At 37.2% G+C, this 105,970-nt stretch overlaps 1 protein-coding gene across 3 annotated transcripts; it reads right to left on the bottom strand.

Moving 5' to 3' along the window:
• Positions 1-26,818: 26,818 nt before the first annotated feature.
• Positions 26,819-96,758, bottom strand: LOC115229375. 3 transcript variants are annotated; one of them, XM_036499185.1, is made up of 11 exons: positions 96,230-96,750; positions 93,510-93,526; positions 80,694-80,735; positions 75,829-75,870; positions 60,252-60,290; positions 41,737-41,796; positions 41,476-41,517; positions 39,302-39,361; positions 39,014-39,055; positions 29,612-29,646; positions 26,819-26,975 (listed from the first exon to the last, which is right to left on the bottom strand). In XM_036499185.1, exons 1-11 carry the CDS (start codon positions 96,349-96,351, stop codon positions 26,913-26,915), a joined length of 564 nt encoding a protein of 187 aa, XP_036355078.1. In that variant the 5' UTR covers positions 96,352-96,750; the 3' UTR covers positions 26,819-26,912. The 3 variants fall into 3 exon arrangements, with proteins under 3 accessions (XP_036355078.1, XP_036355079.1, XP_036355080.1); XM_036499186.1 differs by lacking the exon at positions 75,829-75,870 and having other exon boundaries at positions 96,230-96,748; XM_036499187.1 differs by lacking the exons at positions 41,476-41,517; positions 75,829-75,870 and having other exon boundaries at positions 96,230-96,758.
• Between the last annotated feature and the right edge of the window lie 9,212 nt (positions 96,759-105,970).

Genomic DNA, 105,970 nt, shown 5'->3' with positions numbered 1-105,970 from the left:
ACTTGACCCCCTTGCTGTCCAAGGTGCCAGATGAACCAACATCACAACAGGAAACTTGAAAGAGGGCAGTAATTTCAGATGATGGGTCGTTTTAGACACAGCACCGACTGCTGCAAAAGAGAGTATATCCACTGACAGCTTTTTGGTGTCTTCAAAAATCACATAACCGCTGCCCGCAATTTTCCATGACATACTCCAATTTTTCATGAGATACTCTAAATGGACACATAGCATGTTGCTTAGTCGAATTAGCCATCATTTACTCCACAAATGTTTTGTTGTCAATGCTGTACTTTCCCATATCGTCTGTTTCAACATAACTGTAATATATTATATACAAACTATGCCATTTTCATCTTGAGTAATGCCAAGTATCGCTGCTAGTATATAATATATCCCCATGCAGTGCTTCTAGAAAACATTTTTATCATAGTGAGCAAGTTTTCATAAGAACTTCATATCACCAAATATGCCAATCGTTTGTTATTTTCGTCTGTGATGTTCAGAGTCCTGAGGTCAACCTCGATTACTTTATTCTGTATCTTCCTGGATCTTCATCATTTACAGGCTCTAGCTATATTTAGTGATCATCACATTTTATACAGCTGTCCTCATCCATTTACATCACATTCTCATACCAGAATAGTCTTTTCTCTTGCACATTACATGATTCCTCTTAGTACATCACATTACATTGATTCCTCTTAGTATAAATGTCTTTTTCTCAGGTCATTTATATTGTAATGTTCATGCATTCTTACCTTGCACATCCAAAGGAGCATGCTAACTTTATTTCTTTCCAACCTATTATGTTCTCTGCATTCAAGGCCCATGTCTCACTGGCGTGCAGCATTGCAGTTCTAACACATGTAACATATATTCTGCCTTTCCTTATGGAGGAAAAGACCTTTGTTTTCAGCAGTGCTAGTAAATCCCTGAGCTTTTCCAGCCCATTCTTACTCTGAGTACTATGCTTTCAGAGTAATCTTGCTAATCACATCTCCCATGTAAGAAAAGCCATCAATTACTTATAGTGAATTGCCTTGGCATTTAAGTGGCTCAGTTTCTAGAGTGCTAGTATGAGCTACAATGCATCAACTACATATGAAGCCATCATTTTCAGATGGTCAGTCAGCTATGAGGTTGGTGCATGTCATCAGTGGCCTGGTAAGGGGAGGTACAGACATACACCATCCCCAAAAGATCCATCTACGAAAATGGCTCAAAAACCAGAAATTGGTGGGGCGCTGATCAATTAAGGTCAATCCAAAGTTTTCAATAGGGTTGACCACTGGTACCTGGTAGCAGTCCTCAAGACAGCCAGTTTTGGGCCCATATTCAAGGTATGGATCACTCCAATGTACAGTAACACCTGTTCAATAGTGAGAGTGAGCAGTCACCTCTTGGAACTGTTCAACGTCATACACTTGGTCTGCCAGTTTGTCTCCTCTACTCTCATCTCTGTTGTATTTATTGACTCTCAAACAACTAGTGTACCATCTGGATACACTGTGGGGAATACTGTGTGAGCATTTGCTGATGATGTCAAAAACCAAAATCATTGAGATGATTGGGACTGCACTTAGGGAGTATAAAGGAGTGAAAATTAACCAGGTAAAGTCAGAGGGCTTGCAGCTTGGCACCTGGAAAGAAAAGTCTATGCTATTCAACAGCATTGTTGAGTGCTGGATGGACAGATTGGCTAAATTGCTTAGGGTCTGGTTTTATATTGACCTCCAGATTGACAAAAAATAAAACTGGGATGGAGTGATGAGCGAGGTGACTACTCTCATCCAGAAATGTCCTGAGAAGAAGCTTTCCTTGAAGGGTTGGGCAGAAGTGGCTAATGTATAAAAATAAGAATGTGTGTCTATCTGTCTGTCTGCGTGAATCCCTAAAATTTGAGAACTACACAACCGATTTCACTCAAATTTTACACATGCCTTACTTAGGGTCTATGCAGTGTCATGGGCCAAAAAAAGTTTCAACTTCTTGCCTAATGCAAGCCTAGAGCAATCTCTTATCTCTTACATTATTTCAGTATTACTATTGTAATGTGTGAATACTTTCAGTTTGAAAGAAGTCTAGCGTCCATTAGCTAGGGGACCAAGTTAGTAGTAGGGATGGATGCTCTGAAAGCGTAGCTGCTAGAATAAGAATAGCCTGGGCAAAGTTCTGAGAGCTCCTACCTCTGCTGGTGACAAATGACCTCTCGCTCAAAGTAAAAGGTAGACTGTATGATGCATGTGTACAAACAGCCATGCTACATGGCAGCTATCCTTGAAGGGTTGGGCTGAAGTGGCTAATGTGTACATCTTGTTCATTATCTATTACCACCTGATCATCATGCTATGTCATGATCCCCACCTGGCTGCACTAAAGCATATACTCTTTCACATTTTGTGAAAGGGATGCATTCCCATGGTCAGGCAATCCATCTACTGTCCACACCCACTGCATGGTTGGACTGGGCATGCCATGGCTTATGATGTGCAAACATGCACTGATGCTATGCATCTCCAATATCTCCAGTGAACAGATATGGTTGACGTTTGCCAGACATGTGTTGGCCTTGCTTGTCTTGTTGACAAGATTGTGAGAGAGAGCACTTGAAATATAGAATGTCTTCAAGCACTCATAACCCTCAGCCCGTCACGTATGGTGATAGGTGGAAAATTCACTTCAGCATTCTATAGAGGATTAGTGGTGGGTAAAAGTGATGATATTCTTAGGGAGACTTGGGCAGTGAAGACCATCAACAAACTGCTCTCTCAGAGAAATTTCAGCCCAAAGCAGACAGATAATTTCTAGAAATCTCTGGCATGGCAGTGCTACTGGAGAGCATTACTGGTTCAAGATAAACCCTACAGGCATGGAAGTGCCATAAGCCAAGCATGTCTGAGATGCATTCAGAAGCATGAAACCATCCTGCCTGCACTTGTCCAGTACCGAAGCATTGTTGATTAGTGCACTGCAGTAACAGCCCATATGTTGATGGCAGTCACAAGGTTGCTTGAGTTGCACTTTGATTTCAAGGAGTTTAAGGCACTTCAAATATGCTATGATGACATTGTCTTTCATTTCTCCATGCAAGATATTGTCCAACACTAGGATCCCAAGGTACTTGTACCCCTCATCATCTGGGGTCTTCCATTCTCTTTCCATTTGGCAATTCTATGCCCCTACAAACTGCTCTTTTAAGGCAGTAAGCTGGTAGAACTGTTAGTATGCTGCACAAAATGCTTAGTGGTATTTTGTCTATTGCTACGTTCTGAGTTCAAATTCTGCTGATGTCAACTTTGCTTTTCATCCATTCAGGATCAATAAAATAAGTACCAGTGAAACACTGTGGTTGATCAAATTGACTATTCCCTTCTCCCCAAATTTCAGGCTTTGTGTCTTTAGTAGAAAGGATTATTATTATTATTAAGTTAGAACTGTTAGCATGCTGGGAATAATGCTTAGTGGGATTTCATCCATCCTTATGTTCTGAATTCAAATTCTGCTGAAGTTAACTTTGTCTTTCATCCTTTCAGGGATATTAAAAGAGATACCAGTTGGGTACTGGGATCGATGTAATAGATTAAACCCCTCCCTGAAATTACTGCCAAAATTCATGCCATTATTATTAATGTGCTTAGTGATATTTCTTCACATTCTGATTTCAAATTCTGCTCAGGTTGACTTTGCCTTTCATCCTTTCAGGATCGATAAAATAACACCCGGGTCGATGTAACTGACTAGTCCCCTCTCAACAAATTTCAGGCCCCGTGGCTTTAGTGGAAAGGACTTCTATTATTATCATTAATTTACATAGATTGCTGTGACTCTTGACGAAGGTAAATAAACAATAAGAAGAGGGCACTGTCTGGATATGTGGACGATGTCATTGTCATGGTGTCGGAAACCTCCAAAGTGGAGATGGTTGGCTCCATTGTGAAGGAATATGAGGTGAGTTGTAGGGGCTAAAATCAATGCCAACAAGTTGGTGGGATTGCAACTGGGCATCTGGAGAAGCAGATCAATGCCATTGGATGCTGGACTGATGGACCAGTAAAATTGCTCAGGATCTGGTTTGGTCCCGACCTCCAGGTGGATAAGAATTGGGAAGAGGTGACAAACAGGGTGACCTCTCTTACCCAGAAATGGGCAGAGAAGAAGTTGTTCCTGAAAGGTCAGCAGAGGTGGCGAATGCCTACATCATCTCTGTCATTATTTATTGTCTAACCATTGTCCTATGTCCCAGTTACTGCTTGAGTAGATTGGAGCATATCCTGTTTATTTTCTTGTGGAAAGGGCGCATTTCAATGGTCAGGTGGTCAGTCTGCTGCCAACTTCCTTTGCATAGCAGCTTAGGCATGCCATGGATTTTAATGCGCAGCCACACACTCAGGTCATGCCACCTGCAGTGATTTCTTGAAGGTGAATGTGTTGTGGGCTCCATTTGTGAGGCATGCCTTTCTGAAGCTCATCTCCGTGATGGAGCTGCAGTATTGGGTAAAGTATAGGCTGAGATGGGGCGCCTGGCACTTAGAATGTTGTCAAGAGCTCACTGTCCTCTACAAGTCAGGCAATAGGATCGATGGATGTTCCACTAGATATTTACAGTGGATTAGCAGCAGTGAAGTGCGATGACGTCCTCGGGGAAGACCATAGGTATCGACAAAGATGAACTGGCAACTCTGTTCCAGAGGACTTTCTGGTCAGGGACTGTTATGGATAATTTCCAGATGTCATTGTCCTGGCAGTGCTACCGGGGGGCACTACTGGATCAAGATAAACTCTACAGGCACGGATGTGTTGTCAGATGGGCTTGTCTGAGGTGCTTGCAGAATGACAAAACCATTCTGCATGCACTTGTTCTGTGTTTGGGCATTGCTAACTTGTGGAGTTATGTTGAACTGCTGCTGTTGCATGTAGGACAGATCCGTCTATTGTCCAAGTCCATAATGATGATTGCCCTGCCACCCTCCTTTAATCAGGCTGGAAAGGCAGTCTTCCTTTGTCTGGTGGCTGTGGCAAAAGAGGTTATCTGGTGGATGTGGCTGAAAGGAATGAGGACATAAATATTCCTCTTTGGTAAAGCTCTCATCGACTTTTTCAAGTTTCCCTTGGAAAGGCATGTGAGGGTGGAGAGGGAGGTGCTGTCCTCGAGTGAATCTATATGAAGAGGTGGGTGAAAGTTGCTAAAATGGCAAGAGTGAATGGTACCATTCTCAGTGTAGACCTATGAGTCAGAAGAGAGAAGTTGGAGTGGGTTCTCATCCTTAGTACTCAGGGTGATCATGGATGGTGGGGTTCCTTGATTATCCTAGAGGTCCTCCTGAATCAGGGGATACCCCATCACGATCCTTTTTCTTTTTTTTTCCTCTTTTTCTAGTGTCACATACTATGTATACTTCCTTTCTTCTAATGTATGCCCTGTATACTTTTTATTTTATCATTCCATTATATGTAAACCCCAACACATTATGTCTTTGTATTGTCCCCTCATCCTTTGCCCTGGTGACAAATAAAAGAAATCATCATCGTCATTATTATTATTATTATCTGTGGGTGGTGCAAAGACCCCTCTCAACCTAAGGTAATGTGGTGGTGGAACAGTGTAGTTGATAGGGCCATTAGGGAAAAAAAACAGGAATGGAAGGGCTGGAAGTGTGGTGGTAGCAGGGAACTGCATCAGATCACTAGAAGGGAAGCTAGGAGACAGGTTTACTTAGCCAGAGGGGAAGTAGATAAGAAAAAAATTTCCCAATGTTTTACATTGTGAGGACCAGAGCCTTGAAGTGTTTCGTATTGTAAGACAGTGTGTGAGAGAGAATTGTAATGTCATAGGAGAGAAATGTGTCTGCTTATATGATGATTCACTTGCACTTAATGATGCTGCAAAGAGAGAGACTTGGAGACACCAATGTGAAAGATTGCTAAATGAAGAGAATGAATGGGAGAAAGAGAGTCTGCCAAATGTCGACCCAACAAAGGGATCAGCTATTCAAATTGACAGTACTTTGGTAAAGCAATTAAGGGTATGAAAACAGAGAAAACCCCTGGCTCATCAGGAATCACAGCTGAGATGCTTAAAATATCTGGTAGTATAGAATATAGTCTAGTCACCCATATAGTCAACCAGGTGATACATGAAGTCATACCCAATCACTTGTGTAGCAACATCATAGTCAACTACTACAAAGGTAAAGGTGATGTGTTAGATAGGAATAATTACAAAAGTATCAAATTGTTGGACCAGGTGATGAAAGTCACAGAGAGGGTCATAGCCCAACTAATTAGGGAGAGAGTTAGTTTAGACGAGATGTAGTGTGAGTTTGTGCCAGGGAAAAGCACCACTGATGCTGTATTTTCTAGTAAGACAGTTGCAGGAGAAACACCTAGCCTCTGTACTTGCCTTTTGTTGACATGGAGAAAGCTTTTGACAGGATCCTCTGATCCCTTATCTGCTAGTCAATGCAGAAACTAGGAATAGATGAGAGGTTGGTGAGAACTGTACAAGCCATGTACAGGGATGCTGTCAGTAAGGTGAGGGTTGGCAACAAGTATAGTGAAGAATTCTGAGTAGAAGTAGGGTATTCACCACGGATCAGTCCTCAGTCCCCTCTTATTCATCAGTGTCCTCCAAGCAATAACAGAGATATTCAAGATAGGGTGCCCCTGGCAGCTCCTCTATGCTGATGATCTTGCTCTAATAGTTGAGTCATTACCAGAACTAGAGAAGTTCCAAGTGTTGAAACAAGGTCTAAAATTGAAGGGCTTTAGTCAACCTAGCAAAAAAACAAAGCCTTAGTGAGTAGGAAGACAGACAAATCACAATTCCCTTCAGGCCCTGCTCGACCTGTAAAAAAGGCTTAGGTAGAAACTCCATGAGATGTACCCAGTGTAAGCTACGGACACATAAGAGGCGAAGCATTATCAAAGGAAGGTTAACTGGGAAAATAGTTTTTGTGTGTGGTAGCTGCACAGGGGCAATAAACACCCAAGATATACAGAAAACAGATTCCATCACATGCCAGAGGGAAAAACTACAAGTAGTTGATAGCTACCGTTACCTAGGTAACCAAGTCTGTAGCTGGGGTGGATGCTCTGAAAGTGTAGCTGCTAGAATAAGAATAGCCTGGGCAAAGTTCAGAGAGCTGCTACCTCTTCTAGTAACAAGGGGCCTCTTGCTCAGAGTGAAAGGTAGACTGTATGATGCATGTGTGCAAACAGCAATGCTACATTGCAGTGAAACATGGGCTGTGACTGCTGATGACATGCATAGATCTGAAAGTAATGAAGCTAGTAGATCCACTGGATGTGTAATGTCAGTGTGCATACATGACAGAGTGTAAGCACCCTGAGAGAAAAGTTGGACATAAGAAACATCAGATGTGGTGTGCAAGAGAGGCAACTGTTCTTCTATGGTCATGTGTTGCGTATGGATAAGGACAGCTGTGTGAAGAAGTATCACACCCTAACAGTGGAGGGAACTTGTGGAAGAGGTAGACACAGGAAGACATGAGATGGTGTAGTGAAGCATGACCTGTGAACGTTAGGCCTAACAGAGTGACAAGTGACTGAGACCTTTGGAGTTATGCTGTGCTTGGGAAGACCTGGCAAGCCAAGTGAGATTGTTAGGCCTAACAGGGGCAATGACAAGTGACCGAGACCTTTGGAGTTATGCTGTGCTTGGGAAGACCCGGCAAGCCAAGTGAGATCATAGCCATGGCTGATGCAAGTGTTGCATAACTGGTTCATTTAAAAGTACCCTTCAATTGTCGGGCAATATGCTGTGCTTAAGAAGACCTGTTGAGTCAAGTGAAATCGTAGTTGTGGCCAATGCCAGTGCTGCCTGATTAGCACCCATGCTGGTGGCACATAAAAATCACTATTCAAGTGTAGCCAATGCCAGTGTCCCCTACTGGCACTCGTGCCAGTGGAACATAAAAAGCACCTTTTGAGCATGGTCAATGCCAGTACCGACTGACTGGCTCCTATGCCAGTGGCACATAAAAAGCCACAATCCAAGCATGGTCAATGCCAGTACCACCTGACTGGCCCCTGTGCTGGTGGCACATAAAAAGCATCCACTACACTCTTGGAATGATTGGTGTTAGGAAGGGCATCCAGCTGTAGAAACCTTGCCAGATGAGATTAGAGCCTGGTGCAGCCTCCTGGCTTACCATTCCTCAGTCAAACCATCCAACCCATACCAGCATGGAAAGCGGACGTTAAACAATGATTATTATTATTATCAATATTATTGCTATCATTTACCACATGATAGTTGTTCATACCTGTTTTTTTTTTGTTGCTCTTTTGTGAAAAGCCTCCTGTGGGCACATTAATTTGCTTGTAATCATCTTTAGAGCTATCAAAGTTAATCACCATTGCTATTTATTCTTGCTGCTGGTGCTGCTGCTGCTGCTACTACTACTACTACTGCTGCTGCTGCTGTTGCTGCTGTTATTATAACTATTCTTATCTTTGATACTATTCTATGTGTTCCTTGAGTCTGGCTGATCCGTTTGTGGGTTATGTTTATGCCAAGGGAGGTAATAACTTAACTGGAGACAAAGAAGAGAGAAAAGGGAGAAGGGAAAACTAGGAGAGAAGAGAGAGAAAGAAAGAGAGAGGGAGAGAAGAGCTATATTATTCTGCATTTGTGTATTGAAATCATAGGCACACTCAAAATGTCTAAGGCTGTGAAATAACGCCATGAAGATCTATAAATTTATGCATTAAATGATATATTGATAGATAGTTAAATTAAAGTGAAATTACCTTAATTAGCAAATAGCTGTGAATGTTACATTTTCAGTCTTTTACATGTTCCAGATCAAAGACTGTGGTATTGCTTGGGCACTGCTGTTATTAATTTTTTCTTTCTTTTTTGTTATTTGGTTTAAATGATTTTCAATTTTATGACAGTAGACAAATACAGAGCAGAATGTAGATATGAGTGTTAATTAGCTAGCTAGAACCATTTTGGCTAACCCTGACGAGCATAAGGTTCTATAATCTGATTGTTAACTAACACTCCATTGTATTCCTGGCATGAAACCACTTCTTAAGATCAACTGTAATGGGTATATAATACTGTACATTTTGCATAACATACCCACTTTATTGACAGATATACAAGTGCATCATTTCCCTGATTTATGAACACTTAGACAACTCATGCACGTATATATATATATATAATATATATATATAAGTAGTTGAATGAATTATTCTAGTATGGATAATTCGGTTAACCGATACCCGGGTAGCAAATTCACGTCAGAAAAACATGGTTGAAGCTACATACCAAGGGCAGAGATCACGTGCTTTCGTGTGGAAATTTGTGTGTTTTTTTTAATACAAATAAATGAAAGAATGGAGTTGAACGACGATTTAACAAAATTCCTTTATTCTTGACATATGTTTCGAAGACTGCATATTCCTAATTTCGAAGGAATAAGGGGTGCATTATGCCGCCTTCTCATCAGGAAAGACAAGGAACTTATGTCAGCATCATGATGAACAAAAACTTTTAGATGACTGCCCACACAGAGTCCATAGTGATAATCATCATGATGCTGACATAAGTTCCTTGTCTTTCCTGATGAGAAGGCGGCATAATGCACCCCTTATTCCTTCGAAATTAGGAATATACAGTCTTCGAAACATATGTCGAGAATAAAGGAATTTTGTTAAATCGTCGTTCAACTCCATTCTTTCATTTATATATATATATATATATATGTTCTTTTATGCATTTCAGCCTAAAGGCTGTAGTTATGCTGGAGCCCTACCAGTATTATCACCTTTTCAGTGGCCATTCTTCTCTGATTGGTTTTGGTGAAGGAGGAAGTTTCATATTACTGCCCTCTTTCAAGTTTCCTGTTGTGATGTTGGTTCATCTGGCACCTTGGACAGCAAAGGGGTCAAGTTTTTTCATGAAAACATCTACCCCCCACCTCATGTAGATTTCACAGATTTTTTTGCAAGATATTTAAATTACAAGTTATTGCAGTTCCTGTTCCTCACTCTAGATGGGTTGGGTGTCACTTGTGGAACAGTGACATCCAGTTGGGGGCTGGTATAACTCTTCATGCCAAAGAATAGTTATACCAGAAGTTTCCATAAGTATATCACTACATACCTTTTCCATCTTCACTCCATAGAACATGTTTACTCCATAGAACATGTATACTCTTCTGGTCCTTCGCTAACACATTACCAGCATCTTGATGCTTTATACAGGAAACGAAGTGTAGATGCGCATATAAATCCCCAAATCATGCAGTGTGTTTGACTCAAGGATTGCAGTTTCTTTTCGTCCAAAGTATGTTTGTTATGGCTTGAAATCCTTCTGCATTAAATTGCATGTTGTTTTCTTCAGCCCATTTGTACGTGGCAACTGGGTCATTCTGTAGAAGATTTGCATGTCACTAAGCGACTGCAATAGCACTTACTGATTAATTTAGTGGGATTTATGTCCCTACCGGTAACCTACCGACGCGCATTGAAACTTTATCAAAATTCGTTGGCACACACACTAAAAAAACACTGTCCCTATTCACCCCGTCTTTTGGGGGTGAATAGGGACAGTTATATACAACACATTATTGGACCTATTCAACTAGCTGTAGGGTCAATACGGACAAATATAAAACTACAGGTAAAGAAAGTGATACGAAGTGAATAGATTATTGACTACATGTATTACAAGTAAACAGAGTGATATGAAATGAACAGATTATTGGCAGAATTAAAAAGACTAGATGTATTACAGGTAAACAAAGTGACACAAAATGAACAGATTATTATTGGCAGAATAAACACGATTTAGGTATTTTCAACATGATATGAGATAAGGTAAGGCTATGGTTTTAACTAATCACTGAAACTTTGAAGATCAAACCAGCCCGACTTACTTCAGTTGTATCGGGCACCTTTGGCCCACCGAATGTCATGTGTCGTATATGTTAACTGCCTTGTACACAATGTAAGGAGGGAGAAGTGTACCATCAGTCGCGGCAGCGTACATGACAGAAGTAGATGACTTTTTCCGTCCGGGTCGTCCGTTAGGTTTGTTTCATCGTAGTTCACAATATTTGTTGCAGGTATACCATCTAAGCTCTCAGCTAAATTGTTGAGTTTATTTTAGGTCGGGAGACGGCAGCAACTGCTCGTTTGATATTTGGGCATATTCGTTCTCTTAAACTATCTTATGTCACAGGAGAAATGACTCAGTCCAATCTACACCAGGCATATTCCCTTCGAATCTTTCACATCGACACCTCGACGATCCAGGTATCCTTTAACGATCAGTCGCAAATCATAGGAGTCCATCAGATAGCCCCAAGAGGTGCACAGCACGAGCCTTTGAGCAAGAATTTCCTCTTCACCTGAAAATAAAAGTCTGTCTACCACGTTTCTTGATATTTTTCCCCCAACTTGATGTGCCGATTAAGAACACTCTTAGGAATTTTGAAGTCCTCTTCTGCTTTTCTGAGTGTCGTTCCGTTGGCGACCTCTAGTCGCTCAGGATCTATTTTGGCGTATTTTTCTTTCCAGGAACTGGTTGTACTGTCGCAGCATGGTATTCATCACTACAAACACCAAAATAGGGGTGAAAGCAGAAATAGGCGGTGGTAAGGATACCAATGGATTTTCCGGGAAATCAGTCACGTGCACTGGGTGTTTGGAAACCTGCTGCAAGAAAACTGAGCGGGTTGGAGCACCCTCGCTGGTACAACCTCTCCTACACAAAAGGAAGTTCCGAAAGGCATATATATGTACCTACGAAATAACTAGAAAGAAACGAGAACAATTTGAGTCATCTCAACTTTATTGTTCTAAAATATTTTTCTCGGTTATTGTCCCTATTCACCCCTTAGTCCCTATTCTCCCCGGATTACGGTAGTTAGTGTAGTAGATTTTGTAACTTAGGACATATTCAAGAGAGAAAGAAAGCTACCATAAAAGGTAGCGGTCCCAAGCGCTGATGCACACAAATTTTCTTTTATTTTCTTCATTTCTATAATTTATTCTTTACGTATCATTTACATTTTACTGTAAGCAATATTACCAGCAATTGTTTTTGAAGACAAGTATGCACTTTCCATACATACTAATCCAAGTGAACTTAGTTTAATCCACACGATTAACACGTGAACTAGGTATGTGAATACATAATAGATAGATCTTTGCAAACTAGGAAGCTGAGCACAAAGATATTGCGATCCGGGTACATCTTAAGGGGAACTGGCAGAAAACGTTAGCACTCCGGGTGAAATGCATAGCAGTATTTCGTCTGTCTTTATGTTCTGAGTTCAAATCTCTCCGAGGTCGACTTTGCCTTTCATCCCTTCGGGGTCGATAAATTAAGTACCAGTTGCATACTGGAACCGATCTAATCGACTGGCTCCATCCCCTTGTGCCTTGTGCCAAGAGTAGAAAAATCCGAGTACAACTTCCTTGAATTACTTCCCTTAGATCGTCATTCTTTTCGTTTGCATTTTCATTGCCGTTGGAGTGATCTCTCTTCGTCTACGTAATGTAATAATATGCGAATAACGGAAGACCGACTGTTTGTTTTCCTTTGAGTTTTATTTAAGTTTATCTCAAGGAAGTTGAAGCCGGTCGCTAACAGAACAAAAAGAATTTTGATTGAAAAGAATTCCCAGTATTAGTAAATATGTGGTTGAAAGCATGTGTCGGTTAAACTCTCGATAGAGACACTGAAGTGTGTATATCTGTTCACGTAAATAATCTCAGATGGAGAATCTTTGGAATGTCTTATAAATCTTTACTGTACAGCTCATAGATTAAATTTAGAGAATCCATGTGTAAGAGTTAGCACTTCCTTCTCTAAGCCTAGATTCGAAATCGAATCCAAGAATCATCGGTCGTCAAAAACCAATGCATATATAGGCGCGAAATTTAAAGATCTCTTCGTTGTCAAAAAGTGATTGATCATCTCCCTTTGACCTGCGACCTCAGCCATGTCGGGCGAAGTTCAACTGGACAAGCGCTGACCTACTTAAGTAGTAACTCTGTTGCAGTATGTCTATCTTTCTAGCTGTTTCAAATATTATAAATACAAGGGAAAAACAGAGAAGAAACACAATCGCAGCTGACACACCAGCAGACAGATGTATCTCGCCCCGCGTTTTGGAGACGACAGAGAAATGCCTACAGGCTACTGTTTCGAATGATTCACGCACACACCCACACACACAACATATTCATCTTTAATATGTGCTCTATACAAGCAATGCGTAGCATTTGCTTACATTTGTATGTAGTGTATTTATAATACATGTAAATAAATCCCTTTTTAATCAAAAACAATTTATGTATTTATTTATACACACACACACATCCAGTACATTTGGTGACCCCATCAAACGAATTGCGCCTTCCCCGGAACCAGCTTCATCAACCGCGTCGAAGAATTACAGCTTGCACATCATCACCCCGGCAACGAAACACCTGAGAATTCCGACGAACACAATGGCCCTCCCGGAACAGAATCCAGCGGCCAAAATCATACCTCCGATCGACATGGCATTCCAAGCGGCGATTTCTTTGAAATTCCACCATTCTGGACCCACGACCCTGCATTATGGTTTTACCATATAGAGGCACAGTTTTCCTCTCACAGAATACTGAGCGATTCGTCTCGACTTTCGCATGTTATCGGTTCTCTGTCGCCAGAAATAACAAACGTTGTCCGTGATCTTATCATGGCACCACCCGGTTCTGTGTCGTACGACACTTTTAAAACCACGCTGATAAACACCTCCGAATCGCAACAGAAACGACTTCGCCAGCTTCTGATATCGGAAGAATTGGGTGACAAAACGCCGTCCTAGCTTCTTCGTAGAATGAAGCAGCTTCTCGGAGATGAGAGCCTCCGAGAAAAAATTTTCAAGCAGCTTTTTCTCCAGCGTCTGCCCTCCAATACCCAGGTTGTTCTCGCTTCTACCAGAGAAAATACATCCATTGAAGAACTGGCGGAGCTAGCTGACAAAATAGCCGAAGTACTGCACAAATATCCAACGGTATCAACGGTGACGCCAGCCGCTCCCAGTACCAATCCTTTCCGTGCACAAACCAGTTCTTCCGAGATTTCGGACTTGCGTGCATTAATGACGCAGCAAGCTGCTCAAAATAAAGATCCTCACAACCCAAATACAGGCCCTAAAGCTTAGTCCCCAGCGTCGAAGCACCAGCCGATCGCGACGAGATGGCAGACGGTCTCGAGGTCCCAGTGTTACCCGCAACTCACACGTTTGGTACCACCGAACATTCGGAACACAGCACAAAAATGTACGGTACCGTGCTCATTTTCCTCACCCAGTTCGGGAAACGGCACAGCCAGGAATTGAACGCGACGGAAGTTCCTGGCTCGCACCCACACAGTCGCCTGTTTTTCGTTTGCGATCGGGTAACAGGCACGCGTTTCCTGGTTGACACCGGTGCGGAAGTCAGCATCATCCCTGTCTCCAACACTTCTGGAAAAAAAAGAAAAGACATCAGTCTGTCTTCAGGCAGTCAACCATTCACCCATCCCAACCTACGGTGAACAGTCCCTATCCTGAACGTAGGACTACGCCGCACTTTTCAGTGGGTATTCGTCGTCGCTAAACTGCCGACCCCTATCTTAGGAGCCGATTTCCTGCATCATTTCGGTCTCCTGGTAGACATAAAGAACAGACGACTTGTCGACAGCACCACCAAGCTTACTGTGCGCGGTATAGCCGCTCGTATGGCTACAGTCAGCCCAACTGTATTGCTTACAACAACGACTCGTCACAGTTCCATCCTGAAGGAATATCCGGACGTCGCTCGACCAGTATTCCACAACCAGCCGATTAAACACGACGTTACCCACCACATCAAAACCAGCGGTCCACCTGTTGCTGCAAGGTCCAGAAGGTTACCACCTGATCGTCTCCAGGCCGTCAAGCGGGAATTCCAGCACATGCTCGACCTCGGAATCATCCGCCTTTCCAGCAGCAACTGGCCCTCGCCGATACACTGCGTCCCAAAAAAATCATCGACCGATTGGCGGGTTTGCGGCGATTATCGATCGCTGAATAAAAACACTATCAGTGATGCCTATCCGGTGCCTTTTCTTCAAGACTTTTTGAGCTCGCTGCATGGAGCTCGCATCTTTTCAAAAATCGACCTGGTGCGAGCATACAACCAAATCCCAGTGGAACCTGCGGACATCTCAAAGACAGCAGTTACTACACCTTTCGGAATGTTTGAATTCCTGCGTATGCCTTTCGGTTTACGCAACGCGGCACAGACATTCCAAAGGTTTATCGACATGGTGACTAGAGGTTTGCCTTTCGTCTATGCCTACATAGACGACATACTCGTGGCCAGTAACTCGGACGAAGAACATAACCAACACCTTCACCTACTATTCGAACGCCTCCGTCAATTTGGTGTTGTTATCAACCCTACTAAATGTTTGTTCGGAGTTGCTTCCCTTCATTTTCTCGAGCACATCGTCGATAAGGATGGAATTCGTCCCCTTCCCGAGAAAGTCAAGGCCATCGTGGATTTTCCACCACCTACATCTGTCCGCAAATTAAAGGAATATCTCGGTCTAGCGAATTTCTATCGACGGTTCGTACCCCACCTCTCGCTGAGATAGCGCAACCGCTCACGGATTTGCTACGTCAGCGAACTTGCAAAAATGCAGATATAGCTCTGACCGAAGATCAACTCGCTTCTTTCGCTGCCCTGAAAAAAGCGTTATCCAACGCTACCATGTTGATTTATCCAAAACCAGACGCCCCACGATGTTTACTCGTTAATGCATCCGATTCCGGAGTTGGAGGTGTACTACAGCAGCTTGTTGACGGTATATGGCAACCGTTGTCTTTCTTTCTAAGCGGTTAAAACCCGCGGAAACCAAATACAGCACATTCAGTCGGGAATTATTAGCGGCATACCTGGCCGTTAAGCATTTCCGTCACATGCTAGAAGGTACCAGTTTTGCCATATACACCGACCATTAGTATATAGCCATTAGTATATGCATTTAACACCAAGCCGGATCGCCACTCGCCGAGAGAAATCCGCCACCTCGACTTCATATCGCAGTACACGACGGACATACGCCACATCAAAGGGACGACCAACTTAGCAGCCGATGCACTTTCACGCACGCAGATCAATGCTATCCACACCACTTCTACAATTAATCTGGCACGTATAGTAGCTGACCAGGAGAATGACGAAGAACTTCTAAAGCTCCGGAATTCGTCATCTCTGAAATTTCAGCATGTTCCGCTACCATCATCCACAGCCAATATTTGGTGTGATATCTCCACTCGTTACCAACGCCCTTATGTACCACAGAAACATCGTCGAGAAGTTTTCTCCGCTCTGCATTCTCTGTCACATCCTGGTATTCGCTCCACTCAAAAGCTGATATCGACCCGTTTTGTGTGGACCAGTATCAACAAGGATATCAGAGAATGGACCAAGTGTTGTGTTGCGTGCCAAAAAGCGAAAATCCACCGGCACATAAAATCACCAATCGGTTCATTTTCGCAACCCGACGCACGATTTCAGCACGTTCACATTGATATCGTCGGACCCCTGCCACCTTCGCAGAACTATTCATATTTGCTTACCTGCGTAGATCGTTTTTCGCGATGGCCCGAAGCCTGGCCCTTATCTGATATATCAGCAGAAACGGTCGCCAAAACGCTGATATCACAATGGGTTTCGCATTTTGGCACACCCGCAAAATCACCACCGACAGAGGACGTCAGTTCGATTCCCACCTTTTCACCGAGCTGACTCGTCTCCTCGGGTGTAAACACACCCGCACTACGGCTTACCACCCTGCAGCAAATGGCATGGTCGAACGCTTTCACCGCCAACTCAAAGTATCTATCAAAGCAGCTCCAGACAGTTCTCACTGGTTGGAACATCTCCCTCTCATCCTCCTTGGAATTCGATCCACGGTTAAGGAAGAACTGGGATATACTCCGGCTGAACTCGTTTATGGCACAGCACTCACCTTACCTGGGCAGATGATCGAAACTGTTTCACAAGACTTTCCTGACCCACAACAATATGTGCACCGATTACGGGCATCCATGTCGCAGTTATCACACCTCAGGCCCCAGACTACGGAACGTCGTTTCACGAGTCCCAAAAGATATCAACACTTAGACTCATGTTTTCGTGAGGAATGATGGGATACCATCTCAACTTCGGCCACCATATTCCGCCCTACAAGGTTATCAAAAGAGAACCCAAGTATCTCGTCCTCGATATTGGAGGCAAACGAATTACAGTCTCGATTGATCGTTTAAAAAAAGCCTTCATCGAGGAGGACTTACATCCAGTTCCCTCCTTTCCTCGAAAAGACTCAACAACTCCAGCAAACACCACAGATTCTGCACAACCCCGACACACCAAATCAGGAAGAACAGTTCGATGGCCAGCAAGGTTTGTGCAAGTTTTTCGGGTAGGTTCCGAACTTTTAACTTGTCCATCTTCCTAAATGAACTACATACATCAACACATAACTCACATAACTGCATCACCCGCATACAAGCCCAGAGAAGTCAAGGAACATTCGTGTACATAAGGAGGAAAAAAATGAAAACAGAAACGTTGTTCCACATCAACGAAGAACTATCTGTATGAACATTTACGGAACATTTCACAATCGAACTTTGCCGATGAACATTTCTTTCATTTTTGCATGTACATATTTTTGTTTTCTCTTTAAAATGTTTTGCCTTCTTGTAAATATATTTTGCTAACTGTATGTTCACAACATTTGCAAGTCATATTCTCATGTGTGCTACCACTCGATCTTTTTCGCCACTGAAAGACACCTTGCCTCTATTAGACCTCTAGTGGGTCGAGTAATCAATAGACGCACATCTCTTTCAACGGCGCCAACATATTTCTGCCTGGGCACATATACATATTGCCCACCATATAGCACATACAAACAGTAAACCTTTGATTCATATTTTTATTGTTCATTTGTCTGTTACAATGTGTAAAATTTTTCTGCATACACACAAAAAATAACATTTCCAATATCGTTCGATCTCTGTGGCTTTCTCACTAGAAGGGGGGTAGTGTAAGAGTTAGCACTTCCTTCTTTAAGCCTAGATTCGAAATCGAATCCAAGAATCATCGGTCGTCAAAAACCAATGCATGTATAGGCGCGAAATTTAAAGATCTCTTTGTTCTGTCAAAAGTGATTGATCATCTCCCTTTGACCTGCGACCTCAGCCATGTCGGGCGAAGTTCAACTGGACAAGCGCTGACCTACTTAAGTAGTAACTCTGTTGCAGTATGTCTATCTTTCTAGCTGTTTCAAATATTATAAATACAAGGGAAAAACAGAGAAAGAAACACAATCGCAGCTGACACACCAGCAGACAGATGTATCTCGCCCCGCGTTTTGGAGACGACAGAGAAATGCCTACAGGCTACTGTTTCGAATGATTCATGCACACACCCACACACACAAACATATTCATCTTTAATATGTGCTCTATACAAGCAATGTGTAGCATTTGCTTACATTTGTATGTAGTGTATTTATAATCCATGTAAATAAATTCCTTTTTAATCATGAAACAATTTATGTATTTATTTATACATACACACATTCACTACACATGTCACTTTCCTTTGCTCATTCCGAAAAAAAGAAACTTAGTATTTTTAGGTTTTTGTGTAAATTTGCAGGTACATAACCTAATGCACCTATGGTAACAGGTATAAACGGAAATTCATAGTGTACAAGAGCTGTAAGTTCTGCTTTAATACACCATAAATGTTAACTTTTCCCCGAACTTTTGATCTAAATTTACGTCTGCTGGGTAAGTTATCTCTACAGCAGGACATGACATTTGTTCCCTGTCACACTAGGTCTATTATGTCTGCACCGAACTGCAGTTTCTATTGGAGCTTTCCACCAGTATTCTTTGTTTTTAAAGGCGTGAATACATACTGGTTCTGACATGCCTTTGATGTATATGTCGGACAATCCTTCCTAGAGGTAGCATTGTAAATAGTCTTTGCCACGATATCATACCTCAAAGGTAGGTAATATTTCGTAGATATTTTGGGGTAGCTGCTGCTGATATAGGTAAAATTTTCAACACTCGTATAGCAAAGCCAACATTTTCTCTCAGGACACAGAAATTTGGTGGTATTTTTGTCTCTCTTTTAGCAGGTTCCTCAATAGCTAATGCATACCCTTCCAGGTGGTATGTAATATATCAAATCACAGGTCCAAGAGAGGTCACTGTTAATGTTATTGCTGTTATCCTCTAGTTTTATGTACTCATGCATTGGTTTGCTAGTATGATGCCTACTTCACCTCCAAGCTTCTGTTTAGATAGTCAGTCCAATCTTTGGTTGCATGAGACAGTAATATTCTCAGAGTAGCTGCACAGTTTCTCTCCAGCACTGAAGATTCTTTAACTTTTGAGTATGCATGGAGTGTATCCATTTCTTTCTTTACCATTCAGCAGATGTTGTCTGTGACATTCAAAGGCTGTTTGTACTGACATTATCCATCTACCAACATTTTTTGTCCCACATAGATCCTATGTGTGTCACTGCTACTGAGGAAGTTAACAGTGATGGTCAGTACCTTTCTAGTTTAGATGTCCTGGTTGCATCTTGTAAAGTTTCCGGTTCAGTATCTCAAATGTTAGTATTAACACTATCACTGTATAGGCATGGTGAGATATGATCTTGCTAAATGCAGACAGCTCTCAGTTCCATATTTTCTGAAGCCTGCCGAAGAACTCTTTTGTTATTCCGTATGCAATGTGTGCAACATTCCCATGGATTCCAAGATGCTTGCAGTTTTCATCGTTAGAGTTAGGGAAGATAGAATGTACATGTTCACTGTCTGGCTGCCATAAGGGCATGTATCTTCTATGTATCCACCCATAGAAAATCTCAAGGAATTCCATCTAGTCCATAAAGCCAAGAAACTTGGAAAAAGTGCCTTGAAAATGATAATCATACACACAAATATGCACATGCACTCACAGATACATGCATGCATGCATGCTTTCATACATGCATACATGCATGCAAGCATACATACATACATGCATATATACATACATACATACATACATATACATACATATGATATGCTGAAAATATGTCACTCTCAACCATCATTTTAGTCAATTTTGTGTAAGCAAACAAGTATATTCCTTACATATTTATTTATTACAATAAACTTGTGAAGTTTAATGATGTTTTTTTTTTTATAATTAAGCCCTTAAATACCAAGGATATATTATATGATGTTTATACATCAACTCTGTATAAAGATGTATAAACATCTATGAACTGTGCAGCACTTTGCATATGTGTCTTCCATTGTAATCCGAGATCAACCGATGATTAGTGAATAAATTTGATTGACGAAAACTGGCTGGAATCCTGTTGCATGTGTGTGTTGTGTGTGTGTGTTCATGTTTATGTTTGTCCGTCCTCACACTGCTTGATCACCAGAGTTGGTTTGCCTACATTCTCAGTTTGGTAAAAAAAGATTGCTAGAACAAGTATCTGACAAGACATAACTACTGGGGTAATTTGTTCAACCAGACCCCTCAAAATGGTGCCTTATCATGGCTCCAGTTCAATGACTGTGACAAGTAAAAATTTTTTATATATATATATATATATATATATATATATATATATATAAAATATATAAAATAGGACAAGAACGCAAAACATTCAAATAGACAATACGAAAACGGATGGGTCATTCGAAGCCTCTAATCTTCAGTTAAGAACCGGATCATCCTCGCAAATTCGTATTACTTTTTGTTTTTTGTACTTATTTTCGTGTAACATCGTCCATTTTTCTGTCCTTGTTCCGTATACATTCGATCCTTTTTCTAAGAAATCTAATGCTTGTAGCTTAGTTTTTCCTTGGGGCTGGCCAGATCGGAGCAATCTCAAGATTAATCAGCTGAAATTGCAAGGATGATCCGGTTTTGAATGTTTTATATATTTTTTATACATATATTTTTGCGGAGTACAAACTTTCCTCTTTTATATATATATATATAGATATAAATATATAAGTCTATATGTATATATATATATATGTGTGTGTGTGTGCATGTGTGGAGGTGCAATGGCCCGCTGGTTAGGGCAGCAGACTCGGAGTCGTCGGAGTCCCTGTTTTCATACCCTTAATTGCTTTATCTACCAAAGTACTGTCAGTTTCAATAACTGGTCCATCTTTTGGATTGGCATTTGGCAGACTCTTTTTCTCCCTTTCATAGTGGCTTCTCCACTCTCTCTCTTTGCAGCATTATTGAATACAAGTGAGCCACCATCCATGCAGACACCTTTGTCTCCTATGACATCACGATTCTCTCTCACACACTGTCTTACAATATGAAATACCTCAAGTCCTAGGTCCTCATGATGCAGAATATTGGCAAATTTTTATACATATATATATATATATATATATATATATATATATATAATATATATATATATATATATATATACACATATATATATATACACATATACATATATACACATATACATACATGAGTATCTTTATATACATACGTATATACTAGGTGGCATACGCGGTAATACCAGGGGTTACAGATGTTCTATTGAAACGCCTTATTACTCTGATATAAGAAGCACTTTCGTTATAACTGCCACAAAAGGTATACTTTCCACCATGAAAATGTACAAAAAACTCAGCTGGATGGGGGAGAGATTTTATGTATACAAACATATGAATGAAGTGTTTGAAGAAAGTGCAATGATAATGTTCACAATCACCAATGGTTGCTCTCAGTAACTGCCTTTAGCTTACGGAGTTCTCGTTTTTATAACTATTGCAAAACAGCCACAAGGACAGACACACTGTTGAGAACAAATGATTTCATTGTTTGTTTGAAGAAAGTGCAATGATAATGTTCACATTCACACATGATTGCTCTTAGTAACTACCTTTAGCTTATGAAGTTCTTGTTTTTATAAGAAAAGCAACCAGAAGGATAGGTATATTATTGAGAATAAATGATTTCGTTGGAGGTCTGTTATCTCCATTCCAGCCCTTGGTGGCCTAGAAGAGGTTAGAAGGGTCAAGGCATCTGGGAAATGTATAACTGCTGTCATTCACAGAAAAACTATTGTTTTACCGTGAGAAAAGTGCTTTTGAAGTGTTAAGTGAAATTTGGCAATCGAGAATTGCCACTACAAATATGTTGTGGAATAAAAATTTATCTACTCTCCTGGAAAAAGTGTAACTGTAAAAATGCAGAATTATCAAGAGTAATGGGCATTCAAAAAAGTATGCATGTATAGAAATGCATGAATGAAGTCTTTAAGGTTTAAGATTAAATTAAGGAAGTGCAATAATAATGTTTAGCAGTTCAAAATTGTGAGTAGTGAAATGCAGAATTAGGTCGGCTGATTGTGAGAATCAAATATTGATCGCTTTGCTAAAAACTGCAGGTGGTATGGGTTATTTCCTTGGGTTGTTTAACTAAAATATAGTATAATGTAGTAGATAGAAGGATCCTATTATCAATATTTTTCAACAATCTAAGTATGTCACCAGGTTTCCAGAAATGAGTTCTACTCACGTATGGAATAAAGTATAAAAGTGATATTGTCTGCCAAAATTAGAAGTTGGACACACAAGAACTCAATATTCAAAGTAATTGAACAAAACAATAAAATGGGTTATTTTCCTTGAGTGTTTATACAAGACATTGTGCAGGTGCTATGGGTCATTTCCCTTGGGTGTTTCAAAAAATTTAGTTATATAAGGTAGATATAAAGTTCCCTTCTAGGAGCCGTATTACCATTTTTTCAACAATCTAAGTATGTCATGAGATTTCCAGACATAAATTCTACTCACTTGTCAAGTTTCATAAAATCAATAAAACGATGTAGGAGGAGTTAGCTAACATTGCCACAAACAAACACATACCGATTTTCCATATATGTAGGATATATAATATATATATATATATATATATATATATATATATACAATATATATATATGTATGTATAATATATATACATATATATTATATAACATATATATGTATATATGTATATATATATATATATATATATTATATATATATATATATATATATATATATGTATATATATATTATATTAATAATATGTATATATATATTGTATGTATATATATATATATATATATATATATATATATATACATATACATATATATATAAGAAATCAAATAGGTTAAGGTTCAATACAGCTGTTTCAGGTGTGTCTTTTATTGATGAATAAACCAATCACACACAAAAAAAATTGTTCTCAAGTGAATTAAAAATGAAAAATTTGAAGTTTGATTCAGGAAAAATACCAAGATGTTTAAACTGTGTTAACCCTTCCATTTTGCAACAAGAAGAGATTGAAGTATACTGAGGCATAGCCAGAATACATTTATGCAAGGGTCATAAAACTATCAACAGACAAACCCACACGAAATTATTTGTTTAAAGTTTAAACTTAGCTGTTTCTTGAAATACATACCAATACATATATCTAAAACAAAGTTTTCAGGGTCCCTTCAAATACTTTTGTGGATCCCCTGTTTACTATTTTGTTGCATGGATCTCCCGAAAATCTTATATGGACACTTAGGGGCTACATGGCCCCTGGTTGAGAAACACTGGTTTAAACAAATAATTTGGCATGGCTTTATCTATTGATGATTTTGTGACTCTTACACATGAAATTTGGCTCTAACTTGGTATACTTCATTCCCTTACTTGTTACCACATGTGAAAAAGTACTGCTACACACGCATCCTAGGATTATATCCAGAAGATCTTCCAAATTATTAGCAAAATTCGTTCACCAATTTGCTCTTAACAACCTTTTGTTTATAAACATGTCTCTTCTCACTGCTTCTTCTAAAACTACTAGAATAGAATCTCTGCTCTCTGACATAGCTAGTTACATACCATCCTCTTTCTAAGCCAACCTTAAAGAGTTGCTCCTCTTCTTGCCACCCATATTGTGTCACATTGCATTAACTATACCCACTCCTTCCTTAGAAAGTCAACACTCTGGAATTTCTTTCATGCCTGTCTATCTGTATATATTGACATACTGATGTACAAGCTGCATATAAACTCATCAATTTACTACTTTTGAGAGTCTACACAGGCCAGGAACACACCCTTTCATCCAACTAAAGCACAAAAACAATTTCATTCTTATAACAATTTATTTATTCATTTTGTAGTAAGATATAAGAGGAATAATACTGGATCTGAATAAATATTTGCACATGCAATTTACCTATGTAAAAAAGAGTGAAGTAATTTTATCAGAATAAAACTATAAGTTCGATTTCTTTTACAAATACACATTCTAACAATTTGGATTTGAATGTTCTTGCTTCTTAGAAGAAAGTTAAATCAAATTCTACTGAAATGGTTAATAGAAAGATAAAATAATACTTGAAGAAACTATAATTCATCTTTATTTACTGAGTTAAAATTATAGCGATAATAAAAGCGTTTAGCAAAATTAGGTTAAGAAAAGTAGATATAAAAGTAAAAGTACTGAAGTAGTGAACACTTTGTCATGAATTCAAATCTTACTGCAGACATTGTGTTATATCAATGAGTAAGGCTCATAACACTGCATGAAAAAATGTACATAAAATTGAAGGAAAAAATGTCATTTTCTAGCAGAGAAATCAATACAAAATAGATTATAATATGAACTGAAAACTCATACTGAAAAATTATGTTCTAGTATAGAAAGACAACTGGGTAATGCCATTAGTAGGAGAAGTTGGGAAGGTAAAAGAGCAGAATGAAGTATTGTATCAAAATAAAAACAGGGGACACTAAGCTAAATAAGAGAAATTAATAGAAGTCAAAAGCATTTATGAACAACACATGAGAAAATGAAAAGTAACAATGAAGAAAATGAAAATGAAAAGATAAGAAAATGAGACAGGGTGAAAGGGTAAGAGTTTTTAATAGATTACATAAACCTTAAAACGCCTGAAGAGATAAACCAGAAGAAAATTATGTATCTTACAAAAAATGCAAATTTAGTATTTTCAATTTATACCTTAGTTTAAGCCTGTTTACATACACATACACACATGCACAGAGACAGAGAGAGAGAGAAAAAAAAAGGGAATTGACTAATTATAACAAAGGAAATTAACTGTTCTTGAAAAGCCAGTTTACATTCTTATGTAATTATTAAAAAAAAAGGAACAAATCTTTGTCTGTCTTAGGATATGAAGCTAATTGGAAGCAAATTGACTTATAATTTGGTAATTTTGTCAGTTCTTCTTCTGTGTGTGTGTGTGTTGTGCGAGTGCATACACACAAAAAACAGGCTTAAACTAGGATATAGATTTAAAATTCTAAATTTGTATTTGTTGTAAGATACATAATTTTCTGCTGGTCTATCTTTTTTAAGTGTTTTGATGTTTATGTAATCTATTAAATACTCACCTTTTCACACACTCATTTTTTCACTCTTTTGTTTTCATTTTCTCAATTGTTACTTCTTCATTTTCTCCTGTCTTGTTCATAAGTGCGTTTGACTTCTATTAACTTCTCTTAATTTAGCTTGATGTCTGTGAGATAGTTTTTAGGTAGAAAACAAAGCAAAGCTAGTTATAACATATTTAAAGCATGGAGAGTTAGAAAATAAACTAGAAATAAATAAGCAGCTAAAAACATCATGATATTAATTAATGATAATATTTTGATATTTTTATCAGCTCTGAATATATTTTGGCTTTATTATGACCTTATTAGCAAAGACTAGCCTTGATAGTACTTGCTGAAATAGTGATAAAATTACTAATTAAAATGCGCAATAATCCATATTTATTTGAATAGAAAAATAGAATTGGTAAGAAATTAAATACTTCAAGGTATTTATTTAAGACAAGAATAATCAAGCACTTTTGCAGGAACAATGTGATAACTGTTCACAAGCAATGACAAACTTAACATTGGAACATCTCTAACATGCATTATTGTTGGAAGAATTCCATATATGTACAGTGATCTTTTTCCTTTTAGTAAATATATTACAATGGTATAGCATATAAGGTGAAGTATTTCTTTATAGAAAGAATGGTTAAATGTGGGTATAAAAAACACATAGCTTCACAATCACCAAGAAGAAAATGAATTCTAGTACACATAATTTTAGTATTTAAAAAAATGACCTTGGATTTAAAAGGGCTGAAAAAATTGAATTTAAAACTTGATAATATCAAGGATTATAATTCTGAATTTATGTATGTATAAATGTGACAGAATGAAATCTGAATACGCTGATTTCAATGCAGTAAACTAACAAAGTATATAATGAACTTTTGTAAAGTGAACATCACAAATTTTAATCATGAAGTTGTAAATGGTTTCAAGAATATGTTTAATGTGGAAAAAGCCCAATCATAATTGCTGGTCATTTGTAGAAAATTGGCATGAATTCAAATTCTTAATTTTTTTTCAGGAGATTATTCTAAAATATGTTCCAAAATCAATGATATTTATAACTATGTTGCTAAATATTCATACTGTGTTTAAATGATGATGACTCATATAAGAGGAAAGAAATACTGAAATTTAACTGGGTTTACTTCATTGATGCAAATGTTTAGTTATAGATAGACATTTATAAAGACTGAAGATAAATCAAGAAATTGTCATGAATTATAATACAAAAACAAAGCAGTTATAGCATATAACAGAAATCAATAATTTATGGTAGTATCAGATATTTAGTTCAAATCTTCAGTGCTTGCAAAAGTGTCCATGAAATGATGACAAAGAGACTGATTGCTTGCTCACAAGGTTTCATTCAGTTCTGGAAGCTTCTAGGTTCCTTTTGTTCATCTGTAGAACATAGACCTTCATTGGTAACCTACAAAATGAAAGAATAAAAATGCACACGAGATCCTGATCTCTTAAACAGTTATTTGATGCTTGGTAATTTTGAAAGTAATTACATGCTTTGCAGAAAAATAATTGGAAGTAGTAGTAGTAGTAGTAGTAAGGTTATAAACAAAAAAGATGTGGGTGCAGATCCTATCATGTAATCCTTTAAAGGCTGACAAATGGTTCGCTGTTAGGATGAAAAGCATTACAGATGAGCTGTCACCCTGAAATATTCCTGTAGATAATATAACTTTGTTAGTGACTATAGTGGTAGCTCCAGTTCTTATTGATAGTTCTTGTGGACCATGATGTTGTCAGTCCCTTAATAACAATGAATATATCATTTAGAACCTCAACAGAATGAGGTGACTCTCTTATCCATAAGTAATAAGCAGAATCAAACTTCTTAGAGTCTAACCATACAGTCAATAAGTTTTAGCAATGCTGTTTTGTTACCTTAGGAAGGTTATAAGAAGCTATTCATCCCAGCCTAAGTCCTTTCTTTCTCTTGCCTACTCTTCAGCCACCATATTGCTTATTCCAAAGTGGACGTGGAGGAATGCATTCAAGAAACTGTATATAATTCATATATAACCTTCAAGTATGCCATGAGTTGTAGTTTTTGGTCATAATGCCTCCTCGTGTTTGCAACTAGTGTTGTATGTGCAGCTTCTGTCAATCTAGTACATTAATTTCAGTGTTAATTGTTCCTTTGAACAGTTTTTTTCATGGGTTTTCCTATAGAACATGTGCTTTCTGTACCAAAACATCTCTCTCTCCCCCTGAGATTTTCTGGTTTGGTAGATTTTGCAGCAACTGTCAGGGGAGTTTACAGTGCGATTCTGATGTGGGGATGATGAGAGCAAATTTTCTTGGTAATGGTTGTTTATTGTCAGTTGTTTGGGCACTGAAGTTTGGATAGTTGGAGTATTATAGATCAGTGAAAAAATATATGAAAGTGTTAGAATTTACATAAAGTTTTAATATTCATGAGAGAAAAAGGTGTAATAGATATTTATTTGAGATGTGCATGTTGTGTTTTGGGGATCTTTAATCTTAAGAATATTACTTTTCATGCTCGCATTTTTCCATGTAATCCATGATTTTTCCACGCATTGCTGTTATAAGAGTTAGTTAATAATGTGTCAGTTAATAAAATACTCAAAGATATATTTCAATTTTTCCATGTAAGTGATGATAATATTTCAATTTTTTCATGTTTAATTTAATATATGTTTTGATTGAATTAATGGCTGGATTTTTACTATGTTGTTGGTTGCACAATGGCTCACCAAATGTTACAAACAACAAGACCCCAAAACCATCAGTTACCAGACTCACCTTATGTAACCTAATTTTGCAATAAAAAATGACTACTATTGTACTGTCAATTTTATGCAAATATTTGGTTTTTCATAAATTAAAACCATTTTATAAACCAAAAAACTATTTTTAATTTCCAATTTAAGAAAATGTTCTTGTTACTTTTTTCTATTTATGAATTTGGTTCCTAAATAATCATTAATCAATCATACAATCTTCGTCTTAAATTAATTTTTAGTTACAATTCCACTGATTTTGTTTTTTAATTTGTTTACATTTTTTTCCATAAATGATAAAACAATGTCAGGCAATTTGGGAGGAAATTTAGTATGTCTTTTTGTAATGATGTTGTCATTGATTTCATCCCATATATCATCTCTAGTTTTAATCAGTGTGACCTGCTCTAGATGTTGGTCCTCTATGAATAACAGCAGCTTTTAGAGGAAATTTGTGCCAAATATTTGCTGCCTTTTTTATCTGAAGTTCATTATATCACATTTGATTCTTTTTTCCATATTAAAATTTTGATTAATTAAAAATCTATTAATTTGAATAACAAGATATTTAAATTCAGGAGGAAATTCAATTCTGGAAGTAATTTCATGTTCAGTATTGAGTGAACATGTTTCACAATTTTTTGTAAGTGAATATGTTGTGGTTTTAGTAATCAAAATTTAAATTGTCGAGGACCATTAGTTGGTTGCAGAAACAATTCTTCTTTTAATCAATAGGTAGTTGTGATTGTCTACCACAAACAATTGTATTGCAGTTGCAAATTATATTTATAAAGATGTTGCAAGTATGTTGATGCAATCTAATGCATCTAGCAGTGTCATATTTGATGAATGTAAACTTTTGTTGAGATTACATTTGAAGATAAAGATAAATTTTTCTTTCCAAAATTCATGACTATTATTGGCTTCTATCATTAAATCTTCCACCAATAATCCTTTCTAAATTTGCATCAGTGTTTTGAATATGATAAAGAATATTTGCACGTGTGATTTAGGAAGGGGGATACTTTGGCTGCTATTTTTAGCATGTTGAGCGACCAGATAAAGGCTCTTTCATTGGTTTGATTGCGTGATGAGATTTTTAAACATATATGTAAAATGTATATTTATCATCAGCAGAAGTTTATTATATATGCAATGAAATTTTAACATCTTCAAAGTTTTAATTTCAATCATACATATATATTAAGCTGCTATTCTACTCAAAGAAAGAATGAGCCAAACTATTTGCTAATCTTGCTCTAATGAATGTAATTTTTTCTTAATAAATTGCTTATATACTTACCAGTAGGTTCTTTGAAACGTTAACGTAAGTACCATCCATGCCTATAAGAAATTAAAAAAAGAACAAATAGCATGGCTATAAATAATATTTAAATTAAGATAGCTGTGTACTGATTCTACCATAATAAATACTAATGAGATAGACTCAAACACACTCACACATACATACATGCATATTAATACACAAAAAGTTAGAGAGTGACATTTTTCGTAATAGTTAGCTGTCTGTCTATTTTAAAGATAGGTTCTAAGATCATGCTGTGTACTAACAATATTGATTGTACTTACTTCGTTGTCCCATTTCTAAATATTTCGGCTCGCTAACCTCAGCACATTGTTCTTCCACAGCATCAAGAAATTAATTTAAAAAATAGGCATATTTATTGTTTGGAGATGATGATATGAATATTTTGATGATACACAGAATGTAGCTGTTATATATATGTATATATAGTAGAATAAGAAATAGAAAGCCATTAGTACAGTATTATATATTTGAAAATCTGAATAGAAATGGCGTTTTTGATAATTTTTCCACTTTAATAATTAGATGTCTAGAATCTAGTTAGTTTCATACCTAAAATCAGCTCCCTTTAATTTTGCTCAGCTTGTTTTCAATTTTGGTGTATTGATACTGTTCTGTATTTTGATTATGCTCAACCAATTACTTTATCTCATAAATTAAAGAATCTGATGTTATTGGAATTAAAGTTGGGAAAATCTGATCAATTTTAGCCAATCAACAGACAGTGAGGCATTAACAGCTAGTTATCATGTTAACCACACATTGTGCTGATTCTTTACACAACGAGATTCACTTCATCCACATGTTTTGTTTGTGTATATCACTGTTTTTTTAAAATTTTCTGGAAGATTTATATCTATCAATTAGAATTTTATTGTAAATGTTTTTCATCAATTTTTTAATATTTACTTATTCTTTTATATATTTTTCATATATATTTTACATATATTTCATGAAGTTTTTCTGTGTTTTTCTGTTTTTACTGTTGCTTTGAATAGCCACATCCACATTCAAGCCATTTTTGTACCACTCTGAAGGAGATTTTGAAAACAGAGGTGGATGCAATAAATTATAAAGTCACTCCTAGATGTGCTCCATTCTCTGATGCCCAGACATTCTCTGTCCCCCCTCTCTGTCATTTCTACTGTACTATATGGCTTCTGCTCCTTGCAGCTAGCTGAGCTCACCTCACCTCTCAAACGTTCCCATCCCATTTGCCTCTTCTCTTTTCATTATCCCTCTTATGTCCAACCCCATCCAGCCCTACCTAAAAGGCCTCATACTTATGGCTATGCTCAGTTTTTCCTCCCCAAAATGTTTCCCTCAAGAAATCCTTCCCTGCTCATATCTTTCCCACAAATGTTGGTTTATGAAGGTTCACAAGGCACATCAATGTCCTTAATCATTAACCTCATTCATCCAGATGGTCTGTGAAGGGCATAGGCAATGTCCCTTTTTCAAACCCAACATAGGTAGAAGACAAAATATAAAAAAAGATCAAACCAAAACTAGGCTGAAAGATTCTTGCTCAAGGTGTGATGGAGTTAGATTGAACTCAATACTAACATGTCAGGATTATGATGTGAACTTATTAATCACCTGGTCGTGTACTCCTCCCACAAACCTGTCAGAGATGTAGAAGCAAAACTGTACACGTGGTGGGCAAGTAATGTAATTGGTAGGTTTGGATCCAGCTGAGGTAGAAATAATAAACCCCATGGAACTGAAGCTGGCAGAATGAATCAGAATCAAAATTATTTCCTAAATGATATGGAAGGAAAAAAGGGCACAGAATTACGGGTTGGGATGTGAAAGACAGAGATTGTGAGGAAATTTTCCATTGTATGAAACATAAAATGATTAAAAACAAAATGAAGGAAACCTGCCCATCTCACTTTTCTTTTTCCATGAGGTATGGAACTTTGAAGGACAGTTGTTTCCAAAAATTATGTCCAGAATGGAGTGCCAGACTAAATGCTTTGTTCTATTTAGTTATGTTCCTCTGCATTCTGAATTCAAATCTCACACAAGTCAGCTTTAACTTTAATCCATCAGGTATCAATAAAATAAATTATACTAGAATAGCTTGCCAATAACATCACATTTCTCCTTTTCTTTTGATTATCTTTATTCTTCTTTTGGAAAAGGGATTATCACATTGACTCTTCTTCCTTTTGTTTTTGTACAGGTGCATTATACATGCATCTTTGAACTGCTGGGGAACAGATCCAGTTTCCCAGATCAAACAGATCAATTTGCACAGCTTATTTACAATTTGACTGCAACCATGCTTGGACACCTCTATGGGAATATCGTCTTGTCCAAGATCTTTACCATTGGAAAGTTTTTCAATAACAGTACTTGTCTCTTCCAAGGAAGGATGTTCCACTAGTTCTTCAGCACTGCTAGTGGATTCTTGATTTGATACAGATGTAAAGTGTTCAGGTATCTTTTTAGAATTTCATCTTTCCTTCTTATGAGTTGTGTTACATCATTTGAGGTAGTACAGAATCTATTCTGTACTACCTTTTTTGGACCAAACACATTTTTCAGAATGTTATACAGTGTTCTCAAGTTGTGAGAGTTAGCAGCCTGTTCCAATTCTTGGGCTTGTTTCGTCCACCAAACTTTTCATCTCATGCAGTTTTCTGCATAGATTTTCTCTAGAGATGTATAGGAATCTGGATGTTGGCAAGTATTTGTCTGAGATCCATGTCTTTTGTCTCTTGTGCAAAGTTTCTAGGAGAGGTTTAATTTGAGAATCATTCTTGTTGGTGTTTGTGCTTCACAAATCCTAGAACTACTTCAGCAGATGATTTGATGCTGTCATGTATATTGTGCCACCATATTTTAGGCATTCCTCTATTTCTGCAATCTTTGAATTTAAATGTATTTCAAAATTTTTTATCATTTCTAGATTTTTAAAGAAGCAATGTTTATTCTTGGATGTAAACTGGATTTTAGTGGCCTCTTTCCATATAGTTTAACAAATGCCTTGCTGTGAATCATTCTGTGATCCAAGTAACACTTGGATGTTATGTGAGTTCTGGTGAACCCGAAATCACTGCAATCATTGTTCTTAGTTATAACATACTCCACATATATCAGTGACCAGATCAGGGATGCTTCCAGACACTTTTGTATTTATTTGCCTACATAAACACTGCATCTGGTGCTGTTCCAGTCCCATTCATCTAGAGATCGTGTGTCTGTAGATGAAGCCTCACTGAACAGCAGAATTCAAATGCCTCAAGGAGAAGGTTGCTGGTCGGTACCAGTTTTTTTGGGAAATCAATAAATGCAGAAAGAAGAGAGTGACAGAATTATTGAAAGAGGTGACACTACTGTGGAGAGATAAGCTGAATTTTCCAATCATTTCCAAGCTCAAAAATGTGCTTCATTTGTATGACAAATGCACCTAAAAAAGACAATTTGAGCCATTAGAAGAACTGTTCAATATCAACAAAGTCTGCAATGAATGGCTTAATGCTGATGATAAAATGCTTTATTCTATCCAACTCCAAAGCCAGGGCAAAATGGGTTATTCGACAAGCAAAGCTGCAAGCAAGCACACTATCCATAATTCCAAGAGAAGATGCTCGGATGCTGAAGCCTCCCATTCTTTATCAAACTCAGCAACCCTGGTACTGACAGTGACTCTGAAGAAGAAGAGATTGAAGAGTACAATTATGGTGAAGATGACAGAGTTGATCAAAACGATATAGATAGTGATGGCACTTATTCTTCCACAAGAAGGAACAACAAATCTGCAATTGGTATGAGATTTGTAACTGAAACAAATGTCTCTACCTACAAAGCTGCGAAAATCTGCAAAGAATTGTCAGAGGAGGACATTGATATCCCAGCTCCTAGTCAGCAAGGCATTTTACAATGCACTGTTTGAGAAAGCTGGTGTAATGAAGAAACACTTGATCAATACACTAGCAATCAGAAATGGGACCTGCATTTTAATGGTAAACATATTGACGGAAATGAATATCAAGTGGTAATCATCAAGATAAAACAAGTGTAATTAAGCTGGCTGCTCTGAAGCTGTGTGGTGACAAGGCCGAGACCATTGCAGGATTGAAAAGCATCTTGGATGAATTACACTTTTAGGGTGAAATCTTAATGATTATTGTTGATACGACAAGTGTGAATACCGGATGAAAGAGTTGGGTAGTGGTTAGACTGCAGAGAATTTCTTGAGCAAATGCTATGATGAGCCACAATTCATGAGCAACAAACACCATGTCTTGGACAGAATCCTGCATATTTTCATGGATGAGGAGCTAGCTAGTGCAAGCAATTCACTCAATATCGGATATTTTCTTGTCAAAGAACTCATGACAAGTTATGAAGAACTTCAAGGCTCCTTCCAGTATGGAAATCGTCATAGTAGATCAAGCTGGTTGGAGATATGATATGAAGTTCCTGTTTCACTTAACCCATGCCTTCAAGTTCTTCCATGGAAAGAGAGACATCCCTTTCATCAAGTTTCAGAAAATCCCAAATATCAGTAATGCCAGATGGAATTTGCAAGCAATCCTAGCCCTTCTTATATTTTTACTTACGCCACATGTGAGAGATTGCATATGGTCTGCCACTTCATCTCATATGACTGTGCAGACCACTGGTTATAGAGCTGAAGATTATGCAGAGCTATCACAAACCTTACTACTCTTAGAAGACTTCTTTGAAATGCTTGACAAATCACTGGAAACAAGAGCTCTCAAAACTAAAGATCAGCAGAAGCAATTAATGCTGTGAGTGAGCAATTAAGGTCATGCAAGAACTACACACCACATGCAAGAACAAAGCTAACCTGCCATTGAGTTTCATTCTCTCTATTAGACTTGCCGCAACTTGACTATTGACTAATTTGACTTTATATGACTTACCTTCTTTTTATTATTCTGGAATGCAGAATATAATTCTTTTAACAGTTATGGATCTTTTTTCCTTTATTGTTTATTATTCTATCAGGGTCCTAGTTTTTGGAAACCCACCCAAATGCAACCAAATATAAAAATTCAAAGTTAGTCATGAGTGAACTTTTTTGAGCAAATAGAAAAAAAAAACATTGATTTTCATAGTCTTCTAGCAAAAACTCGACAGAATATGATACAGGACTACGGGGTTACAAAAAAGTTGTATCCTCAGTGCACACAGCACGTTGAGATACTGTGACCAGGTTTTGGGTAGGTGTTCTGCTTGCTATGGGCAGGTCTTCTTGAGCATGGCAGGGCACCAACCCTCCCAATCCATTGTCATCTCTTCTGTAAGGCTCAGCATTTTGAGATCAGTTTGCACAACCTCATCCCATACTGGTGGCAAAGATCTCTAACAGCATTTACTAAGACATCTGAAGATGATGCAATACTACTATTTAGTGCATCATTTTTATGAAACAAACAATTAGTATTGCATCATAATTCAACAAGTATAAAACATTGACAGCCTGCCAACTATTCATTTGTCCTTTGTAATCCTTCCACGAAATATCAAAGAATCAAAAGCTAAGCCTTGAAGAGATTTCACAATTGTTATCCAGCTTCCATAAAGAATGGGAAAAAATTATTTGTGATGAATCTTCTTTTCCTGAAGATGATAATGAAAGTGATCATGCCAATATTGCCTGTTCAGAATTGGATATGATGAGAACAAAATGATTCTTCAAATCCTTCGATGATGCATGTAGAACATTATTTGAAGGATAAGTCTGAAACTGAAAGGACTCAGGAAGAACACTATTGAAAGGGCACAAGAAGAACTCCACCCAACAATGTTTACATGAACAGCTTGGACCTTCCCTTTTTGCAACTAGATTTTAGGATTCAGCTCTTTCATCATTTATATTATTCATGAAGCCAAATCTGGAAATCCAAATATGGACAAATGCTGAAGGAACTTGGGTCTATAAAGATAAGTGAATAGAAATAAACTCTGCTGAATTTAGAAAGTCTATTGGATTGATTATTCTTATTGTAGTTTCCAAATCCAAGCATGAAAACATTACTCAAACTTAGAGTTTTAGAGACAGACACCCCCATTGCAAACACACACACACACACACACACACACACACACACATGAATGCATTAATGTACATATAAACTTATATATGAATACATACATCCACATGCACATATATATTGGTGATGTACACAAATACATAACAGGTATACATAATACTGACATAAGCAACCCATATTGATTCCTGTGTGTAGAAATCAATGGCTTCATAAAGTACAACTGTAACAACTAATGTGAAACAAACGCATACATACATACATCATCATCATTTAACGATGCTAGCATGAGTTGGATGGTTCGACCAGGGTCTGGGAAGCAAGGAGGCTACACCAGGCTCCAGTCTGATCTGGCAGTGTTTCTACAGCTGGATGCCCTTCCTAAAGCCAACCACTCCGTGAGTGTAGTGGGTGCTTTTAACGTGCCACCGGTACGGAACCCATCGGTCATGTTCGGATGGTGCTTTTTATGTGCCACAGGCACAGGTATCACAACTACAATTTCCATTTGATTTTTATTTTGATGTTGATGTATTTGACTCAGTAGGTCTCCTTAAGCACAGCAGGTCACCCTACAATCCAAGGTAAGCACAGCAGGCCGTCCTGCAGTCGAAGGTACTTTGGATGGGTTGGGGCTGCTATGTGAAGCTGGTGCAGGAAACAGCCATGAACTCACGTTATCTGTCAGGTCTTCGCAGTCACAGCATATCTCCAGAGATCTCAGTATTTCATCATTGTCTCTGTGAGGCCCAATGTTCAAAGGTCATGCTTGACCACCTCATCCCATGTATTCCTGGGTCTACTTCTACCCTGGATTCCTTCAACTGTTTGGGAGTGGCACTTCTTCACTCATCTCTCCTCATCCATCCATAGTACATGACCATACCAGCGCAAACATCTTTCTTGCATGCCACATCTGATGCTTCTTGTGTCCAGCATTTCTCTCAGAGCACTTACACTCTGTCGTCTGTGCACACTGACATTACACATCCAGCGGATAATACTAGCTTCATTTCTTTCAAGCCTACACATGTCCTCTGCTGTCACATCCCATATTTCACTACCTTGAAGCAAGGCAGTTTTCTCACATGTGTCATACAATCTACCTTTCACTCTGAGCGAGAGACCCTTTGTCACCAGTAGGGGGAGAAACTTTCTAAACTTTGCCCAGGCTATTCGTATTCTAGTGGTGACACTCTCTGAGCATCCACCTCCACTACTAACTTGGTCACCTAGGTAGTGGAAACGATCAACTACTTCTAGTTTCTCCCCCTGGAGTGTGGTGGAATCTGTTTTCTGAGTATCCATTGTGTCTATTGCCCCTGTGTATCTGCTGCGTATGAAAGCTATCTTCTCAGTTTTCCTCTGATGTTGCTACACCTCTTATGCGTCCATAGCTTACATTGGGTACATCTTATGGAGTTTCTACCTACACCTTTTCTACAGATTGAGCGGGGCCACCTACCTAAGGGTGTGTGTGATGAGTTCACCTTCCTACTTAAATAACTTTGTTCTTCGCTACATTTACTATAAGGCCTTTTGATTCTAAACCCAACTTCCACACCCAAAATTTCTTTTCTAGTTCCGGTAGTGATTCTGCTATGAGGGCCAGGTCATCAGTATAGAGGAACTCCCAGGGGCAACCCGTCTTGAATTCCTCTGTTATTGCTTGGACGACTATGATGAATAAAAGGGACTGAGGGCTGAACCTTGGTGGACCCCTACTTCTACCCGGAATTATTCACTTATATTAATATAACAAATAAAAATAAAAATATACAAAACATACAGAAATCAATGAAGAGAGAAAAGAAACAGTAAGATGATAGATGTTGACTTCATCAGGTATTTCTGTTTATTTCGAAACCTACAATGAACAGGTCATTTCACAGATGCTAAACTATAAATTTCACAGGGTAAAACATTAAAATTGACACCACTAAGTTGAGAATGCTACATCACAGAAAATTTCTGTCTCACTATTGGCTAAAAATACACAGTTTTTTTTAAAGTTTTCATCAAATTTTTTCTCCACAAGTACATGGCTTCACAGGAATAAGCATGTAAACTACATCAATATAACCGATTTTCAGATATTTGACTTCCTTTTAAGAGATGCAGATTTTATGAATGAAACAAACAAGATCTGATGTGGATAAGTTTAGAAAAAGGTAACTCTTGAATTCAGATAGTCAACCAAGGCATGGGTGAGGGCAGTTGCTGAGGCCATCGCTTCTGCTTTCCTTTTCTAAAGTTCTTTACTGGCCTGTTGCTGTGGAAGGACCTTCAAGAAAAAAGGAAGGCAGAAGCAATGGCCTCAACAACTGCCCTCACCCATGTCTTGTTTGACTAACTGAATTCAGGAGTTACCTGTTTGTAAACTTATAAACATCTAATTATTGAAGTGGAAAAATGATCAGAAAAGCCATTTCTATTCTTTTTTCTTCAAATATAATTATATATATCCACATATATGTATTTAGAAACAAAAAATACTTAAATCCAGTCAGAGTCCATGTACTGAATATGTTCTTCATCCTCTCATTTACATATTGCATAAAAGAAAAGTATTGGCTAATAAATCTATTTGGTATGAACAAGAGTAAACAAAGAGTAATTTTGGTTAATATGCCATTTCAAAATTAGACTTTGGAAAGAGGGTTCCTTAGTAAAGTGGCACCCAAAATTCTATTCTACAAGAAAAATGCTAATGGTTATGTAAAAGTAGTACTTATTGAGAGGCTGAATGTACAAAATTTACTTCACTGGGATATAATCTCAGAATGTACTAACAGTAAATTTAATTCTGTCAATATTTAGTACAGTTTGTACTTTTTCCCTCACTTCAATATTTGGTGGTGATATTACCATTAAGAGAAGCCATTCACAAATATGTTTAGAGCAATAAGGGTTTTTCTGAGATTACATTCTTGTTAGAGTTATCCATAAGCAGGAGTGATTTTGGATACTGAAGGGGAAAAGCTGATCCCATTTACCTTTGGAAATCTGTTCCATTTTTTGTGTCTCATGTCTAAGCAAGTATCTACTGAATTCAATATTAGTTGTATACCAATTTGGGTTATTTGTTTAAATAAAACTTTAAAAATATATGCATATGAACTGCATTAATAAAGGTAAGATAAATAAAGGTGTAAAATATAAGTTACATATGAATGTTTGCAAGAAGTTCTTTGCATATGCAATGAAATTTTAACACCTTCAAAGTTTTAATTTCAATCATACATATATATTAAGCTGCATATTCTACTCAAAGAAAGAATGAGATATTTGCTAATCTTGCTCTAATGAATGTAATTTTTTGTTAATAAATTGCTTATATACTTACCAGCAGGTTTCTTTGAAACGTTAACGTAAGTACCATCCGTGTCTTTAAGAAATTAGAAAAAGAACAAATAGCATGGCTATAAATAATATTTAAATTAAGATAGCTGTGTACTGATTCTACCATAATAAATACTCATGAGATACACTCAAACACACTCACACATACATACATGCATATTAAATACACAAAAGTTAGAGAGTGACATATTTCATAATAGTTCGCTGTCTGTCTATTTTAAAGATAGGTTCTAAGCTCATGCTGTGTACTAACAATATTGATTGTACTTACTTCGTTGTCCCATTTCTAAATATTTCGGCTCGCTAACCTCAGCACATTGTTCTTCCACAACTTCAAGAAATAAAATAAAAGGCATATTTATTGTTTGGAGGGTGTGATTTAAATATTTTGATGATACACAGAAAGTAGCAGCTATATGTAGATAGTAGAAAAAGAAATAGAAAGCCCTTGGTACAGTATTAGTTATCTGAAAAACTGAATAGAAATGGCTTTTCTGATAATTTTCCACTTTAATTATTAGGTGTTTATAAGTTTAGAGAAAGGTAACTCCTGAATTCAAATAGTTACCCAAGGCATGGGTGAGGGCAGTTGCTGAGGCCATTGCTTCTGCTTTCCTTTTCTTTTTGTAGTTCCTTCCTGGACTGTTGTTGTGGAAACCTTCAAGAAAAAGGAAAGCAAAAGCAATAGCCTCAACAACTGCCCTAAATCATGCCTTAGTTGACTAACTGAATTCAGGTGTTACCTGATTGTAAACTTATAAGCATTCAGTTATTGAAGTGGAAAAATTATCAGAAAAGCCATTTCTATTCTTCATTTTTGTATTTGGTTTGCAAAATTCTTTATATGAGTTTGTGTGTTGAAGCATATTTTGTGGTGTCTGGGGAGAGTCATTCTCTTTTATTGCCTTATTATTTAACACACTTACCAGTAAATTTTCACTCATTTATAATATATACATATATATATATATATATATATATATATAGTGAGAATTTACAAAAAAAAAAACAAAAGACAAAGATCGGTGTGTAAACAACAAACAGATGTTTAATGCTCAGGAAGTGAGAAAGTCTTTTACGTTTCGAGCATATGCTCTCTGACAGAAAGGAACACAGAAAAAAGAGGGAGCGAATATAAAAAGAGGGAGAGAAATAAAAAAGGTTTAGTGGCTTGCGATCTATCATGGCGAATGATATATATATATCCGGCAAAAAGAAAATGGAGGGGATACAAAAATTACATAGATCAGCCAGTAGGCATTCTATTAAGTCTATCTATTCCAAAACAAAAGGCAGTATTATAAAAATACATACACATTCAAAGACTGTGTGCTACACAAATATATACAAGTAAAACATAAAATATCAGTTCCTTACGGCGTTTCTGCCAAGAGGCCACAATATCCTCCATCTCTTCAGTGTTCTGTAGGGATTAGTAGATAGAGTTTGGATGCTGAGTGTGCTAATGATTATGTAAAAGTAGAACTTATTGAGAGGCTGATTGTACAAAGTGTACTTCTCTAGGATATAATCTCAGAATGTACTAACACTAATTCAATTGTCAATATTTAGTACAGTATGTACTATTTCCATCAATTCAATATTTGGTTCTGATATTAACATTAAGGGAAGCTATTCACAAATATGTTTAGAGCAATAAGGGTTTTTCTAAGATAAATTTCTTGCTAGAGTTATAAATAAACAGGAGTGATTTTGGATACTGGAGGAGAACAGTTAATCACATTTACTATTGCAAATTTATTCCCATTCATTGTGTCTCATGCCTTGGCAAATATCTACTGAATTCATTATTACTTAATTATTTGGATTTTTTGTACAAATTAAGGCTTACAAAATAAATTTTTATGAACTACATCATTAAGGGTAAGGATTGATAAAAAGGTAAAATATCAGAGTTAAATAGGAATATCTGTAAGAAGTTTATCGTATATGCAATGGAATTTTAATATTTTGAAAGGTTTTTAGGTGTGGCTGTGAGGTAAGAAGTTTAATTTCCAAACACATGGGTCTGGGTTTCGTCATATGATGAGGCACATTGGGCGAGTGTATTCTGCTATAATCCTGGGCGGACCAAAATCTTGTGAATGGATTTGGTATATATATAAGGGAGTGTGTGTGCCTTTGCGTTTGATCCCCATCACCACTTGACAATTGTGTTTGTTTGTTCACATCCACATAACTTAGCAGTTTAGCAAAAGAAACCAATAGAATAAGTAAAAGGCTTAAAAATAATAAGTACTCGGGTGGATTTGTTGGACTGAACCCTTGAAAGTGGTGCCTTAGCATGGCTGCAGTCCAATGACTGGAACAAATGAAAGACATGCATTAAGCTGCCTCTACTACTCAAAGAAAGAGTGAACCAAAATTTTGCTAACTCTTGCTCTAATGAATGAAATTTTATTATTCGATTGCTTATATACTTACCATCAGGTTTCCTTGAAACATTAACGTAAGAAATCTTCATGTCTTTAAAAAATTAGAAATAAAAACAATAAATAGCGTTATGTTAGTATTGTGTTGATACTACAATAATAAATGCTAATGAGACAGACTCAAACACACTCATACACACATATTAAAAGATAAAAGTTAGAGAATGATACATTCATGACTGTTAGCTTTCTGTTAATGTTTAAGATAATTTCTAAGATCATGCTGTGTACTAACAATATTGTTTATACTTACCTGCTGGTTTCAATTCTAAATAACTGGGCCCACTAGCTTCAGCATATTGCTCTTCATTAGCTTCAAAAAATTATATAAAGATGTGCACATTTATTGTTTGGAGAGGATAGTTTTAATATTTTGATATTGTACAAAAAGTAACTAAAAAAAATAAAATACTAGTGAGATCTGTGGAAATTCCACAGAACGAAAGAGATTAAGCAAAGCTATTTAAGAAAGAAAGGATGATTGTTATTTGTATTTTGCTAAGTGATTTCACTTCCAGTTGCAAAATAGTATATGATTTTGAAATTTCCTTCTGCTAAGCACCTTATATTTCTCTCTTTCTCTCTACCTCTTCAACAAACATTTTAACCATGTAATTCCCCTCTTCATGTCTTTAACATTTCCCTCTTTCTCTTTCCACCCGACAGTAAGTCATTAACACTTCTCTCTCTCTCCCACTTTCCTCTCATCATAGTTGTGTCTTGCTCTTTGCCTCCCCCTTCAACTAACTACGTGATGCATTTGACCTTAGTGTATTATTATACTCCTCTCTTCTTCTTGCTTCTCTACCCACATTTCTCCCTCTTTCTCTCATTCTTACTCAACCTCTCACTCATTCCACTTCCACCTCTCTAACAAACTAAAGTATAACAGGTGAACAAACAAGCAAATTATTATATAGTGTATATTTTATATGCAACAATGTTTTCACACATGCTACCCCAAGAAACCGAACTAAATCAGCTCTTCTAAACTGCATCTTTCTCTTCTTCACATTTCCTCTTCATGCCATTAAAAACATCTCCTAAGTATGGTTCACCTCCTATTGACATTTGTCCTTTATCCTTACCATCAATGAGCTAACCTCCACTATTGTTATTGATTTTCCCTTTTTCCACTACTCACCACATCTAACATCTGCTGCCACTTCCAACAGACATCCATTCCATGTTCATACCACAAATGATCCTCCACCCTTCAAATCGGTATCCCTTTCTTAATTTCCCCACCAATCACAACTGCCAGCCCCACAACTCATGACCCTATAATGAGCCCTCCATCATTCTCCTGTCGAAAGTGCTATTCTGCTGCTGTAAGAGACAAAAACAGAATACACCATACATTTATACCATACATATTGCCATCTCTGTACTGTGAGTTGCCACTTCCTTTCCTTTGTACTATTTCAGTCAGCATCTATTTCTTATTCTTACTGTGTCCACTTCTATACGTAAATCCTTTCCTGTTCATGATTTATTAAAACTCCTATGTTCATTTGACCTGTTTTATTCCATGGTTTGTATTCACCTCCTTTTCTCCCAAACTCTTACAACCTTACACACCAGCATCCCTGATTCTGAAGTATCATCACTATAAATACAGAATGGAAGAAGATATGAGAGTGGAGGTCGAGTATACAGCACGAATGTGTGTATGTGTATATATATATGTATATGTGCGTGTGTGTGTGTGTGTGTGCGTGCGTGTGTGTGTGTATGTATGCTTCTCTGGAGACTGTCAGAATGATATAGATGTCTCCAATGAGAACCCAATAAGGTTCGAAAATCGATTAAGGTTGTTAATTGTATTTTTTCAGTCTGCAGAGAAATGGCTAAAATTTGCCCTGTTTATAATTATACCATATTACATATATATGTATATATGTGTGTGTGTGTGTGTGTATATATATATATACATATATATATATAATTCATAAATGAGGGCAAAGGAAAAAATTTCTAAGGCCAAATATGCCGAAAAATTGGACATATTGTCCATTAACCATATAATTTTTTCACAATACGCACGCTACTCGAAAAAAGGTCGACAGAAATTTCTAAAAAATTCCATTATTACCGTATCGGACCGATTTCAGAGTTAGCTACTAAGAGCCCTCTCTTCATCAGTGATACATGTGGCAAAAGAAATAAATGAGATACTTACTCATACCCATGGGTATGAGTAAGGATCTAACTCTGAAATCGGTCCGATACGGTAATAATGGAATTTTTTAGAAATTTCTGTCAACCTTTTTTCAAGTAGCGTGCATATTGTGAAAAAATTATATGGTTAATGGACAATATGTCCAATTTTTCGGCATATTTGGCATTAGAAATTTTTTCCTTTGCCCTCATTTATGAATTGTTTATAAATTTAACCGTTAAAGGTACTTTTTAATATGCTGGCCATTGATAAAATTTTCTTCGAGAAAATATATTTTTCGAAAAGAATTTTATCCTCACATTTAATATATATATAGATATATATATATATATATAATATATATATATATATATATATATATATGCATATATATATGTATATATATATATATATATATGCATATATATATGTATATATGTGTGTATGTGTATATATAATTAATGAAGGCAGCAGTTTGCAGTGTTTCACCAAAAAGGAAAACTATAATTGTCACTAAATGTGACTAGTGTGTTAGAAACACATACATTGCTAGAAATATGAGCTAAAATGCTCTAATGTGTAAGTGTACGTATGTATATATATATATATATTTATATACAGTGGGGGGAAATAAATATTCGTATATGTCAAAATTCTTTATCTATTTAATTTCTAATGAACATAAATGGAATATACCAATACTATATTTGCATACACATGTGCATAAACTAAGAATATGCAAAAGAAACTAATAAATTATAGTAACTAAGGAATTTATATACAATTATAAATATTTAGGGTTGGAAAAAGTATTCATACAGAATAAATTTATGATTTTCTATGCCACAAAATACTGTTAAAATATTTTTTTTTTACTAGAACTTTCTCGTTTGTTCCAATAATCTTATCAGTCGTCAGTTTTAAGTATCAAAACGCTAGCTTCTTCATTCAGCATTGAGACAACATAAAGTAGTATCGTAATAATGGCGAAAAGTCAAGAACTCACAAATTCAGTGAAAAACTTAATTATTGAACAGAGGAAAGCAGGTAAAAGTTACAGGAAAATATCAGAGACCCTTTGTATTCCATTTTTTACCATATCTTCATTTATTCAAAGATATAAAAAATATCGGGAACTGTTGAAAACAGAATAAGATCTGGTGCACCACGCAAGATTTCCCCTAGAGCTTTAAGAAAAATGAAGCGAAGAATCGAAAAAAAAAAAATGCAATGATCACCAGAAAGGAGTTGCAAGAAGATTTGTTAGCTTCAGGGACTAGTGTTACACTACAAACAATCAGCAATGAACTTCATAGGAATGAACTGAAGTTACGCTCTCCTAGAATAACTCCACTGTTGACTAAAAGGCATAGAGATGCCCATTAAAAATTTGTTTTTTTGAACATAAAGATAAAACTGATACATTCTGGGAAAATGTTCTATAGACAGACAAGTCGAAAATTGAATTGTTTGGATGAAATTTCGCGTAGCCATGTTTGGAGGAAAGATAGTACTGCCTATTCGCCGAAAAACACAATTCCTACCATAAAGTTTGGAGGTTGCAACATCATGGTGTGGGGGTGTTTCTCTGCAAATGATACTGGCAATTTACATGTGATAGATGGTGGAATGAATGCAGAGATGTACCAAAATATTTTGAACAATAATTTATGGGACCCTGTAGAAAAACTCCAGCTTTGTGAAGGGTGAGTTTTACTACAGGATAACGACCCTAAGCACACAGCGAAGTCTACCAAAACATGGATAGTCGATCACAATATAAAATTATTAGAATGGCCAAGCCTGTCACCTGACTTGAACCTCATTGAAAATATGTGGTGTTATTTGAACATTAAGATTCATTCAAGAGCCCCAACGTGCATTGCAGATTTGAAGAAAATTTGTCAAGAAGAATGGGAAAAAATTCCTAAAGAAACATGCAAGTCATTGATTAAGAACTACAAGAAGAGATTGGTTGAAGTGGAACTGAATAATGGTTATGCTACGAAGTATTAAATCAGAATTATCAGTTATTTATGTTCTGAACGAATACTTTTTTCACCCCTGAATATTTATAATTGTATATAAATTCCTTAGTTACTATAATTTATTAGTTTCTTTTGCATATTCTTAGTTTATGCATGTGTATGCAAATAGAGTATTGGTATATCCTATTTATGTTCATTAGAAATTAAATAAATAAAGAATTTTGACATATACGAATATTTATTTCCCCCCACTGTAAACATATATATATATATATATATATATATATATATGTACAGGGAGGTGTTTTGGGACTATAGTTTGCATTCATGTGATGATTACCATATAATCTGTAATACCTATGTATATCTGGTGGGTCATTGTTCATGCATTTTTTCAGGAAATATGGCACACACAAACACTGATGTGCACAACATAAATCAGATGAGGAGTAGGAAAACAGCCAAACCAGAAAAGGTAATGTAGTATGTAACTGCAGATGGGAAAATGAATGCAAATTTAATAACAATTGCATGGTAAAGAACGTAATTTACAAATGTGAAGTGATGATAAGTGCACTAAAATATGTGTACATTGGTGTAACTGGAAATACCATGAAAAATTGTCAATGAAATAACGAACTGGAGTAGAACATACAACTAACTGGTCTAGAATAAAACGTTAGGCCATACAATAGAACACTGTGGGTGAGTAACATACACCTAGAAGAAACTCTGAAGATCATTACATTCAGAAACTATGTAATTAATAGGCATTAAGAAGTAATTGTATCATGCAAACATAAGATCAAAGCATCCTTTCTAAGATTCGAATAGAACCTTAAGAAACAGAGAAACACTAACAACCATTAGCGTCTAACTGAACAATAGAAGGAATTTGTAAATGAACGAAACAAAACTATCTGGACATTATCATTTTTGTAAATCTGATGTGAATCCTAAAATGGAATGGCTCTTGAATGTATGGGTTGGGGATCAGACTCATTGGAGTATACAGAAAAGCATAATGGTAAATATAAAAAAATAAAAGACAGAAAAAAGCAATAGTTTGATTGAGGAGTTGCAGAAAAAGGAAGGTGAAACCTGTAATGAATATCTATTCCTATCTACAAAAGAATGATTTGAAGGGTTTAAGAAGTACTTGAATTCATACAACATAAAAATGATTGTGAAGCTGCCAATGCAGACAGAGAGACTGCATCTAATTATCCTGAGTAGTTGATGACAAACATTGCTGACAGTAAGTATACAATGTTGATGAAACTAAACATTTTTGCTATAACTATAATTTCTGAAGGAGAAAAATCAACACCAGGATTTAAAGCTTCCAAAATTCATCTGACACTCTGGGAACAAATGCTGCTAGTGATATGGTGATATGAAATTAAAATTCCTACTTGAGCATCGCCCTGAAAATCCTGGGATTTTCAAGGCAACACACAAAGTTTCATATACCACTGAATTTTTGTTCAAATATGAAGAAAAGGGCTATTAAGTCCTTTCAAAGATTGTTTTACAAATATTTTTCATCCTATAGAAGGGTAGTGTCACCCAATATTTTCAACAAACAATACACAAAGCTACCTAGTGAACTTAAATGAAGTTTCTGTTAGTGTAAAAGTAGAGCAAAAACTTTCTTCTTCCAGTCAATAGAACAGTGTGTGACAGCAAACATTAAGTCATTTCATTTGAGAACTTCCAAACAGCTTATGAAAACAATTGACAGGAAAGAAACTTATATTTAGAGACATCTGGAAGAAGTTAAGCATAATGGGAGCTGTGGATAATGTAGACGAGTGATGGGACAAAGTGAAACCCTAAAATTTGAATGGTGATTGAAAAAATATATGACCAGACTGCATCTGTGACTTTATAAAATTTCCACAAGCAGAAGGCCTATATCAAGTTTGGAAAGATGTTTTGACACTTGCATGTAATATAGGATTTTATGATGTCAAAGAAGATGACGGAGCTGAGTTGCTAGGGTACCATGGAGAAAGTATATTTAATGAAGAACTGATGCCCTCAGAAGAAGAACAATCTGAAAATATAGATAAGAATATAAGAATTCCTTCAAATCTCTTTAAATTATCTGGAAAAAAGATATTGGTAAGAGGTTCACCCTTATAGTGGAAGGCCTGCAATTGTAACATTAACTACAACACTTATCATGAATGTAGCATAAAAATTGTGAGAAGTATTTACAATGAGCTCACTTCCTACACCAAGGTATGATGTACCACAAACACTAAACAATCTTGGATGAGTTCTGAAACTATCAGACAGAAGATACATCATCCTGGTAGCTTTCATACCACCACCACCACCACCACTTCTCACACAGTAGTCAACATCTTTATGGTAATATTAGAATTCTTATTCACTTTCTAAAGTGTCTCTTTTCAGATGTTCTCATGTATACTTATTGCTCTGTGTATGATTAGGAATTATTTTCCTGCATAAAAGGGATCATGTTGGAATGCATTCTTACTTTATAACATGAAAATGGGAAAATGAATGTTGCTAAAGGATTCTCACTGCAACTATATTTTCATGAATGCATTACTTCCATAAAACAGAGTATTCCTGGATATATTTTATACGTCTGTGTGCATGTGCACGAGGTTCTCAAAATGACTTGCCCTCCTCAGCAAAATGAGTTGTAGAAATGCTATATTTTGAGTTCAACTGTGACAGTGACTACCCACTCCTCATACATTATACATCTATTTTCCTGCTCCAGCAGACTACCCAATCATGTCATATCTCACCTTGTCCTCACCACTAGCAACTATATCATCTTTATTACTTCTGCTGCTTGATCCTCATCATTATTCTTCTGTATCACTCTATCTACCCCAGCTCATATTTGTTGTTTCATCCACCCTTCAATCCTTCCCATTTTGGCAGTCTACTCCCTCACTCCTCATTCTCCTTCTCATACAACATTGCAAACCACTTACACATTTCTACTCAACAAGTACCTTGTGGGACCACATGGGTCCATTATCTATCTCTCTTTTTCACTCCCCACTTCCTCCACTAGATGTGGCTATTCAACAAATGTGAATAGCCACATCTTGTAAATCCCTCTACAGAAATCTGCTTGGCTCCATCCTCACAGGCTTCCCCTCATCCCCTAGCATGACACTGACATTCCAACTTTCTCAGAGTTTGCAGTCCTGCGAACTGCATGCCGACTTCAACAGTGCAAGCAGCATGAAAATGTACCTAGTCCATACTGTAAAGTGGTCAGCAATAGGAAGGGTGTCCAGCTGTAAGTACAATGCCAAAGCAAACACTGGAGCTCAATGCAGTCCTTAGATGCATGAAATCCAGTAGCTAACTTATGCCAGCATGAAACATGGTCAATAAATGATAATCTCCATAAATTCAAGTGTACATATATATGAAAGTACAGATGTGTCATTAAGAAGTCTGTATCCTCAATCAAATGGTTTCCAGTTATGTCCCTCTATGTAGCTCTTATGGCTAGTGCCCACAGGCTGGTTGAAGTCTTTTGAGTGGATGTGAAAAAGAGAAACAAAGAAGCATGTTGTTTGTTTGTGTGTGTGTGTGTGCTTGTGTGTGTGAATGAATAATAGTGTATGTTTGGGTCTCTTCGTCTTGACATCACATGATTTTTTAAAATTAGTGTCACCATCAAAGAAGCAGCATCTTTCACTTCCAAACTGAAGTTTGACCATGAGGAAATATCACCTTGCTAGAAAACAGGCTGGGGTTGGTGAAAGGAAGGTCATCTAGTTTTAGAAAATCTGTGTCAATAAATTTCATCTTATACTTGCAACCATGGAAAAGTGGACATGTAGAATGCATCTATTTCATCAGATATTCAGAGTGAAAGATTTCAGACAAACTCAAGATGGCTTGTTGATGTTAGGCCTTTAGTGGTCAGCTCAGATCATCTAGTGTTAATGCTATGGAAGCAACACCAGATATTTTCTTTATTCTTTGGTGGTAGGTTGTCATATAGCATATTTAGCGACACTAGTTCCTTGTATTGCACACCACCCATGGTAAGGTAGGACGTTGGCATGGATCAGTAGCTCAGTATCATTCAGTGCAGTATTAACACTGCAAAATCGTTTAAATTATTTTTGAGTGAATCACTCACTGGTCATTTCCTCACAAAACGTTTTGCTGATATTACGAGCAGTTTCAGCTGCTTTACATCCTTTTTTGAAGTTCAATAGCAAAATTACCCGAATATCGTGCTTTGATAGTTCCATTTCAGATGATTGTAACAATGGTGAAAAAAATAGCAATGTTAATTTATCGATGCATTTGGGCAAGTCTATGTCTGTATTATCAGATAATTGCAAAAAAATGTTTAAAAAAATCAAAACTCCGCAAAAATCCAGTACAAATTCTTCATGGTTTGAAACGTAGCTTACTTTTTACTCAACCTGATAGCAGCAGATGAAGAGATCTTCAACAGGGTTATTCCACTATAATGAAGCATTAGAAAGGGATGGAACCAATAAATTAGTATACGAACAACTTTTTTTTATCCACTGACTTTATGTTTGTATGCATCTATGAATATATGTATTCTTATTTATTCTTTTATTCCTTATTTGTTTCAGTCATTTGACTGTGGCCATGCTGGAGCATTGCATTAGTTGAAGAAATCAACTCCAGGACTTATTCTTTGTAAGCCTAGTACTTATATTGGTCTCTTTTGCTGAACTGCTAAGTTTCAGGGATGTAAACACATCAACATCAGTTGTCAAGTGATGTTTTGTGGGGGACAAACACAGATAGACATGAAGACAGGGAAAGCACCTTGCCCATCAGGAATCGCTTCTGAGATGCTTAAAATATCAGGTGGTGTGGTTTATGGTCTTGTCACCTGCATCATAAATCAGGTAGTTCATGAAAGGTTCATATCCAATGACTTGTGTAGCAGCACCATAGTCAACCACTACAAAGGTAAAGGTGATGCTTTAAACAGAAATAATTAGAGGGGTATCAAATTATCGGATCAGGTGATGACAGTTACAGAGAGGGTCATAGCTCAACTAATTAGGGAGACAGTTAGCCTAGATGAGATGCAGTTTGGTTTTATGCCAGGGAGAAGCATCACTGATGCTATATCTCTGGTAAGGCAACTGCAGGAGAAATATCTAGCCAAACATAAACCTCTGTACATAGCTTTTATTGACTTGGAGAAAGCCTTTGACAGTGTCCCCCAATTCTTTATCTGATGATCAATGCAGAAACTGGGGATAGAGAAGAGGTTGGTAAGAGCTGTACAAGCCCTGTACATAGATGCTGTCAGTAAGGTGAGGGTTGGCAACGAGTATGGTGAAGAATTCCAGATAGAAGTATGTGTTCATCAAGGATCAGTCCTCAGCTCCCTCTTATTCACTATAGTCCTCCAAGCAATAGCAGAGAAATTCAAGAGGGGCTGCATCTGGGAGCTCCTCTATGCTGATGACCTTGCTCTAATAGCTGAGTCACTGCCAGAACTAGAGACAAGATTTATTGACGACTGTATCGGTGCCACCTCACTCTCCCGCGAACATCTAGACTCCTTCCTTTCTTTCGTCAAATCTTTCCATCCTGCCCTCCACTTCTCCTGCACTATCTCTGAGACCTCTGTCTCCTTTCTTGATATTTTGGTCAGCATTCATCACTTCACTCTTACCACCATCCACTACAAACACACAGACTCACACTCATACCTAAACTTCTCCTCCTCCCACCCCAAACACACCAAGCTTTTCATCACCTATTCCCAATTCCTCCGTCTACGCAGGCTCTGTAGTGACGACCATGACTTTGAGACTCAGTCTCAACTCATGGCTCACTACTTCATCATACGTGGATATCCCCTCACCACTATCCACACCGCCCTTGCCAGAGCACGTTTCGTGGACTGTGCATCTGCTCTCTCCCGTCGAACCTGCCCTGTAGTCTCCCGCTTCCCTTTTCCCCTCACCTACCACCCCACCACCCTAACTCTCCAACGCACCATTCTCCGAGCTTTCCGGCATCTCCAGTCCAACCCGTCCACTTTACACATCTTCCCTAACTGACCCCTCCCCTCCTTCAAATGAGCCACAACCTACGAGACCTCTTGGTCCACAGCTTCTTCACCAACCCTACCTCCCACCTGGCTTGTTCTCCTGCTCCCACCCACGCTGACGCACTTGCCCTTACCTCCCCAACACCATCATCCTCACCGGCACCCATCATCGACCCTATCGCATCATCAACTCTTTCACCTGCACTTCCAGCAATATCATCTATTGCATCTCCTGCTCTCTCTGCCATTCCCTGTACATCAGACAAATGAGACGCCGCTTGGCTGACCGGTTCACGGAACACCTCTGAGACATCTGCCTCGGCAATGACACCCCAGTCTCATGCCATTTCCACTCCACCAGTCACTCCTTGCAACACCTGTCTGTGTTCGGATTGTCCTTGCACAGAGGCCATCCAGACTCCCATTTGCACCGTGAACAGGGATTAATCTTCTCTCTTCGCTCTTTTATGCCATTTGGGCTCAACTCTCCTCCCCTCTTCATCTAACCTCCTCCCTGACTCCTGCTTCTCTTCACTCCTACATCTTTACACCCCTACTCTCCTTCTCTCTTCTCTCCCCCTCCATCCTCTTTCTTCCCACCCAACTCTCCTCTCTTGCCCCAACTCCTACTTCTCTTAACTGCTACTTCTCTTCACCCCTACTCTCTTTCTCTGTTCTCTCTTACTCTTTTTTCTCTTTCTCTCTTACTCTCTCCTCTTTTATTCTCTTTCTCTCTTCTCTCCTCCTCTCTCTCCTCACATACCCACCTTCCCCTCCACCCATAAACCCACCTACCCCTACACATCCCTACTCCACCTTCCCTATACTTCCCATTCCCCCATCCTATCCCACACCCCTCCCCCACATACCCCACCTCTACCCCCACCTCCCAACAACATCACACCACACCATAATACACCATACAACAATACACATCACATCACGACACACCACCCACACACCCATCCCCACATCTTCACACCTACACATACATACTCTCTTATACACAACATGCACCTTTGTGTTGGGGGTCATCTTTACCTTGTTATCTCCCCTACTTTCCTTCTTGAGTTTGACACTTCTCTCAGGCAAAAGTCGCCATGATAGATCGTTAGCCACTACACACATTTTTTTCTCCTTGTTTTTTCTGTGTCCCTTTCTGTAGAAGAGCGTAGGCTCGAAACGTTAAAGACTTTTTCTATTCCTGAGCGTTATACTAAAACATCTGTTTATTTTGTACACCACCTGTCTTCGTCTTTTGTTTTTTGTTGTCATAAACTCTCCCTGTATATATATATATATATATATATTTATATATATATATATATATATATATATATATATATCTTATTATAAAAGGCAGATTTTATCTGCCTCCCTTGGGAGTTATACAAATCTACAATATAGGATTTCTTCAATTACAATTTACCTGCCATTTTTAAGAGTACAAGCATCGCGTCATGCCAGGTCCAGTTTTTAAAATTTAAACTCCAATAAAGCAAAAAATTTACAGAAAACTCACATTCTGGTGTGTGTGTCAAATGCTTTTCTTAGTCTGGTTTACACCACACGCAAACGCACAAACACAGTGGGCAACGAATAAAATGAAACTAATTCACTTACTGTAGTGAGTGATTCTTTCACTCTGCCTCCCACTTCTTCTTTCCACACATACACACGCCAAATATATAAATAAAATTGTAAGCTAACGTGCGTGTGTGTGAGTGTGTGTGTGTGTGTGTGTGCGCGTGTGTGTGTGCATGTGCGTGTGCGTGAGTGTGTGACAGGAAAGTTTTTTAGACGAATATAACACCTATATCCAAGTAGCAGAAAGATAAGACAGTAAGGTGTGATTTGAGGGAGATTTGGCTGCTATTTCTACCATGTCTAGCTGCCATGTAGGGGTCTCCCTCATAGGCTCATACATACATATATACATAGATAAGACAGTAAGGTGTGATTTGGGGGAAATTTTGCTGCTATTTCTACCAGGTCTAGCTACCATGTAGAGGTCCCCCTCAATTCTTTTATTCTTCTGCTTTTTCCAGCCATTGCTCTGTGGCCATGCTGGGGCAATGCCTTGAAGAATTGTAGTTTAATGAATCAACTCCAGTTTTATTTTTGTAAGCATTGTACTTATTCTATCTTTTTCCTTTGTCAAACCACTAGGTGACAGGGATGTAAACAAACAACATTCGTTGTCAAGCAGTGGTGGAGGACAATCACAAGGACAGACACGCACACACACACACATACATGCATACACATATACACACATACATACATACATACATAATATATATATGTGTATATATATATTGCAGCGTGGAAGGTGTTTGTAAGCCATTTAAGAAACACACAAAAACCGTTAGATTCACTTCAACATTTAAATTTAATTTGCCAAAATATTTTCGTCGCTTTGAGACCGCGACCTGTTCACTGACAAAAATATCGTGCTAACAGGTCGCGGTCTCAAAGCGACGAAAATATTTTGACAAATTTAATTTAAATGTTGAAGTGAATCTAACGGTTTTGTTGTTTCTTAAATGGCTTATAAACACCTTCAACGCTGCAACTGTTTTCGTTCCAGCACACGATCTCAGATCAAGTCACTTGCTATGCAAGTACATCTCTGTAACTATATATATATTTATATATATATATATATATGTATATTGGTAAAAACAGTAAGATAACAAAGAAAGAAAGAGACCTCAATATTATGTAAATAGAGGCAATCTTTATATATAAAAGTGAGGTTGTGTGTCTGTCTCCTACGATTTAGATTCCTAAACTCCCACATTTTGCGGTGCAGTTTAACCAAAGCGGGTGGTATCTTATAGTCGTGATTCATATCGAGACCGTCTGGGTATTAGCGCGCGTCTACGATGAGTCTACGATTTAAAAAAAAATTTACCATCAATTTTTCCCATTTTTATCCATTTTTGACATATATAGGGAAGTAAGTAACTCTCTAAAATTATTATTAAATCTCAGAACGTAAAAGCTACAGTAAACACCCTCCCCCTTTGTGGTTAGCCATATTGAGATGGCTATTATACTTTACATCTCTAAAAATGCTTATATAATTATTTCCCTTACAAACCCGAGCAACGCCGGGCGATACTGCTAGTATATATATATATATATATATATGGAAATTGCAATTGGAAGCACTCCGTCAGTTACGACGACGAGGGTTCCGGTTGATCCGATCAGCGGAACAGCCTGCTCGGGAAATTAACGTGTAAGTGGCTGAGCACTCCACAGACACGTGTACCCTTAACGTAGTTCTCGGGATATTCAGTGTGTGAACAGAGAGTGACAAGGCCGGCCCTTTGAAATACAGGTACAACAGAAACAGGAAGTAAGAGTGAGAGAAGGTTGTGGTGAAAGAGTACAGCAGGGATCACCACCATCCCCTGCCAGAGCCTCGTGGAGCTTTAGGTGTTTTCGCTCAATAAACACTCACAACGCCCGGTCTGGGAATCGAAACTGCGATCCTACGACCGTGAGTCCGCTGCCCTAACCACTGGGCCATTGCGCCTCCACTATATATATATATATATATGTATAATGATGAAATCTATATAAGATTTTAGTGAGTACCAGCATGTAAACCAATTAAGGAAAAAAAATCTAAATTCTTCCTCTATTTATAAAATACATTATAATATAAAGGGCTATAACTGTGTGTAAAAGCCACATGCTTTAATGGGACTCTAAAGTCAAACTACTTCAATAAGTATACATACGTGCCCACATCGATGTCGATGCATGTATATATTTATTGAAGTAGTTTGACTTTAGAATCCCATTAAAGAGTGTGGCTTTTTGCACAGTAATAGCCCTTGATATTATAATGCATGTATGCGTGTATATATATATATATATATATATATAAGTTATGAGAGGTAATGGTGCCAATAAGACCCAAAAGTGTCAGGTAATGCTGAGTAAGTGCTATGGACAGACCATAGTTAAGCTCCAGGTTCGGAGATTATGCGAATAAAGAGTCCAAAGTAGGTCATATATCAGCAAGTGTATATAAAAAAAATCCAAGGCTGTGAAGATTTTAGAACATTTATAAATAGAAGGTCTTACAACTGTTTCCGGGACGTTTTATACATCCCTTCATCGGAAACGGTGTGAGAAAATGGTTAAGAAATAGTTAATTTAGATAAGATATGAAATAGAGAGTGAAGTGGAGGAATGAAAATATATGTGAGATATGCAGGGATATTGCATTTGTAGATCCATTATTTAGGTAGAATGGTATACATATAAGATTCCAATACCTTGTGAGTAAATTCCAGTAGTATTTAAAATTGGTCACTCCAAGTATAGAGTTTGTACACAGTGTTATTGATACACGTATATATAAGTATACATATGTTAACGTTAAGTTGAGAGTATACAACTGCTCTATCGTTCCACCACTGCTTATATCTCTCTGAGATATTTAGAAATTTAATATTTCTATTTTTTTTTCTTTGTGATCAGTGAATTTACTCCACTGAAATTATATATATTTACAAGTTCTAGACAAGCATCTGCAGTCAGCTAGCAAGCCCTCTACCCCGGACTGATGACGAGCAAGACTCACAAACATGTCTCTGGTACAGGCTTAGCTGGGTGGGGGTGCTTGTCTCCTCCTTGTAAACATAAGGACACAGGAAATATGTCAAGGCCCACAGGAAGCCTTGATGCTTCCTAAGGCTAAATGGTGTGATTCCCTTTATGAAACTGTCATGTTAAGTTGACAGTATACAACTGCTCTATCGTTCCACCACTGCTTATATCACCCTGAGATATTTAGAAATTTAATATTTCTATTTTTATATATCATCATCATCGTCCTTTAATGTCCGCTTTCCATGCTAGCATGGGTTGGACGGTTCAACTGGGGTCTGGGGAGCCCGAAGGCTGCACCAGGCCAGTCAGATCTGGCAGTGTTTCTACAGCTGGATGCCCTTCCTAACGCCAACCACTCCAAGAGTGTAGTGGGTGATTTTATGTGCCACCGACACAGGTGCCAGACGAGGCTGGCAGACGGCCACGCTCGGATGGTGTTTTTATGTGCCACATATATATATTATATATATATAATATATATATATATATATTACAGACATGAAAGTAAACTTTGAATGCAGCATTGCTGTTAAAACAACTGAGAAGGATAGGGTGTTTTCCCTAGGGAGATAAAAATAATGTTGCCAGTAGACAGCTATGGAGAATTGAAGCCTGCTTCTCTCAAATACAGGCTGAATGCTCCTTCTAAATTCCAGGCCTTGCATCTATAATTGGAAGAACTATTACTATTTATACTCTTGATGCTTATTTGAAAAATGACTACTATATCATTGAGACATAAGATAAAGAATAAATAGATAACACAATAAAACAAAATATTAAATTTTACTATGTCTATTTCCTATTTAAGATTATGACAGCTTCAGTCCAAGAAGTAAGACAAATATAGTTACTGTTATTGACATCTGTAATATCTGTGTGTGTGTGTTGATGTATGTATGTGTTATTGTATGTGTCTAGAAGTAACATGGCAGATTATTTTATTATCAACTAAGTCTTTACCTGTGGCTATACTACTGGTAAAAATATTTGTTAATCATGTATATACCTTCTTTTTAGAATAAACTTTTATCTGTTGAAAGTTTCATTAGTACACTATGGTGACAACAGTTTCCATACCTATTTACCCAACTATCTATCTATCTATCTATCTATCTATCTATCTATCAATCAATCATCTATCTATCTCTCTATCTTTCACACACACACACACACACACACACACACACACATTCATTCTCTCTCTCTCTCTCTCTAACCGTATTCCTTTTTCAACAACTACAACTTTTTTTTACTAGAAATAACTTTGATTCTATCTCATACACACACATAATTTCTCTCACTTTCTCTCCCAGTGAATTTCTCTTATAACAACAACAACAACACAACCACCACCACCACCTATCATTAAAGTGGAAGTCATTTTTTGAAGTATGTGTTGCATTGTCTCTATGTTGAAAGACATACACAAACACACAGGTACACACACACACAAAATTTTGAAATAGTTCATATATTTTTATGTGCTACATATATTGTGTATAGAATTACTTTCATATATAATTATAGACCATGTCTAAGTTCATAAACATGTCTGTGTGCTTGGGAGTGTGTACTCCACTGGATGGGTAATGACAAAATATATGTACATGAGAGTGTAAATATTTCAAGTGTAAAACTGAAAAAACTGTGTATAAGAGGCATCAGATATAGTGTGCAAAAGGGAAGACTGCCTTCATGGTCATGCGATGCATATGGATGAGAACAACTGCATAAAGAAGTGCCAATCTCCAAATGTGGAAGGAACCTGTGAAACTGGTAAATCCAGGAAGATGTAGGATGAAGTGGTGAGAAATAATCTTCAGATGTTTAGCCTCACAGAAGAGATGACAAGCAACCAAAAATCCTGGCAATTTGATGAGCTTCAGAAGACACATTAAGCTAAGTAAAATCGTGGCCATAGAGACATGTCCTTTATAACCATGTCCACTAATACTCAGGCATAGCGTTTGCTCTGCCAAATCCCCCCCCCCCACAAACCATCTTCTCACTATCCACTGCAGGCCCCTTCACATGTCTCCTTACACACTCTCCATGTCCTCACATATCTACCATACTACCCACATCCACTCCAATTTCTTTCAGCAACAACTGCTACAGTCACCTCTTCCACACTTCTAAACATCTCCCTGCACACACTTATGAAACATTCCTCTTATCCCCTGTGTACCATTTATATTTTCCACACAGCACCCTGTGTATATGTCCTGCTGCACCTCCAACGTCATCTTCTTCTGTCTGTCTTTCTCTCTGACTCTAACTCTCCTTTCTTTTTCTAGCGGTGTAGCCAAGTATAGTAAGACATCTCTCTATCTCTCTATTACACTTTAACCTCTCAACTGGCACAATGCTTCTTTGCTTACTCCCAGCCAAGAGGTCTTTGTCTTGCAAGTTACTTTGCAATCCTGCTGTAAAGTGGTTAGAGTTAGGAAGGACATCCAGGCATAGAAATCTTGCCAAAGCAGACAATGGATCCTGATGTAGTTCTCCAGCTTGCCATTTCCTGTCAAACCATCTATCCCATGCTAGCAGGAATATAGATGTTAAAACATGATGACATTGATGATGATGATGGTGCTTGCATTCATGCAGATGTCTGAATGTATATATATGTGTGTATAAATATATATTTTTGGCTTATACCTAAATACTGCTTGGTGCTAATATTACTGTAACTTTCATGACCTTGGTGGTCTACTGGCGCACATCAGTAATTGTTGTTGACTGTGTTTTAGTTAAAGGTCTGTCCAGAGTTGTCTCTCTTGGTATTTCACATTGATAATGGCTAGAAGCTAAAAACATCCATGTCTGAGAATCTGACAGGTGACAGCACTGGATAGATATGGTGTTTTTACACCTTTTTTTACAGTAAGAGAGAATTTTTCTCTCTGGTAACTGCTCTGAATTTGCCTTTTGTATTTGAAATATGTCACAAACATAAATTTAGCTTATACCTAAACTGCTTGGCACAGATACTACAGTAATACATACACATACACACACACACACACATATATTGTGTGATACAAACAAAAGTTGATATTTTTTTAATGCAGTGTTATCATTTGAACAGCGGAAGTAATGGGTAAATACCCTTAAAAGGTGGAAAAAGTTGTTGACAAACAGCCATGGGACTTGAATCTACATCCCCCAAGACTCCAGCTGAGTGATTTGCCATTAAGTTAAACTGCCTGCTGACAAATTCATCTGCCGATTTAGATGCTAAATAACTTATTGAACAACCACGCATGTTGCTTTTATTAGAAGTGTCAAAATGTGCATTGTACAATACAAATAAGATGTTGATATTTTTTTAAACAAAGTTTGTTGACAACTTTTTTCGCCTTGTAAAGCTATTTACCCATTATCTCTGTTGTTCTGACAGCAATACTGCAATAAAAAAACATCAGCTTCTTGTTTCTTTCATAGAATACATATTTCAATGCTCCAAATAAAAATTACCATTAGTTTGTTTATATTTATATGCATGCACACACACACACACACACACACACACACACACACACACAGAAGTATATAAGTATAGATATATGTGTACATATGTATGTGTGTACATGTATATACATAAATATATGTATTTTCTCTATCTTGTTTTCACTCCTCTTAATATTTTAAACTCTTTGAAGAATTATAGACAGAGGTTCTATACATTTTTCAACATGTATACTTTTGTGACACCAATTCTATAATGAAACATGCGTAACGTAAAATTAAATTATACCAAACATTTTCATTCTTCTGTTTTGACATTTGTATTTGTGCGTGTGTGTGTATGCATGCATATGTTTGGGTGTGTGTAGTGTACATATTACTATTATATATATTAACTGTATATATATAATTCTGAAAGTAATGGCATTAATTATACTTACTGTTTGGCTTGGATGAAATTGCATTAGCACGTGCCGCATCTTTAAAAGAGAAAATGAAAAATTATTTATTGTTTGTATGTGTGAGTGTGGTGCATGATATTTGAAATGAACTACTTCTAAGATGCATTGAAAAATATCAATAATATAATATTATAATAAAATATATGGATATAGATGATACAGAAAAGTCAAATAAAAATAATTGACATATATAGGAGTGCATAATAAATTTAACTATCATTGCAAGTGTGATAAATCAAGAAAAAGAGCATTTTCTCTTCCACTTTTTCATACTCAGCATTAAAAGTGGATAGATGATCAAGTCCTTTTGTTGTTGTTTACACCCAAGCCAGACATATGATCAAATGCATTTCCTTCATTGCATCAAAACACTGAAGTAAGATCTGGACCTCCAATCCATTGAATCCTGTCAATCCATCCAATTCATATCACCATAGAAAGTAGAAACAGCATGATGTTATATTATATGTGTAGAGGAGTAGACATGGCTGTGCGGTTAAGAAGCTTGCTTTGCAACCATGTGGTTTGAGGTTCAGTCCCACTGAGTGGCACCATCTTTCTTTGTTTTCACATTTTGACTTCTTTTCAGATGGCAAGTTACCAATAACCTTTGTTACAACATTTTTTGAAATAGTTTGTGTAAATAATCAATATGTTTACTTAACTGAGAAATGTGTGGAAAAATAAAATCAACTGATTCACTATTAATTCAATTCTGAATTTGATCTGCAAGAATTTCAAGAACTTTTACCTATATACATATATACATGCACCAGGGGCGTGCACTCTCAGCAATGCAAGGTATGTGCTGCATGCCTTCCTTGTTTCAAAGAAAATACGTCCAGTTGTTTTAGAAATATTGTCTCCACTTCGTACATCTGCTTTGATAAATGCTTTTAGAAGATCGCATGATACACACTCCTCTCTGTCTGTATTAGTTTGTCCTTCCTTCCTCTCTCTCTCTCTCTCTCTATCTTAGTGACTCGATAAATTTATCGCTTGTCATGCGTTGGGAAGACAGCATGAGTCCCTTCTCTCTGTCTTTGATAGTTTGTCCCTTCTCCCTCTTTCTTTGTTTAAAAGATATACTACGAGGAATGGTCACCCCCTTCTCTCTCAGCGATTCGACAAATTCAGTTTGGCGTGTCATGCTGTGCTTAGATCGCATATCACGCCTCTGGCTATTTTGACCGGAACACGAGCCGTCCCATAATTCTTGTTTTAGCCAGCTGAAATGTTGGAATAGCCTTCGCATGTAAGTTTGAAATTTTTTATCCAAAACATCCGTTTGCACTATCATATTTTTAGAAAGTTTTGAAAGCAAAAATATCTACATTATATTTCTTATTTCAGAAATAGCTAATTAATCTTAAATTAATTTAACAAAGGGTATTTTTCCGTTTTGTTGAAATTGACTTAAAATTTACGCCGGCGCTTCCACGTGGGTCCTTAAATAAGAGCAGCCTTTTTAAAAATGAGTGAAATGTGTGCTATAAACGATATTTTGAGAACTAGTTTTTCTAAAAGGGACTTCGATGGGAAAAAATTAATTATAAATCGCGGGAGACCAACACCGAATTTACCTAATTTGCGAAGCTACAACAAGAAATTCACGAGACAATTTCAGGTTAATTCGTATGAAAAGAAGAATGGTTACTGGAAGTGTTGCTCTTAATAAATTATTCTGTTGGCCGTGTTTACTTTTTGGCTTAGAAAAAAATGTTTGGAATGATAAAGGCTATGATGATTTAAATAATTTACATATGGCTATGCTAAAGCACGAGCGTTCTCAAAGGCATATAAAATGTTTGATAGACCTAAAATATTCGGGAATGTTCGCATAGACTTACAATTAGATGCACGTAAAAATCAAAGCATACAACAGCATAATGAGAAAGTTCGACGAAACAGATCCATTCTGCAACGATTGATCGATGTTGTTATATTTTTAGGCCTCCAGGAATTATCGTTTTGGGGTCATTTTGAATCTGAAGGCTCTAATAATCGGGGAAATTATAAAGAACTCGTTTATTTGATCAGTAAGTATGACAAACAAATGGAAAGTCATTTAGATACAGCTTCTATCTTCACTGGTCTGTCGAACAGAATTCAAAATGACTTGATCGAAGCAATTCATAAAGTTATGTTGAATGAGATGCAGAAGGAAATTGACCAAGCTAAGTTTGTTTCTATTCTTGTTGATGAGACATCTGATGTCTCAGCATCTTCACAACTGTCAACAGTTTTACGTTATGTTACAGAAGACTGTGTGACGAAAGAACGATTTATCGGTTTTAGTGATGTTAGTGCAGATCGATCTGCAAATGCTTTATCTGAACATGTTTTTAAATGCATTGAGACGTGGGAATGTGGAAACAAATTGATTGCGCAGACATATGATGGTGCCGCTACAATGGCAGGACAACTAAATGGGTTACAGGCAAAAGTAAGAAAGAAATATGAATGTGCGATCTTTATTCATTGTTGTGCCCAAATCCTAAATTTAGTTCTTTCACAATCATGCTCTGCTATGAAAGAATGCAAGATATTTTTTCTACAATAAATGGACTCGGTACATTTTTTACGAAATCACCGAAAAGGACTAATGCATTAGATAATATTGTTAAAAAAAGATTTCCGAAAGCAACAGCAACTAGATGGAATTACTCCTCACGTCTTATTATTACCATAAAGGAAAATTATAATTTCATAATCAGCCTTTTTGAACACATCATTGAAAATCCTGAAGCATGGGATGAGACTACCATAAATTCAGCAATTGGATTCTTACATATTTTAAAAGCTCCTGATTCTTATTTTTGTTAGAGGTATTCAGTGACATTTTTTCTTTTACTGACGTCTTATTTAACATACTCCAGAGTAAAAGTCATGACATAGTGTATTGTAAACAGCAAATAGATAAAACTAGAACTGTACTCGAAAACAAACTTGATAATTTTTCAGTCTTTTATGATAGGTTAGGGGAAAATATGGAGTCGATGCAGGAATCGGAATTCAGAGATCCAAGAATATATCTATTGATCCCCAACGACATTATAGAACGCTTTATAACAAAATTATAAGTACAATAGTTGACCAAATAAAAGCACGATATTCATCCTTAGAAGAGTTTAAATTCATGGAACTTTTGAATTTCAACAAAGTTGATGAGTATTGCAAACAATTTCCTGTGGACTCTTTAGATTCTTTAAGAACAACTTATGGCAGATTTTTTGATGTAATACGATTACAAAGTGAGCTCAATGTGATGTATTCAATGAAAGATTTTAAAAAACCAAGTGTAAGTCATTTAATGAGTTACATTAACAGCACTGATCTTGTTGAAGCTATGCCAGAACTCTTCAATCTGTGCAAGTTGATTTTGACAATTCCGTCTACCACTGCTTCTGTAGAGCGATCCTTTTCTGCATTAAGTAGAATTAAAACATACCAAAGAAATGCGACAGGAGAAAGAAGACTGTCTGGGTTAGCACTAATGTCAATTGAAAAAGATTTATTACAAGAATTGATGAAAAGAGAAGATTTCTATGAAAATGTGATAGATATATTTGCCCAGAAAGATCGAAGAATTGAATTAATTTATAAATGAGCTAAGTAACATTTTAAAACATTAAAAAAAATATATATTAAAGAGCATATATTACAGGTTTTGCTTAGTGTTGTTATAACGTAAGGTTCGACCTTCTTACATCAGTATTGTTTCGCAGGAGAAATGTTTTGATTTCTTCGTGAAACCTACCTACATAGATTTCCCTTTCTGTGCTGCTGGGTGTAGTCTATTTACGGCCGTAAATAAGTGTTTTGTTTCACTTTCAATAAGTGTCTTGTTTCAATCTCAGAGATGTTGACTTCTGCCACAACAGTTTTGGGAGGCTTTTTACAATGTTGAATTTTCGCTGTCTTTCATTGTGTGCGTATTCATGTATATGCGTGTATTTTCAATGTTTGTGCGTGAGACGTAGTCCTTTAATGTACGGAGTTCAGTAAGTCTCAGAACAGTCAATAATTTTCCTGGAATTGACAAGTAGCATGATAAAGAACCTGACTTGTCTTCGAGAGCGTAACGATCTAAAACCATGGCCATATAATGTAACTAAATGTGTTCTTTTAATTAAATCATTTCATTCAGCTCAACCGATAGGTATAGGGGCTAATGCAGAATCGCACCCCTTTGAAAAACGAATTTATGTGAAAATTTTTTTTCGGATTCCTACCTTTAACAGAGATTCTGAATATGCAAAAATATTGACAGAATCCATTTCATCTTTATTACATTCACTTATGATTTTTAGACTTTTCTAAGGGAGAATGAGGATGGGAAAGTACTGACGTTTGAAGAGCAAAGAATAATACAAACAATACACTTATTTCAGGATCATCTCTGCACAGCCATTTTTTATTCCCTGTTTATTCTGCATATTCAGAATCTCTTATATGTAAATCGTAGGAATACGAAATGTTTTACTGAAAAATTGCCGGTGGAGGTGGGGGGGCAATGAAATTAATTGCATGCCCAACGCCGGAAGTCACCACACGCCACTGACATGCACACACATACACACACATACATTCATGTATTACTACTGGCACTCAGTCAGTTACAATGACAAGGGTTCCTGTTGATCCTATAAATTGAACAGCCTGCTTGTGAAATTAACATGGAATCAGCTGAGCATTCCGCAAACACACCCACCCTCAATGTAGTTCTCAGGAAGATTCAGTGCAACACAATCTGACACGTCCAGTCTGTTGAAATATAAGTACTAATCATTTTTGTCAGCTGAGTGAACTGAAGCAATGTGAAATAAAGTGTCTTGTTCAAAAACACAACAAGCCACCAGGAATCAAACACACGACCTTACAATCAGTAGCCAGATACCCTAACCACTAAGCAACATGCCTTTGTAGTGAGTCAAGGAGGTGCTATATACAGTCGTGCTTTGGCAATTACAGCCAATCACAGCTGGTTGCATAGTTATAAATACAGCATCATCCATCCAGAAATGAATTCTGTTCCAGTCAATCAGACAGCAGTTAGCAGAAGACTTTGACGAGAAAACAGCTATTTTCAGTGGGACTTCGGAAGGACACTACCCCTGATGGCATTACATCAACATAAACATCATCATCACCATCATTGTTTAATGTCCGCCTTCCATGCTAGTATAGGTGGGACTCATTATAACACTGTAATCTTAGGGATATACATTAAGTTCACACAGCGAATCCCATTATTCTCTATGGATGGAACTTGCCTGTTTAAACTTCTTCCTACCTTTATTGTGGTATGCTTCTACCCATTTCTGTAATAGTAAGTTCAATGGCCTTCCTTGATTCCTACATACAACAATTGCCTACTCTCATTGCCATCCTAATAAATTACGATGTTTGTTCTAATATAGCCTTCTGATGTATTTTCTCAATGCCTCACAGCTGCAGCTGTTTCATTGACTTTCCACATTGTGTATTTATTTGGCAACATGCTATTCTGAGACCTTTGGAGATATGCTGTGATTGAGAAGACCCAGCAACTAAAGTCAGATTGCAGCCACACATGTCCAGCCCAGTTAAGAGTACCCCTGATGTATCGTGTGATATGATATGCTTGAAAAGACCTGTTGAGTCAAGTAAAACCAATATTGTAGCTGTGGCCAGTGCCCCCTGACTGGCTCCTGTGCCAGTGGCACATAAAAAGCACCATCTCAATGCAGTTGAAGCCAAATCTGCCTGACTGGCTCCCATGCTGGTGGCATGTAAAAGGCACCAACTAAACATGGCTAATGCCAATACCCGCTGACTGGCCCCCCTGCCGGTGGCATGTAAAAAGCACCCACTGCACTCTCGGAGTTGTTGGCTTTAGAAAGGGCTTCCAGTTGCAGAAACATCGCCAGATCAGATTGGAGCCTGGTGCAGCTGCTGGCTCTCCAGACCTCAGTCAAACAGTCGAACCTGTGCATGCATGGAAAATGCACGTTAAATGATGATGATGATGATATATATATTGAGTGGAGGAATAATTCCTGAGAATTTTTCCCAAACTTAAAATACAAGCAGAAATAAAACACATAGGCAAAATGTTTTATGTTATTTGAAAGAGAACATTTTGCTCTACAACCTTGGTTCCCAAACTCTTTCAAAATTTTCGTCCTATGGACCACCCTGCATTTTTTCGAGGCTTTGCAGAGCCACACCTCTGCTACAAAATGAGAAAACTAGGGTAGATGAACAAAAGAAAAAGACCTTGTCTATATATATAAAACGGAGAATGCATGTCTGTCTGTCTGTCTACGTGTCTGTAGGTGTGGATCACTAAAATTTGAGAAGCACCCAACTGATTTCATTCAAATTTTACACATGCATTACTTTGGGTCCATGCTGTGTCATAGGCCCAAAAAGTTTTCAACTTCTTGCCTAATGCAAGCCTGGAGCAATCTCTTATCTTGTACGCTATTTCAGTATCATGTGTCAAAAGTGAAACAATAACATCTCCATTATTGTAATGTGAGATAATACTTTCAGGTTTAATAGTTTCATTATTAATACTGAAACTATTATCTCACTTACATACATGCATATATACATATATATATATATATTATATATATATATATATATGCATGTATATATACATTTGTACATTCATATGTATGCATGTATATATATATATATATATATTATATATATATATATACTAGCAGAATTGCCCAGCGATGCTCGGGGCTGAATTGCTTGAAAGTACTGTTAATGATTGCACTGAATTATGATGATTATTCAGGCAAATATTGATATAAGTTTACGGTGGGAGATAAGGACTTAACGATCGAACGTGTGCCATTGCATTGTTTTGGGGAACCAAATTTCTAATGAGCATTATAGGGGCACCAACTTTAAGTTTGAGAATGTGTGGTGTTAGTTCGGGGGGCTCAAAAGAATTGAGTACCTCTGTTGGATAGTTGATGACGTCCTCTTGGTCAGGAGTTGTATCGATAGACTTATATACATAGACATCCCCAGGAATGAGTTTTAGCATTTCATCATTAATATGGTGAACAGTTTTATTCCTCGGGCCCAGAATAGCCCTTTGGCCAATCCAATCCATATTCTGATAATTAGCTTGTAGATCTGGGAACACTGCATCTCTGAGATCAGAAGGCGTTTTAACAATGGTACAAATGGAATCGATGGCAATATTACCATTTTCATCCCCTGGTATTTTGCCTTCGCCAAGTGCAAGGAGGGTGTGAGAAAATGCTGCTGATGTGATATTACGTCGCATATGAGCACGCATATTGGTGTGAAGTTTGAGAGTCTTCACCAGTGGCCACAATGTGGATGACTTAAGACACGCACATACTGCATCAGTTGTAGTCCCTTTGGGAAAAACGGGAAGTGTTTGTCGAAAGTCCCCTGAAAGAAGAAGTGTTATGCCTCCCATGGGAGCTGAAGAATGTTTGATGTCTCTGAGAGATCTATCTAGTGCCTCAAGAGCACCTCTGTGGGCCATCGTGCATTCATCCCAAACGATAAGCTTGCATCGTCTGAAGACTTCTGCCTGATCGGAGCTGTTACTGATGTTGCAAGTTGGTGTCTCAGTCTTCGCTAAGTCAAGCGGAAGCTTGAAAGTGGAGTGAGCTGTCCTGCCGCCTGGCAACAAAGTAGCCGCAATTCCAGGTGATGCCACAGCTAGGGCAATGCCTTGTGTTCGCCTAATCTCAGCCAATATTAATTTGTTGAGAAAAGTTTTCCCAGTGCCCCCAGGAAAAATATCCCCGCAGCTTTGGCCCGGACTGAATTAACAACGGAGTTGTAAGCGAACTTCTGTTCTGGAAGGAGCTTTGGCTCATTGTCGGCTATGTACTCGGCAAGCTCGTCAACATTAAAACATGTCTCACGCAGCAAATGGGAAGACAGAGTGTTTGTGCCTTCCCGGTTTGTTGAAGGTAGGCCATAGACCGGCAAGGCACTACTGCCCATATCAAGTACAGTATCTTCGAACGTAGTTTGTTACCACACAGCCACATCTGCCCCTATGTATGTGTGTGTGTGTGTGTGTGTGTGTGCGTATGGGTAGATATATTATGCATGTATATATGTGTATATATATATGTGTACATATTACATGTACATCTATATATATATATACATCTACACATAAAATACAAAATAGAAAGTTATATCTTGATATCGCTAGTGATAACAATACTCAAAATATATAACAGACTGGAATTGTAGGCCCGTCTCTTGCAATTTCGATCAATTGGATCTTGTCCTCCCTCTTGTATAGAAGTGTACGGCTGCAGCGAAATTCATTTTTGGACTTTCTTCTATCGAAGGCATTTTAACAAAAATGCTTCCGTAAAGACGGTGAAAATATTGTCAAATTCCCCAAACAGGGACGCAATTCAATTTTAAAACAATAACCAAAGCCCCTTCTCCGAAAGGGGGGGGGTTACGATTTACAATTATTTAACAAATGCAACACAACAACGTTTCCCTGACGAGGAACCAACAAACATGATTACAATAGTCAAACAGTAATAATAATAACAACAAACCTTTTTAATGTATCCCCATTTATGTGAAACCACTTATTCAAGTTCAAGTCATTGATGCAATTTTATACGAATTGCTAATACACACACACATAATAAGGGTGAAAAATTGAATATTAATTTGATTAATATGAATTGAAAACCAGTGGTGTAGCATATAAGACCACAGCGGATCTTCTTCTAGCAAAAAGGATGACCAGTATTAATTGCTCATCCCTTTTATATAAATACTTTCACTTTAATTGTTGCACACTTGCAAAGAGAAAGGAGGAGAAAGTGTAGTAGTAATGGTAGGAGTGAAGCACTTGAAATGAAAGAGGGAAATTGTAAAATATTTACATTTCTCGAATTTTTGCTTAATTGGGGGTGAAATTGAAAAAACTTTACATGCCACAACCCGATGGAATCTACTTGTAAAAATGATAGGTAAATTCCAATTGAAGAAATTCTATATTGCAGAATTGTATAAAAAACGAACCGTTTGGGAGGCAGAGAAAATCTGCCTTTTATCATAAGAGATGTATACATGCATATGTGTAGATGCATAGGTATATACGTACATATACACATTTATATGTATGTATATATACATGCATATATATATGCATGTATATATGTGTATATATATATGTGTACATATTACATGTACATCTATATATATATATACATATATATATACACATATATATATACACATATATATATACACATATATATATACACATATATATATATACATATATATATCTATAGATATATCTATCTATCTATATATATATATATATATATATATATATATATATATATTATATATATATATATATATATATATATATATATGTATGCATGTATGTATGTATATAAAGTATCAAACCGAGGAAAAGAAATCCTTCAAAGGATTGTGTTAAACATCAAATTCACTCGTACATCAGTAGGATACTATATAAATATTGGTATAATTCAATTATAAAGATAAATTAAATACAGAGATATGCTCTTGACAATCCTATAATTTATTTATATAACAACATTACATTAAACATTATGAATATAATATATAACGTAACATAATATTATATAACATAAACAATTACTAAAACCATAAAAGGCCAACAAATTGTTTCGACTTGTATATAATTTTTCTTATATACATAATAACAGTTCCCTTATATATAAAGTCATTTCAGGGTCATGATTTAGAAATAGACGAAATTCTGTGTGAAAAGATGGCTGGATTGTAAAAATTAATTCCAATGTCCATTAATTCAAATTTTTACAATCCAACTATCCTTTCACACAGAATTTCGTCTATTTCTAAACCATGACCCTGAAGTGACTTTATATATAAGGGAATTGTTATTATGTGTATCAGAAAAAATACATATAAGTTGAAACAAGCCTGGCAATATGTTTGATATACTATGTTATCAACCGTACGTAAGGCTGTATATGATGTGGGTCTCTTGACATGGTGTAATAGAAGCTTTAGATAGTAGCACTCTAAGTAGTTGGGATGGACAACATAGACTCTGATTTCTTGATTCCTGGATGTGTGGGTACTCCAAGTGCATGTCTTTTCCATTTGTTTTGGTACCAGGTATAGAATTGTGGACTTCATTGTATAGCAGTCTTGTAGCAATTTCCTCCTCTTGACAGAGCTTGAAGACTGCTGTGAGTATGGTATTTTGGAGAGCTTCCATTTGTAGTTGGACTGTGTCTGTCTGTGTGCTGTCTCTGAGATGGAGAACAATGTCACGCTTGTCATATTCTTGCCCAACCAGAAGTACAGCTATTTCATTTGCTGTTGGCGCATTAAACCTCCCTACATGTTGACAAGATGGTTTCTTGTTTGATCTGATAACTATCTTGTAATTCATGGAGTCAAGTGGAATTGTTTCAAGTGCAGTCTTGAAGCTTTTGATCAGGTTGCTGTTGTTGTTATGCAGCATCTTTTGCAGAGATACTACAATGTTCATTGTGATGCTGGAAATGTTCTTGCACCTCTCTTGCCCTTCTTGTTGAGAATCATCCATTAAAAATATTTGAAGGAATTTTGGTGATTCATTTGATAGAGGTAGTTGAGAGCCAATCTGATGATAAATCTGACATTGGATCTTGAAAGTTTGCATGAATCCTGGCTCAGTTATATCTCTAGTGGCTCCAAATGATGTCTTCGAGTGCAGCATTGTATTGTCTAATTTTGATTTGGAAGTGCTTGGAATCTTAGTGAGTTGATGACAGCAGTTTCTTCACAGTGCAGGCATATCTCCAGACTGCTTCTTTGCTTTACAACGTATGCACCCAGTTGTCATTGCATGAATGGAAACTCTAGTGTCATCTGCATAATGAACTGCTGGATCATAATTGAAAGCTACTTCATAGAAGTTGCTTCTCTGAGCTATTGCAACTACTCTTCGTTCTGCAGTGGAGATCCTATACCTTGTCAGTTGTGCATACCTCAGCTCATCATTTGAGATGCTCTGTATTTTGTAGTGCAGTCTGTTCATTTCTTGGCATGCTTCCATTTCTGCAGCTGTCTCACCTTCCCTGGATAGAGACATTATTTTGGCTGACCAAAATTGGCATAACTAGGGATTTCTGCACCCTGCCACCCATGACTTTGTAGACAAATTGGCATAACTACAGATTTCTGCACCCCAACCACACAACTTTCGATGATTGTAACTTTCTGAAAAATGGATATTTTTATTGAAATTTTCTACAAATATATGTTATATGATATAGATTCTGAATACACAAAAACTTTGGGGGAAGTGTTTTAGGAGAATGTGGGGTGGGGAATTTCAGAAAATTCACCAGAGTCCACTTCAATTCATTTTAACTTTCAAGAAAATGAATATTTTTTAATGAAATTCTCTACAAATATACATCCTACTATGAAGATTCTGAGGACAAAGGAATTTGGGGGAAAAACAACTGGGGGTTACTTTTGAGAACTGCTCCTCACTCGGAGGTGTTTCGAAAAAATTCATCCATATTTGTTTCATTTTCTCCATTTTGTGCATTTGTGCATCCATAGATATATACCACACACACACACATAATTAAAAAAGTTCAAATGGAAACTTATTCCATTCAATACCATGTTTATTATAGAGATTATGTAAAAATTATACTTTACACTTCTATATTTAACTGCACATGTATATTCCTTATTTTTGCTTCTGGTGTCTTCCGCCTTTCAATTAGGAATGTTTACCTGGGAATTTACTTAAAATGAGAAAAAAATCGTATGCAACAGATAAGTCGTTTTAGTAAACTGTTTCTGTGTACCAAACCTTCAGATGTTATTTTTAGCATAACGAGTTTTCTGATGAGAGCTTCATTTGTCTTAATTGCCTGTTTGGTGCTTCGGTAGAAATCTACGGATGCACAAACGGAGAAAGTGAAACAAATATGGATGACTTGCTCTGAAATATCTCTGAGGGGAAAACAGTTCTCAAAAATAACCCCCAATTGTTTTCCTTGCCAAATTCCTATGTCCTCGGAATCTACATAGTCAAAGGTATATATGTAGAGAATTTCATTAAAAAATATCCATTTTCTTGAAAGTTAAGATGAACTGAAGTGGACACCAGTGAATTTTCCAAAATTCCCCACCCCACCCCTCCTAAAACAATTACCCTACAAAATTTTGCATATTCGGAATCTACATGATATAACACATATTCATAGAAAAGTTTGATAAAATATATAGATTTTTCTGAATGTTATGATCATCAAAATTGGTGGGTGGGGTGCAGAAATCTGTAGTTGTGCGACAAATTTGATACCTTCCTTCTAGGCATGGTTGTATATGTATACAGAAATACTTAAGTGCAGAAGATAGTAAACAATGAAAATAACTTCGTAACGTTAATTATATTACTTAATAAGATGGGAAGAAAGTAAATAAAAAATTTTAATGGAAAATAAAGTATTGTATGGGATGAAACTAGTCTATAGATGCCAGACCAGCAAGGGGAAGTGGCTGACCTTCCCTTTTCGAAGGTTATAATGGACACAGGTTCGTGTGGCACATAGCTTGCTAGAGGCGATGGCCTCTTGGAGCTAATCAACGGCAGCATTCATCCTATTTTTCTGGACTGCCATGTTAGCTTGGCGATAACTATTAATGTGTGTGTGTGTGTGTGTGTGCGTGCGCGCGCACACAGACACACACACACACACACATATATATATATATAAGATGTGTTTCAAAGCACAGTAAGTTCTTATTCATGCAGAAGTTACTTTGAAATTGGTTAATTTTGTTTTACTTCAATATCCTCATTTTAGTCATTCAGTTTGACTTAGGTCAAGTTTCTTACCATTGTAATGTTTTGTAGCTACTTGAAAAAAGTTCAGCTAAAAGTCACTAAATACTTTATGTGGAATGAATGTCTTAATTCTGACAGCACTAGTAGCTTATCTTTTTATTGGCCTATTAGGTCCATAATTATTGACGCTTAATAAAAAACATAAGTAAAATTAAGAATGAACTTATGATGATAAATATGTTGAAAATATAGGCGTTCGTAAATGTATGATGGTGAAAACAAATTGCAATCTCTTCATAAACCACTCTTGCAGACCATGTCATGAATGTGCTAGTGTTACGGCCACTGTAACAGCCCAGAATATACCCCTGCCCAGACTATACCTGTGGCCCCCTCCAGACAGCCAGCCTTGGATATAACCCTGTTCAGACTATACCCCATGCTTGTAGACAAATGACACAGATATACCTCACTTATAAAAGTTGTCTCAGAACATATATAAAATTTGATGACAATCGATGAAGGATTTTGATTTAAACATAGGAATTTAAAATTATCAAATGCAAATATTCCATGTACCAATATAAACCCAATGTATAGGTAGACTGGAAAAGCTGATGACTCATGCATGCTTTGCAGCATGCTGATACTATGAGTCATAGCATAGACTCGCACAAATGTGGCCATTCATGCTGGGTTTACATTGGTACATTTTAAAAGTATTTTGCATTTGATAATTCTAAATTGCTGTTTAAATCAAAATTTATATGTAACTTTTAATTCTTCATCCAGTGATATCAAATTTTACATGTGTTCTGAAGTAACTTTTATAAGTGAGGTACATCTGTATTATTTATGTGCAAGCCTGGGGTATAGTCCTGACAGGGGTATATTCTGGCCAGGTTGTTTGGATGGGGTATAGTCAGGGCTAGCCCAGACTAGCCCCAAGTACAGTCTGGGCAGGAGTATATTCTGGGCTCTTACACTGCCAATTTTCAGACAATGTTTAGACTTGTTGCACCCATACTCTGGCACTGATTGATTAAGCCACAGAGAGACACTTACATTTAAGTATGTGTATGTGTGTGCATTAACTCAAATGCATTCTATCTGTAAGGTTTTTGCTTAATCGTAAATTAGGGGTTCTGTGTAGTGCGTGTATGTTCAATGATTTTAGTTTTAGCTAAAACTGGAAAACCTAGATTTTTGAATATTAAATATCTGAAAATTGTCGAACCAAGACCCCCTAATTTTGCTTTGCAGACCTCGGAAGTCCACAAACCCCAGTTTGGCAGCCAAGGCTCTACAAAACAGTGTTTTGATTTTTTAAATTTTATTGATTTTTGTGTATTGTCAGATCATTAAAAGGGAATGTCAAGTGGACAAAATGAACATTTTTAACACCATTTGTTCTTTGCATTTAATTGAGGTGTTAATACTAAAGCTGCTCGTGAGATTTGTGATGTGTATGGAGAAGCAGCACTTTCTCAAAGTACTGTTTGCCATTGGTTTACGTGCTTCAAAAATGGGCATTTTGACTTTAAGGACAGATCACACACTGGTTAACCAATTGAGTTTGATGAACCTTGCCCATTGGGTGAAGTTGTTTCACCACAGCTTTTTTTATTACAATCCTTCTGCTCTGCCAATTCTCTGGTCATTTTATGTGAAGTTTTGTGAAGATGATTCAATCACTCTTCATTGAACTGAATTGGTTGACTGCTGTGTAATTCATCCTTGAGGTCGAAATTCCCATTTTTGAAGCTCAAAAACCAATGGCGGGTAGTAGTTTGAGAAATTGCTCCTTCTCAATACACAGGACAAATCTCAAAAGCAGCTTTGGCAGGATTAACAAATTGATTAAATGAAAAAGTGAATGGTGTCGAAAATGCTAAGTTTTGTCCTCTTGAAAGTGCATTTTAATGATCTGAAAATGCACAAAAATCAATAAAATTAAAAAAATCAAAATACATTATCTTGTTGAGCAGAAACTTCTCTCAAATAACATAAAACGTTTTGCCAATGTATTTTATTTCCGTGCACATTGTTAAATGTGAAGAAAAGGCCTATGAATTATTCCTCAGCCCAATGCGTTAAGAGCTGGCCAAAAGTCACCGGACAGCAAATCAAAACCACTTAATTCCAAGATTTATTTATGTTTAACAACTGAATGGGTTTAATAAAAGCAACTAAATGTAAAACATCATGAAAATTGTTCCAACTGAAGTCCTTCTTGAGTAACACATTTTTCCATTTGAGTCAATACAGAATTACAGATAGTATTTATGGAAATTTGATTTGCTGTTGGGTAACTTTTCATCAAACTGTATATATATATGCTGGTAGTACTCTGTCAGTTACGACAACGAGGGTTCCATTTGATCTGATTAATGGAACCGCTGGCTCATGAAATTAACGTGCAAGTGGCTGAGCACTCCACAGACGTGACTGCAAGTATGCTGCCCTAACAACTGGGCTATTGTGCCTCCACTATCTATCTATCTATCTATCTATCTATCTATCTATATATATATATATATATATATATATACATACATATATACACACATATACATAAAGTAAGTACAGATTGAGCAATGGGGTTGATGAAATTGATTTCTCCCTCCTAAAAAATTGCTGGCCTTGTGCCAAACATTGAAACCAATGCAAAATTATTTGTCATTTGGTGTTAATTATACTTACTGAGAGCTTCATCTGGAATAGTTGCATAATTATTTTCAGCACCTTGAAGAAAAGAAATGGAAAATGCAAAACTTATTATTTCAGTGTGTAGTGCATGGTATCTAAAATTAAATGTAAGTATATATATATATATATATATACATACACATATACATGCACACACACACATGAAGTCCTTCTTGAGAGACACATTTTTCCATTAGCCAATACAGAATTACAGATAGTATTTATGGAAATTTGATTTACTGTTGGGTGACTTTTGGTCAAATTGTGTGCGTATATATATTATATATATATATGTATATATATATGATGGTGGTACTCTGTCAGTTACAACAACGAGGATTCCAGCTGATCTGATCAATGGAACAGCTGGCTCATGAAATTAACATGCAAGAGGCTGCTGAGCACTCCACAGACATGTGTACCCGTAACATAGTTCTCGGGGAGATTCAGTGTGACAGAAACAGGAAGTAAGAGTGAGAGAAAGTTGTGGTGAAAGAGTATAGCAGGGTTGCCCCCACCCCTGCTGGAGCCTAATGGAGCTTTAGGTGTTTTCATTCAATAAACATTCATAAAGCCCGATCTGGGAATTGAAACTGCAATCCCATGACTGCAAGTATGCTGCCCTAACCACTGGGCTATTGCACCTCCACTATATATATATATATATATATATATATATATATATATATATATTATCACACACTGGTCAACCAATTGAGTTTGATGAACCTTGCCCATTGGGTGAAGTTGTTTCACCACAGCTTTTTTTATTACAATCCTTCTGCTCTGCCAATTCTCTGGTCATTTTATGTGAAGTTTTGTGAAGAAGATGATTCAATCACTCTTCATTGAACTGAATTGGTTGACTGCGGTGTAATTCATCCTTGAGGTCGAAATTCCCATTTTTGAAGCTCAAAAACCAATGGCGGGTAGTAGTTTGAGAAATTGCTCCTTCTCAATACACAGGACAAATCTCAAAAGCAGCTTTGGCAGGATTAACAAATTGATTAAATGAAAAAGTGAACTATGTTACGGGTACACATGTCTGTGGAGTGCTCAGCAGCCTCTTGCATGTTAATTTCATGAGCCAGCTGTTCCATTGATGAAATCAGCTGGAATCCTCGTTGTTGTAACTGACAGAGTACTACCACCATAATGACATTTTGTCTGTCTTCACACTCTGAGTTCAGATGCTGCCGAGATCAATAAAATAAGCCCCACTTGAGTACTGGGGGTCGATGTACTCAACATATCCCTTCCCCCAAAATTTCAGGCCTTGTGCCTATACTAGAATGGATTATTATTATTATTATTATTAAGGCAGCAAGCTGTCAGAATTCTTAGCAGTATTTTTCCTGCCTTTACATTGAGTTCAAATTCTGCCAAGGCAACTTTGCTTGTCATCATTTCAGGGTCAGTAATATATATACCAGTTGAACACTGGGTCGATGTAATCAATTAGCCCCACTTCCTCTCCACTCCCCTCAGATTTCAGGCCTTATGCCTATAGTTGAAAGGATTATTATTATAAGAGTATAAGAGATTATTTCTTCTCATGGAGTGGTTGGCGTTAGGAAGGGCATCCAGCCGTAGAAATATTGCCAGATCAAACTGGGCCTGGTGCAGCCTTCTGGCTTCCCAGACCCCAGTTGAACCGTCCAACCCATGCTAGCATGGAAAGCGAACGCTAAACGATGATGATGATGATGATGATATATATATATATATATATATATTGTATGATGCATGTGTACGAACAGCCATGCTACATGGCAGTGAAACATGGGCCGTGACTGCTGAGGATATGCATAAGCTCGCAAGAAATGAAGCCAGTATGCTCCGATAGATGTGTAATGTCAGTGTTCATACTCGACAGAGTGTAAGTACCTTGAGAGAAAAGTTGGACCTAAGAAGCATCAGTTGTGGTGTGCAGGAGAGACGTTTGCGCTGGTATGGTCATGTGGCGAGAATGGATGAAGATAGTTGTGTGAAAAAGTGCCACACCCTAGCTGTTGAGGGAACCTGTGGAAGAGGTAGACCCAGGAAAACCTGGGATGAGGTGGTGAAGCACGACCTTCGAACTTTAGGTCTCACTGAGGAAATGGCTAGAGACCGAGACCTCTGGAAGTATGCGGTGCATGAGAAGACCCGGCAGGACAAGTGAGACCATAACCCATGGCCTCAGTCCACTTATGCATACCTTTCCTTCTTGGGACACAAAACTCTAGTTGTGAAGACCTGTTGAGGCAAGTGAAAATCAAAAATCAAAAATCAAAAATCAAAATCGATCAACATCAATGGAAATTGTAGCTGTGATACCAGTGCCGGTGGCACATAAGAGAACCATCCGAACGTGGCCGTTCCCAGTGCCGCCCCGACTGGCTTCCATGCTGGTGGCACGTAAAAAGCACCATCCGCTCGTGGCCGTTTGCCAGCCTTGTCTGGCACCTGTGCTGGTGGCACGTAAAAATCACCCACTACACTCATGGAGTGGTAGGCGTTAGGAAGGGCATCCAGCTTTAGAAACATTGCCAGATTAGACTGGGCCTGGTGCAGCCTTCTGGCTTCCCAGACCACAGTTGCACCATCCAACCCATGCCACCATGGAAACCGGACGCTAAACGATGATGATGATATATATATATATATATATATATATATATATATAATATATATATATATATATATATATATATTATCACACACTGGTCAACCAATTGAGTTTGATGAACCTTGCCCATTGGGTGAAGTTGTTTCACCACAGCTTTTTTTATTACAATCCTTCTGCTCTGCCAATTCTCTGGTCATTTTATGTGAATTTTTGTGAAGAAGATGATTCAATCACTCTTCATTGAACTGAATTGGTTGACTGCGGTGTAATTCATCCTTGAGGTCGAAATTCCCATTTTTGAAGCTCAAAAACCAATGGCGGGTAGTAGTTTGAGAAATTGCTCCTTCTCAATACACAGGACAAATCTCAAAAGCAGCTTTGGCAGGATTAACAAATTGATTAAATGAAAAAGTGAACTATGTTACGGGTACACATGTCTGTGGAGTGCTCAGCAGCCTCTTGCATGTTAATTTCATGAGCCAGCTGTTCCATTGATGAAATCAGCTGGAATCCTCGTTGTTGTAACTGACAGAGTACTACCACCATAATGACATTTTGTCTGTCTTCACACTCTGAGTTCAGATGCTGCCGAGATCAATAAAATAAGCCCCACTTGAGTACTGGGGGTCGATGTACTCAACATATCCCTTCCCCCAAAATTTCAGGCCTTGTGCCTATACTAGAATGGATTATTATTATTATTATTATTATTAAGGCAGCAAGCTGTCAGAATTCTTAGCAGTATTTTTCCTGCCTTTACATTGAGTTCAAATTCTGCCAAGGCAACTTTGCTTGTCATCATTTCAGGGTCAGTAATATATATACCAGTTGAACACTGGGTCGATGTAATCAATTAGCCCCACTTCCTCTCCACTCCCCTCAGATTTCAGGCCTTATGCCTATAGTTGAAAGGATTATTATTATAAGAGTATAAGAGATTATTTCTTCTCATGAGTGGTTGGCGTTAGGAAGGGCATCCAGCCGTAGAAATATTGCCAGATCAAACTGGGCCTGGTGCAGCCTTCTGGCTTCCCAGACCCCAGTTGAACCGTCCAACCCATGCTAGCATGGAAAGCGAACGCTAAACGATGATGATGATGATGATGATATATATATATATATATATATATTGTATGATGCATGTGTACGAACAGCCATGCTACATGGCAGTGAAACATGGGCCGTGACTGCTGAGGATATGCATAAGCTCACAAGAAATGAAGCCAGTATGCTCCGATAGATGTGTAATGTCAGTGTTCATACTCGACAGAGTGTAAGTACCTTGAGAGAAAAGTTGGACCTAAGAAGCATCAGTTGTGGTGTGCAGGAGAGACGTTTGCGCTGGTATGGTCATGTGGCGAGAATGGATGAAGATAGTTGTGTGAAAAAGTGCCACACCCTAGCTGTTGAGGGAACCTGTGGAAGAGGTAGACCCAGGAAAACCTGGGATGAGGTGGTGAAGCACGACCTTCGAACTTTAGGTCTCACTGAGGAAATGGCTAGAGACCGAGACCTCTGGAAGTATGCGGTGCATGAGAAGACCCGGCAGGACAAGTGAGACCATAACCCATGGCCTCAGTCCACTTATGCATACCTTTCCTTCTTGGGACACAAAACTCTAGTTGTGAAGACCTGTTGAGGCAAGTGAAAATCAAAAATCAAAAATCAAAAATCAAAATCGATCAACATCAATGGAAATTGTAGCTGTGATACCAGTGCCGGTGGCACATAAGAGAACCATCCGAACGTGGCCGTTCCCAGTGCCGCCCCGACTGGCTTCCATGCTGGTGGCACGTAAAAAGCACCATCCGCTCGTGGCCGTTTGCCAGCCTTGTCTGGCACCTGTGCTGGTGGCACGTAAAAATCACCCACTACACTCATGGAGTGGTAGGCGTTAGGAAGGGCATCCAGCTTTAGAAACATTGCCAGATTAGACTGGGCCTGGTGCAGCCTTCTGGCTTCCCAGACCACAGTTGCACCATCCAACCCATGCCACCATGGAAACCGGACGCTAAACGATGATGATGATATATATATATATATATATATATATATATATATATATATATATATATATATATATATATATATATACATATATATATACACGCACACACACATAAAGTAAGTACAGATTGAGCAATGGGGTTGATGAAATTGATTTCTCCCTCCCAAAAAATTGCTGGCCTTGTGCCAAACATTGAAACCAATACAAAATTATTTGTTATTTGGTGTTAATTATACTTACTGAGAGCTTCATCTGAAATAGTCGCATAATTATCTTCAGTACCTTTAAGAAAAGAAATGGAAAATGCAAAACTTATTATTTCAGTGTGTAGTGCATCATACTAAAATTAACTGTATATATACATATATATATATATATATATATATATATATATAATATATATATATATATATATATATATATTCAGTTAAGTAATTGAGATTCTAGTGAATTCTAAAGAATTCACATGAATATGGTCCTTAACTAGGATGCACCGGATATCTATATGGTTTAACCATACGACAAGTGGGGTGATTATAAATAGGAAAAAAGCAACAAGAATGGATTAAAATCTCGGTACGATCGTTTCGTACGAGGACATCTTTAATAAGCTACAAAAAATGCAGTGAATACAGATGGCTCGTACTCGTCAGCCGAAAAAATATCAGAGAATTCCCAAACATCAAAAGGGGTAGATCCAAAAGAGGTTGTAAGATTAACTGCATTGAAGAAAGTTCGATTCATGGAGATCCGATGAAAGGTTTTAAACATATAGAATTTATGCATGTCTACATATAGCTCATATTGAATATTTGATCAAGTTGTATAAAGAAATTTTCGGATACAGTCATGCAAAATTTCTGAAAATCCAATTAAGAGGCAAAGTGACTGCCACATCATGTAGAGGAAAGTCTGAGTAAAAACATAGTGACTGTCATATCGTGTGGAGGAACAGATTGTTATTGAAATTTACAAGAATCGCAGATAGGTTCGATTTTTTGGAGATCCGATGAAAAAGTCTTGAACTTACAAAATTTGTGTATGTCCTTATAGTTCGTAATCCAGTTTTGTGGAGAGATTTAGGGTACAATCATGCGAAAATATCAGGGAGTCCGAATGAGAAGCAAAAATGACAGTCTTATATTGTAGTGGTTCAGGTTGTTAATGAAATTTTCAAGAATCACAGAAAGAGGAGGAAGGGGGTAGGAATTTAATCAGTTACTGCTATTTAAGCTGTCAAAGAGAAAGGGGAAGCTAAGGGGATGGGCACAATTTGATACTAACAAAAAGTCTAAGTTTGTTTGGAACAAATTCGAACTGAGGTCAACAATTTATTTCTTTATTTATAAATGTTACTATTAATAGATTGTCAGGTTACAAAGAGGTCATTAGAAAGGAAAGAAAAATGGGGTTGTTTTTAAATGAAATTAAACTATTATATTATTATTATACTAAACTATAATACATACATAATGTTTTTAAATGAAATTAAACAATTATATTATTATTATACTAAACTATAATACACTACACTATATTATATTATATTATTTAGATATATTATATCACATCACAATACACTACGATAGGTCTGGTATTAGCAGAATTAATTTTTAAAAGTTTAAAAGAAATTAAGAGAATTAACTAACTAATATTAATAATGGGATAAAAAATAGACTAAGAAATGGAGATAAAAATAGAGCAAAATTTAATTTATTAATAATATGGTCCAATAGAAATAAATCAAATAATTTAAGTCAATAAGTATTAAATAGTACCATCAGAGAGAGAAAAAATTATAATCATAGCTAGTTAGAACTTATCTTTCCAGTTAAATATATAATATACTATGTAGGAGTGATATGTAAGTCAAAATGAATTTTATGTAAAATGATTCCAGTATACAGTTATCAATTGAGATATGATTTAAAATATCATTTAAAATATTTAAGAGTCTTAAACCGAGCATGTATACAAGAATTTCCAAGTTCAATTCTGCTGTTTAATTGAATTTCTCCATTATTTTTATACATTAGTATTTCAAATGCTTCCATGGAGCAAAGTTGGCAGCCTACTCTGCTATTTTTATAGGGTTTTGCTCTTCTGACTAATTCCCAAATAAGGTTATATTTGATATTATTGTTTTTTAGTTCCCAAATTTTACTAGAAAGAGAAGTGCTATCAGCCTTATGACGTAATTTAAAAGATGAGAGATGGTTATTCAATCTCTGTTTAAAATTTACAGTGCATCCAACATAAGAGAACTTATTATTATCTGTGGTTACGGATCACTTATAGGTTATGTTAATTAACCCGCATAAATCAGGGGCCGGGCATTTTGATTTAATTCTGCAGTTACATCTAGGGGCATTATAATTAGAGGTGGAATACCTTGAGGATAGAAGTCTTATATTAATGGCAATTATGTAAATTTTTTTGAATTCATACTATTCTATGTTACTTTTGACAAACTTTTTCCAAAGAGTGAAACCGGTTAAGTAAATAAACATCTTTTAAATTGCATTTTCAAACCTTCTTTCGTATATATATATGTATATATATATATATATAAATTTCTATATATATATAAAACTGAGAATGTGTCTGTCAGTCTGTCTGTGTGTTTCCCTAAAACTTGAGAACTACACAACCAATTTCATTCAAATTTCACACATGCCTTACTTAGGGTCCATGTACTTTCATGATCAAAAAAACGTTCGACTTCTTGTCTAAGGCGAGCCCATAGCAATATCATATCTTCTCCACTATTTCAGTATTACGTGTTAAAAGTGAAACAAAAACTGACAATATTTTCACCATTTATACGGAAGCATTTTTGTTAGAATGCCTTCGATAGAAGAAAGTCCAAAAATGAATTTCACTGCAGCCGTCAGCGAGTGCGAACTCTGGATCTGTATTATGTCTGTTTGGGTGTGTACTCATAATTGTGAGGTTTCACATATCTTTCACATAATTCATGTGATACTTATGGTGTTATGGGTTCATAAGTTTGTATATAACTTGTAATGTCATGGATATGTGTGAGACCCATATATTTCTGTGAGGGGAGCTCAGCATAAGTTTATGAGGTCATGTGTTTTTTTATGCATGAAGTTCATATAATGCATATAACTGATGTTTGGAATGAAAATTTATCCAGGTTGCACAGGAGGCAGAGTAGGTGGGGATATTTGCTGGAAATTTCAGAGTGTGAAATGCTGCTTATGCATGCAAGGGAAGAAGGTTTCATCCCTAATATTTAAAATATTCACTTTTGGTGTGATAATGTATAATTTTTCAGTGATGTAAAGCATGCATTTCCTGCCCTGTCCTCTGTACTTGTTGGCCTTAGCAATAATACTCCAGGTCATCTGGATGTTGCTCACACCTCTCTTTTTCAGTCTCTATACTATATTGGCTAGGATTATTGTGTGTTTTTTTGTTTTTGGCTCTGAACAAAGCCAGGTGCAATGTATATCTTTATTTGAAGGTGTTCCCTATCATTCCAATATATGTATTTGTTACTGTTCAAACCCATGATTTTGGTCTTATATACTAGTTCTTTTTCTGGGCACCCATTGTTCAGGAACAGCTATGTGAAGATCTAGAGGGGTTGGACAAAATAATGGAAACATGTAGCATCATAATTTTGAAATATCTATAAAACCATCAAAAGCTTGTTTATATTTATGTTATTTGATTTATTATTAGTATTGCTTAATATGTTTTGCTAAAATTGCTGTTTCTTTTCAGATATCAACAGAAAAAGTTAATTGAAATTCATTAAAATAACAGATCTATTGGACTTTCAAAGAGGTCAAATTGTGGTATGCGTATAGCAGGCGCTAGCGTAATGAAAACAGCCAAAATGTTTGGTGTATCATGAAGTCCTGTCTCAAAAGTAATGACAGCCTTTGAGGAAGTGGGAAAAACCTTCTAGTCAAAACAAAACTCTGGAAGAAAACCAAAACCTTCAGATAAGGACTGTTGGACTCTTACGCAAATTGTTAGAAAGGATCACAAAAGTACAGCTCCCAAAGTAACTGTAGAGCTTAATAACCATCTCAAGAACCCAGTTTCCACAAAACTGATTGCTGGGAGTTTCACAAAGCTGGATTTCATGGGAGGGCTGCAATCAGAAAACCACTACTTTCAAAAACCAACTTTGCAAAGCGTTTAGAGTGGGGTAAAAACCTACAAAACTGATCCCCAGAGCAGTGGAAGAATGTCATTTTCTTGGACAAGTCATCTTTTACCATATTTCTGACCACTGGCCGAGTATACATGTGGAGACATCCAAAACAAGCCTTTGACCCAGACTACCTTCTTCCAACTGTTAAACATGGAGGAGGATCTATGATGATCTGAGAGGAGGGGGCTATATCTTGGAAATCTGCCAGCCCAATGATTTCCCTTCATGGCAGACTATTTAAGCATTTTATCTGATCAAATTCATCCTATGATTGCAGAACTGTTTCTGAAGGGAAATGCAATCTTTCAGGATGATAATGCACCAATTCATAGAACAGCTAAAGTTGTTACTGAATGGCATGAGAAACATTCTAGAGAAGTTGAACATCTTATCTTGCCACCACAGCCACCAGATCTCAATATTATTGAACATTTGTGGTGCATTTTAGGAAAACAGGAAAAGGAGTCAATATCCTCCACCATCATCACTGCAAGAACTGGAGACTTTTTTAGCTGAATAATGGACAAAAATTCTTTTGGAAACAATTCAAACTTTGTACAAGTTCATACCTTGTAGAATTCAAGCTGTAATTACTGCTACAGGCAGTCCTACCCCATATTAAAATAAATTTGTTTGAAATTTTAAGGTGTTTCCATTATTTTGTTCAACCCCTGTATGTTTACACAATATATATATATATATATGTTATATAGCCAGAAGATGAGGTCCAGAGATTTTCAGTGTAGAAGACGCTTAGTAGTGCTCAAATGATCCAAACCTAGACTCTGATATCTTTACAGGGAATCAATTCTACAGGATTTAAAAAAATCATAACCTAGGTATCTCATTCGAAAATGACACACACTGGAAACATCTTAAATCTATATCACCCTTTCTAGAAACCCTATCAATCATTACAATATATCTACATCCTATCAAATTACCCTAAACTTACTCCTAATAGAATAGTCACAGACATTTTTATCAGAATCTCCAGCTTATCTACTAACAAAGATATTTTTAATAATCATGCCCCACACTATAACCAAGCTCAGCAGATAAGTGGTTTCTGTAAAAAGAACTCTTATATCTCCAACACTAAACTTAAGGCAAAAATTGCACACTTCTTTCCTAGAGCAGGTAGGAAGACCACAGAGTAGGTAGGAAAACCACAGAGCAGGTAGGAAAACTTGCAATTATTAGGTGTTTCAATTTAGCCCTCTTGGAGGTTTCTGTCTATGCAAAAATATATTCTACAAGTGCAGAGTAATAATACTATGCTCCCACCAAGTAAGGGTCTATAACGACAGCATGTCAATTTCAAGCACTGCTACTGAGGACAAATGGACTCTTTCTCCAATCCAAATTCTAAATATTCTACCACCTTAGCAACTTACATACACAAACTCAAATCCCCAAACTACTCTATCCCGATCCATCATAAGGAGGCTCCCTCGTTCAACTCAAACCTTGGTATTTGTAAGGGATCACTAATCATCCTTTGCAAGCATAATCCCTGATTACTTAATAGATTCTCAGATGTAATACTCTCTTGTAAACACAGGTTCTACTCATCATTTACTCATTTTATTAAATCTATGTAATCTCATAACAATGATTATCATTAATTATAATTAACCTTGGGGTGCAACAAGGTTAGCGAAGCAACGCATCTTCTCCAGTAATACCATCCTTCTCATGATTACCTTTGAAAATTCTTCTTACCCACAACATACCACCTCCCTCACAAATTGTATTCTTTCCCCATTATCTCATTTCTCATCTTCAACCAAGAGCACTTGCAACTACCACAATCAATTAGCTACTAAACAATCAACATCCACCCCTCTACCCAATTTCATACACCTTTTCAAACCTCAGTACTCCCCCTCCACCACCAATCCACCTTCATTATAGTACTAACCACAGCTACTCTGATCACCGACTAACTCCCCACTCTATGCACCTCCATTTATCTTATCTCATATCTCTGTTCATACTTTAGTAATCTCCCTCTACTGCCTAATTAGAGTCTTTCCCTCCCTCAAATAATTGTCATCCCTTTTCTCACTATCTCAACACTATACACAAACCCAATAATTGACTACCCTTCAATTACTACCCATTGCATCCCTCCCACTCATCTCTAAACACTCCACATCGACTACCACTTCCTTAATACTCCCATTCTTAAGGCGCCCCCCCTCACTCTCTTTCTGAACTAGTTTATTTATTTCCTCTCACCATTCTGTCTTAACACTCGCCATAACTCCTTCCTACCTCCTTCCTCTAATAGTGCTTGCTCTCCACATTTAATCTGTCCACCTTTGAACTTGATGGCAGCTCAATTTATCCAATTCTGATTGCCTTCCATTATGGCCTACGTACTGTGATGAATACATCTAGCAACATTCTCCCAGAAACAGCTGTTAGACTTATATCCTCCCCTTTAATTTTCTCTGTCATTTGCACTCCGTAAGTTGGATCTACTCCTTTTCTCCTTCACTCAACTCCCTCTCTCTCTCTCTGTCTCTTTCGCTAAATATATAGATATATATGTATGTATGCATATATATATAGTTATGTCATCACTTCATCATTTAAAGTCTGTTTTCAATGGTTACATGCTTTGTTAGAAGCTGGTAAGTTAGAAGACTGTGCCAAGTTCAACTGTCTGTTTTGGCATGGCTTCTACAGCTGGATGCTTTTCTTAATGCTCACCACTTTACACACTGTACTAGGTGCCTTTTATGTGACAGCAGCACTGGTGAGATCACAAAGTAATTTACAAGACAAAAGCCCCCAACAGAGGAGGGAGTAGTATTGAGGGAGGTAGTTTTGTGCCATGTGTGTATCTAATGGGAGACCACAAGAAGTTACATTATTAACCATGCATTGTTAGGAATCCACAGTTGGGTATGTCACAGAATATATACACATGACAAAACAAGAAAGTTTGTGTATAAACTATTTAATTCGTACCAGCTTACACATGTTTCATAAACAAAAAAGAAACTATACAACTAAATTCTTTTTGGTATTGCTTCCAATTCTTTATATTCTGAGTTCTAATCCCACTGAAGTCAACTTGACTCATCCCCTCAATCCAAAAATTGTTGCCCTTGTGCAAAATTTGATAGACATTATAACAACAACAATAATAATAATAATTATAATTATTATTAAGGTAGTGAGGTGACAAAACTCATTAGTATGCTAGACAAAATGCTTCGCAGCATTTTGTTCGTCTTTATGTTCTTTTAAAATTCTGTGAAGATTGACTGCCTTTGATCCTTAGAGGGAGGGGAGAAGGCTTGATAAAATAAGTATTAGTTGAACACTGGGGTCGATATAATTGATTTATCCTCCCCACTAAATTTTGCTGGCCTTATGTTTAAATTTGAGACATTTAACCTTATTATTATAAGGGCATGAGCTGTCAGGATCATTGCTGTGTTGGACAAGAAGCTTTGTGGTATTTCTTCTGGCTCTACATTCTGAATTCAAATACCACTGAACTCAGCTTTGCCTTTCATCTTTTTGGGGTCAATAATATAAAATACTAATTTAGTAGTGGGATAATGTAATCAACTTGCCCTGCCCACTAAAAGTACTAAAAGTTGAAACTATTATCATTAAGAGCAGGATTATAAGAACATGGAAAAAATGATCGATCAGTGATACTTCTGTTCATACTTTATGTTCTGAGTTCAAATCTTGCCTGAATCAACTTTGATTTTCATTGCTTTAAGTTTGATTAAGTACCAATTATAGGGGTGAATGTAATTTACTTTTTCTCCTCCCCTTAAAAATGCTGGCCTAGTAGTAGTAGTAGTAGTAGTAGTAGTAGTAGTAGTAGTAGTAGTAGTAGTAGTAGTAGTAGTAGTAGTAATAGAGGTAGTGGAGGTACTGGTAGTAGTAGTAGTAGTAAGAAGAGGAGTAGCAGTGGTAGTAGTAATGGTGGTGGTTTCGGTTGCAGAAATGGTCATGGTAACAGATTAGAGTTACAAGAAGAGCATGTCCGTAACACTAAATTACTGTAATTATTTTAACCAATAGAATATATGATTTTCATACAATCATTTTTTGTTTTCTTTAAATTTTTTATCTGATTCCTCTTTGAATACTGTCAATCAAACACATCATCATAGACATGAATGATCACTACTGCCATGCACCTATCAATGCTACAACCCCAACCAAAAACAGAAAACAGTATCCACACATACATTTAGTTTTTGGATTATTCTTTAATCATCATCATCATCATCATCATTTAACGTCCGCTTTCCATGCTAGCATGGGTGGACGGTTCAACTGGGGTCTGGGGAGCCCGAAAGCTGCACCAGTCCAGTCAGATCTGGCAGTGTTTCTACAGCTGGATGCCCTTCCTAACGCCAACCACTCCGAGAGTGTAGTGGGTGATTTTATGTGCCACCGACATAGGTGCCAGACGAGGCTGGCAAACGGCCACGCTCGGATGGTGTTTTTATGTGCCACCGACACAGGTGCCAGACGAGGCTGGCAGACGGCCACGCTCGGATGTGTTTTTATGTGCCACCGACACAGGTGCCAGACGAGGCTGGCAGACGGCCACGCTCGGATGTGTTTTTATGTGCCACCGACATAGGTGCCAGACGAGGCTGGCAACGGCCACGCTCGGATGGTGTTTTTATGTGCCACCGACACAGGTGCCAGACGAGGCTGGCAGACGGCCACGCTCGGATGGTGTTTTTATGTGCCACCGACACAGGTGCCAGATGAGGCTGGCAAACGGCCACGATCGGATGGTGCTTGTTACGTGCCCACAGCACGGAGGCCAGTCGATGCGGTACTGGCTACAGCCACGTTCGGATGGTTTTCTTATGTGCCACGTGCCACCGGCACTGGTACCACAAAGATACAAATTCCATTGATGTTCATCTATTTGATTTGTTTTGATTTTCACTTGCCTCAACAGGTCTTCACAAGTGTCACAAGAAGGAAGGTATGCACAGGTGGACTGACTACGTCCCAGGTAGGGGCCATGGGTTATGGCCTGACTAGTCTTGCCGGGTCTTCGGATGGTGTTTTTATGTGCCACCGACACAGGTGCTAGATGAGGCTGGCGAACGGCCACGATGTTATTAACAATAAGAAAGTGGTATCTATAATTAAATATGTTATAGAAAAGAGGAAATAATTTATGATTAATTTAAAATAATTATATATATATATCATATATGATAACACAGTGATGGCTGTGTGGCTGAGAAGATTGCTTCTCAACTACATGGTCTTGGGTTCAGTCTCATAGTGTGGCACATAAGCTAGATAAATAAATACTATGATAACGATGCTAGGTAAATGGTGGAAGTCATAGAAGGATGTGATTTCACAGCTGCAGTAAGGAGATCCATCTACAAAGTGGGAAACATGAACAAACCTAACATTTAATGAAAAGATTTCTAGACTAGACATGTAAGAGGCAAGAAATTTGCAAGCTGGAACAACAACAACTTTACTAGGAGAGCAGTAAAAAGTGTTACAGTGTAGAAGAAACCAGAAAGGCCAGCTTTCTAGTGTCACTGACATGATAGTATACACTATGATATAAAGTAGTTAGTGATTTGAAAGGAATGAACTCCTTAAAAACCATACCAAAATTATGTTAATCATAAATACTACGTAAAATCCTAACCATTACATATAAGAAAGTGTTAGAGCACTTAGCTCCAGTCACTCTTGAACTTTCTTAGCCAGATTTGTAGATAACTCATGTTGACTTCTCATGAAAAGGAAAACATATATCTTGTTCAACTGTATAAAGAAATACAGACTTTGAAATGAAACATCCTGATAATACCAGCTCTCCCCACTCTCTCTTCTTTCTTTATATAAATATGTGTGTGTGTGTGTGTGTGTAGCTCCATCTATTTCTGATTTGAAGTCATAGGAAGAATGGTGTATTAATTCTTTCTTTCATGGGAAAGCTACCTGCAGGAACCTATCAATTTATGAATCAGCCCTACCAATCAGTGCCAAGGCTGCCTATGTATGGAATGAAATATGTAAAAACAGTATATGTAGTAAAATAAGGAATAGATCCTCAAACATTAAGCATCTTCCTTATATTTCCACTAAGAAATATCTTGTATTTCAATAGTTAAGCTTTATAAAGAGAAATTGATTGAGTTTAGCTTTGGTCTTTACAAATACCTTGACAAAGGCTTTTTAAGACTGAAATATTGAAATATAAGGCAAAAGCTGAAATCTTTTGAGTTTGCTTTTGTTTAAACTCTTTTATAACAAGCTAGATCAGTGTTGGCTTTCTAAAATACTTTCAATTCTATTTCATAATGACACATATATACTATATCACTTGTATACAGACACATATACATGCATACATGCAAAGATGAGCATATATGAGCAGAAAACTATGCATGTATATGTTAGTAGAAAGCTCTGAGATGATAGTAACATTGATCATCAAAGCAGTCTATCATTGACCAACAGCCGGGTTATGACCTTCCACTTTGAAGGGGATGCGTTTGCAATCCTGGAACAGGAAACATCAACGAATACCTGATGCACAAAATGGATAGAGATGCGGGAAAAGCAGTGAAATGTGACAAACCATGCAGACCTTGTGGAGTTGACACCAAAGACATCACCCACATCATAAGCAGTTGTCCGAAAATATTATCCCAATATTATCTTCCGATAAGATATGATGTTGTAGCTAGGATATTCTCTAATATGTAACCTGTCAGAAGGATAACCCCAAGGACAAAGAAATAAAAACTCACTGTATGGAAGAAGTCAAAGTCACTCATAATAAAAAAAAGAGTACTGGTGGAATGTTCCAGTGAAAATCTCAATAAAACGTAAGCACAACAAACCTAATATAATGATCTAGGTTAGAAATCAACTCTATCTCTACTGGCAAGAAATCTTGAAATAAAACTGAATCATGACATATGTACATATGGAAAACAAATGCTAAATGATTATGATGATGATGATGATGATAAAGAAACATCATCATCACCATCATTTAACATCTGTTTTCTATAGACATTTGTGTGTGTGTGTGTGTGACCGAAAGTGCGTAAGGTGAGTATACAGGGATAAATTATCCAGGTGGGTACTGTAATAGCTCCCAGGTATATTTCAGGTTATGGCTAATTGAATAAAGTAGTAATAAGCATCAATGCTCACTTAGTATGAGCAATCTTGCTTTGATTCTTTTGATGGGTGACTCTGGATTCATTCCTCTGGATCATGAATATTATTAGGAGTGTAAATTTCAAACAATTACAAGAAATACAGAGACTGGTACATCATCAAATTTTTCTTTTCATTTTACAGTTGGTCATCCATAATTAGTTGGTTAAAATGACCAACAGGTTTCTGCTCCACAGAGTATGTACAAATGCACATGCAACCCAGCATAATCTGCTGTGCACCTTCATTCAGGGTCTTTCAACAAGTGTAGTTTGAAGCAAACTGAGTTTATTTATTTTTTCATGGCAAGTTTATTTCCTTATTCTTTCCTGTTTAAGATATAAAGGGAAGTGATGAGGGATACGTTGAAATCTATAAAGTTTATCTTTAGGCTGCCGGCTAATTAACATCAGTTCCAGGAGGAAATTGGGAGTTTTATATATATATATTAAATTAGGTCAAAGTATATCTTAGTGTTTTGATAGGCTTTTTCTTTATGTTACAAGAGATTGAATAGAATTAATATTAAACTTTGTTATATTGATGGAGTTCTGTCAATATATTGTTTATGAAATCCAGAAGGAAGGTACACTTTAAAGCGAGTTTTATGTTATACATAAGTTATTGTACAATAACTTATGTATAACTTATGTCTCTTCCTTGCATTTCCACTTCATACACTATGCTTACCTTCCACTTCCAAATCCTGTCCTCTTGGCCACTTAAAAAGCATCCAGTCTACACCGAAAAATGGTTAGCATTTCTAAGGGCATCCAAACCTTTCCAAAACTGACCTTGCCTGTGCTTGTGCCATGTAAAAATCACTAAGCCCACTCTGGTGAGTGGTTGGTGTTAGGAAGGGCATCCAGCTGTAAAAATCCTGCCCAAACAGTAAAAGAAGTCTGGTGCAGGATTCTGCCTCGCCAGCTCCTATCAAACTGTCCTACCCTTGCCAGCATGGAAAGTGGATGTTAAACGACAACGATGATAATGATGTTATGCATGTTGTCTATACAACTGGAATATACCTGATGCATTTCTTTCCGGACATTTAGCATCCACAGAGAGAACCTCTCTGTTGTCAACAAAGGCAGTTGCTCCCTGGACTTTTATAACCTATCCTTACTCCACCTATTATGCTTTCCCAACACTCATTTCTAATGCTGATTAAGACAGTTAAGTTATGGAAGATACCAACTATTATCAAACTTGAGAAATTTCCTTATTTCTTGGGAGTGCTTTTATGAATGAAATCCCTTTCTCTATAAGCCTGTCTTGTACTTTTTGTGTACTTATTGTTTACATTGGTTATATAGTATAGAGTGTTTACTGGCTCCCTTTCTACATAATGAGTGTGGCTACATCCAGTTTGGAATAGTGTTTTTTTTTATTTTCTGCAAGCTAAAAATTTCATTTTTGCCAAAGTAACCTTTAGGCCCTTTCATTCTAGGCTCTGCTTTTATGTTAGGAACTTTTCTCCAAAACCTTTACCTGAACTGATTATGAGTACCTATGGCTGCATTTATGTAGAACGAATTGTTCTTGATGGTTGACCACTTAATATCTTACTTTTTTGCAACATGGTCTCTTAATAATTTGTCTGTCTAACTAAATTCATCTTTTCCTCATGCAAATTTCTTAAAAACAAAACTTACCTTTTGCTGATGAAGTCCTATTAAATTCACAAAATAATTATAAAATAAGATAAAATAAAATAAAATAAAATAAAATAAAATAAAATAACAACCACCACCACAACCACCACACCACCACCGCCACCACCATCATCATCATCATCATCATCATCATTATTATTGTATAATTGTTCAATATTTGTTAGATTGAGACAAATTTCTACTGCGTCACCTGCTACACTGCTGTGTTGCTGGGGGTTGCAGCATTGTATGTTCTTTTCTGCTGTTGGGAGTGTGCATCTTCCCAGTACTCTACTGTATTACCTTTTTTTCCCTTGAGATGTGGTGCTGTCTTCTGTTGCATTACTGCTTATATTATGTGTTGAGTGTGTAGTGCTTTGGTTGTTTAGCTTGCTGGTGGAAGTATATTTCACTGGGTAAATGATGTATAGAGTGTGTCTTGTATTTGTAGGTTGTTTTGTTTAGGTTGTATTATTGGATTGATAGTGTCTTGCATAGAATGTGGGCTGTTCCTAGTAGGGCTATTTTTTAAAAAGTGTGTAGTGTTGAGGATCCAGGTATAGCTTCTACACTTCTGTTCATATGTTTTTTTATCATGCCCAATGCTCCAGTTATTATTGGTATTATTTTTACCTTCATGCCCCACACTTTGAATACTTCATTATCACTATTATCATTATTCATATACACACAACACATTAGACTGTTGGAAAAGAAAAAATTCTAACATTGGGCTACAACACGTAACCTTAGATGCCAAGAACCCTTCTAAGTATCCTAACTGTCCCTAATAATACTGTTTTCTGCAACTGTACTAAACTGGGTTTTATACCTATTTCCTCTATTCATCTTTTCAAATACTTAGAGATATTTCCTAATGCACCTATAAGTACTGGAAGACATTTTACCAGCACTTTCCATAGTCTCTGTAATTCAATGGCTAGGTTCTAATACTTTGCTGTTTTTTCTATACCTCTCATATTGATTTTTTCATCATTTGGAACTGTAAAGTCAATTATCTAGCACTTTCTATTCTCTTTATATACTACTACTAAATCAGGCCTTCTAACTTGCAAAATACGATTATTTGCACCTCTGAGGATTGTGAATGAAATTGTCTTTTTCTTAATGTCAGACACCAATGACCAGATGTCCAATCTTCAACCACAACTGAGATGGTAATGATGATGATGATGATGATAATGATATACATATACAACTAATCCACCATTGTTGACAATGACCAAGGGTATCTTGTGAGACTAGAAGATGGATTGCAGTGTTTGGCTGTGGCCATTCAGTCTGATACATACTCAAAAGGCTTTTCCACAAATCGGGCACTGGTAGTCTGCTGGGGCTGAAAGTAAAGAGTTGGCTCTGCATTGTATGCATTTTCACCATGCCCTCACAATCCTGTTCTGTTTGTAGGAGGTGGTACTTCTGTTGGTGTAGTCAGGCAGGGCAGTCTTGAGCTTGCATTTCCCAGGTATCAGTGTTGATCTGAAAGCTCTTCAGTGAGGCTTAGAGTGTATCCTTGAAGCACTTTTTCTGTTCACTTTGCATGCACTTGCCTTCCGTCAGTTCACTGTAAACCAATATCTGAGGGAGTTGCATGTCAGGCATTTGAACAAGATGGGTCTCAACTTCTGACTTGTCTTACTAGGTGATTTCCAACAACTTTCTAGGGCAGTGATATCAAAGCAATTTAGCTTTTCGGTGTGACATATCTAAACCATACAAATCTCACAGGCATACAATAGCATAGGCAGTAAAGCTGCTTCATACACCTTTACCTTGGTGACCAGCCTAATACCTCTCCTCACCTACAGTGATTCGGCTGCCTGGAGAAATTCACCAGTATGGTGTGTCAGTTTCACAACAGCATGCTTGCTCAAGTACTGGATCAAGGAGATTCTTCCTCTGACACATTCCCAGTCACTCATGAAGTCAAGAAGGGCTGTGTACTTGCACCTATGCTATTCAGCAAGACGTACTCAGCCATGCTGTTGGATGCTTCTGCAATGATGATAAAACCAGCATCAAGATCATATTCACTACCGATGGCAGACTCTTTAATCTGCGGAGGCTACAGGCCAAAACCAATATGGAAGAAGACTCAGTGTATGACCTTTAGGTGTTTTAGCAACCAGTGCTATGAGGGAGTCATCCCCAAGTGCTATGCTGCAGTGACTCTGGCAAACAAACAAAACACAAACATGGAATATGTGCAACCAATAATGTTTACAACATTAGAGTTGCTTTTAATTCATTACTGAATATATATATATATATACACTCAACAAAATATTTTCCTTACAAAAAGGAAGGCCATTAGCTAGATTAATTAGATATTCTCCCAGTCTTTTGGAATGTTAGTTATAATATAATCATTTAATCTATAATATATAAATCTATAGTATCTACAGTTGCATTTAGTAAATAATCAAACAATTTATACTTTTAAACTTCATTTCCTCACAATTTCAATAGTATTTTATTTGCATAAGGATTCACTTGCAAAACTTTACACGTATAAGGTTTTGATTTACTGTCACCTTAACAAAGATTCTATTATACTAATTGGAAAAGGCAGATAGAAGAGCCAACTAACATGTGAACTATATATGATTTTGTATTACCTTCCTACAACTTGGGTTCAACTGATAGAAATTTTCTATCTACTTTCAAATAAACAACAAATAAGAATGTTATATACTTACTCTTTATTGCGTTTAACACCTAAAAAAAAGTAAAAAGTGATGCATATAGGAATGTTATTCAATATTAAACATTTCTTGTGAGAGTAGTACAAGTAATTTTCTATATCAAATAAGACTACCATTAGTTACAGCAGTAAATTTTGAAACAAATTTATCTCAGATTTTCCATGTTGTTAAGATTGTAAGATTTACAAACACCTCTTCCACTCTTCCTTCACACCCTCGTAAAATAGTCCTTCCTTCCATCTCCCACTCTCCTGCTACCATCTCATGAACTTACTCAGCCACTTGCCTGATCCAATCTTTGGTTCCTGTCACTCCATGTATCTTGAGTGTCACCTTCCATTGCATCTTCAACATCTCTCTTCCCCTCTCACTCCAACTCAGTTACCCAATGTATCTCCTCTACTGCAAGACACTAATTTCTGTACCTCCATCCATACTCTAACCTCTCATCACCTGGCACAAAGCCACCTCTCTCAATTCTATTCCCTACTCAGTTGAGAGTGTCTTGTCTTTCTAGTTACTTGGTGACTTCACTGCTGCTAGTGCCAGTTAAAAGGCACTCAGTACACTCTGTAAAGTGGTTGGCATTTTGAAGGGCATCCAACCATAGAAAACATGTCAAAGCAGGCAATGGAGCTTGGTACATATATCTATATTCTCTCTGTCCCCCAACTGTCTTACCCGAGTGTGTATGTGTGTGTGTGTTAATGTGATGTCTATGTGTATAGATACGTGCAAGTATAGTAGTGTATGCGTGTAATTTTTAGGTAGGTTGTGTAAAAGCATGTATGTGAGGAGATGAGAGTGTGTATGAACATATGAAAAAATTGATGAAACAGATTGGACAATAAGTACAAGGTGGAAGATATTATTGATGTGTGAGCAAGTTTTCACCAAAAGCATATAGAGGTTGGAGAATGCATTCAAAGGAAAGCAGATGTGAAACAATGAGAGACAGTTTAAACTAAAATTTTAAAATGTGGTAGAAATATTTAAATTCAGTGTTGATAAAAACAAAGATATTGGTAAAAAGTCCAGAGAAATTGAAGGTAAAAAGTTTCCAGGAAAATCATCCAATTCAAGAAGATGAAACAATATACATTAAGATGATGAAAAGCCAGATGCTAATGCACAAAAGAAATAAAATGGTAAACAGAGGTGAGAAGAGAAATAACAGAATGGAATTGATAAAGAGAAGATTTGATGCAAGGGAAAAGAAGGAGCAGGAAAAGCAGCATCTGAGGGTGTGGCTGTTGACAAACTGAAGATTGTGTAGTAGTCAAGCAGAAATGGCATGTGGAAGTAAGAGGAGAAAGAAGTAGGAGAGAGAAGGAAACATAAGGCTTAGGTGTGTAATTCTGGAACAAGAAGGAAGGAAGGCAATGTAAGTTAGGATGAGGTGATGAATTTAGACCAAAGTTTTGAAAAGAATGTATTCCTGTTACTTCTGGAAGAGAGGATATATATAGTAACAAAGGACCTTTCCTTCAGTGTAAATAGCAGATTGTATGATGCCTATGTGTGAACAGCCATGTTACATGGCAGTGAAACATGGGCTGTGACTGCAGAGGACATGTGAAGACTTGAAAGAAATGAAGCTGGTATGCTCCACTGGTTGTGCATGTCAATGTGCACATACAACAAAGTGCGTCTTAAGAGAAAAATTGGGCATAAGAGGCATCAGATACAGTGTGCTAGAGAGAGGACTGCTGTATGGTCAAATGATGCATATGGATGGGGACAGCTGCATAAAGATTCTTATTGTGGAAGGAAACTGTGGAAGAGGTCGACCCAGGAAGATGTGGGTTGAGGTGGTGAAATGTGATCTTTGGATGTTGAGTCTCATGGAGGCAGTGACAAGTGACCAGGACTTCTGGCAAATTGCTGTGCATGGGAAGAGGCATCAGGCTAAGTGGAACTCTGATTCTGGCCTAGTGCTGGTGATGTGTGAATGGCACTTGTACCAGTGACATGTAAGATGGACCTGTGCTAGTGACACATAAAAGGCATCGAGTACACTCACTGGAGCAGTTGGTGCTAGGAAGGGTATCCAGCCATAAAAACCAAACCAAAATATACTGGAGCCTCATGTAGCTCTCCAGCTTACCATTTGCAGTTAAATTGCCAAACTCATGCCAGCATGGAAAATGGATTATTAGAAATAAGAGCTAAAATGTTCCTAATGCTATAAGAGAAGCACATAAATGTATACATATGTGCTCTCAGAGGCTCAGGAATTCTCCATTGTTTTGGGTGATTGCAGCCCTTGTGAGCATATATATATATATACATATATATGCTTTTCCTACAGTATTAGGAGCTCAAAGACCCAGCAAACAGACAAAAATTTAGAGATTTACTAATGGAAGCTTCTGAAGAAAGAGAGGAAGAGTTGGGGACACATAGCTTAGAGGACAACTGAAAGTTCCTGAGGGACAATCTACTGAGGGCTACAGATGAAATCTGTGGTTGGTGCAGAGTCCCAGCTAGATCAAGGGTGACATGGTAGTGGAGCAAGGAAGTTGACAGTGCTATAAAATCAAAAAGACAGGCCTGGAAAAACTGGAAAACCAGAGGAAGCAGAGAATTATATCAGGTAGCCAAAAGGGCAGCTAGGCGTCAGGTATGCATAGCAAAAGGAGTAGCTGAAGGTAAGAGATTAGAAAATGTTCTACAGTATGAGATGTTCAGGATTGCAAAGCAGTGTATCAGAGAGAATAGAGATTTGGTGCGTGAGAAATGTGTGCAAATGGATAATGGTATGCTTGCACTTAGCAAATCATAGAAGTAAGATGTATAGCAGTGTCACAATGAAATGTTATTAAATGTGGAATATGAATGGGAGGAGAGTTTACCAAATATCGAACCAATTGAGGAACTAGCCATCAGAGTTGATAGAAGTAAAATAGATAAGGCAATTAAGGACATGAAAGCCCCTAAGCCATCAAGAGTCATTACCGAGATGATTAGAATTTCCGGTGGTGTAGGATACAGCTTAGTCACCTGCATAGTTAATCAGGTTATTCAGGAAAGCACCATCCTCAATGACAAGTGTAGTAGTATAATAGTTACAAGGGTAAAAGTGATGCCTTAGATAGAAACGATTACAGAAGTATTAAATTGCTAGACCAAGTCATGAATGTTAGAGAGAGTTATGGCTCAATTGATTAGAAATAGAATGAAACTAGATGAGATGCAGTTTGGTTTTGTACCTGGAAAGAATTCCACAGATGTCATCTTCGAAGTGAGACAGCCATAAGAAAAGTATTTGGCAAAATTCCTCATCTTTTAAAATGTGGCCCACGTAGACCCGAATGAAATAGGGTTATAATACTGAAACACGTAAGACAATAATAAAAGCACCCACTACACTCTCGGAGTGGTTGGCGTTAGGAAGGGCATCCAGCAGTAGAAACTCTGCCAGATCAGACTGGACCCTGTGCAGCCATCTGGTTCGCCAGACCTCAGTCAAATCGTCCAACCCATGCTAGCATGGAAAGCGGACATTAAACGATAATGATGATGATGATATATATATATATATGTGTACATGTATAAAGTGTATATATTTATATATATGTGAATATATATATATGTGTGTGTGTAGACATGTATATATAATGCATATATATGTACATATTTAATGCATATGTATATATATATATATATAATATATATATATATAATGTGTACATATGTGGTCGGATTGAGCTGAAAATATGCACACCTATGTTAAAAGTGCTAGTGAGTTTGCTCAATTGAAAAGCATGGCCTCTAGGGCAAAATTCCTCATCTTTTAAAATGTGGCCCACGTAGACCCAAATGAAATTGGGTTATAATACCAAAACAAGTAAAACAATAATAAACTATTTTAATCCTGAGCAAGGCTGGGTATATCTGCGTAATCTATAAAATGAAGAAGGCAAACGTTGATACAAATTGATTTTTATGTAAAATGGGGTCTAAATGGGGCTGGAAGGGGATTAAAATTTACAGGAGAGAATAACTTGAGGTGAGAAATTGATTGGGAGACGTTTTGGGGCACAACAGTAGTTGCTTTGGTTTGAAAACGGAGATTTTAATGATTTTTGTGGACACTTGGGGGTCTAGATTGGACATCTTTTGCCTGATTTCAATCAAATTTTCAACATGATAAAGTGGAAGCGGATTTGTAATTTAAGTGTGGAAATTTAATTTTTTTATAAATGGGAGAGAGAAAGATAGAGAAAGATAAAGAGTAAGAGAAAGCGAGGGAGAGTCCGAGAGAAAGGAAGAGTAAGAGAGTGGGAAAGTGAGAGAGAAAGGAGAGAGAAACAAAGCGGGAGAATGGGGCGAAAAGAAACAGAAAGGAAGCAACAGAAAATAACAACCACACCCTCACCCATGCGTAGAGCGGGTCACGTTAAACTAGTTGAATTATATTTTGTATATAATCATCTATAATATGTCTTTTGAATCCACTCTTTGATTTGAGGTTTTCTTCGGTTTTTATAATTGGATGAATTTATATTGAATTCATTTACTTTATTTATTTTGTTCATTGCTTGCTTAAGACTGTTAACTGAAAGGACCAATGAAACAAGTCTATTTTTAAAGGGGCATCCTTTAAGTAGTTTTTGATCATATCGTTATTTCTGTTCTATTTTAACAAAACTGTCCATCGAATGGGAACATGAAACTCTGAGTAACAGCTTTTGTTAAATTTCTGCTGCTTTTCATTAAAGTATATATATATATGTATATATATATATAATATATATATATATATTATATATATTATATATATATATATATATATATATATATATATATATATATATGAGCTAGCAACCATTATCTCGGCCTATGCCGCTCAGCCAAGGCTACCCGATGGACAGAAAGACCGATTCTATGACTCCCTCTTGCAGATTACCTCGTTGACAAATGATAGGGACCTTCTATTTGTGGCAGGTGACTTCAATGGACATGTTGGACAACATACAGGGGACCCTCCATGACTTACATGGAGGCTACAGTTTTGGTTCCAACAATGAGGAAGGAACCAGGATGCTGGAGTTCTGCGATGCAAATGATCTTATGGTTTTCAATACTAACTTCAGGAAAACTGCCAGTCACCTACCGTTCTGGCAGACACACTAGCCAAATTGACTACATCCTCACCAGAGTTAGAAAGACCCCTTCATGGGGACTTAACACCCACAATTTTGTCATTTTATCTAAGCAAAGACGAATAGTTGTACTCTTGGAAGCTGTGTGATTATCCGAGCATAGATGAGCATTATTTGTAATTCAGTGGTACAACAGTGTAAGAGTTTACTTTGACATACACTTAGATTGTGATTTCTGCAATGTGCTGCATAAATTGTCAAGAAAATGAGAGGCATCTTTGCCTCCACTGATTCAGTTGCAAAGTGTTGAGTAAAGTTATTTGATTGCAGATTTCCTTTCAGTCTTTGATATAATAAATATGAATGTACACATATACATACATGTATATATATATATGTACGTGTGTGTGTGTGTATTATATATATATATATATATATACAGACACACAAATATGATAGATACAACTGAGTGGGCAAACAAAAATATGAGACACAGCGTAGTGCTTTTTTTATGTTGATAAGCCTGGTACTTATTCTATTAGTTACTTCTTGTGAAAACAGTAAGTTATGGGGATGTAAATAAACGAACAGCAGTTGTGAAACAATGATGAGGGTAAAACACAGAAACAAAGTCACACACATACACTTAAATATATACATACATATATATACGATTGATTTCTTGAAGTTTCTGTCTACAAAATCCATATACATATATAAATATAAATATGCAGAAAGGAACCAGTGGACAACCGTCCAACGGAGGAAGAGAAAACAGAGAGGAACTGGGGACAAGAAAACCCAGATAACATGCAAATTCTTCCGGAATGGAACCTGCTGGCATGGAGAAACAGGAGAAGGATGCAGGTTCGCTCATCCCAGGCCCTATGGAAATTGCATCAAACCCATTCGATCAAAATGCCTTAACCAAAACCAAGACCGAAACCAAAACCAGAACAAATACAAGCTGCCCCAGAAATATGCAGACATAGTGCGTAATGCCCCAACAAGGAGAAGGCGCACATTTGCAGAGGAAATGCAGACGGCAGCAGCAGAACAAAGAAATTTTGTGGAAATAGCAGAGAAAATTGAGGGACAACTGGCCTGGATACATCGTCTTCAGAGCCAGGGGCACTCACAACAGCACTCAAGACCACCACAATCAAGGGACCCAGGGTGGCCACCGCTGACACCAGCCCAGGTGCCACACCGTCAGCCTTTATTGACACCCCAAATATCTCACCAGTGCTTCTGCTGAATGTCAGAGGTCTGGTGAAACCCACTAATATGAGTAAAATTCCTTACCTTAGGGACTTAAGCACAAGCAACCATGCAATATGCATAGCGCTGACTGAAACGCACCTGTCAAGCAGTATAGCAGATGCAGAAATACACGTACCAAAGTATACTGTTTTTCGGTCAGACAGGAAGGAAAGAACTCATGGTGGGGTTGCCCTGTACGTCCGTGAAGATGTCACACCCATAGTACTGTTGACACACTCAAACTCAGTCTGTGACACACTGATAGTACACATGAAACAACCGAAAATAGTAATATGTGTCACATATCGGCCACCAGACACCCCTAGTCATGAAGGAGTGTTTGAAGATAGCCTCAGAAGAATAGAAGAAGTCCTGGACAAACTGGACCAAGGTAACACCATTCTACTGCTGGGAGATTTTAACCTTCCGAAAGTCAAATGGCCAGATGGCCATCTTCTCCCTGGAATGACATCACTTGAACAGAGACAGACAGAGTCCTTGTTGGCTCTCACACGCAAGTTTTTCATGGAACAAGCAGTGCTTCGGCCAACAAGAGGTGAGAATGTCTTGGACCTCTGTTTCACAAGCAACCCGATGCTCATCCACAACATAATGGTAACACCAACAATTCTCTCAGATCACAACTTAGTAGAGGTAATGATATATGGTATGAGAGAGTTAGTTGAGACGCAGCCATTAGAAAATACCACAGGTCTATCCAGTCTAAACTTCCATAAGGCAAACTGGAAGAAGATAAACGAAGAGATCCGAAAACATGACTGGAGTGACTTCATCACCACACAAGACACCAACACACATTTCCAACATTTCATGACAACAATACAGAACATATGCCATAAGTTTGTCCCGGAGAAAAAAGCCAGCGGGCATAGGAACGTTATTCCCAGAGACAGGAAAATACTTATGAGGCGAAGAGCTAAGCTCTCGAAGCAACTGAATGCACGGCAGAGAAACAATGAGGGTCTCCACCTGAAACTTTTTGAAACGGAAACTGCACTCAAACTTTCCTATGAGAAGGAGAGGGCAGAGAGAGAAGCCAGGGCCATAGAGAATATTAAAACAAACCCTAAAGCCTTCTTTAAATTTGCGAAAGAAAGCACCTCGGTACACTGCAAGATTGGCCCACTCTTTGATAAAAAGGGCTCTCTAACTGAGGACCCCCAAGGGATAAGTGAAATACTAAAGGAACAGTATAAAAGTGTGTTCACATCCCCTCTGGGGCACATGCAAATCACAAACCCAGAAGTTTTCTTTGATGCCACAACACTCCAAAACCAAACAACAACCATCGACCACATAGAAATAACAGAGAGGGATGTAATATCTGCCATAGAAGAAATGAGAATAAACTCAGCTGCTGGACCAGATGGATTCCCAGCAGTCCTCCTACAAACATGCAGGCATGCCCTAGCGGGACCACTGAAGAAGCTCTTCAGTGGTTCCTTGGCTAACGGTAAACTGCCCAGGGCGCTAAAAGAAGGCACCATATGCCCTATCCACAAAGGAGGGAGTAGAGCAGAGGCCAAAAACTACAGGCCAGTCTCCCTGACGTCACACATAAGTAAGGTCATGGAACGAATCTACATGATGCGGATGTGGACATTTTCAAAAAACATCTAGACAAGCTGCTTTCCGGGATCCCAGATGAACCCACTGCAAGGTACGAAGGTAACCTAAGGGCAGCAGCTACAAACTCTCTCTTAGATCAGTGGCCAGCCACGGCAAACTGGACTTAGAGAGGGTAGCAACAAGGGCGGTGCCCCAGCATGGCCTCAGCCGGATGGCTGAAACAAGTAAAAGAGTAAAAGAGTAAAAGAGTATATATATATATATATATATAATTTCAACAATTGAGGGTAAAATTAATTAATTAATTATTAATCAATTTCACCAAGTGTTCAGTATGTAAAGGGACCATTTAAGGCAAATTCAAATTATTACATTATATAAAAGGGCGTAGTAAAATAAATTACTTTGCCACATACTGAACTCATTAGAAATAGTAGCTAAAAAAATTTTCTTTAAACTATTTCTAATACTTAAAGAAAATCTCTCTCATATAGTGTTTGCTCAATTCAACTCACGAAAGTATGGGGGTAAAGACATTAAAAAATCAAATGCAAAGGTTATTTGAGAACGTACGTTTCAAGATTAGTCAAACTCGACATTTTCATCCATACTTTCGTGAGTTGAATTGAGCAAACACTATATGAGAGAGATTTTCTTTAAGTATTAGAAATAGTTTAAAGAAAGTTTTTTTAGCTACTATTTCTAATGAGTTCAGTATGTGGCAAAGTAATTTATTTTACTAAGCCCTTTTATATATATATATATATATATATACACACACATATATATATGTATGTATGTATATATATACACGCACACACACAAAGATAAATTGTGTGGGCAAACCAAAATATGAGATACTGCCTAGTAGGTTTTTTTTATTTTGATAAGCCTGGTACTTATTCTATCAGTTTCTTCTTGTGAAACCAATAAGTTATGGGGATGTAAATAAACGAACACCAGTTGTGAGGCAGTGATGAGGGTAAAACACAGAAACAAAGTCACACACATACACTTAAATATATACATACATATATATACGATTGATTTCTTTCAGTTTCTGTCTACAAAATCCACTGACAAAGCTTTGTTTGGTCTGAGGCTATAGCAGAAGACACATGCCAAGTCACCACACAGTGGGACTGAACTCTGGACCATGTGCTTTGGAACGAAGTTTGTTACCACACAGCCACACCTGCACCTATGTATGTGTGTGTGTGTGTGTGTATGTGTGTATGAGTGTATATATGTATGCATGTATGTATGTGAATATATATGTGTACATATTACATGTACATCTATATATATATATATACATCTACACATATACATGTATACATATATATAGAAATAAATGTATACATATACAGCTATACACACATACACACACATACATAGGTGCAGGTGTGGCTGTGTGGTAACAAACTTCATTCCAAAACACCTAGGCCTGGGTTTAAATTAAATTAAAAATAATAAGGGTGAGAAATTGAATATTAATCTGATTAATATGAATTGAAAACCAGTGGTGTTGCATATAAGACCATAGCAGATCTTCTTCTAGCAAAATGGATGTCCACTGTTAATGGTTCATCCCTCTTATATAATAGTTTGACTTTAATAGTTTCAGTATTAAAGTGAAAGTATCTGACATTATAATAGAGAGATGTTTTTGTTTCACTTTTAACATGTAATACTGAAATAGTGGAGAAGATATGATATTGCTGTGGGTTCGCCCTAGGCAAGAAGTTAGACATTTTTTGCCCATGACACTCCC

Source organism: Octopus sinensis, unplaced genomic scaffold (assembly GCF_006345805.1).
Source record: "Octopus sinensis unplaced genomic scaffold, ASM634580v1 Contig12553, whole genome shotgun sequence".
Taxonomy (NCBI): domain Eukaryota; kingdom Metazoa; phylum Mollusca; class Cephalopoda; order Octopoda; family Octopodidae; genus Octopus; species Octopus sinensis.
The sequence above is the reverse complement of the archived record's forward strand: the minus strand, read 5'-3'. Positions and strand labels throughout refer to the sequence as shown.

Bases quoted from the DNA above. Each gene is read 5' to 3' on its own strand.
- LOC115229375 (XM_036499185.1), bottom strand. From the start codon at position 96,351: ATGGTAGTCTTATTTGATATAGAAAATTACTTGTACTACTCTCACAAG. The intron at 39,362-41,475 runs GTAAGTATATAA...TATTTCTTGAAG, and splicing joins TGTTTCAAGGAAACCTGATG to TTGTGGAAGAACAATGTGCT. The intron at 29,647-39,013 runs GTAAGTATATAA...TTATAGGCATGG, and splicing joins CGTTTCAAAGAAACCTGCTG to ATGGTACTTACGTTAACGTT.